The sequence below is a fragment of the Chroicocephalus ridibundus genome, chromosome 13 (assembly GCF_963924245.1).
Source record: "Chroicocephalus ridibundus chromosome 13, bChrRid1.1, whole genome shotgun sequence".
NCBI lineage: Eukaryota > Metazoa > Chordata > Aves > Charadriiformes > Laridae > Chroicocephalus > Chroicocephalus ridibundus.
Window position 1 is genome coordinate 16,532,710 of NC_086296.1, and position 136,977 is coordinate 16,669,686.

General features: G+C 57.3%; 3 protein-coding genes across 9 annotated transcripts; 2 read left to right on the forward strand and 1 right to left on the reverse strand.

Annotated features, from left to right (window-relative positions):
• Positions 1–2,526: 2,526 nt before the first annotated feature.
• Positions 2,527–55,444, reverse strand: AIFM3 (apoptosis inducing factor mitochondria associated 3). Of its 6 annotated transcripts, none has more exons than XM_063351503.1 (21): positions 55,392–55,444; positions 43,407–43,553; positions 35,681–35,894; positions 30,517–30,626; positions 28,393–28,502; positions 26,983–27,027; positions 25,615–25,711; positions 22,289–22,401; positions 19,729–19,815; positions 19,083–19,174; positions 16,550–16,680; positions 14,947–15,062; positions 14,527–14,598; positions 14,149–14,212; positions 13,142–13,218; positions 12,277–12,394; positions 11,093–11,191; positions 10,599–10,674; positions 5,233–5,337; positions 4,403–4,423; positions 2,527–3,804 (listed from the first exon to the last, which is right to left on the reverse strand). In XM_063351503.1, exons 2-21 carry the CDS (start codon positions 43,435–43,437, stop codon positions 3,765–3,767), a joined length of 1,818 nt encoding a protein of 605 aa, XP_063207573.1. In that variant the 5' UTR covers positions 43,438–43,553; positions 55,392–55,444; the 3' UTR covers positions 2,527–3,764. The 6 variants fall into 6 exon arrangements, with proteins under 6 accessions (XP_063207573.1, XP_063207574.1, XP_063207575.1 ...); XM_063351504.1 differs by lacking the exon at positions 55,392–55,444 and adding an exon at positions 54,166–54,181; XM_063351505.1 differs by lacking the exon at positions 4,403–4,423.
• A 2,272-nt stretch (positions 55,445–57,716) lies between these two features.
• Positions 57,717–69,767, forward strand: LOC134522909 (NACHT, LRR and PYD domains-containing protein 1a allele 5-like). Of its 2 annotated transcripts, none has more exons than XM_063351172.1 (10): positions 57,717–57,828; positions 58,114–58,163; positions 58,572–58,655; positions 59,567–59,628; positions 59,713–59,933; positions 61,245–61,504; positions 62,082–62,207; positions 64,242–64,386; positions 65,559–65,600; positions 67,227–69,767. In XM_063351172.1, exons 1-10 carry the CDS (start codon positions 57,786–57,788, stop codon positions 67,484–67,486), a joined length of 1,293 nt encoding a protein of 430 aa, XP_063207242.1. In that variant the 5' UTR covers positions 57,717–57,785; the 3' UTR covers positions 67,487–69,767. The 2 variants fall into 2 exon arrangements, with proteins under 2 accessions (XP_063207242.1, XP_063207241.1); XM_063351171.1 differs by lacking the exon at positions 67,227–69,767 and adding an exon at positions 66,106–67,219.
• A 1,769-nt stretch (positions 69,768–71,536) lies between these two features.
• Positions 71,537–105,989, forward strand: POLE (DNA polymerase epsilon, catalytic subunit). The gene is made up of 48 exons (XM_063350951.1): positions 71,537–71,803; positions 72,359–72,439; positions 72,519–72,563; positions 72,713–72,805; positions 73,341–73,495; positions 74,414–74,555; positions 74,885–74,965; positions 75,217–75,324; positions 75,727–75,837; positions 76,111–76,196; positions 76,757–76,876; positions 77,664–77,796; positions 78,465–78,578; positions 79,512–79,724; positions 80,951–81,058; positions 81,832–81,960; positions 82,316–82,418; positions 83,354–83,500; positions 84,131–84,276; positions 85,165–85,313; positions 85,697–85,789; positions 86,048–86,192; positions 86,712–86,869; positions 88,368–88,563; positions 89,284–89,498; positions 89,791–89,893; positions 90,078–90,158; positions 90,232–90,354; positions 90,442–90,660; positions 90,984–91,193; positions 92,436–92,579; positions 92,939–93,079; positions 98,333–98,486; positions 98,573–98,679; positions 99,951–100,127; positions 100,511–100,734; positions 100,884–101,104; positions 101,644–101,848; positions 102,387–102,560; positions 102,847–102,972; positions 103,486–103,618; positions 103,731–103,914; positions 104,032–104,163; positions 104,271–104,464; positions 104,676–104,876; positions 105,164–105,289; positions 105,416–105,505; positions 105,718–105,989. Exons 1-48 carry the CDS (start codon positions 71,537–71,539, stop codon positions 105,829–105,831), a joined length of 6,921 nt encoding a protein of 2,306 aa, XP_063207021.1. The 3' UTR covers positions 105,832–105,989.
• Positions 105,990–136,977: the final 30,988 nt, after the last annotated feature.

Sequence of the window (136,977 nt, forward strand, 5' to 3'; positions counted from 1 at the left end):
GCGTCGGAGAAGCTCCTGCAAATATCGGGCGAGAGCATTGTAAATTTGGTCCTTAAGGGCCGGGTGCTGGCAAGGGACACGAGAAACTAAATAAAAAGAGGATTTTTCTATTCGATAAAGCCAAAATGAAGCTGCAGAGCTCATTGCCGTACGCTGCCAAAAACCACCCCGGCTGGGGCTGGAAGCCTGGTTAGAGCGACGCGTGGCTGGCTGAAGTCCGTCGGGGGCTTCCGCGCACAAGGACCAGGCTCTCAGGGCAGGTCCGTGCTGTGAGCACAGCTCAGGGCGCCTGTCCTTTCTCCAGCTCTTCTGAGCAGCTGTGCCACCGCAGTGTGGCCCCGTGGCCCAGCTCGGGGCAGCTGCTCCCCTGTCCTCGCGTTACTGGGAAAAAATAAAAAAAGAAAAGGAAACCTATGCAAAGTGGATTTCAGAGAAAAAATCTAACCAAGTACGGAAAAAAATACACCCTGCTATAAGCGTCGGCCTGTTCTTAGAGAAGGACACTGAGGCTAAGGGAGGACAATGGCTGAGCAGAAAGGCCCATGAGGTCCTTCTGGTCTGTTTGGCCGTGCCTGGACAAGACACCTGAAGATGCCACTGGTGAGAAGACAGTCTCTACTGCCTCGGGGAGGGTGTTCAACCACAGCCTGTAACACCAAACACCTCCCAGCCTCAGAAGCGACACTGGGAAGACTTGCCTGGAGATGGTTGGCCACCACCCATTCAGCTCAGACCAGCTCGAGGGCAGCCGGCCTGTGGGACAGGGGGACGAGCGTGTCACTGTGGGAAAGGAAGGCGGCAAAGCTATTTGTGTTGCCATGACCTCCTTAGGGGTTGTAAGACAGAGCAAAAAGAGTAAATCCCAGTATATGAAGAGGCAGCGTTCACCTGAGCAACGTGCAAGGTGCAAAGGCAAGGGCAGAGATGGCCGGCCGAAGGGTGAGGCCGTACTTACTGTCTGGGAAACCACCTTGTGAGGAGCAGTGATTTTTTTTTTTTTTTTTTTTTTAAATGAAGGCTTAGGGCATGAGAGAACTAAAAATAAACCTGTTGCGATGCTGCAGCGGGATGCCCAGAGAGGTTCTCCAGTGCGTGGGGAGGGAAGATGGGCTGTGCCCAACGCATGGGTCCCGACAGGGGATAAGGTGCAGGCAGGGCGACAGGCAAAGCCCGGCATCTGAGGAGCAGGAGCTGGTGGAGAGAGAGCTCAGGGTCTGGGGCCATCAGGTCCGCGTGGCCGACCCAGGTGAGCAAGCTAGAAGACACGTGGGCGATCTGGTGAAGCGAAACGCGATGGGGGCAGCGCAGCCGGGGGATCACAAATGAGCTGCCTGCTCCCCAGCCGGGGTCAGCTCACGGTGCTCATTCCCGATGGGAACAGGCAGTTTCTTAAGAAGAGCTGGAAACTTTCTGTCCTGGCTGGGAGGTTGCAAGATGTCCCCGGAGAGGTGGCGGCGGGGACGAGCCAGCCTTGCCCAGCTCCAGGACGCGCTCACCACTGGCCAGCATTTGCCAAGGGGCTGGAGGAGGGGTCCTGGGTCCGATACCATCCCGCACCGGTGCGGCAGAGCGATGTCCGCAGGTCGGTGTCAGGATGGCAGCCCTGCCCGTGACCTGGCACGTGCCCTGAGGAAAGCCCTGTGGTGCCTGGGGTTTCTTGCGTCACAGGGTGATGTTCCCAGCCCTGGCTGAAACAGATCCTCGGTGGAAAGGGAGAACGGGACTTGTTCCCCAGGCTGAAGCCATAAGCTGGGGCAGAAGGTCCCTCCTCAGCCCCTGCACGGTCGTCAGCCCCGTGAACGTGGGGGTGGAGGCCTGCTGTGCACAGCTCATGCCCGACACTGGATGAGGCTCCAGCAGAGGTAAAGGAGTCAAAGGACACCTTCCTGAAAAACGAGACGCCCTGCCGATCTGCCCTGGGCTCCGGAGGATGCCAAGCCTTTGGGTGAGCAGGAAGACCGGAGGCCTCGGAAAAGCTCAGCCAGGCTGTGCTGGGGGAGCACGTGGGGCGTGGGAGCTGCCCGTCTCCCCCCGCTTGGAAGATGTGCCAGAGAGCTGGGAGCGGGGGGGAAATCACAGAGCTGCGGGGGGTGCCACCATGTCCCCAGGCACGAGCCCTGCCCTCAGAGAACACCCTCACCCCGCGCCGCACTGGGAATGGGGACATCGACAGCTGCCTTTTGGCACCTAAAATGAGACTTGCAAGTTCCCATCCCTTCGTGGAGCCAGCCGATAACGGTCCAGAAGAGGAGCCCGTTCACGGCTGCGTGCTGGAGCGCGCACGTCCCTGTCTACCGTCCCCTCCGGTCACGCTGCCTGGGAAAAACCTTGCAGTGAAACCAGAAGAGACCAACCGGAGATGTGACAGACGGCTGGTGACATTCCCAACCCAGCAACGACCAGAAAGTCTGGAAATAAACACGGGTGAGCTGTACGCAAGTGGGAAGCCTCCGCAGAGGAGGTGCTTGCACCACCCGGCCGACCTGCAGAGGGGACCCGAGGCCTTGGAAGGAATCGGAGATGATCCAGAGCCCGAGGATAGTACTGCTTTAATTCACAGGGGGGGAATCAAATTAAAAATATAAATCCTCTTGCTTTGGATTCCAGGTAAAACACTGATTTGGGGGGAAGAAACCTCCCCCAGGACAGAGCACTGGAGACTCTCCAAGGAGGGGGGGTCTCTCTCTTCCTCCAGCTCTGCTGGGCTGATGGACACGGGGCTGTGGGCCGGCCAGGTCCACTCCTGAGCTGGAGATAAGGCTCTCCGTCCAGCAAGGAGCAGAAAACACAGCAGCAGAGCGCTGACCTAGAAAGCCGAGGTGAGAAATGCTGCCTTGCCGCTAAATGACAGGAGGAATGAGCCAGAAACGCTCCGCTGGCTGCCTTTTTCCTTGAGCAACATCTCCGCAGCGGCGCTAATCCTGCGACAATCGTTAAGGAGGGAGACATCCCCAGGCCGGCTGGAAGGATGGCCACCAAGCCCGGGGGCTGCAGTCCGGCTGTCTCACCTCCCCAGGCAGCCCCGCGCCGCACCCCCGGCACTGACCGAGAGCTGCCCCAGCCCAAACTGAGCCCCGAGAACCGGGGAGCAGCGCCCCAGCCCCTCGTCTGCTCCGGGACGGGGAGATGCTGCGGGGGCTGGGACAGGGACCCATGAGCTCCAGAGCCCTTGGTTTGGGCAGGGACCCACCTCTGCTGGGGGGGCTGGATGGGGGGACAGGCACGGGCTGTACAGAGACCCCGTCTCCTTGCCCCCCTCCGGGTGTTCCCCGGGGCGGGTGGGCACGGGGAGAGCCACGGAAAGCGCTGCAGCCGTGTGGAGAGGGAGCGGATGTCAGGGGATGGGCGTTGGGAAAGGGGCGACATGCTTGGAAGCGCAGGGAGTAACGGAAGGCTCTCGCCCTGGGTACGGGGGCCAGGGATGTGCTCGGAGCAGCCCCGTCTGGGGAACCCCCACCCCCCCCAGCCCCGCCAGCCGGCAGCATCCACGGCCATGCGGCGCCCATGCCCGCGGGCAGTGCCCAACACCGCTCTCTCCAGGGGCTGCTTTTCCGGCATCCCGCGGGAATTTGCAGCAGCAGAGCCCCAGCGCGGTGGGCAGCGGGGCAGAGGAGGTGTCGGTGGTCTGCGGGGAAGGGAAGCGCGGGTTCATCCAAGTCTCAAAGGGAAGTGACTCAGCCGCAGTGTCCCTGCCTGTCCGTGGAGCTGCCATCCCGTCTCCCCACAGCCAGCGCAGCATCAGGAGGGCGCAGCCGCCAGCGGCGTTAGGAGCCTTTCCCGGTTAGCCAGGACATATCTCCGGTTCTAAAAAAAGAGAAAAAAACCAGCAGGGCTGTGAGATGTTTCCCAGCGAGCGCAAGCAAATGGCGCTGAGGGTGCTTGGGTGCTGCCCGCGGCGCTGGGCCGGTCATCGGTCACGGGTCCCCGTGCTGCTCCGCGCAGGGACGCGGCCAGCCCGGGCAGGACGGCAGTGTCCCTTCCTCCGCCCTCATTCACATGTCGCTACCCAGAAACTCACTGGCAGATCCTCAATCCCACGTAAAACGGCATTCAAACAGTTTTAACTTAAAGCAAGCCATCCCGGCATTTGGATGAAAATTCACGGAAAGCCACCGAGCAGCAGGTCCCAGCCAAAAGGCTGCTCCCGGCAGAGCTGCGCGCCAGCGCCCTGCAAAGGGGACGTAGCAGCCATGCCCACCCCCGGCGTGGCTCCCGCCACCCCCAGCCCCCACCAGCACAGCAGCGTGTGTCCCCCCCCCCCGCAGTGGGGCTGCATAACAAGGATGCAGCCATAAGCAGTGTCCCCGCACAGGAATTAGGGACGCGGCCCAAGCAGGGGGCTGGCTGTCCCTCCTGCCAGCCCTTCGTCCCCAGCACACCCCGGACCCCAAACCGAACGTACTTGCCGTGACAGACAAACAGCCTAAAAGGCGCGAAAGCAGCAGAGATGGAGAGAGAAAAGACATTCAGGTTTAGGCGGTCCGGCTCCCTCCCGGGTTCCCCGAGCCCCACCGCAGGGGCCAGCAGCTCCCCCGGCCGATGGGTTGCCCATGAGATGCCACCTCCCTCCCAGTTGCAAACGGGGCAACCGGCAACCAGTACCGGAGCTGATGGGCACAACCCTGCCCCGGTCACTGGTGGCCAGCTGGACCCTCGCCATGTTCCTGTCTCAGGGGCGCCCGGAGCGTCTGAGCTGGTTGCCCGGGGGCTGGGAACGCTTCTAACCCCAAGCTTTTGAAAGTCTGCTTTTATTCCAGATGTGGAAACACCCCAGGGACAGGGACCCACATTCCCCCCTCAGCTCTGATTCCCACTCTCAAGGCTCCTTCCCGGCTGTTATCACCTCCCCGGCGTTTGCCTTCCAGCGCAGCGTGTTCCGCGCCCACCCTCTGCATGCGGGAGCCCCCTCTTGCCCGTGCAGACTCTTCAAAGCAAAGCGAAGGGAGAAAAATGCACTTTGCCTACAAGTTACACCCCAAGATGCTGAGAGACAAACCTCCTGCGTGGGGGATGCCAGACCCGGGGCCGGACGGGAGGCAGCATCGGGGGGGATGGAGTCAGTGGGGCGGGAAGGGAGATGTGAGAAGGGAACGGAGCGGGGAGCGTCGGGAAAGAGCTGCCCGGTGCCTGTGGGGGTCCTGCCTCGGGGGGGGGCTTAGCCCTGCCCTGCACCCCACAGCTGTGCTCAGCCACTGGCCTGGCGCGGCCGGCTCCCGCAGCACTTCTACTTACTCCACATCGCGCTTTCGGATGGTCCTGCCGGCAGACAGGACCTCAGCCACCTTGGACACGATAGGGTCGTAGTTCATGCTGGCCACAGCCACCACCTCGTCGCTCCTAGGGCCGAGCAGAGCAGTTAGGGCAGCCCCGGGTGGCCACAGCTCCATCACCCAAAAAGCAACATGCTGGAGAGAAGCGTCAAGCAAAAAGAAACACCCACTGCAGGGTTAGGACCCGTCCCAACGCGTGAGCACCACGGGGGCCGTGCCGGCAGCGCGGGACAAGGGACAGGAGAGGGCTCAGAGCTGGCACTGCAGGCTGGCCCCACTGTGGTCTCACTGATGCTCACTCGCTGGCGTGGTGAGCATCCCTAGGGTGCCCAGGGGATGGAGACAGCTCTGGGCACCCTGGCGTCTGTGGGAAAACACCAGCAAAGGTTGATCTGACGGTGGATAAAACCCCGGACATCAGCAAGGATCCCGGTGGTTGCTGCCACCTGGGCAGGTGACCCCTGTGCTGCTGCCCGGTACCAAGGGAGCGGATAAGCGGGTGGTCAGGATTTCCCTGTGGGACACTTGGTTGTGTTGCTCCACATCCCCTTCCTGATCCCCACCTCCAAGAGGGCAGAGTTCCCACCTCCGAGGCGCTCCACAGGCGTGCTCCTCCCAAAGCACTGGGTGTCTGACGCCAGGGTCCCACCAGTGACAAAACCCCTGTATACATGGGATGTCCAGCAGCAGGTCCCAGACTGGCTGGCCGTCACCCACCAGCATGCCAATGGGTCTCACGCCACCAAGGTCTCACGCCAATGCTGGTGGCACAAGGCAACCTCAAAGGCCAAACGGGAATCAAACAAAGCGGAAGGGAAGAGGATGTAAAACGCTGGAGGAGCTTTGGCTGAAGGTCCCAAGGCAAACAAGAAGGGCTCTTCTGCTTTGAGGTTTGCAGAGGTCAAGCAAACTGAGTGTAAGCCTTCAAAGACTGGATCCAGGAGCTGACTCATAAAGAGGTGACTGAATAGACAAACAATGCACAGACCAGAGAAGGTGCGTGGGTAAGATATTAAACACTGGTGGTATTGTTGAGTAAGCTGAAGGGTACAGCAAATCAAGATCTGCTCTTCAATTCACTGCCAAAGAGCTCCGTGACCAACAGAGCAAAGAGCAGCTGGGGGTGGGGAGGAACACGTGCCTGATTCCTGGGAGAAGGAGAGCAGAAGCCGTGTTTCAGAGGACACTTCATCGCTGTGGAGCCATGCTAGTTGAAGTCACCTCTCACAGCTGTCCCACAAAGCCACAGGGCAGCTCCGTCACAGAAGACTATCCGTTTCAAAAGGCTGCTCCCATTCCTAAATAACTCACTACAAACGAAGGAGAGCAAGTCATCAGCAGAGCAGGGGTCGGGCTTCCTCATCCCATGGGTCAGCACGGGTGTGCAGAGCAGACCCGGAGCCCAGAATCTTCTCTGGAGCCACTGGAGCTTGTCCACAACTTAGTCCACACCAGCCAGACCCAGAGACGGACCAAGACCAGCCAGGCTCCAGCACAGGGCGCTGCTCCACAGGAGCGGTTGCGGGAAGGGGGAGCTGCTGCATTGCCAGGAGCTCTAGAACAAGACTTGGATGCCATTGGAAATCCCATCTGGAGCATCCTCAGGTCACTGCAGAGGTGTGTACCTACAGCAGAGGGGATGTCTGACAGCCTGCGGCCCTTCCATCCAGCAGACCAGGTGAGAACAAGGATTTGATGAGCAACACATTCACACCGGAAAATAGGTGTCCACTGAAGGCAGCGAGGACACAAAGCACATGTGTGTTCAGCTGGACCGCCTGCTAGGCTGTCACCTTCGAGGGCTGCTGCGGTGATTTAGAGGAGCTCTTCGCTTTCTGAGCCTGCGTCTTCTCTGTTGTGATGTTTGACATCCTGCCTGATGTAAACGAGGTCCTCCACAGGACCCCATTCCCTAGGGATGTAACTCCAATTATATGTGCAGGATCTCACGAGCTTTCTTTAAAGAAGACGGCCAGTCTCCTTCCAAGATGCTTGCAGCAGTACCTGGTGGCACTGCAGCGCAGATTCCCTCTTCTCCTGTTGTCCCAAGTTCAGAAACACAAACCGCCAATGAGGACCTCAGCCCACCACGAAACACGGCCTGGGATGACCCTACAAGATGGTTGTTTCCATCACACAGGGCTTCAGCCTTGGCTGCTTCACCATTGCTTGACGCCTCTGGTGCTCAGCACACAACGGGGGCTGGGCCTTCAGGACCCCAGGGAGGCTCTGCACGACCTTCACACCACACCACACGGCCTTGAAGCTTCAGTGGTCTCCTCTACTTTTGGTTTCCTGAGCAGGGCCAGCTCCCAGCTGGGAAACACAAAGTGATTGGAGAGACCTATCCATCAAAACCAGGGGGAACGTGCTGTTCCAAGGGAATGAATAACTAAGGTGGGCAAGGGAAAGGAAAGGAAGACGTAATGCCACCAGTCACCCACCGGCTCAGCCTCAAGGCCAGTCAGCCGGTGCCTGACACAACCAACCAGGAAGGTGGCTGCAGCCCAAACACTTCCGTCAGCAAGACACGGGGTAGCTGGGCCTTTTGTGAAATAACTCACGGGGCGCTGGTGAGCTGGAGCATCCCACATCAGCCGTGGCTTTTTAACATTTTGTCTGACAGATGGGGGGAATCCCTCTTTTCCAAAAGGTCTCTAGAGGCAACAAGAGTGCCCTTCTTGAACCTGGGATTTGGAGCAATCAAAAGGCTTGGCGTAAAGGTTGAGGGAAGAGGAAACGCTGTGGATGAGCACCGTCTCTACACGGTCTTCGCTTCCTCTGCAGGGCTCAACACAATGGAAGTGGGGAACGGAACCATGAAGAAGACAAGCGCAGCAATTCCCTGGATCTCCCAAGATCTCTGAGGTCTTAGGGCTGGGATGCCATCAGTCTGTTCTGGCTGAGGTGCTGAGCTGAATGCAGTGTCCCATGGGGACATCTGCAGGGCACCACCCTGTACCCCCGGCCCAGGGCCTCACGCTGACCCCTCCACAGCTCACACAGCTCCCAACAGGGATAAGTAAACAGCTTTGGTCTTCAAACTCTGGGGAAAAAGAGCCTTGTTGTGAAAGCTGGTGCTGAGGACAGGCTCCAGGAGTGGGAACCACCAGTGCTTCATGCAACAACCAAGCACGCACCAGGAGAAGAGTCCACACCATTGGGTGGGCACGGCAGAAGGAAGCAGGAAGGGATGGTCGATCTGGGACAGTGTCCTCAGTCTGAAAGCATTAGCAACCAACCCGAAGAACTATCGCCAAAGGAGAAAAAGAGGAAGAAATGTTCCCGGTGGCTTCTCACCGAAGCAGAGACGGGGACTTGATCACAGCCCAGCAAAGCAGGAGATGCACTGGCCAGCCCGCACCCCTGCCAGCCAGTGCTCCCCCAGTACGTCCGGCTCTCAGCGCAGGATGCCATCCTGGTACCCAAAAGCCATCTCCGGGAGCCCCTCCTGGGTGGCAGAACAACACGGCGCTTAGCAGCGGACCCCCGCCAGAGAGCTGCCCCCCACCGGGCCCGGCGCTCCTGCGTGCCGCAGGGTCTGCCCAGTCTCCCTCGCCCCCCCGGCAGCCACGCCGAGCCCGGGACCGCTGCAGCGAGCAGGGATTACGCGCCGTGCTTTGGGGCTTTCCTTTTGAACCAGCTCTGCAGATGTCTAATTAAAGCCATCTGACATTTCCCTTCTAATTAGGGTTGGGAGAAATAGCTAAATGCTCTGATATGGAAAGGAGGAATACAGGTTTCAAAGAAGATTATATGCTGGAAAGAAATGTGTGTCAGCGCAGCCTGCGGATGCCCGGCCCCGTGATGCTGCGTTTGCTACAGGCGGGGACGGCCCGCGGGGCTGGGGCAGAGCAAGGGCTGCGGAGCGGCTTCGCGGGGGCTGCAGCGGCACAAGTACACGCAGCTCCGCGAACTGCCGCAGCAAAAACGCCGAAAACCGGGGTTTTATCTTCCCCTGGCTCACACTCACTGAGCAAACTGCATTTTACAATGCTGCCTTCGGCAGTTCCGTGATTTAAACGCGCTTCAAAGCATCGAGAGGGTGGGGAGTGACAGCCCCGTGGCCGTGGCCACGTCCCCTTGCAGCACGTCCCCCCAGCACAGGTGGTGCCTTGGCACAAACCCACCCTTTTAGGCAATTTTTGCCAAGGTGCCCGCCAGCTCAGAGGTGCCTCCGCGCGCAAAGGGCCCCCGGGTGCTGGTGGGTGCCGGGGGCCCCATCGCCCGCAGCAGGTTTTTATCCAAGGCGCACAGGCAGCAGGAGGAAGAGGAGGGCGAGCACCGGGGAGCCGGCCGGCTCGTGCCACGGGGTGATGGAGCGAGCCCTGTGCCTCTCCAAGCCCGAGGGACACATCCAACTGCCAGGCTCCATCCTGGAGCAATGGGGGCAAGCGGCCACCCTCGGGGAGGGGGATGCGGAGGGCGGGCAGGGGACAGGGGGGCAGCGAGCCCTGGTGAGATGATCTCTGCAGAGCAGGAGCCGGCTCCTGCCCAGAGGTCCCTCCCGGTCCCTGCCCGAATGCTGCTGCCGAGCAGTTTGATTGCTGGGCCGGGCAGACCTTCGCTTCCCTGGTTTCACTCTCCCCATCCTTAATATCGGAAAGCACTTGCAGAAATCTGCTCCGTCTCCAGGCATGAGGAGGCTCTGGGGCCATCGATCTCGGATCGCAACAGGACAAAGGCAATACAAGAATATAAACGGGGGCAAATATTTTGGGGATGAATTCATCGTGCACGGTCTCGCCACTCCAAACGGCCAGCGTGGCTCAAGAACAGCAGAGGCAACGCATCCCAGCTGTCGACACTTCTCAGGACAATATTCCCAGCCAGGCTCCCGGCCTGGGGAGACCTGGGTTTCGCTACAGGTGTAGTGAAAGCTCCTGAACCCTTCCTAACCTTCACAGCTCGTTAATGGACAGAAGGGGTTTTGAGGCGCTAATTTGTCAAACTCGAAGCAGAAACAGTGGTGCCTGTGGTCCCAGTCCAGCCCTGGTCACAAACCGTTAATGCAGTGATGAGATGGGAAGGAAATCTTTGATGGGAATCACCAGCAACAAATTAATAGAAGCCGTTATCTGCTCTCAGGTATTACACAAACAGGCAAAGTGCTTACACCTGCCAGAAACATTAGATCCAAAGACCAGTCTAACTTGCTTTACGCTTAGCACATCATTTCTCTAGGGCCTTTTATTAATGTCTTGTGACCTCAGTGTCCAGAGATGAGCCAAACCGACTGACAGAAGCCCCAGCAAAAATATTTTCCAGGCTAGCAGAGCAAGCTTAGAGGAATGCCTGTGTAGGAATGTGGAGAAGAGAAACACTTACTTGGTATAAAATGCCACAAACTTCAGTTCGTCTAAATCTCCCTGAATGACGACATCGTCGAATCCTTCCCCATGGCCTGGAAGGCAGAGAAGAAGCGACGGGTTCAGCAACAATTCCCCTCGATCCAGCTCTAGCCCCTAAGACAGAGTGTTTCGGTCCAGAGCTACGCGAAGAGCATCCTGCAGTCACCAGAGAGCAGCACTGAAAGATGGGGGTACCAAGAAGCACCCCTTCCTTCAGAGAAGTGCCAGTCCAGGCAGACAGTCTCTGGTCACGCTGGGCCACCCCCGCTGACCACAGCTGTCACCCTCTGGCCCTGCACCCCACGGCCACAAGCAGACGGGTGTCGGAGGAGACACCAAAACCCTCCAGAGCCAGGAAGGGAAGCAGAGGTTGGCGTGGAGGGGCCACAGCAAGGGAGGTGGCCGTGGCTTCTCTATCCCAGGACAGCTCCACCAGCACAAACTCTACAGCAGCCTTGGGAAGCCCCTTACCCGCGTATCGGATACTCTTCCCGAACATAGCAGTCCACAAATACGGGACGGTGCTGATCTCCATGCCATGGGCCAGCATGTTCAGCGCAGCTATACGGCCTGGAAGAGAGAAGCGGCAGAATCAGCGAGGAAGCTCCACGCCGGGGCAAGCGTTGTGGTCTGCCCTCAGGTCACAGCACAGCATCAACAGCTCCGGTCCCAGAGCCCAGGGAAACCAAGACCTTCTGCTAAGGCTAATAAAAACCCACACAGCAACAAGCACCGCCAAGGAAGCACATCGCGTCGTCCGAGGCTGGGCTCGGACTCCTCCCCAGCAGTGCAGCTTCTCGTCACCTCCGCCGGCATGACCAACGTGCTCATGAGCTCGTTTCAACCCAGCTTCTGCAAGAGTGACAGGTCTGAGAGCTTGCTGAGCTCCCACCACAAACAGGGATGGGATGGGATGGGATGGGATGGGATGGGATGGGATGGGATGGGATGGGATGGGATGGGATGGGATGGGATGGGATGGGATGGGATGGATAAACCCCCTGTGGGCGTGGAGACTCTTAGCAGAGTCCCTGCCACGGAGGCAAGGCTGGGCCGGCACTAAAGGGGGTCTGTGTCCAAAGGCTAACTTTGGAGATGCGCTTCCAACACCTCCCACCCACAGCACCCACCCAGAGGTCAACCTCCCCATGTGGTTGTGGCCTTGAAAAGCTCAAGGGCAGCCTGTCCTGCCAGAGTTTCCAGGCTTGCTGGCATGGAGGGGAGAAAGGTCTCAGCTCTGCAGGGTGCTCCTGGGCCCAGCCGGTGTCGTGGGCAGCCCAGCTGGGGATGTGAGCCCGAGCTAACGTTAGGATGTGAGCTCCTAAGTGTCCCACGGCAAGGAGAAGATCAGGCTCCTCCAGCGACTGCAGATGCCAGGGAGCACACAGGGTATGGGAAAGCCTGTCCCTGGGCACCTTTTTATTTGTAACGAGGCATCGTTAGGCAATGCACGCCAAGAAGGCTGACAAATGAAGGCGTATGGGACAAGATAAAATACGCACGCTTCAAAATGTTTACTACAACTGCCCGGTTTCCCTGTTGGCAGTTGTCTCGTTCTCTTACTAGAGGGCTTGGAAATTTCCCGGGCATATGGAAAAGGCTCTTCTCCCTAAGCAATTTGCTGTCGCAAAGCGAAGGGACTGAAAAGCACCTACCATGCATATGGGCCATCTGCCAGTGAGGGACGTTCACCTTCTTATTATTCCTCAAGGCCAGGGGGAACGTGACAGCGTCACCAGCTGCGAAGACTCCGGGGATGTTGGTTTGCATCATCTGCAGCGGGGAAGCAGAAGTGCACGTCGGTGGGGTTTGGACCTTACGGCAAATGGGGACCTGGCTGAGAGCCACCACAGTCCCCAAGGCCATGAGGACAACCTCTGCTCGGCCATGGGACCCCTGGGAGGGATTCAATTTAGCGTTCTTCACTTTCAAAGTGCACCATGCAGGCAGGAACCTACAGCATCCCTCTGCCACTGGGGTAGCCCAGTAAAATCAGACATGGACTGGTGTCCTGGAGCCGCTCTTAGAAGATTAGGGTCTGCTGGCGTTTGCAAACAGAGCCCGGCTCGTTGCACACATGAGCAGTAAGCGCAGGGGTGGGTGGCAATGAGCCCTAGGAGTAGAGATGCCGGCACGCTCCCCGTTCGCGGCACACACCACCCATCAGCACCAACACCGCTCCCATCGCAGCCACTGCTCAGGGGGAGGAAAGATGAGATCCTTCGGGAGCCTTGAAAAGGTGGATCTTCCTCCATTTCTTTCCCCGCAAAATATCCCCACCACTCCAGGAGAGCTCGGAGCCGGCCCCAAGCCACAGCATCCAGGGCTGGGATTTGCAAACCCCTCCCTTGCAGGGGGTCTCAGGCATTCCAGCGTGACGTCCCCAGCATCCCGGCGGAGGAACCCCTGCCCTGCGACAGCAGCTCGGAGCCCCCAGGGAAGCTCGGCTCGGAGGCGCCCAAGCGACAGACTCAGCTCCTCCTCCTCTCCCCCCCGGTTTGGAGCATCCCCCAGGCTCACCTTGTTGACCGCGATGAAGCCTTTGGAGTCGATGTTGATGCCACTCTGCTTGAGAAAGCCCGTCGCTGGGACTGCGCCTGTGGGAGAAGGCAAGGGCTGCCGGCATGGTGGCCAGGCGTCCCCACAGCCCTGGGGAGGAACATCTCCCCCCAGCCCGGACACCCGTCTGCCCCCCGGGAAAGGCAGCGGGGCTGCTCCGGGAGCGGGGAGCAGGCGCCCTACAGAGCCCCCACTGCATCACCCTCCGCACCCCCCCGCCCGGGGTCCCTGCCGCTCCCGAAGCCATCGGTGCACCGCTGTAACCCGACCACCACCTTCTTCTAACGCTTGAAGGTAATTTTCAATCCACTTCTCTCTTATAGACGTTTTGAAAAAAAAAATATATATGTAAAAGGGAGCCCTTGGGTTTCCAGACTGCCTCCCTGCAATCTCTACCTTTTCTTCAGGTTTCATTTTCCTTTTTTGATATTTTTTTCTCCTCTAGCTATCACAACTTGGAGTACTCAATAAAACGACGAAAGCAGAATTAAACTAATTCTGTGATTCTTCCAGTCCACAACATTTTGAAAAGTTGCAGAGTGAGAAAGGGATTTCCCCCCCCCCGACCCCCCACCGAAGTGTAAAGGATGCACCCTCTTCTATGGCCATGGCAGCAATAAAAAAAAAAATAAAAAAAAAATCCATTTGAGGAGGCTTTAAAAAAACAACTTCAGAGGATGAAACTGGTTTGAATGGTGGGGTTTTTTTCTAGAAAAAAAATAAACCATTACTATTTTCTAAATACGTTTTCAGTAGCGTTCTGAGGCAGAGGCTCTAGAAAGGCCTTTTTCAGCTTTGCTGCGCAGGCGGCTGCATGGCAGCCCAGCGGGGCTGGCACACCACCCCCAGCACCCCCAGCACCCCGGCCCCGGGGACCCATCGCTGCCACGTCCCCTTCCAGCTCCTCCTCTGCCGAGCAAAGCCCCCGCCAGCCCGCCGGGCTCCGCGCCCACGGCGACAGCCCTTACCGACACCAACCACGCACACGTCGGCGCGCAGGACCTTCCCGCTCTTCAGCACGACCTCCTTCAGCTTCACGAGACCCAGCGGGGCACCGCAGTTATTTTAGGGACAAAAAGAGACAAAAAAACCCGCAGCAGCAGTAAGCCAAGCTGGCAGCTGGCTTCATTTCTGACGCGCGAGTTGACCGGAATTCCCTATAACGGCAGCAGGAAGAGGGTGGGAGCAATGAAACCACCCCATGGCTGGAACACGTTCACTCCTGGGGGCTAAATGCAGGAATATGAATTTCAGGGGCTAGAAAAGAGTAGAGGGCAAAACCCCAGCACTGAAGGGAATGGGAACGCTGCGGCGCTGCCCCCGGGGAGTCCCTGCCCGCCCCGTACCTTGCCCTCCTGCTCCCGCAGCTCCGACACCTCTGTCTGCATGTAGAACTTCACCCTGTTGCTCTCGAACATCTGGAAGGGGGACACGGGGCAGAGCGGGGGACATCAGGACCCCGAACCACCCCTGCTCCCAGTGTCCCTGTGCCCCCTGCCCTGCCCTGCCCACCCTCCCGCTCATCTCCACCCACATTTCAAAGGGGGTCGGCACCACCTCCGTCCCCAACATGTGTCCAGAAGAAGGTGCTCTACAGCGCCTGGACCACGAGAGGGAAGGCGCAGCCCGTTCTTTCTTTCTAGTGACTGCGACCACCACAGATTAATCAATAAATGTCAAATAACAAATTAATTAGTGCAGTAAGTGAAACAAGCAGAACCCTCTTTGTCACCAAAACCACCCCCGGGATGGGAAAGTGAGGTCACCTTCATGACAGCGCGGCCAACCCTCTCCCCAAAGAACTTCTTGAAGGGGACTTCCTCCAGCTCCACCAGGGACACCGAGTGGGCCCTCTCCGCGAGGTAGGCGGCCACCTCCATCCCTGGGGAACAGAAGCAGGTCTGAGCAGCCGCGGGAACCCCCTCGGTGCTGGCCGCAGCAGAGGAGCAGCCTTCCCCGCTCCTGGATGGGGAGGTCGGAGCTGCTCCGCTGGCAGATCTGGGGTGCCACCAGAGCTGGCGGCCACAAGAGGCCACACCATTTCAGGTTGGATTTCCAATTTATGGCAAGTGTTCTTAGATGCGGGTTTCAAAGACCAAAGGGAGGAACCGGCCATGATGAATCACGGAATCTTCAGAGTTGGAAGGGACCTCTAGAGATCATCTAGTCCCACTCCCCTGCTAGAGCAGGATTGCCTAAAGCACATCCCTCAGGGCTGCATCCAGGCAGGTCTTGAAAATCTCCAGAGAAGGGGACTCCACACCCTCCCTGGGCAGCCTGTTCCAGTGCTCTGTCACCCTCACTGTAAAGAAGTTTTTCCGTGTATTTGAACGGAACTTCCTATGTTCTAGCTTGTGCCCATTGCCCCTTGTCCTGTCGCTGGGAACCATTGAAAAGAGCCTGGCTCCGTCCTCCTTAAACCCACCCTTTAGAAACTTGTTAACATTAATCAGGTCCCCCCTCAACCTTCTCTTCTCCAGGCTAAAGAGTCCCAGCTCTTTCAGCCTTTCCTCATAAGGGAGGTGCTCCAGTCCCATAATCATCTTGGTTGCCCAAAGCGCCCCGGGAAGCCGTAGCACTTGAAGCGATGGTCATCAGATGAGGGAAACCTTCGGCGGGCTGAAAAAAGCCCTTGAGACCAGCCGCTTTCTCCGATCACAACGGGATGATTTTGGTGCTGGCAATTGCATGGGAACCTTCACCAAGACATTTTCTATCTATGGGGTTTTTTTTGGGAACAGATCTTTTCGATGACCTGCAGTTTGCAATTGGCCCCCCACACCACGTTTTTTTCTGTAGATGGGATTGATTAAACCATTAAAACAGGAGTCCTTTTTTCAAAATAAGAGAAACAATTAAAAAACATTTTATAATAAATTCCCTGACTAATAACCATTTGTGCTTAAGGCTTGCAGGACCCACCATGATTTTGTTAGAACCACATCAAGCAAAACCAAAGCAACTGTAAGATTTTTCCCGTGTATTTCAAACATTCGCCACCCTGCTAAAAAAGGAAAAGAGAAATAAACCCACAGGCTTTCACCTATGAACAAGACCCTCCCAACTGAAGCCAAATCTAGACGCGCCGGGTTTGAAACCACCCGAGCACCAGTACTGGACTTGCCATATGCTTTTCAGATTGGGGCAGCAATATCCCTGTCCATGCAAGCTGAACGGCCCAGCTCGTCAGTAATATCAATTTCTTCACCAAGGAGATGTCCCTACCACCCACCTGAAGCTGGAGGTTGGACCACCACAAGGTCTGGTCTGGGGGAAAGAGGGGTTTACCCTGTGTGACAAGTGACAAACTGGGCGAGGGACTGGGACCATCTGCAGGAAGCCATGGACAGCCGCAGAGCGAGCGCTCACCCAGGAAGGATGCTCCCACGATAACCACATTCTTGCTCGTGGCCAGCTTCACGACACGGTTGGCATCTTCGGGTGTGCGGATGTTGAAAACGTTTTCCACCTCCTTGCCTTTGCAGCTGAGAGCTTTGGGCCTGAAAAACAGACATTGAGGGTGATACAGGTGCTTTTCTTAGAATCATAGAATCTTCATGGTTGGAAAGGACCTTTGAGATCATCGAGTCCAACCAAACACACACGCAAAAAACCCCCCACAACCTCTGCCACTAGAGCATGCCCTGAAGTACCAAATCTAAATGTTTCTTAAACACCTCTAGGGATGGCGACTCAACCCCCTCCCTGGGCAGGCTGTTCCAGTGCCTGACCACTCTTTCAGTAAAGGAATTCTTCCTAATATCTACTCTAAACCTCCCCTGCCGCAGCTTCAGACCATTTCCTCTGGTCCTGTCATTATTCACCTGGGAGAAGAGGCCACTACCCACCTCTCTGCACCCTCCTTTCAGGGAGTTGTAGAGGGCAATGAGGTCTCCCCTCAGCCTCCTCTTCTCCAAGCTAAACATGCCCAGCTCCCTCAGCCTCTCCTCATATGCCCTGGTCTCCAGACCCCTCACCAGCCTGGTAGCTCTCCTCTGGACGCGTTCATCTTGACCCCACGGTGGCAACCGGGACTGCAAACCCCCTTTCCAGGGCTCCAGCAGCATCTCAGTCTTGCCTTTTTTCACATTTCTCCGGGATGGAGACATAACACAGAAAAATCCAAATGCCGGTGGACAACGGCCAGAGCATGACCGCGAAGGCCGGTGCAGCTGGTGCTGCTCGGTGGCTGCAGCCGACCCCATCCGTGCCCCAGCGGTACCCGCAGGGCTGGGGTGACCTCCCTCCCGGGGCGATGCAGCACGGCGCAGGATGGGTACTGCTCTACAAGCTTGAGCTCAATTCCTGTTAAAATTTTCAGAAGCTTAATGGGACACGGAAACTCACTCTGTCCTCCAGCAGACGCTTTGGAGACAGGTATTGAAAGTTTCATAAGCCTCTGCGGAGGCAAGTTCCACTACCCGTTCCTCTGGGCACGCTGCTGACGCTGTAGCAGTTCAATCGTGTCCTCCCCATGCACTTACTAGAGCCCGTCTATTTTTAAATGTCTGGCCCCTGCCTACCCGACTCTCCTCTGGAAATGGGACAGGCGACCGTAAATAATTTAGGTCCCTCAAAAACATTTACCCGTTGTACCTGGAGCTCGTGCATAAGGATTTCGAAATTATTGCCAAAGGCTCAATCCTCTTTTGAGCCTAATTAGGTGGCCGGTGCAGCCGGGGTTTTGGCTGGGGCACTGCGCGAACACTCAGTGGGGCTGTCGCTGTCACCGGTGGCACACAGGGCTGCAGCGGGACTCCCTGCTCCGGCTGTTCCGCAGCATCCCTTCCCTGGGCAATGAATTTTCCAGGGGCTGCATTTCTCCTCCTTCGTTTTGTGCCTTAGGAGCAGGAGGAGAGGGAGCCAGGATGCCTCATTTTCACCCTAAAGTGCCATTTTTGACAACTCCCCTATTGAAAACAAACCGACCCGCTACTTCCAGGGCGCTAGGGATGGGGCCGGTCTCGGGCGATGCTCTGCGCCCCGTCCGCAGCCGTGCAGAGCAGGACAGGGACACGGCTCCTGCCTTTCCCCGCAGCCCCACCGGGTTTCAGTCCGGAAAACTCCCCTCCTAGGGGCAAGGCTCACAAAGGGCTCTGTTAGGCAGAAGCGACACCTCGCTACGGCTGGGAAAGAGAAGCATTAAGCTTTCCTTGTCGAGAAAGATCTTAAAGGTTGGCAGGAAACGAAAGACGGAAATTGAGATGGATGAATTACCTGATTGTCAGGGTCGAGGGTTACTGAGGGGCGAAAAGAAGAGCAACGTGGCAAAAATGACCACCAAAAAAAATAATATCAGGATACTTCCATTTTAGAGGCTTTTATTAAAGAAAATATGTTCAAGGTCACGGGCATTAATTTCAATATTCTAAGATGATGAATTCAGTGGGAATTGCCTGAGTCTCTCCCATACGTTCTCAAGCCAGCCCCCAAGGAACAGCACGGCATGCGGCTGACAAATTCCTCCACCTTTTCAAACCCCAGTTTTCTATCAGTTTCTTTAACATCAGCCGACCCAGGCACCCTGACTGCTTCAGGGGGGTACTTTGTGTTAACACCCTTTTGACCTTGACGCTGGCCGTCAAACGCCCCCATTAGCAAATCCTGCAGCCGCCCCGCCACGTCTGCTGGTCACCGGCTTTTTGGGCGACTCTTGGGTGACACAGAGGCTTTTCAGCTATGGCCGAGCCGTCATACCCAGCACAGCTTGACAGCGATAGAAATGTAGATATATATGATATAGATATATACAGACATGCCCAATAGGTGTTTCTCGCCTTTTCTGCAAACAAATTCAGTGTCCGAATCCAGCCACCACAGCTGACCTCTTATCCCCAGGCACAAGCTCATTCTCAGGTACAACAGTTTCTCCTGAGCTTTAAAATGTTTGTTCGCAGCTTACGTGTTTCCAGTCGCTATCAGCAGCTTGTTGTATTCCATCTTAAATCCATCCTTGAACACGGCTGTCTTGTTCTTGATATCCACAGCGGCAACCTGAAATCATTCCTAAATAATGTTAAGAGACGAAATCCCAGACTTTCACTGGGCTCCCAGCCCAACCAACGTGTCTGTTAGGTTTCGGTCCCCTGTGTTCTTGTCCACAGCTTAGCCAACCCAGACCTTGACTATTCCTAGTTGCTCATTCACAAATCCTTGAAGATCTCCCAGTATAAATAAAATATTGGGGAGAAATGTTTAAACCATCACTGCCCGCACTGCTTGCAGGCTGATTGTCCTAATCAGAGGCCAGCTGGGTCACCAGGTGAGGATGCTCACAAATGGCAGATGTAAGAAATGATGGTCGCCACGGAGTTCGCACGGGGTGTCCTTCCTGCCACAGGAGGAACGCATGAACTGCGGTTTTGAACAACCACAGGCAACCCGTGCTCCGGGGCCTAAAACGGGGGGGAGCTGGGGGAGACCCAACGCTTCTGCAATGGCATCCAGTGAGCCAAGAGCAGAGACAGCCACCGCGTTGCCCAATCACGGACTTTGGGTACCAGCACTTGCAGGAGACAGCCTGCAGGTACACACAGGACCCTCCTTACGTGCATTTCGGTCAGGACTTCAATGTCGTAGGTGCGGAAGAACTCCTTGGGGCGCAGGGCAATCTGCTCTGGGTGGGAATCCATCGACTGCAAAACAAACAAACAAAAAAAGGCATTTTTCTGTCAACCACCGTGGGTTGAACAGGCGAGTGGAGAAATGCCTGTTACCAGACCAAGTCAGCGGTAGTCTGAAGTCAGTCCTTATGGCATGGGTTAAAAGAGTTGCTCTACCAGGGCTGGAATCAAAGCCTGGTCAAGTAAAAGTCATCACACGATGCTGGACTGGGCTCCGGTTCCTTCTCCGCCTGCTCGGCGCAGGGGTGGCACTGGCCGGCAAAGGCAGGACCAGAGCAAGTGCTTCTGAGGGTCTGCAATGCAGCTCTAACTGCAGCTCCTCAGCACACACACAAGTTCACAGGAGGAAAAGAAAAGCCCCGTTATTTGGAAAACGACCGGTTGCCAGGGGAAACGGAAGCTAAAAGAGCAATAAGAACAATCAGCGCTAACGCTGCAAGGGCAACACTTTCAAAAGTACCCAAGTTATGCAGCGCGAGTTGCCTCAAAAGCTGAAGCAAGGGCATGTGGCCCACATCTGCTCGTCTTTAGCTGCAAGATAAAGGTTCCTGCTCTTCCCAGCCTTCCCTGGTCACTTGGGCGAGTCCTACATCATCTTTACATGCGGGGTTGAGCTCACATTTGAGCTCGCGTTCATCCGTCCTCCCAACTCCGTGGACGCAAGCTCAGACATAGGCTGAGGACAAGCTGAGCCCCAGGTGACCTGTGCGCAGGCTGCTCCACGCTCCAGCGTGCACCTCCCTGCCTGCAGCACCGTGGGGACAGGCATGGCCATGTAGGTGCCACGGTCAAGCCCTGCGACATCACACGGCGCCAAGCAGCAGCATCATCTACCCGTGCCACACAGGCATGACGTTTGGGCTCCACCCAGGAGGGACAGGGGATGCAGGAATCAAGGGCTTCACCATCTGCCCCCAGGGATGGCTCTGCAAGGTCTTTCTCCCCGGAGGTGGCTCAGCTGGGGGCTGGGATGAGCCCTGCAGGACACTCCCGTACCGCGACTTCAGGTAACGCTGTGCTCAGAAGAGACCCGGATCTTATGACTTGAGGCAGGTGCAGGGTGAAACAGGTTTTACCGCAAATTCTTTAAACACCCAACGTTTACAGAGAGGAACGTCTGACCCCACGGCTCGGGAGTGGTGGCCCCCACACCGGTGTGCGGGAGGGTAGCGCACAACCACCACGGGTTTTGCTGCTGCTCAGTGCTCCGGAGACGGTAACGGGGACGTTGCAGCACACCAGGGAGCAGGTCGTGGTCCAAAGGGGACGAAGAAGAACAGGCTGGCGGGACCCCAGGGCAGACCGATAACGCGTTCAGCAAGGCAGGGGAAGGGCGAGGCTGCAGTTTCAGGAGGCAAGAAGTCGGCTCCTTACAGCTTTACGTGCTCCTCCTCTAATGACTCTTTCCAGGGTCAGTCCCACTCACAACAGGATTAAGAAAAATCCCCTTTTTTTTCTAGCCTGTTCCCAAAAATTCTGCCTTCTCTTCCAGGGGCTTTGTGCACCTTCCAAAAGCAACTGCAGCCAGAGGTGGGAAGTTTAACAAACCACGCATAACATCTCTGGCATGTGAGATGTTATTACTATTTAAGAGAGAGTGGGAAAAGCAGTCCAAGACTCACACGGCGGGGATAAGTGTTTCGGAGAGCTGCCTGGCTGGGACAGGGACCGCGAGCTTCCCCGAGCTCCCCAGCACAACCTCAGCGACTCTTCGATGCAGGGTTCAGCCGGCTGCTCCTCACCCCAAGTAGGTCTTGTCCAAGCACAGAAATGGCTTGAACACTATCAAAAAAGCCACGCGCCTATTTGTCTTCCTTTGGAAATCACTTTGCCTTGGAGCGGGGAGCAGAGTTAGATGCTGTGATTGTAGAGTACCAGCCCCCACAGAGAAGCATCCCTGACATAAAGGAGAATACGCACAGCGCCTGTTCCTGTGTTATATCCAAGCTTCAAGATCAAATGCCACCTGATATCAAGTAAGGCTCAGGAATCAGTAATAAAAAACGTGATTAGAAGATCATCCCGTGTCTACAAATGGGAATGCAAAACGGGAGGTGTGCCAGAAAAAGTGATCTTTGCACTGCGATCAAGTTACCAAGTTGTGATGAATAATTATGGCACGGAGCATCGCTGGGCGGTAAGAACCACGCGCCGACAAAAAACCTGGCAGACAGCACGATTTTTTCACGTGCCCCATTTCATTGCCCTAAAGATTTTGATCCGGATACGTAATAAGAAGATCCATCCAGGTACAAGCTGGGCAAGACAGCTATTGCGGAACGCCCTTGTTTCCGTGCTGGAGTACTCTTAGTGCAGAGTCGGAACAACTCCTCTTTCACGTTTCCTATTTCAGTCGACGACAGAAAAGAAAATTCAAAGGGAAAGAGACAGGACGAATAAGAATGCAATGAAGAACGGCGGGGAAAGATCCTAGGGCAAATTTTCAAACTGGGGGGGGATGTGACATACCCAGAGGGATACAAACCTTACTGAGCTTGGGTCTGTCGTAGGGCAAGTGTCTGTCCATCGTGCACATCACAATCCTGTCTGAGAAACCCTCCTGGCGCAAGGTCTCCGCACAGACCAGTCCAGCAGCCCCTGAGGGAGAAGGAAGACCGGTCGCAGCCGTGCGTATGGGGCATTTGAAGGTCTGAACCCTTTGCTCCTAAACCCCACCGGGGATGACTCCAAGATCGCCATCTCCACTAGCCCTGGTCTGACTTCGTGGCCCTTCCCAAGTCAAACAGCTTCCAGGCGAAGCCGGTCCGGGTGGATGCATCAGGCGGGAGGGACCCTCCGTCTGTGAAGCGTGACCTTAATCGTCCGCGGGACTTGTCCGTCCCTAAACTCGCACAAACCCACAAAGAGCACGCCAAAGGAGTGCTGCCAGTGTCCCCACACCTCTCACAAGCTCAGGGGCACGGGTGGCCGCTCAGACCCTTGTCCTCCCCTTGTCAGGGAAGGGCCTGGGCACTCAGCTCCTGGTGAATCTACAGCCACACACGGAGGGCAGGGAGTCCTCCCTCCTTCGCGGCCGAAGTGTTGGCAGCGTGTAGAGGATTTTGCATGCAATTTTTTGAGTAGTTTTTTTTTTGTTTGCTTGTTTTTAAACCTAGAAAAAAAGGCTATATCCAACAAAAAGCTGCCTTGGGGTGTGCTGTCCCCCCGCAGCCAGGCAGCCTGGTGGGCATGTCCCTTCTTCTGTGGCCAAACTGGTGAGACTTGAGAGCTCAAGTGAGAAGTCCCAAGTCTCTTCACAACCAAGGAAGCCTCGCTCAATGATGAGTGTTGTAAGGGCCACAGTTTCTGTAATACCAATGAAAGAAGATGGACCTGGACAGTATCACGGTTTGGTCCGTCAACAAAATGCTCCTCTTGATGGAGGCTGGGGACAGTGGAAGAAGAGACAGGTGGGTGGACATCCCAGGGACGCTGCCTGGAACATGCTGAGCCAGGACTGATGCTGCACTGATGCCAGATGACCCTCACATGAGCAAGGGGCCGCAGTCGCTTGCCCTCAGCTCTGCTGGGCATGGCTGGATCTTGGTCCTGGATGCAGGGCTGGATAGGTAGTCTCTTCCCAACACTTCTTCCTCACGACCCTAGCTTTGAAATCTCCTTTCCCACCCACCAAAACAGACCTTGGTCTTTAGCAGACCTGTAAATTTAGCTGGTTAAGTCTGAGAAAGTTTCTTCAGCAAAGGCTAACGTTGCCTGTGGAGTGCCCTGGCTGAGGATTTTGATGACTGTCCAGCCCTGACGCATACCAGGACAGCCCAACTGACCTCGGGGAGCAGCAGTGTCCCACCTCGGCTTTCAGCCAACAAACAACAGGGGCACAAGGAAGGGAAAAATGTTACCCAGCAACAAGGGAAAAGCCAGCCAGGCTGGTTTTCCCCTCTGCTCAGGCCGTGAGCTGCAACTTATACAGCAGGAGCAGGAGATTGCAGCGTGCTCCCCATCTCCACAGCTTGGATCTCGTGACCTTTGGGTAAAAAACTGGCTGGATGGCCGTGCCCAGAGATTGGTGGTAAATGGAGTTAAATCCAGTTGGTGTCCAGTCACAAGTGGTGTCCCCCAGGGTTCGGTGCTGGGGCTGGTTCTCTTTAATATCTTTATCAATGATCTGGATGAGGGGATCGAATGCACCCTCAGTAAGTTCGCAGATGACACTAAGCTGGGCGGGCGTGTTGACCTGCTTGAGGGGAGGTTGGCTCTGCAGAGGGATCTGGACAGGCTGGACCGATGGGCTGAGACCAATGGTATGAGGTTCAACAAGGCCAAATGCCGGGTCCTGCACTTGGGTCACAACAACCCCATGCAGCGCTACAGGATTGGGGCAGAGTGGCTTGAAAGCAGCTCGACAGAAAAGGACTTGGGAGTGTTGGTTGACTGCCGGCTGAATATGAGCCAGCAGTGTGCCCAGGTGGCCAAGAAGGCCAACAGCATCCTAGCCTGTATCAGGAACAGTGTGGTGAGCCGGACTAGGGAAGTGATCATCCCCCTGTACTCGGCACTGGTGAGGCCCCACCTCGAGTACTGCGTTCAGTTTTGGGCCCCTCGCTACAGGAGGGACATTGAGGTGTTGGAGCGTGTCCAGAGAAGGGCTACAAAGCTGGTGAGGGGTCTGGAGGACAAACCTTATGAAGAACGACTGAGGGAGCTGGGGTTGTTTAGCCTGGAGAAGAGGAGGCTGAGGGGAGACCTTATCACCCTCTACAACTACCTGAAAGGAGGTTGTAGAGAGATGGGGGCTGACCTCTTCTCCCTGGTGACAAGCGATAGGACAAGGGGAAACGGGTTCAAGTTACGTCAGGGGAGGTTTAGATTAGATATTAGGAGACATTTTTTCACTGAAAGGGTTATTAAACATTGGAATAGGCTGCCCAGGGAGGTGGTGGATTCACAATCCCTGGAGGTGTTTAAAAAAAGGGTAGATGGGGCACTTAGGGACATGGTTTAGAAGTGGCTCTTGTCAGGGTAGGCTAAAGGTTGGACTCGATGATCTTAAAGGTCCCTTCCAACCTCAACAATTCTATGATTCTATGATTCTATGATTCTATGACCTGGGGGTTGTAATCAAGTAAGAGCAACCCATGTGCCAGGAGCAGCCATTCCCTCCCAGCCCCAGGTCCAACACTGGACAGCTTGTGTCCTCCTCCCACCCTCCATTTCACCACGACGTGGTCCAGCCTAGCATCCAGCCCATTCCAGAAACAGGCAAACTCGGTAGGTGGGGTTCACTCCATCAGGCTTTCTACAAAAATCGCATTACACAAATGGAGCTGGGACAAGAGATAAGAAAAGATAGATTGGCAGTTTTGCTGTTTCGTGCAGGGATTTGATATTTTCTGGGAAGACAGAGGAATTTGTCTTCAGAGAAGATCCTTGAGGTGAGAGCTTTGGAGCTGCAGGCAGCCGCAATGGGATGAGACAGAGATGTGCAGGCTCCAAGAGGAAAACCTGTATCCATTTCACAGGAACACCCGAGAGGACTTCACACTTATCAGTTGTGGAAATTAGGGGTTGCTGGTATATCCGGGGAGGGCATAGAGGGAAGAGGGTTCAGGACACCCACTACAAAGGACTGTGACAGGGAACTACAAAGCTCCACAGACCAGAGGCACAGGGCATCTTTGGACCATTAGTGTGTAGGACAAAGAGGCTCAGGAAGACCCTCTGGTCTGACCCGTTGCACAGGGAGGGACACAGGAGGGGTGGCAGAAGGTGCACGGTGCACAGACACCCTGCTCTCTGCACACCCGCCCGGGACGGGACACGCATGCGGTCCCAGCACACGCCACCCGATACCTGCACCGATGATCAACACGTTGGTACTGCTCAGGTTATAGTTGCTCAAGGAGATGCACTTTGCCATCATCTTTGTCCTCCTCTGTGTCTGAAGAGCCTATGCCACCAACAAGAAGAAGAAAAGTCTTTTCTCAGCTTTAACCCGGGTATCCAGGCAGGAAAGGGGACAATTATTGTCATAAAACAGCTTGGATAGAAAGGGAGCGATGGCACCCTCTTACCCAATGAGGACTCCAAACCCATGCTCATCCAAATACCTTTCCACCATTCAGTGCACTACACCCTTACAAGGTACAAAAGAAAAATAAAACCATTGTCTTCTGCGAGTTCATCCAGGTACACAGTTGGGGGAAAAAAAAAATAGAAAAAGCAGCCCAGGTGTGTCATTGTGCAATTCTGCAACCAACAGGTGAGACGGAAATGCAGAAGTTCTATCAGGAACTTTATCCTGCACCTGAGTGGAGCTTGTGTACCTCTGATATCCAAAGAAGCTGATGGACTTGCCCAACCTAACAGAGCACACCCGAGGACACTGTGGCCCTGCTGCACAGACCCCTTGTTGCCAGCCAGTGGAGGCCAAAACACGTTTCTGGTAGAGGGTATGGGCTCAGCCTTCCTCGTCACATCCCCCCTGAACCAGCTGGAGTAGAAGTGCTGCCATTCAGGTGGCCTCCCTGGATCCAACCTAAGTGCTGTAAGGGTCCGGCTGGTTTTGGGCGACGGGATTCACACGTGCCTATGTGCAAACGTGCATCAGAAGGTGGCTTTTCATGGAAAGAAAGATGGCAGTGGCCTGAACAGTCTTCATTCTGCATCCTGTCTGGGGGGACAAGAGCCCTCCCTTCCCACACACCAGGTTCCTCTCCAGCAAAAGAAGCTGATGTCTGGGCTCAAGAGGGAGCGCAGATGACTTCTGTCACCGCCGTGCCACATTCAGACCCAGCAGACAAGGCCAAAAATCTAGTGGAAGAGGCCTGTTTCCATGGGCCAACTAAATTAAAAGTTTCTATGAGCTTAAGGAAACATAGGACAAGTTCAGGACAAACACCTAGTAAGACCTCCTGAATCCAGGTGTCTGGCAGCTGCCGGGAGGCTGGGGGAGCACCGGCAGGACAGGAGGGGGACACAACACCTCTGCCTTGCTCCACTCCTGCCTCCATATGAACTTCAGGCCATTGCTTGAGACAGGACCGGGCCAGGTGGACCTTTCTTTGGTTTACCCCTGTTGGACGCTCACGCATCCTTCTGTTCAGGCACTGCTTCCCCTGCCGTAGAGCCCAAAGAAAAGCATTTCCCCCCCAGCCCCACACACACAGAGTGAAAAGCAAAAGCATGGGCCTTGATTTTGGGATGCCAGTGGCCCCTCACCTGCTTGCTTGCTCGGATGTACACCTTCTCCTTCTCAATCTTCACCTGAGGGTGACAAAACAGCAGCGGTTTGCAGGACAGCGAGTGCCTCCGGCATGAAGAGGGCGATTACTCCCTCTGTGCAACAACTAACGAACAGAGCAGCGATGTCACCATGTCTCCTGAGGGAGTGGCTCAGGCCATGGCAGGGTTCATCCCAGCTCAAGGCTGTGGGATGTCTCCTGTCTCTTACCAACTATGTGCCGACGGTCAGTGTAAAATCTGGTCTCTGTCTCAGGCTTACGGCTGGTTTCTCAGTCCCACCCCACTCCTGCTCAAGGGACCTCCCGACTGTGCACCTCCACCCCCAGGTCCCCAAGAGGTGTCCGATGCCTGTGGATGGATGCAAGGGGAGCTGCAGGGAGGAAGGAGAGCTGGGTGAGGTGCTGCTCTCCACTGGCCATCCCAGCATGCGCTTGGAAAATGTTTGCTCCATGCCTTCAAAGACCATGCTTATCCCAATGCAAATAGTTATTTTGCAGATGACACCAAGCAGAGTGGTGCAGTTGATACTCTAGAGGGAAGGGATGCCATCCAGAGGGGCCCGGACAAGCTCAAGAACTGGGAGCATGTGAATCTCATGAAGTTCAACCCGGCCAAGCGCAGGGTCCTGCACCTGGGCTGGGGCAACCCCTGGTATCAATACAGGCTGGGGATGGATGGATTGAGAGCAGCCCTGAGGAGAAAGGCTTGGGGGTGCTGGTGGATGACACGCACCGGCGATGTGTACTCACAGCCCAGAAAGCCACCCGCACCCTGGGCGGCATCCCCAGCCGGCCAAGGGAGAGGATTCTGCCCCTCTACTCTGCTCTGGTGAGACCCCAACCTGAAGTCCAGCTCTGGGGCTCCCAGCAGCGGCAGGACGTGGATCTGTTGGAGCGAGTCCAGAGGAGGCCACAAAAAAGATCAGAGGGCTGGAGCCCCTCTGCTGCGAGGACAGGCTGAGAGAGCTGGGGGGGTTCAGCCTGGAGAAGAGAAGGCTCCAGGGAGACCTTCCAGCCCCTTCCAGTCTCTAAAGGGGGCCTACAGGAAAGATGGAGACAGCCCTTTTAGCAAGGCCTGTTGTGATAGGACAAGGGGTAATTGTTTTAAACCAAAAGAGGGTAAATTTAGACTGGGCATAAGGAAGAAATTTTTCACTCTGAGGGTGGCGAGACACTGGCCCAGGGTGCCTAGAGAAGCTGTGGATGCTCCATCCCTGGAAACGTTCAAGGTCAGGTTGGATGGGGCTTTGAGCAATGTGATCTGGAGAAAGATGTCCCTGCTTACTGCAGGAGGGTTTGGACTAGGTGCTCTTCAAGGGCGCCTTCCAACCCAAACCATGCGGTGATTCTGTGATTTCCTCTGCTGCTGCAAGAACGAAGGTCTCACCTGGAACCGGGGTAAACTGTCCAAACCAGGAAAGTCCTCTATGTCTCCCGTGCTGATGTTGAAGCAAGCTCCGTGCCAGGGACAGCGGACTCTTCCTTTGGACAAAACCCCTGCAGGAAAACATGGCAGAGCAGAGTTGGTGCTGCCCTGCAGCTCCCTCCCGTCCCTGCCTGCAGCCCGCCCAGACCCAGCTGCCGTGACCTGGCCAGGGCAGGGATGGCAGAGGCCAGGTCTCCCTCCTGCTGTCCCGGTGATGGTGGACTCCTCGGCTTCTTCACAATGTGAATGCCGCTGCTGAGCGAAGATGACCTCCTGAAGGCTGAAGATTGTTGGCCGGGACCTGTGCTGCTCCACGCAGAGCAGCTTCAATGTTCAGACTCTGTGAGCCGTGACACTCCTTTACCCAGAGGTGTCACCTCTCCTACAGAACATGTGGCGGCTGTTGTGGACCCAGATGGTCAATAGCATCTTGGCTACTTGACGCGGAGTTCTCTTAACTTGCGCATGGGACCGGACTAGCCACTTGGGACAGAGGGTGAACACAGTTCCCAACTGGGATCCGCTGCGAGGGATCCCATCTAAAATGCCATCGCCAACAGTGCCCTTCCAGCGCCTCTGAGCACAGCTCCAAAGCTGTCTCCTCTGCCGGGGACATAATCTCATGCCCCAGCAGGGCCTGGCGCTGCAGTCCCCGGCGTCTCGCTGTCACCTCCGCGTGCCCCCGTAGCCCCCGGCGCAAGCAGTGCCTCCAGCAGAGCGTCACTGATTTAGAGCAGGCGTGTTCCAGAGCGGATCCTGAGGCAGCAAGGAGCCTGCACACCGCCAGGAAAGCACAGGGCAGGCCTAAAGCCACAAGTTCATCCCTCCCAAGTGTTTGCTCAGAGGCTGCTACCTTGGACTTTGGTTTTTCCTGCTTGGAAGAGCCGGCTCACAACGCCAGGGCAGTGCGAATGCCTGCCGTTTGGCCATGCCGGACTGGCGCTGAGCTTGCGTCGTCGCTTGCCGAGGCACAGCAGTGGCACATCTCGGCACCCACCACGCCCGGGGAGGCAGGGGCAGCCCCCGCACTTACTCCTGCAGCAAATCCTCTATTCCCAGCGAGTCCCCTGTGCGAGCGGCCGCTCCATGGGATGCGCCCGCAGGTCTCCGAAAGGCAGGTGGGGTCCCACCTCCGTCGGCCACCGGAGCAGCGCGGGGCTCTTCTGCCCCGCTCAGTGGGCTGCCAGCCCCAGGGGAGGGGCTGAGAGCAAGGCTGCCCGCGCCCAGCAGAACCCAGAGGGCACTAAGCAGGATGGTCTGTGTCTTCCCCAGGATCCCACCTCCGGCAAAGTGCCCCCCTGCCCCCAGTTTGGGTGACACTTCTCCAGCACGCAGCCAGGCCAATGCTGCCCGCTGCCATTACTCAGACTCCGGGTAGGGACCCGCCTGAAGCCCGTGCCGAGAAAATGCCAGGACACATCTTTTTTCAGTGCCAAGATGGGAAACCACTGTACCTCATCCCATTTCAATCAATAACACCAGCAACTTAATTTTGTTTTGCTACTGAAAGGTCCCCATCAGCCCAAGGAGCTTCTGCCTGCCCTCGCAAACAGGATTTTGATTTACAGGGAGCTCTGGTTTTGTGGGTTTTTTTAAGACTGAGTGGCCCGAAAAATCATAGGGTGATTTTATTTTTCCCTTTAAGACACTTTAACTCCTCAGTGGCTGGGAACCCGTAAACAGAACAGTATGAAGCCGGGCTTTGCGTGGGGACAGTGAGCTGCAGCTGTTTCTTACCATCAAAGAGAGGTTCAGCTGCAGCTGAGGAATGAAGCAGAAGGCGAATTACCGGTGCCCGTGCTGTTTTGTTCTTCAGAGTCACCCAAAGCAGCCCCAGCCCTGTGACCAGCAGGGGCAAGGTGGGGTCACCAGCAAACCAGAGCTGTGGCGAAGTGCTCCCAGGAGGTTTGTGCACCCCCAGCTTTCTGCCCGTGCCTTCCCCCAGCGAGAAGACGCCAAGATGGTGCTGAGTGTGCGGCACGGCACTGCCCCATGCCCGGCAGCACAGCCAGGTGAACACTGGGCCATCTTTTGCCAACACTTTGATGCCCTTGGTTAGTCTCCTAGGATGTGACGCAGACTGACCTTTCACCAGTGGAGCCCCATAATGGGGACACTTGTGTCCCACGGCGTGGAACTCGCCGCTCTCCTTGATGAGCAGAGCCTTCCCGCAGCCCAGGTCCACTTCCCGCATCCTGGGGAGGAGGAGCACGGAAAACACATGGCAGAGCATCCGCCTGGCAGGGCACACCACCCCTTCACCCCGTACCCCAGCCCTGGTCCCCCCAAGGCTTCTCGCCTCCTTCTACTCGCTCACCACCAGCTCCAGGTGACTTACAGAAGTGGGTCACTCCTGTCACCAAGACGGCTTTGGAGGCGGCTCTGCTGCTCCCAGCCTGGGGCACATCCAAGCTGGGCCATCAAGTGGCAGCTTCTTCATCCATCACTGTGCCAAGAGGTGACCCAAAGCACCTCCCCAGCTGCTTGGGAAGCGGATGGTGGTCTTCACCCAAGTCCAGGGGATCAGAATAAAGCTTTTCAGCTTGCAGTGGCAGCAAGAAACCAAACTGGTTCTACTGTGACACCACCTCCCTTCCTGGCCCCAGCAGCTCAGCAGGTCCCTGCCAGGCTTGTGTTCCCTCACTCGAATACCAGGAGGGGTGACCCTGACCCTTTGCATACTCCGGCCTTGGGGTCTGCCTCCCTGCGCCGCAGGGGGTCGTGTTCTGGTCCTGGCCACGTCCCAGGGTCAGCAACGCGGGTCACCTTTTCCCGATAAAACCCGCAGGACAGCAGACACCTAAGGTGTGACGTCCTTGCTGTTTCCCTCGGCTGTTTTCGCAGAGCAGAGCTCACACCGCGATCTGCCCGCCTGCTCGGGGCTGCTGGCCCCAGCTCTGCACCGCCGAGGAGCTTTGCCTCCCTGGTGCGGCTGGCACTCGGCCCGGCGTTGGCACAGGAGCCGGCTCAACCCTACAGCCGTTCCCCAGGGAGACTCAGGTACTATTTGAAAGACCACAGTTGCTGGTGTGGTACCGTGGACAAAAGCGCCGTTAGCACGGCAGGAATCCTTTACGCACAAAGCTTTGCCATTTTTAGGCTCTCTGGGTCGTACCGCCCCGGCTGCAGCCACCTGGTCCTTCACTAGCCAAGCCAGGCTGAGGCTCCAGCCACCCCTGCCCTGGCCAAAAGCATCTCTTTGCCGATCATGCACCTTGTCTGCAAAGACAGAAAGAGCTACTGAGCATCCCCATCCGCTGGATCAGTGATTCATGATGCCGTTAGTGCTGGAAAGGCAGCATTTTAGAAAATCCTTTCTAACTCCCTTGCCTTGACGGGGGGCTGACCTGCAGCCCCCGGCTCAGCAGGGCCATGCTGAGTGATGCCCACCTCTGCTCCGGCCGCGGTGCGGGTGTCGTGCCCCTGAATAGTGGGTGCCTTCGCCCACAGCAGCCGGTCTCCCCGGGACTGGCGTGCCTCCTCCCCAGTGGCCACCGGCACCCAGCCGGCCGTGCCACGTCGCTCGGCATGCTCAACCGGCCGGGCACGGGTTTTGCAATGCAGCTGCGACATGTGCTTTCCTTTGCAAGAGTTTCCAAGCCCTGCAGACCACATACAGAACTGGGTCGCGTTCAGGCAGTTGCATCACGCTGGGCAGTTGCGCTATCCGCTGAAATATGAGTCTTTCAACCGTTCCTCATTTCCAGGAGGCTGCCCTGCAGAGTCTGGAGACTGGGGTGCAGGAGGCTCCAGCACTGAGACTCCCCCGTCTGCCCAGATCTTTGCCAAGGGGATTTCTGCGGCTTCCCAGCCATAGGGGCAGTGCCGGCTGGCCCAGCATCATTGAGTGAGACTGATCTTGCTCTGAACTGAGTAAATCTCTGCCCTCTCACTACGTCTCCACCAGATCCTCATCCCAACGTGTGCTGTCCTCACCTCCCTTTCTCTTCTCACCACTCAGGTGTACAATCCATGGTTCTGTGTGAGGCACTGAACTTCTTCCCAAAGCAATTGTCAGCAGCTGCTTCCCTACGGCAGAGCCTTCCAGCTAACCATGGAGGAAAGCGGAGAGAGGGGGAGCGAGCCCTCGTTTTGCAGGGAGCCGGGCGCGGAGTGCAGAGCTGCTCTTCCCTGGAAACTTCCCCTCTGCCAGCCAGAAAGCCTGTCCCCGCACAACTTGATGTTTATCGGGAAATCCTGGTTGTTCCCATCGCACAAAGTGGACAGTCTCTACGGCAAGCCTGGCGCGTTGAATTTGGTGCACCGAATACACCACTGTGCCCACAGCAAACCCCATGTGATCAAGAAAGCTACTGGCCATGTGTGATCCCTGAATGCTGCTCATGCACGAGAGGTCCCAGGCTCTCAGAAGAATGGGACTCACTTTGCCTGCTCCTTCCTCTTTGGGCAACACCCCAACTCTATCCCGTCACTTGCACACTTGTCCCACTCTCTGCTTCACAGCCATGGAGATGAGACCAGGGGTCAGTCCACCAGCACCCCCGTAACACCTTCAAACCCACCTTGGACAAGTCTTCGTGCAGGTGCCTGCTCCACCTGCATCAACTGTCCCACTAGATTAATGACAAATGCTCAATTTCCTTGCCACCTCGGGTGAAAACAGCAGCAGAGCTCGTCATGCCTGCCCTTGGCAACCGTTTTGTCCCAGTAAATTGGCAGCCCCACTCCCGAGCGATGCAGCTCTGCTCCCTCCCCATGTAGGACACTTGGAGGTTCTTCCATGGGTAGGAGGGGAATAGAGCAGTACAAGTCTTACTGCATTCCTCAGCTGCGCAGTACTCCAGATAAAACCCTTGGTTAAATGACAACCCATAACTCTATGGGAAGATAAGGTAAGATAAGATAAGATAAGATGAGTGGAAGAGTTTACAACTTACCCAAGGAACTGTGTGTTCTGAGAGAGTCAAAAACAAGACCTGGTGTCTTCAAGGCAGCACACAGCCACCTGCGAGGGTCCCCATCCCACACTCACTCCAGAGCGAGCGAGAGCATGATTTACGCTGCACTGCTCCCCACGGAGCTATTTACTCAGTTGGGAATTTGTCCTGTTGCCCAACTCCTCTCCCCACTTGGGAAGCACCGGCCAAAACTCAGCTTTGGCCTGCAAAGGACCTTTGCTCGGGAGCTGAGGGAGCATTGGGGAGGGTTTTCTGTCTTGCAGCTCATCGACCTCCCCCCGTTAGGCTGATGGGAGGCTGGCTGGGTCCAGCTGGGTACAGCAGCACCAGGGCTTATCCTCCAGTACCTTTTACTGGTTCTGCTGAGACCGTCTGGGTACCAGAAAGATAGAAAGGGTGGGCAGAAAGAGCACCCTGTCCTCGCAGAACCTACTAACACAACGTAGAGGTGCCCGAACCCTTACGCCAGTGCCCCGCACCGCTGATGTGCCCATGCACGGCCCTTCCCAGCAGACGCCTTGAGAGAAGCATCCTGGAAAACCTCTCAGGGACTCCTTTGGTCTGGCCTGTTGCCTACGCGAGCCACAGGACCTTCTCACAGCACCTCTCTTTTGAGCTAGACTCAGGCTGCTAGAGAAAAAGCGCTTCTCAACTTAAAATGTCCAGTGACGGCAAGTCTGCTGCCGCGCTTGGGAGTGTGTTTCAGTAGCCGAACGCACACACAAATGAAGCGTGAGCCCAGTTTCCAGCTCAATGCCAGTTTCCAGCCCTGGCTTTAGCTGAGGAGCTCCCTGCTACAGCCGCCTGTGGCCAGGTTTGTTCCCACAGCCGGCACCCAGCTCCCTCCTCACCTTCCCCACGACCGGCGGAGAATCTTTTCACCTGCCGTACTGCGTGCTTTCCAGTCAATGCATCTATTGCAGCCCGAATTTTCCAACGTCCTTCTTGCACCGGGGCACTAAAGCAGAGCACACTTTTTTAGTAACGCCCCAAACATGAAGTCGGCAGAAGCTGCCTCCTAAACCCAACCTTGGCGTTTAGCCATCGGGCTACATCTTGACACTGGAACAGGACTCTCCCTGTGCAACCAGGATTTCCCAGGGTAGTCTTCCCTTTTTGCTCCAGCTTCAAGGCAATCCCGGTCACCGCCTGTGCTCTGCCCCAGGTCCCCTCTTCCCCAGCCTTGTGCGGGGGGCGATGGGTGGCCCGTCACCTCCCAGAGCAGCCCTGCAGCCCCTGCACTTGCCTTCCAGTCCGCTGCCTCTCTATGGACTCCTCGCCCCCACCGTTCGCTGGAGAATGCCGTTTGCCTCCAGGTCCCCATGGCCCTCCAGCACTCCTCGAGCCGCCGCAGAGCTCGCAGTGCCAGCCACACCTCACCACGCGCAGGTTTAATCCGACAGCGCCCAACGCATCCCTCTGCAGAACAGTCTAATACATAAATTCCCATCACGATGGAAAAGAGCTTATTCTTGGATGAACTTACCTCACGAGAAGAATTTATAGCCCATGAAGCCCCTTAAGTTTAGCACAAAGTACATGGATTATTCTAGAATGCCATCACAAGCAATAGTTCAATTTAAAGCAACAAGCTGTCAGACCCCTGCTGTGTCCCACACACCTGATATCACTCTCTCACTGGAATAAAAACTCTTTCAAACTACATTTTCTTTCCCAGAAGGACAGAGCCCGCTGAGACGTTGGCCATCAGACTAACAGAACACGATGCAGAAAAGGCACGTCTACCCCAGAAAAGGAACACCAGCCCGTACCGCACAGCGACCAGGACAGGCACTTTTTAGCCGTCAGAAAAATCTTAAATCAGGGCAGTGAAACTGTACATAGCCGAAGTGTGTCGCCATTAGCAAAAGATTTGGAAAACCGCACCCTGGGTGAGACAGCAAATCGAAAGAGATGAGTACGGCCAGAGGAGCGAGGCCCTGCAGAAGCCACGGAGCTCGCGATCTGCCCCACCAGCTCCACCCATGCGCCACTCACGCTGCTTTGTATAAAACTACTAAGGCTATAAATTTATAAAAAAATTGCCAGGGTTGTCTAACGCAAGCTGAGCAGACCCTGCTGAGAAATTCTGCTCCAGAACGTCGCAGTTCTCTAAGACGAGCCCCAGGGCAAACCGCGCAGGGAACGGCAGACCTCTTGGTAAAAATCAGGTGTCACTTTTACGTGATGTAATTTTTTAAGGTGAAATAAAAAATATTATTTTACCAAGTTAAACTACCATTTCCAGAAACTCTAAAGAAGGCGGCAAGGGCTTTGGTTTGGGTTGTAAGGTCTCTCAAGTTTTACCTGCAAAAATCTGCGGCACTTACTGTCCGTTCTCCAGGTCCTTCACGTGGCACACGGATGCTTCCACCACATCCTTTGGGTTGTGGTAGGGGTTGCTGGCAATGGGGTGCTCCTCGAGGTGATAGTGCCGGGCAGTCCCATTGACTTTGTAGATCAGGGGGCTGGCTTTTCCGTTGGGCGACATCTCCTCCTTGCTTCTCTCCTTCTCGGGTATCACAACTTCAATTTTCACTTCAACTGCAGAAACAAAGAGAAATCTTCATTGAAACGAAGCTGGAGGTTTTGCTGCCGTTCTGCCTCTCCCTCCTTCCCTGGACTCCAAAAGGGGCTGACAGACGTCACAACAGACATTTTTTGTTGCCTTGCTTGGGAAGATAAAACATTTAATATCAAACTCAGCTTGATTACCCAAGCCCACTATTCTACTGCTCTTTCCCGAGCGGGCACCTTTGCATGCATAAAAGACATATTCTTGCAAGCAGACATTAGTCATGGGTGCAAAACAACCTCTCAGTCCACAGTTTGAGTGGAAAACAGCTTCAGGCAGCCAAATGTGAGGCATGCCAAGATCTCTCGGGTTCAGACAGCCTTCAAAAAACCCTTTAATTGTTTGTAGATAACGTTAACTGAGAGAGAAAGCCACCGCTGCGTGGTGTATAAAGCTGCTTCATTAGATGGAGACCAATTAATAAGGAACTACAAATATCCAAAATTATTTCTGCATGGGGTTTTCGGCGTAGAGGGAATCTTGAGCGCTACGTGAGAGAAGCACGGATTGTCTGTTTTACTCAGGTGTACGCCATCGACCAGGTTTGACAGTAAAAGCATCCCCTGCCCGGGGACCGGGGAGATGCTTGTGCCAGCACGGCGCATCCCCCCCGGCCATCAGAGGGGACACCGGAGCCAGCGGGTGCCCTTGGCTCATCCCCACCCTGGGTGCTGTCGTGACGGAGCAGGGCAGCCCTGGCACGGCACGGCACGGCACGGCCGGGGGGCTGCCCCTCGTGGCCCCCTGCCCCACCAGCTGCTGGCCCCCCCTTCCCCACGCCGTGTTGGAGGGGGAGCGGAGGGGGCTCTCCTCGGCCACCCCGGTGGCGACGCACCAACGTCCATCCCAGCTCCCCGAAGGGCAGCGCTCACCCAGCCTCGCCGTCCCCCGTGCCCAGGGGAGCAGGATGGGCGCAGGAGCATCAGAGGAAGCCGGTGATGAGCTCGCACGTCATAAAGTGAAAAACAACCCTTTAGCTCCTAGGGACTTCATAAAACTAAAGCCATTAATATTTATAATAAACCCCGGGGGAGTTCGATAGCGAGCCAGGGGGGAAGCGCCAGAGACTGAAGAAGAGTCTCAAGCACATGGGAGACCGCTCAGCTTTCCCTCCCTTGTAAATGTCACAAACAGGAAAAAGCTGCGCAGAAGATAAAAATTAAAGCCCACAAGCTGAACGGGCTAAGGAAAAGGTACAAAGTACAAAGAGAGGGGAACAACGTGCCCCAGAAGAGAGGGACGAGCCCTGCAGCAAGAGAAGGGAGCTGGGTCTTCCCGGCTTCACCCGTTGCCCCGCACCATTTGCCGCAAGTCCGTTGGGAGGATAACGGAAGAAAAGCCCGGGGGAAGGTCCTTCCTGTAGGAAGGGAGAAAAGCAAGTGGCCGTGGCCATCCAGGCACCGGGGGCAGGTGATCGTTTCAAGAGTCCTACGAGTTTCTGCTTTTTGTGCCAGCTCGGCAGGGCAGGGGAAGGGGCGGCTTTTTGCCGAAGTGCCGAATCCTGGCACCCACCGGGGGCAGGATTCGCTGGGGGCTCTGACAGACACATCCCGTAAAGCAATTTTCTGCGTCTTCACGATGAACCAACAGAAAATGTGAACTTCTGTCGCGTTATTGCCAGCTGCAGGAGCTACTGCAAACTAATAGGCCCAGCACCACGCGTTAAAAAAAAAACAAACAAAAAACTGTTTATGAGCAAATTTGTCCCTGGGGCTCTACAGAAACAGCCCAGCTCCCTGCAGGCACCCAGCAAAGAGGCTGCTTTCTATAAGCACCCTTTTCCTATCACGTTTGGAAAAGCAGACACGGATTTTCCAGGACAGAGTTAGGAAATATAATGAACATCCATTTATGCCGGGCGATCGGACATTTATTTATCTGGAGCGAAGGCATCCTCGCAGCCAGACCCTGGGGCTGCTGCTGCTGCTGCCGGCCGTGGCGCAGGTGGAGAGCGGGCTGGCACCAGCAAAGACGGCGGCTCCGAGCCCTCACGGTGACGTTGATGCCGTTCCCCCATCTCTCACTTGGCCCCACACCCCCAGAGCTTTGTTTTCCAGAGTGCTCGCATATGAAGACAGAAATTTAACTCTGAAGCTCTTCACTTCTTTCCCGGTCAGAAAAACACATGCGAAAAGCAGCAGGTCCCTGGCACCGGTACGTGACGGCGTTCCCAGCCATCCCTGCTCGGCACTCACCGACACAGCTGGAAAAATGTCCAGATGAAAAGAAAAGGAGGTACAAAGTCTTCCCCCTTCCTATTTCGGGCCCCACATTTCACCATTTGCCTCTGTGGGGGGCAACTCCCCCTCACCTCTCCCCAGCCCTTTATCCCCCCTTCTCCTCCTCCTCCTCCTCCTCATCCCCCCCTGGCCCCGCATGGGGTGTCCCTCTGGCCAGAGAGCTGCATTCCTGAGGGATGATCCCTCCAGGAATCCGGGGCTCAGCGGCACCTGAGCCGATCCTGCCAACCGCTTCAATTGCCATCAGGGAAAATGACATTTAAATGAAATATTTATAAATCCAAGTTTAATTCTGAAATCCGATTGGCACAGGGTTGGCTGGGTCCAGCGCGCTCCGTCCCTTTGACAGTCGTTTTCTGCAACTGCTAGAAGAGGTTCCTGACCTTAAAGCAAACGGTTTGGAAAGTTTGAGGCACGCGCCCACAAACCTGCGCGGCGGCCGACTCCTCGGGGACCAGCCAAGGCCACCGCTGCCACGCAGCAGCTCTGCCCCCGCCACGGCTGGTGGGGACGAGGGTGACGGCTGTAGCTCCCGGGGCAGAGCAATGGCTCCTCTCCGAGCATGGAGATGGAGATGGAGATGGAGAGATACAGCCGTCTAGAGATATCTAGAGATAGACAGAGGTCTACATCTGTCTGGAGGCAGAGCCACAGCTATGCCTGCTGCCCGGCACCGCCAGCACCACTTATATATATATATGTATGTGGGTGGGTTTGTGTGTTCTGGTACTTTTTTAATATATATGTATTTTTAAGCTCTATATATACACACACACGCATATACACGAAGGGTTTTATAAGAATATACACGAAAAGCAGACGAAGCAGCTGAGCGTTAGCCGGTGCTACCGCCTCACATCCCCATACACCTCAGCACTGCCAGCTCTAAATATTTAAAAATCCTGAGTCAGCTCCCCGAGATCACAGAATTGCTTAAAATACGGAATCTTGACAAGACTATTAATTTTGACCCCTTTTTTTTAAATTATTTTTTTATTTTATTTTTCCCCTCCCAGGTTTTCAGCCCCTGGGTTGGAGCACTTGCCAGGACCCATATGTGCACACCCAGGAACCGCGTCCCAACCCCATTTATCGTCCCAACCCCATTTATCACGGCTGCCTCAGGGCTGTTTTTTTTTTTTCACCTTGTGGCCTCGATGCTCTTATGCTTTGCCTCAAGCCATTAACACCCGCCAGTCAGTCGTTAATACCCCGTTCCACCTCCTGTAAGTTTTTCAGTTCCCCCAAGACATCTCCCGTAATTTCATCGCTGTTCCCAGCCTTGTGGGACAAGTCAAATGCCTTCTGCCTGCTTTTAGGCGGGCACCCCAGACACGAGGCTGGAAATGTTGGCATCGACGCCTGGGCAGGGTGCTGGCAGGTGGAAGGGCTAAAAAATTGGGGCAATTATATGACCCAAGACTTCTTTACCACAGGCTTGGTTCCCTTCTAGAGACTAAATTTAAACTACAGGTATCCGGCCGTGTAAAGTTCGTCATACTCAAAATGGTAGAAACAAGGAAAATACGAAGTTAATACCGCAGTTCAGGGGAAGAGAGAACCGGCCGGAGCCAAGAGCTGGCTTGAATCCGGGGGAGCCCGGGGGAGGTGAAGATGCCATGGGGGATGGAGACGCTGGGCCGGCGGAGGGGAGAGCCGTGTGTCTCCTTCCCCAGCCGCACACCCCGGCCGTGCCGCAGGGTTTGCTGCTCAGGGGCTGCGGCACGGGGCAAATGAGCTCCGCGGGCGGCGAACAGCCTTGGACGGGCTGCGCGGTGCCGTCAGCTCCGAGAGCAGTGGGAACCGGGAATGCGTCAAGGGTAGCGATGACGGAGGGACCGGCCGGGTACGGTGGGCACAGCCAGAAAGCCCAGTTTACCCCGGAAAGCCCAGTTTACCCTGGCGGGGTTTGTTTTCCCGCAGCTAGCACGGAGTAAATCCACCGCCGCCGGCCACGTTTGGGTCTCACTCTGCCCTCCAGAGCTGCACTCTGCAGGCACCCCCCGGCTCGCCCGCGGCCTCTTCCCCGCACACGGCGGTGACGACGACTAGAGGAGGTCCCAAAGAGGCTCCGAACGATTTCTACTAAGAATGACAGAGAGTTGTGGCAGGGGAGGTTTAGATTAGATATGAGGAGGAATTCCTTTACTGAAAGAGTGGTCAGGCACTGGAACAGCCTGCCCAGGGAGGGGGTTGAGTCGCCATCCCTAGAGGTATTTGAGAAACATTTACATTTGGTACTTCAGGGCATGCTCTAGTGGCAGAGATTTTTTTTTGCGTGTGTGTTTGGTTGGACTCGATGATCTCAAAGGTCCTTTCCAGCCATGAAGATTCTATGATTCTAACGACAAAACCATCACGTCAAACGTGCGCGACTGTGCCCTCCCCTCTCCAGACGCCCTGTTCTGCAGACACCATGCTCCCAAAAAACAGGAGGTCAGACTTGCCAGCCAAGCCCGGGGGGGCCTCTGAGCCCTCCAGAGGGCTCTCAGAGCCAAGCTCAGAGGGACACGCAGCCCACGGCACCCCCCAGCCGAGGGGACATGTTCCCTGCTCAGAGCCAAACGCAACCTGCGTGCGAGGGCACGGCTCACCCGCAGACACGCCGTGTTGCGCCGGAGCCGCTGCCCTGCCCCACCATCAAGCACTGAGCCCAGCAGGGAGTGCAAAGAAAAATCATCACGACTTCATCGGTTTCGCGAGCCGCGCTCCCACGCCCGGGTGCAGAGAGGGTGCTGCCGCAGCTCCCACCCAACAGTCGCCGGCGCACGATGGTTTCCCTTCACCCGCCCATCCTGACCCAGCTGCCGCTCCCGAGCGGCGCTGGCATCCCACACAGGCTGCCAGCTGGCAGCTCATCGCCTATGCACCACGCACCCGGAGGAAAAAAAAAAAATTATGCGGAGATTGAGAACTGGGCCTTCAGAAGAGGATCCGGCATCACGGGATTGCAGCACTAGAGATAACGGAAGATTGCTTCGCCGCTTGAACATAAGCTCTTAATTAAGCACTTAAAAATCAGGATGGGGTCGGGCGCCGCAGCAGCCGCCAGACTTCAGGGCTGGCCTCTGGCACAGCCAGCACAGTTATTTACCGCTGCAGGACTCCACTCCCCAAAGCTCTCGTACCGGGGATCTGGTCACCAAAAGGTCTTCCTGGCACACAGACACGAGTGCGCAGCCCCAAGGGTACCCCGAGAAACGCTGACGGCGCTCAGGGGGACGGAGGGTCTCTCTGGGAGGGGGTAGATAAGGACATCTTTCGTGTGTATCTTTCAAAAGCGTCTAGAGAAGTTCTGTTGACATCAGGCTGCATCTGAAATATTCCCTTTGTGTCAAAACAGCACCGAGGGAGAAAATAGCTGTTCCGCCCCTGCGTGATTCGCCTCTCATTCGCACAGGGGACAGGCGAATTTTTAGAAACAGGAAAGTCCAGTACTTAGCTCTGACGCCGCACAGTCCCCACGAGAATCGGGAATGACAAATATCATAAACAGGCTGCGAAACCCCTCCGCCAGAACAGTCAGGATCTGCAAATGTTTCCCTCGCTGCATCTGCCGGTCTTGTGATCACCGCGCCGAAGCGCTGCAGTCAGCGGCACGCTAATCGGGGTTGGGGGGGGGGAAGGCTCGTCAAAAAGCCTTTGAAGACCCCTGATCGGAGCCGCAGAGCGCGGCACGGCACAGGACGGCGTTTCCAGTCACTCGGCCCTGCTATGCAAATACAGCCCTACACGAAAATCTGCAGTTCAGGAAATATGCCTGCGGAGCGCTTTTATTCCTGCACCGCTCCAAGATGAAACACGATTTTGCTGATGGTATACAAAAATCAAGTGGAACTGCCAGCAGAGTTTGTTACAAGTTCCGTCAACAAAAGCACTTATTCCTGGACGTGTTTTCACTCCTTAAACATTTCAAGGAAGGAGACAAACAGCGTGGGTTTTCACGAAGGAAAACTTACCGCTCACAGTGCCCAATGCCACGTTACTGCGGCACTGCGGTGACCTGTAAAATAATCACAGCGTGGGTCAGGGCCAGAAAACTGCCTTTATTTTCTCCTGGTGCCTTGCAAAGCAAAGGGTAGGTGGGTGGAAGCTGGGTAGGTCGCAGACACAACTTGAATCTCCCCTCTGACCTTCCCAGTCCTTCGACCTGAAATCCCCCCTGCCTGAGGCAATGAAGACAAATTGCCAATAAAAGGTCCCCCAAAGACATTTTTCCACACACAAAGGCTAAGTGTGAATGCTGCCTGATCTCCCAGATCAGTGCGACTGATTCTCCTTGCCCTTGGGCAGCAGCAGGCACAAGGACAGGCTCCTCTTTCAGCTCCCTCTTGGGTGGCCAACACAAGCTGCGGGATGGGACCTCTCCTTGAAGGCCCTGGGCGACCACACTCAGGACCAAGGCTTAACCTTAACATTTCCACACCAGACCTCCCTCGACCGGCCGGTTTGCCTACGCAGCCCCTGCCTCTCCTATGCACGCCCACCTTCACCGGACCACAAAGAGCAGGGAGCCCACCCAGGCGAGCCGCGCAGGAGCGTGCGGGGCAAGGGGAGCATCCTCGATACCCAGGTGCCTACAGCTGCTTGCCCCTCCGGAGGCAGCGTGCATAGACAAGCTTCGCCAAGAAAATTGAAATCCAGAGAGTGGAGCAGCCCCAGGAACTGGCCTGGGTGGTGGGACTGAGAAAGCACCAAGAAAATCAAGCAGTAGGTGGTCCTGCTCCTGCCCTGGTCATTCTCTTTCAGCAGGGACAAAAGGAAGGGATGGCCAGTGAGTGGCAAAGCCATGGCAGCAAGGAAGGTGCTGGAGCCACACGTCCATACCGGAACGGTGTCACCCAAAGCCACCCCGGGGCTCGAGGGGACGGTTCAGCCCCCCAGTGCTGCGGGAAGGCATAGGCAGGGAGGGCGGTGGGGGCACAAGGATTCGGGACGGGGAAGAGCTGGCAGCGGGTGTTTGGATGGAGTCTCAGGGTGGGGGCTGAGCTCTCCTCCCACCCGCCCACCGCCCCCGGCGCCGCTGCAGCCCCCGCACAGCTCCCTGCCCGGGAACCCGAGCACCGAGGAATCTGGGGGGATTAACAGGCCAGTAATCCTCCCTGCGGGAGCCGAGAATTAACATTCCCCCGGCCAACATCCGCCACCGCTGACCTACTTCTCCCCACAGGGCTGGCGGGATGGGGGCATGGTGCCATGGGGGCATGGCGCCATGGGGGCATGGCGCCGGAGGGCAGTCACCTGGTTTGGGCTTGGAGAAGCATCCTCCCATGGCGCCGGCCGGGACAGGCTGCGGGGACGGCGGGCAGGTCAGCGAGGGCGCGGGCACATCCTCGCATGATAAACCCACTGCTGGCGCCGTCCCGGGCTCCAGGCGTTGTTCACAACCTGTGTTGGGCAGAAAAGCGCGGTGAGAGGTGGCACCGGGTGCCGCAGGGAGGGGAAGGACAGGCGGCGAGCAGCGCTGCTGCCTGCGCCACCGCCGCGGGCAGGAGCCGGCAGCAGGAGCACGAGGGCGGCACAGAGCGCGGGGGCAAGTCACACCCAGCCCCACGCAGCCCCGGTGACCCCAGTGACAGGGGGAAAACGTGACGCCGGGGTCACTGTGCTGGGGAGTCGCGGTAAATTCAGTTATCAAGCTTAGAAATTCAATCATCCTTTCAATGTTTAAAATCGCAAACGCCCCCAATATCATTTATGTTGAACAACTTACCCAAGCCCTGAAATCACTAAGCACAGAGGTCCCAGCCCAAATATAATGATTAAACCGTAAATACGTTTCAGTCAGGTTTTGCTCTTTTACTATTAGGTGGCGGAAAAAAAGAAATCTACTTTATTGCCCAGTCCTGTAAGTTCCCGCTTTCCAGTAATGCTCAGTCCTGCAGAAATCCCGTTCGCTTTGGAACAATTATTTATTGAGAAATGGCCTGATGTTTTGATATCAGGCCATTTTGCACCAAACCCTACTTTTTTATACTGTTAAGACAAGATGGTTTTTGTGTTGAAGTGGGACAGGCAAACAGTCCACTTCAAGTTGTGTTTCTCTCATTAGCTTTGACCGACAGTGTGCTGAGATTTGGTACAGACTAACAATTAGGATAAACATTTTCGGTTATATGACTTGACTGAAAACAGAAAAGATTCGTACAACACAACTGGTAATAAAATAAAACACTTAATTAATTTTACTCATCATACCTGTACTTGAACGGATTTACTACGGTTTTACCATATATTTTTCACAAAGCCTTCCAATCCGTGCAGGAAGTAAAAACCGTTTCCAAAGGATATTTTAACACAGGCAAAGTAGCTTAGAATGTGCCTCAAGACCCTTCCAATGAGGAGAAAATATGGAAGCGCCAGGAGACCGACGTCAAGCACTGCAATTTCTCTCCTTTACTTAAGCACAAACTCAAAATATATGGACTTAGTCCTCTGTTTTCAGCTCTGTCCCTCCAAAACAGGCAAAATCCTTCCCCCACGCCTTCAAACTCCCCTTCTGCCGTGCATGGCATGACCTCCACCAAGGCCTCAGTGCGTTGCAGGAACACCTTCAAAGCCTGAAGCGCGCTGAAGAAATAATCCAGGCTGTAGAGGAACACAAGACCGGTGCCTCGCCAGGTGGCACGAAGCGGACACGTGCCGTTGGACACTGGGCACTGAGGGTACCAGCTCGGGAGAGACCATTACCAGGACAAAGCCCACACAAGCTGGCCTGCAGACCACGAAGAGCAGACGCCTGTGGAGACGCCGAACCAGCTCATTTGCAAAGGGGAAACATTACATGGAGCAGGGAAGAGCCAAGAGCTCGGCTCGCAAGAGCGAAAGCATCCAAGGAAAGCGGCACGCCAATATTTATGCAAGGACAAATGGGAAAAAATGCCATGTAAGAAGGTGCACGAACGCAGAGGAAGATTTGGGAGTGCCTGGGAAAACCGCAGTGGAGAAGTCACATGGAGTAACTGCTGAATGTCCCATCGTCAAAACTGGCAGGAAGAAAGGGAAAATGGCCTTGTATCAGAGAAACAGAGTCTCAAACCATTGACGTATCAGTGATACAGGACAATAATTTAGAGTAAAACATATAATAAAATACCATGCAAAGGGTGGCAAAGAAAGGAGGTGGGAGGTGAGTGCCAAGGAGGAGCAGGTGACGGGGGATGAGCTGGGGGGGGCTTCAAGGACATCCTCAGCATAGAATCATGGAATGGTTTGGGTTGGAAGGGACCTTAAAGCCCACCCCGTGCCACCCCCTGCCCCAGGTGCTCCACCAGCCCAGGTTGCTCCAAGCCCCGTCCAACCTGGCCTTGAACCCCTCCAGGGATGGGGCAGCCACAGCTTCTCTGGGCAACCTGAGCCAGGGGCTCACCCCCCTCACAGCAAAGAATTTCTTCACAATATCTCATCTCAATCTCCCCTCTTCCAGTTTAAAGCCATTCCCGCTCATCCCATGGCTCCCCTCCTGGCTCCAGAGTCCATCCCCAGCTTTCCTGGAGCCCCTTTAGGGACTGGAAGGGGCTCCAAGGTCTCCCCGGAGCCTTCTCTTCTCCAGGCTGAACCCCCCCAGCTCCCTCAGCCTGTCCCCACAGCAGAGGGGCTCCAGCCCTCCCAGCAGCTCCGGGGCCTCCTCTGGCCCCGCTCCAACAGCTCCGTGTCCTTCCTGTGCTGGAATCATCAAGCCAGAAGGGAAAGTAAAACCTCACCTAAGCGAGTTCAAACCAAAATGAGATGCCGCTGTGAGCAGAAGGTGCCAATGAGACAACGTGAGGCACGCAAGGGAGAGCAAAGAGAAAGCTGAAATGAAGATACTGTCACCGACACAGAGGCCGGGCTTTCTTCTGGAAGGTGACCAGCTGCTCTGAGGTCTGCGATAGCCCATTCCCGCAGCCGACTCATGAGCAAGCCAAACCCGCTGCTAACCCGGAGTGGCGTTTGCTGCGGGTTTCCTGCAGCAGAACATGGATGCTCAAGCAGCAGGACAGAGCTATGGTCCAGGCAGGCCGTGCCCAGGCAGCATCGGAGCAATCCCTCGGGATGCTGCACACATGGGGGACACAGCAGGGGCCCCCAGCCACCCAGGCAGGTGGTGGGGTGGAAGGCAGAAGGGCGATTCCCAAATGTTCCTCACCAGAGGATGCCTCCATCTTCTTCAAACCCCTCAGAGATGCTGACGCGCAGTCCCATGGCGGTGGGACTGGTTTCCAGCTGGTCTGGCTGGTTTTACGAGGGGCTTTGTGGGTGATGTCAGAGCTCCTGTCCCTGAGTATCAGCAATTTAACTGAGATGCCTTTGCTTTGTTTGGACCTTAAAGATGGCAATCTGAAGCCATTCCCTCAGGCCCACTTCGCATCTCCTGATTTCCCCACTGATGGTCCCCCTGGGCCCTTGGGAGGCACAGGCTGTGCTCCAGCTGCCTGAAACACCCACAACATCCTAGAGAAGGTCAGAGCAGAGCACGGTGTACGTTTCTGGGTGTCCCTCCTCCACTACTGGAGTCAAACAGGCAAAAGCAATATGGTTCTCGGTAGGATTTCAGCTGACACTACTGGAGGAGAAGCCCTCTGGTTGCCCACAGCCCCAGTCCCAGCAAGCACACAGAGACGTTTCAGAAAGTCAGCTGAGACCCAGATGGTTGCGGAAAGGCCCCGGCCTGCCCTGCCAGACCCACGGAGAGACACAACGGGATCGTGTCACCAGTGGCACCCAGAGGTACCGATCTGGAGCTGGATCCTGCAGGAGTCGTGGCCAAGGTCTCCCCTCTGTTAGGAAAGCTCAATATACAACGCGATGTGACTGAACCCGGGGTCACCCGTAAAACCTTACTAGCTCCTGGAGGGTAACGCACTGACCTGCACCAGGTCAGGCAGCTGATGGCCGTGCCTCAGTAACCCGGCTCATAATCTGCTCCCCCAACAAAGCAGCGCCCTGAGCTTCACAGCTGCACAGGGACACGTTCAGCATCTGCTCGGAGAGGGCACCAAGGAGTGGGTTATCGAAATAGGAGTCAACTGTTGGCGGTGCCAAGGAACATACTGCCCCATCTCCAAAAACTCCGGAGCGAATGGGGAATCGGCCCCGCAACAGGCTGCCTGCAAACCAGGACTCCAGCGTCACCCCCCGCCCCCCCGAGAGCGCTGCCCGAGAGCACACCCCCAGAGAAACCCCCCTGCTGCCAAACACAGGAAACACGGAAAACAATCCAACGGAAGAAACGCAGAAAACAAGCCAGTGCTGCTGACCCAATCACTGCCACCGGCACGGCGGTAAAACTGCCATATCGCCGCGCCGAGTTTTCACTGCAGGTAAGGGATATAAAACCAGGAGGAGGACCGTGCCGCTCAGCCCCCGCGTCCCCCTCTGACGGTGGCCAACAGCGCTTAACGTGCCACGAGCAGGCAAGAACAAGGCAGGCACATGGCGACACTCCAGCCCACCTCCCCGGCGGGTTCAGCAGCCCACGCACACATCGGGAGCCAGAGGTCGCATCACTTTTGGGAGACGGCGCGGTGCTGGCGGTGCTATTATTAGCGTTGCATTTGCCTCTCCGCTGGCCGCTGAGCCCCAGGCTCCTCTTTTAATTGAATGCTCCGCTGTGACTCCAAAATCTTTTCCAAACGGTAATATCAGCATATAGTACGTTGTAGGTATAATTACTATTTTCCCCCTGAGCATTATTTTGTGTTTATTGTGTCATTTTATCACCTGGCCACCAAGGTCCATCCTATCCAGCTGCAACGTTTCACAGTCAGCATCTGTTTTGCTGCTGTGAATAAGTCTGTATTGCCTGCCTAGAAATCCGGCACGCCCGAGCACTGAGCCATGCCCAGTGACGTGGGCATCTCCCAGACGTACCAGTCTGCAATCCAAGCTAGCTCCAGCTGGGGAGCTCAGCTGGAGACGTCTCCACGTGGAGCACTGAGCGCGGACGCACTCATGACGCTCTTCACGGCAGCCCCTCAGCCCCGATTCACCTGCTGTGGAAGGGGGCCCTGGTGCCCGTGGACACCAGCTGCCCCTGTGGCCTCTCCTGGTTCTTCCAGATCCCCTCGCTGAGCTTCTGGCTGTGGCCTCATCTTTTTATGGACTTGGTCCAGACCCTGCCCCTTGCCTGGTGGCCCTGGCCAAGTCAACCCTGGGTGCCACCACAGGGAGAAGGTGGGAGAGAGGACTGCCTCTCGTCCCCTTCCCACTTGCCCAGCACAGGTCCCCACCCCTGGCCCTTTGCTGTCCCCCTCAGCCAGACCATCTTGAGACAGGGGGTCCTGCCACCTCCCAGGTCAGCTCTGTCCCCTCCCCACCCCACTGAACCCCTCCTCTCAAGGATTGGGATGGAGGATGGAGAAGACAAAGATGCTGGAGCAGCTGCCAACTCCTGAGGATCTTGGTTGTGGCTACCAGAACAAGAAACACCTCGACATCTGGGTCTTACAATGCCAGATCCTCAAGGTTTTGCAGGTACGCAGTCCCTGGTCCTCCCACAGCTGCACCTCCTCCACTGCCGTGTCCTCTTCTTGGGATACGACTCAAACCAGCCCTGGGGCTACTGGGGACACAGTTCAGGTTCCCAAGGTCTAAGGGCTCAAGACTATGACCATCAGTCCAAGGTAACCAGCCAACAATGGGAGCATCCAGGAACCACCGGCACTACCAGCAACCAGCCTCCAGTCTCCCAGGCAGTTCAGGAGCTCCGAGCGCTCAGCCAGCCTCCCTGCTCCCTTGATTTCTTCTGGGAACAGGTTCACCAGGCACCACCGCCTGGACTTGCTCCCTTCCACAGCTGGAAATGCCTGCATGATCTCTAGCATGGGTCCAGCAAACCAGGCTCCAAGGCCTGTGTGCTGGCAGGGAACAGCAGGCTTGTCCTCTCCATACAGATCTCCACCACAGTTGAACTTGCAGTGCTCTGCAGGAAGCTCTGAAGGAAAGCTGGGGGGAACCCTATGAAGAAAGTTGGGAGAGCACCAGGAAGATCTTTGAGGAGGTTTCTGAGGTGCCACTGGAATTCACGGTGACCACGTGGGACATCTGGGACCTGCTCTGTTTCCAAGGACATGACTTCTGTCTCTTCGTTGACACCACCAGTCTGGAGGAAAAGGGCTGCATGTTCATGGAAAGCCAGGGTCCACATGAGTGAGGATGAGGAAGATCTCTTCTAGGACACGCACCAGGATCTCAAAGCAGAGATCAGCAGGAGATACCTCCTAAGAAGCTATTCCCTTGGGATGAGGGAGAAAGCTTCCCCAAGGTCAAGGAAGAACTTCTCAGTTTGGAGGACTGAAGAAAACCACAACTGAGAAGGCAGGCAGAACAGGTCCCTGAGATGCCTGTTTCTCAAGAAGAGTGGGATAAAGGGTCTATCAAAGGGACGTGATACCACTCAGCAGCTTTAATGCAGGCAGGGCAACATGGCAGCCCTGATGCAGTTGTGATTGTGACTGTGACCATGCTGGCCATCAGGATGGCACCTTTTGCTCTGCACCTTCTGCCCAGGCAACTCCGTGTCACTCCTCTGCCATTCAAAGGTCTCCTCCTTGCCGCACACACTGCATGTCCAGCATTCACCAATGGGCACCAAGACTCTTGGGAGAGGTCGAGAGGCTGATGGCAGCCTCGTGTGCCTGCAGCAGGAGGTCCCACAGGCGTTAGTAACGGGCATCACAGGCTGCACTTCAGCCTTGCAGGCACCAGGCTGAATCCCACGCCTGAGCACTGCACTGAAGAGCTATTGTGTAGCCACAGGATCACAGAAGAATTTAGGTCTCTGTTGGTCATCTGATCCGGTTCCAGCTCTCAGCAAGGCGAGATACCAACCTTGATCTAACCTTAATCCTGCTTTAAGCTTGGAGAATGGACCTGATGCCATTCGTAACATGAGAAGACCCACTAACATCTGGGGGTTCCCAAGGGTACCGGGCCTTTCAAATGGGTATCAGTGGAAAAGGCTGGGACTCAACGGTCTACAAAGAGCAAGAAAATCCATTCTTGGCAGTTGGAGACCACCCCAGAGCTCCCCATCCACACCTCTTCCATTGCTGGATGCAGCATCCATTAGAAACGTGGAGATGTTCAAAGATGTTCACTTCCTCAACACTTTGGAGCACCCAATGGTCTCCTGCAGGGACTGAGAATCGCAGCTTTTCTCCCAGGCCTAGCACTTCTGGAGTATTTTGTCATGCTTGTAAAGCCCCTGAGATGCCTCCAGGGCAGAAGGGGTCGGGCAGTGCTGGTGTCCCCTGGAGCCAGGGCAGCCCCGGGGGGACGGGCGGCAGCTCTTGCTCACACGCTCCGGGAGCAGCCGATCGCCGGTTCTGGGCTCAGGAAGGAATTTCTTCCCCCGGGCCGACCGGCACACGGCCCCGGGGGTTTTTTGCCTCCTCTGCAGCACTGAGCACGGCCCCTCGCCAGGGCTCCTGGCGGCCATTTCTGGACAGCCCTTCCCTGCTTGTGCAGGACCAGGAGCCCAGCTGTGCCCGTGGCCTCTCCACCTCTCTGTGGCAGCTTTGTTTTTCTAGTTTTCAGTCATTTGCTGCATAGGTCTTCTAAGGCAACGTCCTACAGCTCCACACTCAACAGGAGGTGATGTTTTAACTGCCCTTGCATACAATAAAATATTCTTTTGATTGCTTCTCAGTTTTGTCATCTGCAAACATAGGCCTATTTCTGCCTGAAGGACTTTGTCCTTCAGAAGCATTATCAGTTACTGCAGATAATTTTTGGACTCACAGCTACGGTATTACCATTTGAAGAACTCCGCACTTTCCTCTCAGGGCATCCTTCGTGGATGTCTGAGGAGTCCATATCAGAGCAGGCCACAGTCCTTTCTTTCCTGCTCAGTATCAGGGCTGCTAAAACAGGTCTCACTAACACCCTTGTGCTCTGCACGCCTAGACCTCACCGGCTGTCACAACGCACCCGGGTCTGAGAGAAGGCCCTATGGCCAGGATAAGAAAGTCAACGGAGGCACCTCTACTTGGGGATCCCGTCCCAACAGCCACGTGGAGTTTTAGGAAGGTCCTTGATGGCTACCAACAGCAGCCTTTTTCTACCATACTTACTGCTCAGATGAGGGATTCTGGCCAGTAGTTGTACACGGCTGGTTTTCCATCTAAACTCTATTCTGGACAGAATCGATCTTCAAAAACAAGAAAGCAAAACTTTCCTACCTATAAGCCTGGACACACACTGCCCTGTGTTCCTCAGCTCCTCACCTACGAGCAGGCGGTGCCACGCACGCCCCAGGGACCAGTGGGCGCGTGGCAGCTGCCCACCTCCTGGCAGACTCGTTCGTCTGCTCGCCCTGCCTTGCCTGCTCCGCAGAGCAGGGAGGACCAGCGAGATCTGGCTCCGGGGGCTCAGAGCATCTGGTGGCACTCTCCACACTCGCAGGAAGAGCTGGCTCTGCCTCCGGTCCCCGCTGTGGAAAAAAAACAACCCTTGATACCAAACCGTCCCCTATCTACCGCAGAGCCGCCTCCTTGCCAATTCTCCGGACATGCACAATATTGTCTTTAACACGAGGCCCAGCGGGGGCCGTGGAGCAGTCCCAGCAGCAGACCCGTTTCAGACACACCCTACAAACAAAGCCAAGCACAGACCTCGCTGCGGCCCCTCCGGCGCATCCAGCAAAGCACAGCCCGTCCCCCGGGCAGCCCAGGCTCCGGGAGTTCTTGGGTGCAGGGCACCTCCCCAGGCCACTGAGTCCTGAACTTCACCAGGACCCACAGCCCTCCTTTCCCACCCACCTCCTCACCCTGCGCAATGGCCCCCAGCAGCGGACCCCATCTCCCAGCCCCACCATCGCACCATGCATGGCCTAGTGTGGCTCCAGCCAGCCGGGTACTTACCCACCCTGACCCACCACATACCCACCCCCCTCACCAGAATCACACTCCCGGTGTCCTCCTAAGACAAGGGCTTCCCATTTCTCTTACTTTTCTGGAGATCTGCTCTAGTTTGACTCCCATGGTGACTGCCAGAACTATGCGGTGGGCCACCACCCTCCACCAAGTCCTCCCACGCCTGGCACAGCAACATTAGAAAGGTTGGAGTGGTGACTCCACGTCCCGCCATCCCTGATGACTACACCCAGACTGTCCTCCTCCATCATCTCCTTAAGGTCAGCTCCTGTTTCACTCTTGGCGCCCCTGTTCACGCCCTGTGCGCAGCCCCACTTCTCCCCCCTATCTGCTCGGTGGGGCAACTCCCAACACTGGTGACACTTCTCACCTCTAACCTCCTCATCTGCTGCTTTGTGGGCAGAGGCCGTTAATAAAAATATATAAGGTGGATCCCAAGAGCCGCTGCAGCAAGGCCTGCCTCTGCTCCAGTACCCCCCTGGCTCCCAGGAACCACGGCATGACCCCCAGTACCCTGCCATGGACCAAGGCTTCAGCCCAGAGGCCCCACAGCACCCTCCTGCAGCTGACCTCCTTCCCTCCCCAAGAGCAGCTGGTCTCCATGGGCCACCGATTTGGAGCAGTCCCGGTCCATCCTAGCACAGCCTGGCAGAGCCGGGGCCGGCACAGACCGCGCTCCCCACGGCGCAGAGCAGGGGGTGGTGAGACGGCATTTGGGCTCTGACGGTTGTCCGAGCACGGCCGCACCTACGCTGTCGTGCAGCCCACAGGCACCTTCCTGCCACCTCCACCGCCCTGCGGAGAGCGACTCCACCGACAGCACAAAGTCCTGCTGCCTGCAGCCTCCCTCGCTGCCCAGCCCGGGGTCCATCTGCCACCCACTGCACCACCCAAGCTGCCACAGCCCACAACCACAAGGCGAAACTCCCCGAGTTCAGCATCAGGAGCTCCAGTTCCCTGAAAGGTCTGGATGAGCAGAGCTGAGCTGCCCCGTCTCCAGGACAAGCTGGGCTCTGCTGCCAAGGAAAGCGGGTCTCTCCCCTGGACGCGAGACTCTGAGCACAGCCCAGGCGTGGCGGGAGCATCGGGGGTCCCCAGGTTTGTGTGTCCCCCCGCCAAGGACCACGCTGCGCGCTCTGCGTTATCAAGGACGTGCACGGCAGCCCCGCTCTGACCCCGGGGGGGTGCACGGGGCTCGCCCGCCAGGAGAAAAGCCTGGGAAGAGCCAGTGGGAAGAAACCAAGTCACACAAAGGGAGCGCGACAGGGGATGATGTTTTTAGGGCAGAGAAAACTTGTATTTTTTCAATGATTTGAGGGTGAAAATAGGTCTCCATCCTGAAGTGGAGGTATCACTTTTTTCGGGAATTGCACTACAAAGGGTGCACACAGGGCTCCCGCAAACCCCCTCCCCCGCCCAGCCCCGGCTCCTGGCGCTTGCACGGATCAGCTCCCAACACAGGCTGCCTAACTGGGGGGAAAAAACCCCCTCGTTAGCGTAACGAGGGTGCTGCACCCGCGACACCCGTCACACCCCGTCACGCCGCTCATAGAGACATGCCGGGTACCGCCGCCACAGATGAGCCAAACTCAAGGGGGCTGGCGCACAGGAACCCCTGGAACCCCTTTCTCCCCTCTCTCCGGCATCCCAACCTCCCTTTTACCTCTCCAGCTCTTTGTCCCCCTTTCTTCCCCCCAGACAGCTCTCCAGCCAGTTCCTCCTCCTCATTTTCTTGCCATTTCCATACCCATCCCGACGCTGCTGCCTGGCCCCCACTCCGGGCTTCCCCTGGCTGCTGGCCCCCAGCAACTCTGACACCATCAGAGCCCCACTGGTCCCCTCCTTCTGCTCCTGCTCCTTCCACCACCTGCCTCCCTGGGACCCCCCAGCCCGTACCCTCTCATCGGCACATCCCTCCCCACCAAACCTTTACCGCGCCGGCTGTGACCGAGATTTGCAGCACACCTCCCTGGAGCAAACGGCGGGTTTGGCTTTGCCAGGCGAAGGGCTTTCGGATGGCCCCAAAGAAAGAGAAGCCAAACTCACGCTGCAAAAGGCCGAGAGCAGCCCCCAGCACCCGCCGATGGCCTCCACGGCCCCGTCTTCCCGAGGACGGGGAGGGAACGCGTCCCGGCACATCTCACCTTGTCACCAGGAGTTTGTGGCAGCGGCAGCACCGAGAGCTACGAAGCTGCCATTTAACGTGCCCCGCCGGCTCCCAAAGCAGCGCGGCAGGAACGCTGTGTCAGGCTACAATTAGCCACAATTGTTTTACCGGCTGCTGCTTCAGCAATTTATAGGCTCCAGGTCGGAGGCTCATTCAGCCTCCCCCCCTTCAAACACATCCTCTGCAAGCTGGATTGGAAACGTTCTGAAACTAATAATTAAACACGAGATCGGGTACGCCAATAAAAAGCGCAAAGGCTGAAAATTCTCCCCGCGGTGCCGACTGCTTGCTGCAAAAATCGAACCGTTTCACAGCCCCAAAGAGTTTTCGCTCCCGCTCTGTTTCAGGCAGCCGAGCCCTGCTCCTGCCGCCGATCGCTGCGGGCTCACAACCGCACAAGAGAAAAAACTCCGCTCCCTGCAGAAGCTGCGAGCAGCGCCAGAGGAGTTTATCACGGCAACGTTTTTCCAAAGACTAGTGCCTAAAGAGCACAGCCGCCGAATTTCGGCTTAAATCCACCGCACTGGGAATTGGATGCTCCCTCCCAAAGGAGACGGTGCAGTTGCCGCACTTTCGCTAACACCGTTTCCCCCCCCGCACTCCCGCAAAGGCAGATTCGCACCTGCGGGTATCGCCTGGACGCTCCGCATCCCGCCGGCCCCCCACCGCCGGGCCGGGAAACCCGGGGCTGTGCGCCCGGGAGGGGTTACGGTCCCCCCAAAACCAGGGACGAACAAACTTGGAGGACACGGTGGGTTTTGGGGGGGGGGGGGGGTCGGGACAAAGAGACCCCCAAAACCGGGGACTTGGGGAGAAACGCGGCTTTTCCCCGGCAGCAATCGCAACCCGGGCTTTGGAGGTTGGTTTTTGGGTTTTTTTTTCGCTGCTTCGGTTTCTTAAGCAACTGCCGCATCTCCAGAGAGATGCGAAAACAAGCGGCGCTCCCGCACCGCTGCGGCGGCCGCCTCTCCCCGGCCGAGGAGCCTCCGGGTCCGGCGCTGCGCCCCGCCGCCTCCGTCCCCCGCCGCCCCCGCGCCTGGGACCCCCCACCTTGGTCTCCCACCCCCCGGTCACCACGACCGGAGCCGCGTCCCGACGAGCTGCGGGCAGCAGCCCCGCACCGGGACCCCCCCCACTCCACCACCCCCCCCCCCCCATCCTGGATGAGCCCCGGGACGGAGCCCCGCCGCCCCCCACTCTTACCTGGGCAGCGGCGGCGGCGGCTGCCGGCGCGGCGGGACGGGCCGGGGAGGGGCGGGCCGGGGCGGGGAGGGGCCGGGCCGGGCGCCCGCCCCCACGGGACACGGCGCCGGCAGCGGCGAGCGGAGCGCGGTGTCCCCGTGGCCCGGGTGGCCACTCCGGCCCCGGGCATGCAAAGAGGCGGTTTGGCTCCCGCTGGGTCAAGCAGGGACCGGGCAGCGCCGCCTGCAGCCGGGGTCATCCCCGCTCCCTTGGAAACATCCTGTCCCCTCCTTTCCCAGGTCACTTGTTTTACATTTTCCTTCTGGATTCACGTTTCTCTGCTCTGCCCTTGGAGACGGGGATCTCTGCCCCCATCCCACCTGCCTGCCACGCTTCTGTTCTCCCCAGTAAACTATTTTCCTTCTTCATCATACCCCGTTTGGCAGAGCGTCAGCATCTCTGCGTGCCTTTTCTTATTGCGTGCCCCAAATACGTCCTTTATTTTCCCTCTATGACTTTTGAGACCACCCTGGATACAGAGGAAGGTTTTTCCTCCCCCAGATACAGAATGTCTTGTGTCACTGCTGTCTTAACGACTCCCGGAGGTTGTCCAGGTGGTTCGCTGCCCTCTGATGCACGGCTTTAGTTCCTTGCTCCCTGCTCGGAATGAGACAAGAGGCTTAACTGGGCTGTTCAGCTGCAGTTTGCACTGCTGTTAAAGAAACCACCTGTGGATAGAGCCTGCAGAGGTGGGAGCTCCAGGGAGCCACATACCTCCACAGCTCTGCGAGAGAAACTGTGGATCCTCATGGAGCTGCCTCAGTTTTAAGGCAGGAGAAATGACACTGGGTGTGCTGGGTACGTCTGCAGGCAGCGGAGCAGGAGCACTCCCGCACGTGGTGCTGTGCCCGGCTGGGACATGGAGCAGAGCTCATCCCATGGGACACGGTACTGCTGGCAGCGGGGACCCATGGCAGCCGACGGCCTCTTCTGTTTCCCTATCCACAGGATTTTTGACCTCTGGTGTGGAAAACCGCTCCCACACAGCTGCCAAGCAAGCAGCAAGGGCTGGACCGGGGGAAGGAGTCGATAAATCGCTTTACAGGGAATTATCGCAAGAGCGAGCTCCATCAGTGCGCCGCAGGCGGTACAAGCACACAAGATTTGGGTCTGTTTTCGCTGCACCTCGCAGGGCTGAGCGCGTCGCTCCAGGGGAGGGACAGAGAGACACCGTCAGCACTGCGGGGCTGAGCTGCCCAGGGAACAGCGGGAGACGGAGCTCTGCCCGCGGTGGGGTGACCTGGGCTAGAGCAGGGACCCGCCACGGCAGGGCGTGCGGGCAGCCCCATAAATACCCATAAATACCACAGAGCTGCTGGGCAGCGCGTGCCCCCGTCGTCACCGTGCAGCCCTGGGCTACGGGCACTGACTCCATCACCCTGACGCTACTCCCACGTTGGGCACGGCCCGGACCACAGGGGCGGTCGCTGAAATGTCCTCATTCGCCCTGTGCCAGGGCAAGAGGGAGCCCTGAATGTCGCCAGCAGATCCTGCCCCTCCTGCCCGGCTCCTGGGCTGCCCTGGGGTGCGTGGCAGCGTGCTCAGCCGTCCTGGGGCTGCCGGTGGGGCTGGTGGGTGCTGTGGGGCAGGGCCTGTGGGGCCGTGACAGCAGGGGCAGGCAGCTGCCCGCCACGCTGCCTCCCCCTGCCAGCTCTGCAGGGGGCAGGAAGGTGACAACACACAGCCCTGCAGCTCCCGCCACCCCCAAATTACCCCCCCCTGCCCCACACACACCCCCACGCCACTGCCGCAGGGACGGGGCCGCGCTGGCCCCCCGTGCAGCCTGGGGCAGGCAGAGCCATCCTGCCCAGCCGGGCACTCGCAGCGCTGCCAGGAAAGGGGGGGCAGGGATGTGCTGGGGAGAGGGCGACGGGCAGGCGCTGGGGTGACCCTGTAACCCGGCGTGGGACGCGCTGGCACCCCCAGACCTGCTTTCCGGGCTGGATCCAAGCCTCCGCCGCACCATTCCCTTGGGGAAAAAAAGCACTGCCCTTGCCTGCACAGCCCTGCCCCGCCTTCCCCGGGGAAGGGAATCCTGGAAAAGGAGCTGGGTTGGGGAAAAGGGGAAAGGGAAAGTAACAAGGGAGGGAGGTTGTGCGAACTGAGCGGCCCAGGGGACACGAGGGGCCGGGCGCGGGTAGGGCGGGGCCGGGCGCGGGCAGGGAGGGGCCGGGCGCGGGTAGGGCGGGGCCGGGCGCGGGCAGGGAGGGGCCGGGCGCGGGCAGGAGCGCGCAGCCAGGCGCGAGGGCGCTCTGATTGGCGGGACGGCCCTGACGTCACCCCCGGTGCTTTCGGTTTCTCGGGAAGTGCCGGAGCCGAAGCCCCGGATGTTCTGAGGCGGCCGAAGGAGCCGAGATGGCGGCGCGTTCGGGGGTCGGTCCCGTACCTGAGTCTTCAGGTAAGGCCGTGTCCTGGTCCTCGCTGACCACCTGGTGCAGTGAGGCTGGTGGAGCTGCGCGGTGGCGAGTGTGGGACCTCAGCTCGCTGCCCGGTGGTGAGCGCGTCCCTGCCGCGGTTCATGGAGGCGGATGTGGAAGTTGCGGTGGGGGAGGATGTGGTAGTACACAGGGGGACCAGGGCTGCCAATGGGATTGGGAAGGTTGGGTGAAGGCTGCCTGAGGATGGCTCCTTCTCTCAAACACGAGGCAGAAATGACGATTTCTTCCAACTTTTCCACTCGCAGGCTTAGCCCTAAGGGAGCTGGTGCCAGACAAGGCCTCGACGAGTGCGGAGGTGAGGTCTCGCAGGACGTGATGCCTGAGGCTGGGGTGCCTGAGTGAGGAGGAGCAGCATGGGGCTGGGGAGGAAGGCACGGCTGCAGCGCGCAGGCTCACAGCCAGCCCGGCAGACGGGGGGAGGTCCGGCATTGCCTGGTGCCACCACAGCCCCAGGCTGGGTGGCAGGAGCTGCTGCCCCCGTGCCCAGGAGAGGACCTCACCCCGCCAGCAGGCCAGGCGGGCACAGCTCCCATGTCGGCCTGTTTCCTCCCCGCAGGAGCGGGGAGCAGGGCCAGCACTGCACTGATGCAGGAGATGTTGCTCGTGCTCTCAGAAGACCTCTCCTGCTGCCTCCAACAGGCAGGCACGGCTGGAGGGGAGAAAGACAGCTTGTGAGCGCTTTCCCCTATGTTCTCCTCTGCAGGTGAGCTATGATTTTGGACAATTCCGTAGCAGTCTAAACATGGACTCACCATGGAAGGGAAACTGCCAGGACTGCGTGAGGGAGGTAAGGGCTTTGCCGGTCCTGGCAGGGCACTGTTGCACCCGAAGGAAATGGCACACCAGGGAGCCTGGGACTGACCCTGGCTGTCACCTGGGAGGTTGGGTGAGCCTTCAAAAGCTGTTATTCACAGCAATTCTTCACCTGCCAGAAAAGTCCGGTCCATTTTGCTATGCTAACTCAGCACGGGCTGCCCCAGCTTCCGAGTTCATGGGAAGACAAATTCCACTTGCTCACATCCCAAATTTGTTCTCGCTGCTAAACATTTTGTCTGCCTGTGGCCACTGTCCTGTCTGCCATCCCTCCCATGGCAGAGAGGGAAAAACCCAGGCTTTACTGCCAAGAAAGTCAGCAGCCAACACTTTCTCTCTTGGGAAACAGAAACTTTCCTATCTGGAATTCCCATTTGCAAAATTCATCCTAAAAGTCAGTGGGTGAAACACGTAGTTTGGAGCTCTGGGAGCTGCTCTGCATGTCCAACGTGCACGTCCATCTTTCCTACTGATGCATGGGGGACGCGTGGACTAACCGATGCCTTCCTTACCCCAGTGGTGTCTACCCGAGTGGGGTGAGCGTTCCGTCCTCCTTGCTGTGCCTGCACGCGGGATTTCTCTTGGGCACCACTACAGGCATCCGCATTAAAGGGGTCATGAGCCTCAGATGTGGCCGGTGCTTCTTTTGGCTCCCAGGGCAGAGGAGTTGCCAGGCAATGACTCTTCTGGCCTCTTCGCTGGTGAGAGTGGTGCCTTTCTGGGCACCAGGCAGCAGCTGCTGATCCCCTGCTGCTGCTTGCGAGGCTCCAAAGTCCCACGCCAAGCTGCATCGTGCTTCACTGTAAATCCCAGCACTCCTCCTGCAAGCAGCACCCAGTGCACAACATGCCGTTCAGTCCCAAACTGGCCACGCTTGTGTTGCAGGATCTTCCAGAAGTGACACCGAGGAGAATCCGTGACTTGCTGGGACACCGCACTGCGTACCGGTAAGAGCTGTCGGGCGAAGGCGGGAGCACCTTCCAAAAGCCCCATCCCAGGTGGCATGAGCCTGTCGTCCCTCCCACCTGCAGAGCTCACCTCCCTGGTGCAGGCATCTTCCGGTGCTCCATCACAGGCCTTGGCTTCGAGGTGAAGTCGGCAGTGACCGTCACCTACAGATACGACACCTGGACCACGCACCTGAGCAAGGCTGACCAGGAAATGTGGATGCCTGCCGGACCCCTCTTCCACATCGAGGTGCAGCCCGGGGTTGTGGAGGCAGTGCGTCTCCCCCACTTCATCTGCCTGGCAGGTACGGCAGCCACAGGGACCTGGGTCTCCCGAGCCACCATCCCTCAGCCCGTCCGCCCCCAGCGACATCTCTGGCTCCTTGGAGACCTCTCTCTCCAGACAGAGCCAAATTCTCCCTTCCGTCCAAGGTCCTGTGTACCCCCTTGTATTCCTCCGCTTTGCTTTCGCGTCCTTCATCCTTCCCTCGCGTTCTATCAAGCCTTCAGCGGTCCCTTCCCCAGCTCCCGCTCCACACCACCAGCCTCTCCTTGCCCACGCTCTCCTCCCAGCTGCCGCGGTGACCCCTGGGCACTACCCCAGCCCAGCTGCACACCAGCCGCCGGGCTCCCCCGCAGAGCTTCTCAGCTCTTTGCACCTCTGGCAGCTGTGGATGGCGACGGCTGTCCCCGCTCTGCCCCAGCGGGACGGGAGCCGACCAGCTGCACCCACCCGCAGGCTGGACCACCACCCATGCAGTGGGTCGGAGGTGGCCTGGGCAGAAGAGTAAGTGGAACAAAATAGTCCATTTTCACCCAGGCAACACGAGGAGCCACAAGGCTTGGATCTGAGCCCTCTCTCTTAGTGAGCCACTGTTAATGAGCAGAGAAAGAGCATCAGCACCCGCAGCTGGGCTGCAGAGCATGCAAAGGAGTCCCAGTCCCCCGTGCGGGGATGCCCTGACGCAGGCACTGGGTGTGCTGGCCGAGGGACTCTTCCTGGCAAGTCCGCAACGGAGCGCGCTGCGAAAGGAGTTTCTTGTTGGGTGGCTCCACCTCCCGCCCAGGGCCCAGCAAGCGCAGTCGTGTCAGCTGAACCGTGGTTCTGCGCACTCTTCACTGGCACGGCTGCGCTAAGCAACGTGCTGCGATTGTATCAGTCTGTCGGGTGAACAGCAAAGTGTGCTCCAGAGATAACCCGGGTGACTGGACGTCAGCAGAGCTCTCTGACCCAGTAACCCCTCGGGATGTCACCGCGGGATGTTCAGGCTGCCCTGGTGATGAAAAACCATCACGCAGCGACTGCCTCCCCGGTACGTGGTGGTGTGGCGCTTGTACGCAGGATGCTGCACGGGTGCAGTCTGACAATTTTCACGGTCCCAAGCTGCCACCTTGAGATTTGCAGTTTCCTGAACCCGCAGGAGGGCTGCCAAAGGCCTGCCACTCCCTGCTGAACCCCAAAAGCTCGGGACACACATGGGACCTAAAGCAGAGCATGTCATCGTGTGGGGGCACACGTCTCCTTTCTGCTGCTGAAGCCTTCAAGAGAAGGAGGCGGCCTGAGAGGGTGCCAGGAAGAACAAACAGAACCTTGTTGCCTTTGCCGTCTCTTGCAGAAGACGTAAATACCAGCCTGTGCTCCATTGCCCACTTTGAGTCTGGGAAGATGACCCTGGAGAGTCCGACCAGACTGATGGCTTTCTCTGCCGTCCTGGAGAATCCCAGCTTCTCAGCGCTCGGGGTGCTTTGGAGGAGGATACGTTCAGCCTTCTGTTCACTCCCTGTGCACTCTTTGGTGTTGATCTTCCAGCGGCTCAATGCTGCAAGTACAACTCTTCACCTCTACCTGATCCCAGATGACAAGTCCGTGAAGCGGGTAAGGTGGAGGGAGCTTGACCAGGTTAAAAAAGGACGACATCTGGGGCGGCTGCAGTAGCAGGGCCTGGATTTGATAAGCAGAGATGCCTCCCAGTTTTTCTGCCACCAGCCTCTGATTCACACGCAGTCCTGTGCCCCCATCTCCCGCCACATCTCCCCCACTCTCCTCTTTCCCAGATGCCTCCAGGAATTGTGTTTCTGGCTGGCGCAGCGTGTCCTAGCGCGAGCGAAGCCATGGCACAGGGTGCTCTGCCACACAGAGCAGGTGTAGGACTTGCTGGCCACTGCCGGGGCAGCAGTCGGTGGCTGCATGCCAGCCGTTCTCCCGAGGGGTGCGAGCCCTTCCCCCTTCCTCAGAGGGACAGGGCACCACCCTGCCCCGGTTCCTGCCTGCACACGGGAGGTTCCTGCCTGTGCCGAGCGGGAGCTGCCTGCCCGCAGCACTGCCTGCAGTCCACCCAGCGGTCTCTCCTGACTGCGTCGGTCTCTTCTCTTCTTGACTTTCCGAGGGCTACCTCCAGTTCACAGCTCTTGCGTTTTTTTCCTCTCTCAAAAGCAATGCTTGATGTTTACAGGCCATTGAAGAACAAGAAGTGAATTGGAATTCAAAGCTTATTCCCAAGCCTCCTCCATTCAGAACTCTGTTCTTGGGCCGCAATTACCGTGTGACCAGTACAAAGCAGGCAGAGATAACACCTGAAGTAAGTGGAATTGTTCCTTTTTTTTTTTTTTTTTCACTGAAGTAGACAATACAAGAAGTCTCTGTCTTCAGCCGTATTCTGCTACCAGAACGTGTCTTACTGGGTCTCAGAGCCAGAGGTGCAGGGAGCTGTACTGGGTACAAGTGGCAAAGGTATTTCATGACGCACGTCGCCAGGAGGAGCATGGAGCCCACCCCAAAGCCGCAAAGGGGCTGTGTTTGTTTTTCCTTATGGCAGAAATCACAACGTGGGACTTGTTGGACTTACCGTAGCTGCATAGCAAGAAGGGATTTCAGAGCTGTTGGCTCAGGTGTGGTCCCAAGTCCTTAATCCTCATCTCCTCTGCAGTGACTTTCCTTCAGCTTAGGAGTGGGAGTGGAGAGAGACTTTCTCTCTATGCCATGATGTGACGTAACTTCTTTCTCTATGGAAAATCCATTTGGGAATTTCTGATTTTGAGCACCGTGCCCTGTGGCAATCGGATTGCAATGTCTGGGAAAATCTGGGAAGGTTTGGCCATTTAGTCCTTGTGGTTACTTGCTTTGTACAGGAGTTTGTGACATCCTGGGAGCAGCTGATGGCAGTCCAACAGCGCGTTCGTGGCTGGTTACAAAAATCTCCTTTCGTGGGTCTGCACTGCACCATAATAATGAAATGGGAGCCAGAGAAGCTTAGGTTGGATGGGGTCTCGGGAGGTCTCTGGTCAAAGCATGTGAGTTTTGAAGTTTGATCAAAGTGCTCAGGGCCGTGTCCGGTCAAGGTTGAATATCTCCAAGGATGGAGACACCACAGCCTCTCTGGGTCTCTAGTCCCCTGTTGTAGCGCCCTCATTGTGATCCCCCCCTCCCTTATCTATTATCTAATCGCAGTTTCTGTTGCTGCAGCCTGTGCCTCTTGCCTCTCATCTCATCGCTGTGCACCTCCAGGAGGCTGGCTCTGTCTTTTCTTTAGTCCCCCTTCGTGTAGTTAAAGACAGTGATTAGTTCTCCCCGTTACTTTCTCTTCCTCTGCCTCTGCGTATCGTGCACGCCAGCCTGGAGCTCCAGGATGTCCACATCTTTCTTGTACTGGAAAGCCCCGAACTGGACCCAGTGCCCAAATGCGGCCTCGCTAGTGCTGAGCAGGGGGAAGGAATCCCTGACCTCACTGTTTTGGCTGTGGTCTTGCTAATACAGACGGGGACGTGGCCAGCTTTGCTGCCCGGGCACAGCGCTGACTCCTGTTCGACTTGCATGCCCACCAGGGCTCCCGAGTCCTTCCCTGTGAAGCTGATTTCTGTGTCCACCCAGTGCCCGGGCTCCCGTCTGATGTGGGGCTATTCCATCCCAGACGCAGGACTCTACATTTGCCTTTGCCAAATTGCATGAGCTTCCTGCCAGCAAGTTCTCCAGCCTTTCCGGGTTGGCATCCCTCCCCTCCAGCTTATTCATCATCTCCCCTTCCAGCTACAACCCTGTTACCGAGCTGAACGCGGCCCCAGACAGCCAGGACCTTCAGCTTAATTCAGACACAGTCTTAAACCCATGAATCGCGAGGAAGGATTTGGTTTTCCCGCTTCCTGGAATGGCCAGGGAGTAACTGGGCCCTCTGCCTTGAAGAGTGGTTGTAAAGATGACGGAGCCAAGCTCCCGGCCGTGTCAGGTAAAAGAGGTAAAAGCCGTAAGCTGCAAACTGAGAAGTTCGGGCCAAACGTTAGGAAAAACTTCATCACTCGGTGGAGATGCAGCCATCAGAGAGGGCTAGAAGGTGGTGAATCTCTGCTGAAAATGGAGGTTTTCGGTACCCAGCTGGACAAAGCCCCAGCTGAGCAGATCTAGACTTGATGTTGGTCCATCTTTGAGAGGTAGGTCAGATGAGACACTCCAGAGGTCCCTTCCAACCAAAATTTGGTTGGTGCAGTGCAGCAGAGCCCTGACGTGCATCTTCCCTTGTCTTTCCTCTTGCTGGTACGGCCAGGAAACGCAGGATGAAGCACGGGAATTCACTGCAGCTCCCCACGGTGACAGAGACTCAACTTGCTTCCTACCTTTGCAGGAACAGTTGCCACTTTGCCACAAGAATCTGAACGAACAGCAGCCCTTTGTCGAGATTTACATCGCGGACATGGGAGGGGGAACTGGGCTCCATATGACAGACACGCGCGATGGCACTGAGGTCTGGAAGGCATCACTGAGATCAGGTAGGAGCAGCAGGTCCATCTGGGTCTCATTCACCTTAGCAAAAGCGGAGGGGCACCACCGAAGCAGGTCTCACACATTTTGTGGTCGCAGTCGTCCGTGCATCCTGCAGGGAAAGCAAACCTGCGTGGGCAGCAGTTGGCCGCTGAAGAACAGGGACCTGAGAGGACACCCCGATGGCAGTAGAGGAGAGCTTCAGATTTAACGTGGAGTTTCAGATGCTGGGGTTTAAGAGAGCGTGACGGAGCTATTGGTGTCTCTTTGCTCTCTTGACTACTGTTTGCATAGAAATCTTACTTATTTGTAAAAGTCCGTTAACCCCCACGGCCGTGCTAGTGCAAGCACTGTGCGATGCAGAGGAGGTAAGGAGAATGCCACGATTTTAGTGAAAATCAACATCTTAAAAAACTGACGTGTTCCAGCCAGCACTAACTGTTCCAGGTCTGCTGGTGCGACACCAACGTGTGAAGCAAGACCCAGAGCCACAGGATGGGGGTGAGGCCAGGTGGACCAGAGCCTGCCTTCACCACAGGCCTCTGCTCACGGCAGCGTCACAAAGGTGGCACGCAGCAAGCCTGCTGGTGGCGTGGGGACTGCTCTGGTGGCATCAAGAGACCGTGGCTTACAACTGCTCTGCTTTAGGGCTGATTGTGCTGACCTGAGTCCCGTGCAGAACTTCGGCCGGGACAGCGGGTGGTGGAGGCAGAAGGAGCGGGGTTAGCAATGGCGGGTGCCAAGACTCGTGTTCGCCTGTCCTCTGGCAGGACAGAGGCGCACCCAGCTCCAGAGCGGCAGGTTCCTAATCTCCTTGCCTCTCTGCCCAGCTGCTGCCGGGCCAGCTCAGCAGCCACCACGCGTGCCATTAACGTCACGTAGCAGCACCCACCTGTGGGGAAGCTTGGCAGAGGAGCTGCGGGCAGCAGCATCCCGCAGGCGTGGGGTACGGTACCGCTCTGTGGGCCTCGGCACCCCGTCTCTGTTAGTCTAATGTGGCACCTCCTAAAAGTAACCCCTGCTGCCGTGCAGAGCCCAGGACCTTGGCCGAGTTCAGAGACGGGCAGGAGCGGGTGACGGCTTCGTGGAGGATTAGGTACCTGGGGAAGACCTTGTGGAAGATTAGGCACCATCATTTTGGTGATGGCACCTGCGGTGATCTCTCTCCTTTCTCTTTCAGGTGATATTGACCACTCTGCCTGTGTCTTCAAGGCCTCGTCAGGTCAGTACCGTGTTTCGGAGCTGCGCCTCTGGAGTCTGAATCTCTTTCTTTGGAGCTCTCTGTCCTCTGGTTTATCAGCCTCTTTTCCCAGCCTTATGATAGTTTCTAGACAAAAAGCCGTAAAGCTGCAACCTCAAACTTCTATTCCCGCCCTGTCGACAGCACGTTCTGTGCCGCGCTGGTGGGTAAAGCGGCGTAGTGCAGGTGACCCTCCTAACTGGTTTGCCTTTTCTGGGGCCAGACGTGCTGCTGTGACGGAGAATGAGCTGCAGCTAGTAAAGTTCCCGGTCCGTAGCTAACGTTCCACTGGAGTTGCAGTGAGTGGTCCAGCTGCCGCGTCCCATACAGCCAGCTTGGGGGCTGGCAGCCCCTGTGCCAAACGGGAGTGTTTTCCATGAGAGCCGTGCCTCTGGGGAGGAGCCCGCGGCCGGGCGTTGGCAGAGGGGACAGCAGGGCCGGGAGTTTCTGACCAAGGGGCTTTGCTTTCTACTTGCTTCAAATACAGTGACAACAACCTGCTGCCCAGCGGTTTTCAACATATTGTCCCAGCCGAATCTCTCCAGGGCCACAACACTTCATCATCGCCTCTTGCATCTCGTCTTGCTGACAAAAGGCCAGATCCAAGAGGACACCCAGGCACCTCAGCCACAGGTTGAAGCAGATAGGCCTGGCTTGCTTAGACACAAATTTGGAAATTTCAGCTTTATTCTTTTTCCTTGCCACGCGTGTGGAATCACCACGCTGGCCTACAGCCTGCCCAAGAGTACCAGGAGAGGGGGGTGGCAGACAAAAGCAAGGACAAGTCACGGGGCAACAGCTCTCAACTGAGAGAGGGCAGGTTTAGGTTGGACATGAGGAAGGAATTTTTCACTCTGAGGGCAGTGAGCCCCTGGCCCAGGTGGCCCAGAGAAGCTGTGGCTGCCCCATCCCTGGAGGGGTTCAAGGCCAGGTTGGACGGGGCTTGGGGCAACCTGGGCTGGTGGGAGGTGTCCCTGCCCAGGGCAGGGGGTGGCACTGGGTGGGCTTTAAGGTGCCTTCAACCCAAACCATCCTGTGATTCTACAAGGAGACGCCCGTCTGGGTGCACACCTCAGCCTCACGTAGGAGGGCTGGGTGGAGCTTGGGAGCAGAAGCCGGGCAGCGCTGCCCACCGCGCTGACCCGCGGCTTGCTCAGCACTCCGCCGGCATCGGCTGCCTTTCCAGGCTCTGTTTCTTTACAAACCACTTGGAATCCTCTGAGAGCTCAGAGCTTTGAGGGACCTGTGCTCTGAGTTAGGAGGTCCTCACCTTGCAGGGCAGGGGATAGGACGGCAACTTCGTGCCCAGACGCTGTAGGAATCCCAGAGGGGACAGTTGCTGGCAGCTGATGGGGGCTACCACCGACGTCACCTCCCCCAGCTCTGGCTTCGCATTCCTGCCCCCTTCCTTGCCCTGCCTCCAGTGCTCCCACCGCTGGTGCACAGGGCACCCATCCTTTTTGGTGGAGGGGTGGAGACACGTGGCTGTGGGACAGAGCGCGTAGCCGTGGTGTCCGCTGGCTTAGGGTGCCACGTACCACAGCGTGGCACTCGCCTGCGGTTGCCTGGCCACAAGCAGCACAGTAACGTGGGCTTGGTGTCTGCTAGGTGCAGCCTTCCTGATGGAGTACAAAACCGCACTTTGCTCCAGGATGAGGCAGCTCCCCACCATTCTGCTGCACTTACGGGATGCAGATGTCATCAACAGCGATGAAGAGGAGGAGGTGCTAGGTCAAGGTACAAGTAAAAAGAAGAATCGAGTTTTGCTGGAGCTAGTTAAGAAGAAAGGGGTGCGGGCCCAGGATCGGCTCTACCAGATCCTCCAGGTAGTAGACCCATACCTCATGGAAGACCTGGCGTTCAGCTAGGCCGGGGAAAGCGGTCTGCGTTTGCTCCCGTTACTCAGCTTACGGGAGTAAGTTTACCACTGGTAAGTTTACCAGTGCCTGAATTCTGACCTCTCGATGCCAAATCCATGGTGCAAATCAGCAATAAGCCTTCTGAACCACCCCGTCTCAGGCCTGCCTTGCTGGGCTGACTTGGTTGCCACTGGTGGGAAGCTGCTGGAACAAGAGACCTTGGTTCCCGATGCAGTGCCAATATCTCGGCCCTGCCTGCCTCCCTGCCACAGGCAGCTGTTGGCAGAGGACCTCCCCTCAAAACAGGTGCCTCAAGCTCAACCTCCCCACCCTCAGTGTCCGTGGGCGCTTCTCACGGCTGGAAGGGGGGAGCCGCTTTTCCCCGTAGCGCTGTCTGCAAAGGCTGGTTCTCGCGCGCGAGCCGCAGCAAGCCAGAGATGGTGATAGGAACCCGTATCAACATCAAACTCCAGCCCAGTTTACCCAAATGACCCAAATTCACTGAAGGAGCAAACGAGCATCCTGACCCCAGCAGCAGTGGGTGAGGGACATCCCCTCACCCAAAGAAGCCATGGAAAACAGCAAGATGAGAGATACAGGTTCAGGCAACCTCAGGGAAGGTCCGCCTCAATAGCAGCTCCTTTATGTTCAAAAGAAAGCCAGCGGACCGTTTTTAAATCACATCCGTAGCGTCCATAACGTCAGTTCCTTTCTGGGTCGCGTGGATGCCTTCACTGGTGGTGTCCTCCTGCTGCTGAACACGCCGCTCGGGGCAGGAGCAGTCTGCTCTGGTGTCCAGTGGCTAAGAAGAGATTTTTTGGGTGTGTGTGTCAAGCTCAGGTGAAATTCAGCCTTGCCAGAGTGGAGAGAGCAACTTCTAGAAGCTCAAAGGAGCTTCCAGGGAGTGTTGAGTGGAACGGTCCCACCACACGCTCTGGGGCTTTGTGGGGTGGAAATGAGACTGCTGTCTCCAGTATTGCTTTGTATTTATTCCTTCTGGTAAACGCCTGGAGAACATGTCGCTGCTGGAACGTGCGATTGCAGCGTGTCTCTGCTCCGCTGAGGGTTGAGGACCTTCAGTGCAGTCAGGGACAGTATGAAGGGGAGCCAGGAGGAACAAAGGGGAGGCAGAAAGTGGGGTAAAAGGGGCCACTCAAGTATAAACTGGGGCCAGTGTGGCCGAGCCCTGGGCCTGGCTGCTACGCTCTGTCCTATCTCTTTAAATATATTATATATATATGTGCTTATATTATATATATGTAATATATATTTATATTGTGGAGGAAAAGAAAGCTATCAGAAGTACTCAACATGGATTGACCAAGGGGAAATCACGTCTGACCAGTCTGACAGCCTTCTATGACGGCGTGGCTGGATGGACAGACGAGGGGGGGGCAGTGGGTGGTGTCTGCCTTGACTTCAGCGAGGCGTTCGACACGGTGTCCCACAGCATCCTCACGGGGAAGCTTAGGAAGTGTGGGTTGGATGAAGGGACAGTGGGGGGCATTGAAAACTGGTTGAAAGACAGAGCTCAGGGGGTCGCGATTAGGGGCACGGAGTCTGGTTGGAGGTCAGTGAGGAGCGGTGTTCCCCAGGGGTCAGTGCTGGGGCCAGACCTCTTCAATACATTCATCATTGCCCTGGATGAAGGGACAGAGCGCACCCTCAGCAGGTTCACTGATGACACAAAGCTGGGGGGGGTGGCTGACACCCCAGAAGGCCGTGCCGCCATCCAGAGAGACCTGGCCAGGCTGGAGAGTTGGGCGGAGAGAAACCTGGGGAAATTCAACCAGGGCAAGTGCAGGGTGCTGCACCTGGGGAGGAATAGCCCCCCGCACCAGGACAGGGTGGGGGTGACCTGCTGGAGAGCAGCTCTGTGGAAAGAGACCTGGGAGTCCTGGGGGACAACAGGATGCCCATGAGCCAGCAGTGGGCCCTGGTGGCCAAGGAGGCCAATGGCATCCTGGGGGGCATCCAGAAGAGCGTGGCCAGCAGGTGGAGGGAGGTCATCCTCCCCCTCTGCTCTGCCCTGGGGAGGCCGCACCTGGAGCGCTGTGTCCAGTTCTGGGCTCCCTGGTTCAAGAGGGACAGGGAACTGCTGGAGAGGGGACAGCAAAGGGCTACCAAGATGCTGAGGGGACTGGAACATCTCTCTTGTGAAGAAAGGCTGAGGGATTTGGGTCTCTTGAGTCTGGAAAAAAGACGACTGAGGGGGGACCTTATCAACGCTTATAAATACTGAAAGGGGGGGTGTCAGGAGGATGGGGCCAGGCTCTTCTCAGTGGTGCCCAGGGACAGGACAAGGGGTAACGGGCACAAACTTGACCATGGGAAGTTCCATCCCAACACGAGGAGGAACTTCTTTGCTGTGAGGGTGGCAGAGCCCTGGCACAGGCTGCCCAGAGAGGTGGTGGAGTCTCCGTCTCTGGAGACATTCCAACCCCGCCTGGACGCGTTCCTGTGCCACCTGCTGTGGGTGACCCTGCTCTGGCCGGGAGCTGGACCGGGTGATCTCCAGAGGTCCCTGCCAACCCCAACCATTCTGTGATTCTGTGTGATTAAATGTTTTTGTAACTATTCCTCTGCGTCGTCTCACTCTGCCCCGGGTGAGCGTGTGCTGCAAGGACCAAGTGCCGGCTACTGGTGGGACCTGCGTGTTCGTCAAGGGATTTGGCGTCACCTCCTGGAGTGAGTGGGGGTCTCTAACCTCCAGCCACGGGGTGGGAACGGTGTCCCCAGAACTAGCTGCTGGGGGGGGCGGTGTGAGGCGAACGAGGGGCTCCGTGTGTCACAGCCTGTGACGGGCGGGGGTGGGGGCTGTGCCTCTGCGTTCGCCAGCCTGGGCCTGCTGGTGAGCCGAGGGCCCACGGCGTGGGGCTGGGGGCTGGGGACCGGGCAGGGAGCTGGGGGGACGGAGGGGCCGTGCCGGTGCTCGGGGCCCCCGCGAGTGTGTGTGCGGCTGTGACCCCCGGGGGTGCGTGTGCTGCACGAGTGACCACCAGCCCCGAGGAGGGGGGACGGGGCTGGTGGGGGAGGGGGGTCCGGTGCGCGGGCGCTGCTGCTGTGGGTCTGTGATGGTGTGGGTCCTGTGGTGGTGTGGGTCCATGATGGTGTGGGTCCTGTGGTGGTGTGATAGTGTGCATCCTGTGATGGTGTGATGGTGTAGGTCCGTGATGGTGTGGGTCCTGTGTGGGTCCATGGTGGTGTGGGTCCATGATGGTGTGGGTCCTGTGGTCGTGTGTGTCTGTGATGGTGTGGGTCCATGATGGTGTGGGTCCTGTGGTGGTGTGATGGTGTGGGTCCATGATGGTGTGGGTCCTGTGGTGGTGTAATGGTGTGGGTCCATGATGGTGTGGGTCCTGTGGTGGTGTGATGGTGTGGGTCCATGATGGTGTGGGTCCTGTGGTGGTGTGATGGTGTGGGTCCATGATGGTGTGGTGGTGTGGGTCCTGTGATGGTGTGGGTCCCGTGCGCGGGCGCTGATGACGGCAGCGCCTCTCCAGTGCCGGTCTGTCTGTGCGCCCCGTGTCTGTGTGTCCACCCCGGGACACGTCCCTGTGACCCTGGGACACGTGCGCAGCTTCGCTGCTGGTTGAACCCACAAGGGGAAAGGGGCAGACGCATCCCCCGGCCCGGGCAGGGACCCCGGCTCCCTGGGCTCCCGCGGCCGGGCGGGGGGGTCCCGGCGGGGGGGTGCGGGAGGCAGCCCGTTCTGTCCCCGCGCACCCACCGGCGGTGCGGGGCTGCTCTTCCGCCCCTCGGGCTGCGGGAGGAACCCTCCGTCACGCCTCAGCCCACCGAGGCCCTTCAGTTTTGCGGCCGGGAGCCACCGCTCCGCCCCAGCCCCCCCCGGCCGCCGCCCGGAGCCGCGAAGGGCAGCGCCGGGGGCGGGGCGGGGGGGGGGCGGCTGGGCGCTGTACCCGGTATTGGTGGGCGGGGCCCGGGGAGGCGGGCCCGCTCTCTGATTGGTGCTCTCGCCGCGGGATGGGGCGGGGCCTCCCGCTCTCGCGGGAACCGGGCGCAGCGCGGGAAATTCCTCCCGCGGCGGGTCGGGCCGGGATGGGGCTGAGGGGCGGCGGGCGGCGCGCCGAGCCCGGCAGCGGCGGGGGCCCCGAGGGAGCGCGGCGGGGGCGGGGGGCCGTCGGGCCCCGAGTGCCGGCGGCGGGGGCTGAGGGCGCGGCGGCTGGCAGGGACGATGGCCCCGCGCTGTCCGCGCTCAAGCGCCTTGAGCGATCGCAGCGCACGGACCGGCTGGACGCGCTCTTCGGCTTCGAGCGGCCGGCGGAGCCCGGCGAGCGGACGGGCTGGCTCATCAACATGCACCCGGTACGGAGCGGCGGGGCGAGGGGCGAGCGGCCAACCGGGGGGACACGGGGAGGGGATGTCCCACGGGGAGATCCCGGGGGGGGGCGGTGTCTCACGGGGAGGCCCCCGGTAGGGCCCGGGGTGGGTGGGTGGGGGGCGGTGTCTCACGGGGAGGCCCCCGGTAGGGCCCGGGGTGGGTGGGTGGGGGGCGGTGTCTCACGGGGAGGCCCCCGGTAGGGCCCGGGGGGGGGGGGGGGCGGTGTCTCACGGGGAGGCCCCCGGTAGGGCCCGGGGGGGGGGGGGGGGGCGGTGTCTCACGGGGAGGCCCCCGGTAGGGCCCGGGGGGGGGGGGGGGCGGTGTCTCACGGGGAGGCCCCCGGTAGGGCCCGGGGTTGGGGGGGGGGGGGGGGGGCGGTGTCTCACGGGGAGGCCCCCGGTAGGGCCTGGGGGGGGGGGGCGGTGTCTCACGGGGAGGCCCCCGGTAGGGCCCGGGGAGGTGTCCCATGGAGTGGCCCCGGTAGGCCCGAGGCGGGTCTCACGGAGGGACCCCACTGAGTCCATGGTGCCCGTGGACAGACGGAGGTGCTGGACGAGGACCGGCGGTCGGTGAGCGCTGTGGACTACTACTTCATCCAGGAGGACGGGAGCCGCTTCAAGGTGGGTCCCTGGGGGGGCCCTGTGGGGCGCAGGGTCCCACCAGGGGACCCGCTGCCGTCACTCATCTGCTCGCTCCTAGGTGGCCCTGCCCTACAAGCCCTACTTCTACATCGCCACCCAGAAGGTGAGGAGGAGACCGCGGGAGGGTTGAGGTCCCCGGGGAAGGGGACAGCCGGTCCCTGGGGCACTGGAGACCTCCCGGGCATCCTGCTTTGGGACGGTCTTCTCCCAAGGGACAGAGCCACGCCGCTCAGCCCCAGGGTCTCTCGGCAGGGCTGCGAGCGAGAAGTGTCCTCCTTCCTCTCCAAGAAGTTCCAAGGGAAGATTGCAAAGCTGGAAACTGTCCCCAAAGAAGATTTGGACCTGGTCTGTATTCCTCTGCGCTCTTGAGTAGCGTTTATTTTTTTCTGGACCTTGCATGGCTCTAGTGGAGCAGGAAGGGGCAGAGTAGGGAAGGGGAACACGCTTGCCTTCAGTCTCCCGGTGCTGCTCACGGTGCCTATCAGAAATGGGTTAGTTATGGCTAATTGCTTATCAGTAGTGTTTCCCTTCCTCTCCAGCTGCTTCACGGTGTGTTCAAGACGTTTAATTGCAGGAATTACAGAAGGAGTGGAGAAGGGGAGGGCACTGTGGGAGGGGGGATGCTGCTCATTCTTGACCTGCTCTTCCTCTTCCCTGGGGGAATGCCGCTCGCCGGGCCCTTGCTGTGAACCAGCGCAGCTCTTGCGCTGATGTGCCCACCAGAGTCTCTTCTCAGTGCTTGACTCTCCCGCCCATTGGCACCTCTTTTTTGGCCAATTCTGCCACCTGCACCGGTCGGGTCTGCCTTCCCCAGCCTCTTCTGGTGGCCATCCCTTAGGACTCATCCCTCCTGAGCTGGCCTTGTCTTGCTGCTTTGTAGCCAAATCACTTGGTGGGCCTGAAGAGGAACTACATCAAGCTGTCCTTCAACACGGTGGATGACTTGGTGAAGGTGCGGAAGGAGATCTCTCCTGCCGTGAGGAAAAACAGAGAGCGAGACCAAGCGAGCGATGTCTACACAGCCATGCTGGCGAGGTGGGAGCTCCTCTCGGGGGCAGCCCATCAGTCCCCCCACCTTCCTCCTTAGACTCCCTGGGGTGTTTCTCAGCTGTCCTCAGAGAGGGCTTGTCCTGCCTAGGATCTGACCCCAGCTATGCCTCCCTGTCACCCGTCCCTGAGGTGGTTCTTCCCGCTCGGTGCTGCACAGTGAGAGGCCCCAGAGCCTCTGGGACGTGGTGTTTGGTGGTGGTACCTCTTGCCCACCGGTCAAATACGGTTCCTGTTCTCTGAGAAAGGATACTGGGAGGCACTGGGCACCCTTACTGTGACTAAAGGGGGAAAAAAACCCAACAAACGTTTCCTATGAATAAAAAGCCGGACAGGTGTTCACAAGATTGGAAACGGGTACAGGCAGAAAAAAAAAGCAGAGAAACTCTAGTTTTTAACTCAACCAGAACATACACGTGAAAAACCAGCCCCTCCCTCTGCTTTCCCGGGCACGAAGTCTGATTTTAGTCAAAACCCGAGGAAGAAGAATCAGGCAAGACGAGCGCTCCTGCGCTCACCTGGGAGGCGCGCTGTCCCTGTTCAAAGCGCTCCCCAGGTTGCCTCGCTGCCCCCAGGCTTGTTACCAGACTTCTCAGCGCGATGCCGTAGGAGCCGTTGGTTACAGAGGCAGGTGTGGGTCGTGTCTGCGGTACCTCTGAGCAGACGCAGCCCCCAGACAGGGGAAAAGGGGACTTTAGACGGGAGCGAGGGGACCGCGCGTGCTGCCCTGCCCGGGGATGCCTCTGCGAGCAGGGGGCAGCTGCGTGGCGGGGAAGCGTTTCCCCTTCTCCCCTCTCCCGTCACGGCTCCTGCTGCCGGGCGTCCCTGGCGCCGGCGGCTGTCCCTCGCGGCCGCGCCGGTGGAGGCGTGCGCTGGGGTAAGGGCTGCTGGGCTCCACTCCCACAGCGCCCTGAGCGGAGGCAGCCTGAGCACGGATGAGGAAGGGGCCTCCAGAAAGGCTGCCAACCAGATGGACAACATCGTGGATATGCGGGAGTACGACGTACCCTACCACGTTCGCCTCTCCATTGACCTGAAGATCCACGTGGTGAGTAAGGACGAGGGAGGCTGGAAGAGCTTTGCTTTGCTGCTGCCGCGCTCCTGAAGCGCGGGCGCGGGGGGGAAGCCCTTTCTCTCCGGGACCTCTGCAGAGGTTTCCGTGACGATGAGTTCCTCTTTAAAGCGTAGTCCCAAACCGCCGGGCCTTCTCCTGGGTAACGGCCCGCAGCGTAGCGAACTGCTGGACGCGCAGCCACAGCTTGAGCCCTTCTTCGGGGCCGCGTTTACCCGGCGCCGCTCTGGCCCCAGCGGCCGAACAGAAGGGGCGCCAGGAGCCGGCCCCGCAGCGAGGCGCTGCCCGCCCTCCTCTCTCCGCAGGCTCACTGGTACAACGTGCGGTACCGGGGCAGCACCCACCCCCCTGAAATCACCCGCCGAGACGACCTGGTGGAGCGGCCGGTGAGCGTTGGTCGGGCAGGTGTGGGTCTGTGGGGGTGCGCGGCTGGCGCGTCCCCCCTGAGGAGCCGCCGGTGTCCCGCGGTGTGCACAGGGGGAAAGCTGTTCCTGGGCTTGGGTAGCGATTTTGGGGTTGATGAAATGGTAAAATGATTACTGGGGAGGGTCTGGTTCTCTCGCTGGGCTTAGTGGGAATCGCTCTTTAACCTCAAGGCAACTGCGGACTGTTTTCTAACGGATTTGGTCCTGCTCAGGATCCCGTCGTTCTCGCCTTTGACATTGAAACGACCAAACTCCCTTTGAAGTTCCCTGACGCGGAGACAGACCAGATCATGATGATCTCCTACATGGTCGACGGGCAGGTAAAGGACAGCAGCGTAGGTTCCCGCCTGCCCCAGCCGTGAAGCCGGGGGCAGGCCAACGTTCCGCCTCCAGACTTGCCTTGCTGCTGGGGGGGGCTGGGGAAATAAAACTCAAGCCCGAATGACGCATGAGATACTTGGTTTGATGGTGCCCAGCTAGGGTTCCCGGTGCTCCCGCAAGGGAGCCGTAGTAACCCGGAGAGCACCGGGACGACTCTGCTGTCCCACGTTGACGCCCCGTGGCCTCCTTAGCCGATAGCCAGCGGTGGTTCAGCAGACGGCTCCCAAACTCCCTTGGCGGAAGCGCTGGCTTTCAAGAGGAAAGCGTCCCATCATTTGGACGGCATTTTCGGGTTGCCTGCAAGCCACCTCCTCCCCACTGACTCCTTGTCACCTCCCCAGGGCTACCTGATCACAAACAGGGAGATCGTCTCTGAGGACATCGAAGACTTTGAGTTTACTCCCAAGCCCGAGTACGAGGGTCCGTTTTGTGTCTTTAATGAACCAGATGAAGTAAGTCAGTTCTGCCCAGCAGACTTTTTACCTGCCGGGGGCCCTTGTTGGCCAAAGGGATCTAAAAGCTTGGTAGGCGCCTTGCTGGGGAAGGTGGTGGGTCTGGCAGGGCTGCTCCTGCTTTCGTTTCTTGGCCGTAAGGTAAGAGAGGTCAGGTGTGGGCCAGGTGGGGAGGGGAGGGGAAGGGTGGCGTAAGCTGCATGGTGTCCACCATACAGGAGATCAAGTTGCTTTATATATGTACGTCTTTCCGGCTCTTCTGTTTCATCCCAGGCTCATTTGATCCAGAGGTGGTTTGAACATGTCCAGGAGACCAAACCCACCATCATCGTCACGTACAACGGAGACTTCTTTGACTGGTAAGGTCAGGAATGAAAACCGAGCTGGCGAGGTGTCGCCTGAGCTGTACCAGCCTCGGCGTCCTTCCGTAGCTCACGCCGTGGTGGCAGCGTGTGGTCCATGCCGACTCTGGCCAGCTTGAGCACCTCGCCAAATCCTGTGCTCACTGGCTTGGAAGTACGAGCTTCTGTAGAGTTGCAGCCGCTTGGCTGAGCGGCTTTAAAGCCCTGTCAACGCGGCAACGTTGGCGTACAGGTGAGCGCAGCCTTGGGGAGCGGGGAGAGGGTCAAAAGAGAGCTGGCAGATGATCAGGGAGAGGGGCGCAGGCGAGCCTTCGGGAAGCGAGGGGAGAGGGACGGCGTGCTTCCCCCCCCGGCGCAGGGGGTAAGCGAGCACCTTCGCCTCTCGGGTCGTGCTGCCGCTCTGTCCTGCACGAAGTTTTCCCCGTGGGCCGATGTCACAGAGAAACTGCCAGAAAAATTCGTCGGGTAGTTTGTAGCGAAGCGGCTGTGAGACCGTTGTGGGAGATGAAGGGAAATGGCTGTTCCGTCCCTTCTCCTCTCGTCGCCTCTTTCCCCAGGCCCTTTGTGGAAGCAAGAGCAGCAGCTCACGGCATCGATATGTATCAGGAAATTGGGTTTCAGAAGGACAGCCAGGGAGAGTACAAAGCATCCCAGTGCATCCACATGGACTGCCTAAGGTAGGAAACGCTGCCCCTCTCCCACGTCACCGCATCTTTCTCTCTTGAGTTTACGTAAAACACCCACAGTTGTATTTGAATACTGTCCTCCTCCTGGCTGTTGGGAGCCTTCACGCGTCGCACCTCCCTCGGCCGGCGTGACAGTCCCTTTGTTTGACGGGCTGCTTCCCCTCCGCACTTTGCCTACGGCAGAAGCTGCCAGCCCGGCCCCGTGAAGGGCTCTCAGGGCCGTCTCTCTCCCTGCTGGTGGCTCTCCTCAGGTGTCTGAGCTCCGATTTGGAGAGCGGAGAAAGGCCGGGCCAAGGTCAGGCCATTGGGGTGGGGGAGGGACCATAGCCTAAGCCAAGGGCCCCCTGGCACACCCAGAAGAGGAGAGGACACGCTGTGCGTGCACGAGAGAGAGAGAATTCGGGGCTTTTGGGTGGGTTTCCTCCACTGGAGCGGCGTCTGGACTTTTGAGAGCCCTTGCAGTCCTGGTGGTGTCTCCTCCGGGGGTTAAACGTGTATCTTAAAGCCGCTGAGGGCGTTGGAAGGTGGAAGTCCTGAGCAGCGGTGATGGTTTGGATAGCGGGGCTTGTCCCGATGGGGATTTCAGCGCGTTGGTAGAGATGCGGAACAGCTAAAGCTGGGCAGCCTCTTACTGCACTGTGCGTGGATGCTCAGCTCTTGGCTGCCCTCAGGGAGAGGTGCCCTTTGCGATCGAGGTCCCGTTTGCAAGTCGGAGCCCCTTTTTGAAAAGCGGGGCTGGTTTCTCTGCACAAACCGGTATTTCCATGATATTTCCCAGGTGGGTGAAGAGAGACAGCTACCTCCCAGTGGGAAGTCACAACCTGAAAGCGGCAGCTAAAGCAAAACTGGGTTACGATCCAGTGGAGCTGGACCCTGAAGAGATGTGCCGGATGGCTACGGAGGAGCCTCAGGTATTGCCTCCCCGCACGGTGTCTCCTCGGAGCAATTGCAAACCAAGCCCAGAGCAGCTGCGCTACGACCAAACATTTAGCTTGAAGCGTTACAAAATGGTTTTGCTTAACGCGGTGGGTTTGGAGACGCCAACTCGATCTGCCTCCCCAAATTGCCGGTGCCTTAGAAGCACGTGAGCTTGTGGGAAGGAAGAGCAGGATTTCTTTGGAGCGGTTCTAGCACTGGCATCGCGCTGGGCGTTGGCTGTATTTGTCGCTGTCAGCGGGAGGTGGCAGGCACCACCTAAACCAGCAGCACCACAAAGACCCGTGATTCGCTGGAGGGACAAGAAACAGGCTTAGTGTCCAGGTGTCGCAGGCAGGGGGATTCTCCTGAAGTCCTGGAGCAGCCTCCTGATTCCCGGGCGGGGTGACATCTGGGCCGTGAGCTCATCATCCCTATTTCTTCTCGTTCAAAGCTGAGGCATCGCTGTGCAATTAGAGCCGGAGCACGATGTGCTCAGAAGCAAACAGGTTGCTCTTTACAACCTGGGATATGGAGAAATACACCCTTCCCTCCTTCCCGCTGCTAGGAGCGTGCCCAGCAGGAATCGATGAAAGATTGTCGTCATTGAGCTGCTCTGTCACGTGTGATTGGGATTAATTTGCCTCTCGCCCTTCCTCGACAGACCCTGGCCACCTATTCGGTGTCCGACGCCGTTGCTACCTATTACATGTACATGAAGTACGTGCATCCTTTCATTTTCGCCTTGTGCACCATCATTCCCATGGAGCCTGATGAGGTGAGCGCGCTCCTGAAACAACGATTCCTTTGCCGGGCGAAGAGCCACGTCTCCCACGCCGCAGGGACACCTCGGCCGCGGACCTGAGTCCCGCTGCCCGGGCACTTTACCGTCCGTCAGGGGAGGGGGGAGGATGGATTTGGAGGCTTCTCCTTTCTCTCCACAGCCCTGGGGTGTTTGGAGGGAGGTGCTGAAGGACGAGAGACCCGAGGGTTGGCACTATGGGGCTGGCGCAAGGAAGCGTGGCTGGTGCTCCGTGCTCAGCCGAGTTTACTTGCGCTTGTGGTCACGCAAAGCTGGGTCTCCTGGTGGCTGCTGTCAGCTGGAGGGAGGGTGGTTAGGAAGCTGTCCGTGCCAAGCATGGAGGAAACGTCCCTCTGTCCCCACCTGGTTTTGCTTACAAAGGTGCTTGACAATGGAGTGGCGTCGGGAGGTGATGGCAGCCGAGGGCTGTGGGTCTTTGTGCTGTCTGTAGCTTGCTTTCCTCCTGGCCAACACGAAGGAGTCGGTGTTGGTTTCTCGCTTGCTCCCATCACCCCCGCTGTGGGCCGCAGCACTGCCCGCTGCCTGGTTGCACGTGTGTCACCAGCTGACGCGTCCGGCTCGCTGATGCGGCTGTAAGGCCAGTCCGCTCCCACCAGCACTGGCACAGCGCTTCTTGCTGAATCACAGGATGGTTTGGGTTGAAAGGGACCTTCAAAATCACCTAGTCCAACCGCCCCTGCCCTGGGCAGGGACACCTCCCACCAGCCCAGGTTGCTCAAAGCTGCGTCCAACCCGACCTTGAACCCCTCCAGGGATGGGGCAGCCACAGCTTCTCTGGGCAACCTGGGCCAGGGGCTCACCCCCCTTATAGTATAGAATTTCTTCCTGATATCTAACGTAAGTCTATTCTTTTTGAGTATAAAACCAGCTTTGACGTCTCTCCTGCAGGTGTTAAGAAAAGGATCTGGGACATTGTGTGAGGCGCTGCTGATGGTTCAGGCCTATCATGCCAACATCATCTTCCCCAACAAGCAGGAGCAGGAATTCAACAAACTTACGGAAGATGGCCACGTGCTGGACTCGGAGACGTACGTGGGAGGCCATGTGGAAGCGCTGGAATCTGGCGTCTTCCGCAGCGACATCCCCTGCCGCTTCAAAATGGTAAGAGGCCGCGCAGCCAACCCCTGTCCTCAGTGTGGTGGTGAGCAATAACCCTCGGCTGGTGTTAAGGTCTCCTCCGAGTCCCTGCCAGGCTTGGGCAGGAGCTGTCATCCTTCAGGAGACCTTGAGCACCTGGATCTGCACGGAGCTTGGTTGGGAAGGGATGGGAGGAGGCTCCAAGGGCCCATCTGTGCTTCACCGGGAGGGCAAGTGACGAAAGAAGGCTTAGGGGAGACCTTACCCCCACGCTCCAGTATTTAAGGGAGAAGATGGAGCCTCCCTTTTTACAAGGAGTCACGTGGAAAAGACGAGGGGTAATGGGTACAAGTTACTCCTGGGGAGATTCCGATTGGACGCAAGAGGGAAGTTTTTCACAGCGAGAACAATCAGCCGTTGGAATGCGCTCCCGAGGGAAGTGGGTGTCCCCGTGGTTGGGACACTTCTAAGACTCAGCTGGGCAGGGCTCTGGGCCGTCTTCTCTAGACCGTGCTTGTGCCAATAAAGGCAATAGTCCCCGGGGTCCCCTCCAGCCTGGTGTTCCATGATATGTGTCACAGGCCGGAAGCAAGCCGGGCCTTGGTGACAGCAAGGGAGAGTGCTGACGTGGGGGTTTGGGTCTGGTTTTAAGCCAGGGGGTTTTGGAAGATGATACACCTCCGTCCCCTCGGGGTTCTGTCCTCCCTCTGTCCTTCTCCCACCCAAAGGAAGTTCTGAACCCTTCCTGGGCGTCTTTCCCCTGTTTCTGGTTCACGTTGCTGTCTCCATCACCCTCCCCTTGCCCTGCTTCGCGCCTGCGTTGTGCTCTGAAGTTTTCAGAGGTGGCTTCGCCCTTTGCTGTGCAACGCGCCGCCCTCGGCGCAGGACATTTTGGTGGGTATCGTCTAGCGAACGCTCGTGGGGGAGCACGCGCTGGGCGCATAAAAGGACCTGGACTGAGTCGGAATCGCTGCACCCCTGTGCCAACTGGCGTGCGGCCGCGAGAGGTGCTGCACTACCAAACCCGAACGCAACCAGCTGCTCATTAGCTGCCCTTGTCTCTTCCTTTCATTGCTTTATTTTTTGACCCGGTGTCAGTGGTCCAGACCCTGCCAGTGCCTCAGCGTGCCGCCGGGCTGTGCTCAGAGCTCCCCAACTCAGGCAGGGACATGGCAGCGGGGCAGGAGCTGCCAGCCTGCAGCCGGGGGGTGGCAGCCCGTGGTCCCAGCGCTGTCCCCACGCCCCCGCAGAATCCTGCTGCCTTTGACTTCCTGGTGCAGCACGTGGAGAAGACGCTGCGGCACGCCATCGAGGAGGAGGAGGGTTTGCCGTTGGATCAAGTCACCAACTTCCAGGAGGTACGTCGCCCGCGGCGCGGCGCGGCTGGGCTTGGTGGGGAGGGCTGGGGTGCCAGGCTGGGGCTGCAGCTTTAAAGTGGCTGTTAAGCTTCGTTTTGTGCTCTGTGGAGAAAGACCAAGCAGCCCATCAGTGGGCACCTGCAGAGCAGACGCTGTTGGGGGATGTTAAGCAGCCGCCGCCTCTGTCAGCCCCGGCCAGGACCCCTCTGCCCGGCTGCTGGAGCCCAGCCCGGGGATCCAGGTCTCTGCCCTGGCCGAGGGACGCGGTTCCTGCCGTCCCCTTTGCAGGTTCAACCAGGAGCAAAGCTCTGCACGAGCTGGGAAGGGATTTAGCGAGAAGACAGACCCCTCAGATATCCCAAATGCTCACGTTCCTCTTGTTCCCTGCTTATGGCTACGAAGTGCAGGTTGCCCCCCTCCAAAGCCGAGTCCGGCGTTTCTTGGAGGGCACCATCAGTTAGTGACTGGGGACCTCTGGTCTTTGCTGTTGTCCACATTAACCCATTTGCGCTGAAGAGGTCTTTGAGTAACCTTTAGGAAGTAGCTGCTCTCACCTCCCACGTACCCCGACAGATAAAGCCTACCTTGGAGGTCCAAACCAAAACCGGGACGGTGGTCAAGGGGCCCCTGGTGCTGCTCCGTTGGTCCTTTAGGTCCTTCCCCAGAGTCAGGGGCGGGTGTCCCCGCCCAGGAGTTACAGGACCGGATTCGACAAGTATTTCATTCATTAACTCCCTCCTGTCTGAGTTTCACTTCTTTTTGTCTTGCCACAGGTTTGTGATGAAATCAAGGTCAAACTGAATTCCCTGAAGGATGTTCCGAACAGAATCGAGTGTCCCCTTATCTACCATCTAGATGTGGGGGCCATGTACCCCAACATCATTCTGACCAACAGGTTGCAGGTGGGTGACGTCAGCCTTGTCTCTCCCGATTTCTCTTTCGGATGACCTTGGTGGTCCCTCTGATTGCATCCCCTGAGCTTTCTGCTCAGGGCAGGGGGAGGTGTGAAACTCGGTCACGCTGCCGTGGATGCCTGCCAAGGCTGAGCTACAACTTTAGCCAGGGCTCTTCCCAAAAAACCAGCTATTGGTTTTGCGGCTTTTGTGCTCCCAAAAGGCTCTGGAAAGGAGAACTCATTGAGTACCATCTCTGATGTTCACACCTGTGCTCTTCTGGCACCCAGCGCCTGTTCTGGCAGGAGTCGTCGTGTGAAGAGCCGACCCCTCTAACGCCTGTGTGTCTCTTACTTGCGTTCAGCCCTCAGCCATGGTGGACGAGGCCACATGTGCTGCCTGCGACTTCAACAAGCCGGGTGCCAACTGTCAGCGCCGCATGACTTGGCAGTGGCGAGGAGAGTTCAGTAAGTAGTTCCGGAAGGCTGTGCCGCCATCCAGAGAGACCTGGCCAGGCTGGAGAGTTGGGCGGAGAGAAACCTTGGGAAATTCAACCAGGGCAAGTGCAGGGTGCTGCACCTGGGGAGGAATAACCCCCCGCACCAGGACAGGCTGGGGGTGACCTGCTGGAGGGCAGCTCTGTGGAAAGAGACGTGGGAGTCCTGGGGGACAACGGGATGCCCATGAGCCAGCAGTGGGCCCTGGTGGCCAAGGAGGCCAATGGCATCCTGGGGGGCATCAAGAAGAGCATGGCCAGCAGGTGGAGGGAGGTCATCCTCCCCCTCTGCTCTGCCCTGGGGAGGCCGCACCTGGAGCACTGGGTCCAGTTCTGGGCTCCCCGCTTCCAGAGGGACAGGGAACTGCTGGAGAGGGGACAGCAAAGGGCTACCGAGATGCTGAGGGGATTGGAACATCTCTCTTGTGAAGAAAGGCTGAGGGATTTGGGTCTCTTCAGTCTGGAAAAAAGACAGCTGAGGGGGGACCTTATCAACGCTTATAAATACTGAAAGGGGGGGTGTCAGGAGGACGGGGCCAGGCTCTTCTCAGTGGTGCCCGGGGACAGGACAAGGGGTAACGGGCACAAACGTGACCATGGGAAGTTCCATCTCAACATGAGGAGGAACTTCTTTGCTGTGAGGGTGGCAGAGCCCTGGCACAGGCTGCCCAGAGAGGTGGTGGAGTCTCCGTCTCTGGAGACATTCCAACCCCGCCTGGACGCGTTCCTGTGCCACCTGCTGTGGGTGACCCTGCTCTGGCCGGGGGTTGGTCTGGGTGATCTCCAGAGGGCCCTGCCAACCCTATGATTCTATGAGTACCGTAAGGACCATTCAGTCCAACCCACAGAGATGGAGACGAATTCCTGCTTCTCCCCTGGGAAACTGCTAACTGCCCTCCTCCGCAGTGCCGGCCAGCCGCAGCGAGTATCACCGCATCCAGCAGCAGCTGGAGTCGGAGAAGTTCCCTCCCCTGTCCCCCGAGGGAGTCCCCCGCGCCTTCCACGAGCTCTCCCGGGAAGAACAAGCCAAGTATGAGAAAAAGCGTCTGGCAGGTAAAAAAAAAAAAAAAAGTCACCATCATGCTCTGGCGCCGTGTTTTGCAACCTAGACTGTCAGCGGTGCTCCCCGTTAGTTACCTCGTCCAGCTGCGGGTTAGTTCAGACGGGGTCTGGTCTCAGCCCACGCTTTGGCAGACCTTCTCCAGGATCCCAGCAAGCTCCCGTGGGCTTCCCGAAGAGGGGCCGGGCACCGGTGCCTGCGTCAGTGTTTCTCCTTTTGTCTGTTGGGAGCCAGGGATTTGAGCTGAAACGTGAATGGCTACGTTTTTTCGAAGGCTGCTAATTAAAGCCTGTTAATGAAAGGGAAACATAACATGATCTGCTCACCTGGAGTGACAGTGCTCAGCACAACCCCCCACCTGGCCGGGGGCAGGGGCTGGGTGTGTGGATGGGCCATATACGCGTCACGAGTTCCTTTTCCGCGCCTGCCCCTACCTCTCCACAGCGAGGTGCTGCTTCTCTCCGCGCTGGTGTCCTCCTTCCCCTCCCTTTGCACTAGGGCTGGCCCCCCCGCTCACCCGTCCCGATGCTTGGATCTCTCCCTCTCCATACTGTGCCCACCCCTCTGTCCGTAGCGGGGCACCCAGCCCTCAGAAGCTCCCTGCGCTTCTTCCCTTGACTTAGATTACTGCCGCAAGGCGTACAAGAAGATCCACGTCACCAAGGTGGAGGAACGAGTCACCACCATCTGCCAGCGGGAGAACTCTTTCTATGTGGACACCGTGCGAGCTTTCAGGGACCGCCGCTATGAGTTCAAGGGGCTGCACAAGGTACTGAGCTCAACCTCTGGTTTAACTTGTCTTGCCAAAAAGCCTGAACCCTAAAGGGTTGCTCTGTTCAGCCTTAGTGGTGGGAAGGACGTGGTGGGGCTCTTGACGGCTGTGGTTCCTCGCTGCCGAATCTTCAACGGCTGCTGCCACGGCATTTACTGCCTCTGTGGGGCTGTTGGAAACGAAGCTGCATCTTCACTTTTCACTGGGGTCAGCAAATCCTCAGCTGGTCTCTGCTCTGATATATCTGCTCCGTCCGGGGCATTCTCCCTACTTGGAGGAAAGAGACAAGCTGAGAAGCAAAGTCTGGACCTCGGGTTAACCAACGGTTGAGTCCAGGAGGACGTTCTAGTTCTCTGCTGGTTGAGGGTTGTGCGAGAAGAGACCAGGGCGTGTTATTCTTGGATGGTGTTGAAGGCAACGAGGAGCCCCTGGGACTCTGCCTCTGGCGGAGTTAATTAACGAGCAGTTTGCTTTGTGGTTACTCCCAGGTGCGTTTTCTGCTGCGGAGCAGGAGCTGGCCGAGAGGCGGTTCTGCTCTTTGGCCAGCCATCGGCGATTGCTGCCGGCCGTGTATTCGGTTCCTGCCTGCGCACACGTGGCGCGGCACAGGTGATGCGGGCGGGCAGCGCTGCCGGCGCTGGTTGCATTCTGACTGTCGCTGTCAGAGTTACGGTCAGTGCTGCAGGTCCCTCCTGCCGCGTGGCAAAGCGGCTCTGGCCAACGCCTCTGCTGCAAAAGAAAAAGGAAATGTTCAGCTCACGCTACTGCTCTTTGGCAAAGCTGCTGTTCTAGAGTCGTAACGCTCTGCTGGGACCGAGGGGCAGCCAGCTGGGTACCACCAGTCGTGACGTGTGGGATCATCCTGACGCTGCCCGTGCCTTGCAGGTGTGGAAGAAGAAGCTCTCTGCAGCGGTGGAGACAGGAGACGCCTCTGAAGTGAAGCGCTGCAAGAACATGGAAATCCTGTATGACTCCCTGCAGCTGGCCCACAAGTGCATCCTCAACTCTTTCTACGGCTACGTCATGCGGAAAGGGTGAGTCTCCCCCCCGGGGTGACGCTGGGGTCCTCCAGAGAGTACCCTTGGAAACCGGGACTGTCCTAGGGAGGCTGTCACTTGCTTCACCTGCTTCTGAAGCACCAGAATGAAACCTGTAACACTCTCCTCTTGCTTCTGCCGATGACTTCTCATCCTGGAGACTCTTGCCAGACATTAAGTGTTGGGCATAAGTGACGGCAATCCTGTCCGCTAGTGGGTTTCCAGCTTTTCTGAAGCACTGTAGCCAGGGCGAGGAGAACAGTCTGCCAAGTGTTGATGTGTTTCTTGCCCTTCGTCCTCTGGAGGTCCTCCTGCCCTTTCCCCAGCTGGGTTTGAGAGGGAGCACTTCATGCTCTTCACTTTGACTCCTCTACTCGCAGGGCTCGCTGGTACTCCATGGAAATGGCTGGCATCGTCTGCTTCACGGGAGCGAATATCATCACCCAGGCCAGGGAACTGATCGAGCAGATTGGGTGAGTACGTGCTGGCCTGGGGAAGAAAGGTCCGTTTGCATCCAGGACACTTTAAACACCTGAGCTTTCGGCAGTTAATGTTGAAAATTCAGATCTCCGGCACTGCTGTGGTGATTCGGTTGTATTATGAGGGTTTGCTTTGCTGAAGGGACCAGAGAGTGGGTGCAACAGGCTGCCTCTGCCTTTATGGGGGACACAGAGCTGAGCCTCACCTGTCGTCCACTCTCCTCCTGACAGTGACCATCCTTTCTTCCTCAGGAGACCTCTGGAACTGGATACCGATGGGATTTGGTGTGTCCTCCCCAACAGCTTCCCGGAGAACTTTGTCATCAAGTCAACCAATGCCAAGAAGCCGAAGGTGACAATCTCCTACCCAGGTGCCATGCTGAACATCCTGGTGAAGGTGAGTCTTGCGCCCATCCAGGCCAGCTCTGCAGGCTGGGGAAAAGGAGGTGGAGGACTCACGAGGGAGGAGGGTCTCTCTTCCATCTCCACTCCCCACGTGGCGAGGGGGACGTTGGGGCTGATGGCCCTGCTTGTCCCACAGCTGCTCTCTGCCCTGGAGAGCATCTCAGCGGAGGGAGAGGCTCCGATATCCCCGCAGCAGAGAGGGTGGTGGGTAAGGGGCCGGGGTTGAGGTCTGCTCACCTGTGCAGGACGGAAGTCCAGGCTGGAGCAAGGTCCAAACCCATCCTCTGCTTGCTCCAGCTTCTGTAAGACAAAAGAATATAACCTTAGGGGCCAAAGCATTTTTATTCTCAACAGGCAGGTCAGATGTTTTGATTTTTTGAGTCCTAAATTGTGCTGTAGCTTTCAGAGGGGTGCTCAGGGATCCCTTTGGGCAGGGTGTGCCTGAGGGGCACCCCCTGGTGTACCCATCCCGGCTGTTGGGTGAAGCTGTTCTCTGGGGCTTTGCCCGTAGGAAGGTTTCACGAATGATCAGTACCAGGAACTGCAGGATCCAGCCTCTCTCACCTACGTCACGCGCTCGGAGAACAGCATCTTTTTTGAAGTGGATGGACCGTACCTGGCCATGATCCTCCCAGCTTCCAAGGAGGAGGGCAAGAAGCTGAAGAAAAGGTGAGATTTCAAAGCTCGAACTAGTATCACTTCCCCCAGGTAATGGACTGAGGGCCTCTCTCCCTTCGTGCGTGTGGGGCACGTTGGTCCTTGCCCCTGGAGCTGGCAGTGTGCTTGATTCCCTGGCTTTAAATGGTTCCTTACACCCGATCACCTTGGAACCCATGAATGCACTTGCCTCCAGTGCCATACTATGGCAGTAAATTTTAGAAGATAACAGCAACACAACTTTCTCCAAGTGGGTGGTGACCAGATACGATCTTGTTTGGCTGCGAGGTGTGGAGAGCTTTGACTTTCCTTCTGAGGAGTTCTTGTATTGCTTATATTCAACCCAATCTGTTTAAACTCACCGGTTCCTGCCTTCCCATCTCTCAGGAGTTCACAGACCTCTGGCAATGCTTCTTCATAGACGTTTCCCCTTCCTTCTCCATCTGGAAGAAGGAACAGGTCCTGCCATTACTGTCACGTTATAGGATAGTTGTGCTCAAACTTCACGGATTTCTCTGGAGCCTCCTAAATAGGAGGGTGAGCTCGAGCAGTAGCAGCCACTTGCTAGAGGGGTGCCCACAGACCTGGGTCTGGCTCCAAGAAATGCTGGCGCTGCCCTCCAGCACCCTCTGTCCTTACAGCTCTGGGCTTCTTTGGGCTTAATGTCCCATCGGACGAGCTCCGGCATCCACCGTCTGTGTCAGAGCCTTTCTGCAAGCGACGAGTCCCTACCACAGGGGTGGAGGTGATGCCAAGCACTGAGCGGGCTCTGCTCGCAGGACTCTTAGTCTCGGGCCCTCTTGGTTTCTTGAAGTTTGGGGATGTTAGCAAGTGCATTTATTTCTTGGTCGCTTTCCAACCAAACCAGCCTGGAGGTGGCTGGCAGGCACCAGCGGTGGTGGTGGTGGAAGAGAAGGTTGTGCCCACGGGAACACGGTCAGGTGGGAGAAGGGCTGGCGAGACAACGTAGGTTTGAGGATCCCCTCTCTTCCCTTAGCTGATGCGCCTCTAAGGTTTTTCTTGAGACACACGCATAATTGGCAGGGCTGTGAAATGCAAAAAAAATGCGAGAGAAAAGGGGAGATGGGCGAGTGTTCTTATAGTTGTGTCATGGCTACGTCCAGTTTCCTCTGAACCCCTTTGCCGAGCATCTGAGCTGACAAGTTTCCTTCTTCTCTCTAAACCTCTACTAATAAACCTAATATCTTCCTCCATTCTCCCACCCGGGCTCTCACCTCCTGCCCTTTACTTGTGTGCAATTAAGATCATTCCCCGGGTCGGGATGGAGGAGTCGGGGCACGAGCTGACGTGCTTTTGCAGACCAAGTGGAGACAGTTGGTAGAGCAGCTGTAGATATTCCAAGATCATCCCGGTGCCGAGCACCACGGCTCCGTTGACCACGTTGGATGGCGCCATGGGGAGAAGCGCCCTGGCAGGAGGGACACCAGCGGGATCCTGGAGAACGCGTCCCTCGATGCCGGCCAGGTTTTGCCCAGGCTGTGTCTCCTAGGTACGCAGTATTCAACGAGGACGGGTCCCTGGCTGAGCTGAAGGGATTTGAGGTGAAGCGCCGAGGAGAGCTGCAGCTGGTGAAGATATTCCAGTCTTCCGTGTTTGAAGCCTTTCTGAAAGGTAGCACCCTGGAGGAGGTCTACGCTTCTGTGGCCAAGGTGGCTGATTACTGGCTGGATGTCCTCTACAGCAAGGTAAGCACGGGTCAGCACGTCTGTGCTCCCAAGGTGGAGCTGGAGAAGAAGTGTTGGAGCCAGTCAGGCACTGTGGGGAGGGTGGACTTCACTTGGACAGAGTAGGTGGTCCGCTCTGATGGTCGCTTCCATCTGATTTTTGCTGCTTTGGTTCTCTAGGGCTGCTGCTTAGTGCCTTTTAGTGCGAAGGCTCTTCATTCAGCTGTGGCGGTGGGTGGGTGGTGTCCTTCTCCAGCCATCTCCATCGTGAAGCTGGTCTGGTGGCCCTCGTTCCCCGAGGACGTTGTCTAAGGGCATTCACCGAGGCAGAAAATGAGGGAGCCGCTTGCCTGCGGAGGGCTTTAGGAGAAGCACAGAGGCGTCAGCTACGCAATAACTGGGGAGAGTAGGGAAAATTGCAAGAAACTAGGGGGGTGAGAGGGACTGAGAGCTTCCCGTTTCGCAATGACCCTTGTCCGACAAATCCTTGGTGAGCCCGGCTACTTTGCGTGAGCATCACAAAGCAGTGCTGCCACAGCCCATCCACAGGATAAACCAATGCAGGCTTCAGAGCCACGCTCTCTCTTTCCAATACGTCACATGGGCAGCTGCGACGGGGAGAAATTCACGGTCTTCCCGTAGAGACCCACAGCAGTGGATGTAGGCGCTCTCTGTATCTGCCAGCAGCAAGGTTAGATCGTTACGTTCTTGCTAGCTTTGGGGTTTTTTCCTCCCTTGCAGGCTGCCAACATGCCTGATTCAGAGCTGTTTGAGCTGATCTCGGAGAACCGCTCCATGTCGCGCAAGCTGGAGGACTATGGGGAGCAGAAGTCCACCTCCATCAGCACTGCCAAGCGCCTGGCAGAGTTCCTGGGGGACCAGATGGTGAAGGATGCAGGGCTGAGCTGCCGGTTCATCATTTCCAAGAAACCAGAAGGGTCTCCAGTCACTGAGAGGTAACCTCCATCTTGAGGGGCCAGGGCTTTTGCCAGCGCGGGGGCAACCAAGAGGGGAAGGGCAGGGTAGCAGGAGGTGAGCAAGCTGGCGTGGTGTGGCCAAGTGATCAGCCGTCTGCTGGCTCAGACCATGAGCAAGACGAGCAATGGGTAATGCCGGCCAACCACTGCATGGTGGCCTCCCAGGGGTGGGAGGAAAAGCCTGGAAGCTTTCTGCAGGCTGGGAGAGGGGGTCGTGTGGTGCCGGGACCTTGCTCCAAGCGGGTAATAAGTGCTTCCCTGCCTTCCCCAGGGCCATCCCCCTCGCCATCTTCCAAGCCGAGCCCAGCGTGCGCAAACACTACCTCCGAAAATGGCTGAAGAGCCCCTCGCTGCAGGACTTCAACATCCGTGCGGTGAGCGGAGCATCCCTTCTCCGGGACGAGGGCTCGTCCCTTCAGAAGCACGACCTGGGCGGTGGCTACTTGTGCTTACGAAGCTGGGTGCTGGGGGTGGGGGTCCCCGTGAGGCGCTTGATCCCGCATCTGGTTGTCTTCTACGCGGCTTTCTTTGCTACCCACTGCTCTGCCCTCTTCACAGATCCTGGACTGGGACTACTACATCGAGAGACTGGGCAGCACCATCCAGAAAATCATCACCATTCCTGCAGCCCTGCAGCAGGTACGGGGCGGTGGTGGGGCAGGAGGAGGGCTTTGGTCGGGGGAACTCAGCGTGATTTGGAGATGTTCTCCAGGTAAAGAACCCAGTGCCACGGGTCCGGCACCCAGATTGGCTCCACAAGAAACTCCTGGAGAAGAACGATGTGTACAAACAGAAAAAAATCAACGAGCTCTTCACTTCGGAAGGCAAGAGACAGGTAAAGAGGGTGAGGGAAAGGTGCTGGCTGTGCTGGTGGGGCTCCTCTTCTGCAACCCGTGTCCTCCTGCTGTCCTTGTGCCCTCAGGTCCTCGCCAACCAGCCCCCAGAGGGGACACCCAACTCACAGATTGGCGACATAGAGGACTTTGGGGCGGCCAAGGCCCTTCAGCCACTGGTTCCCATCACAAATAAGCGGAAGCGCGTCCCTGCAGCAGAGGAAAGCCAGCAGACTTCCCAGGACCTGGAGCTCTCCCAGTCCTGGCGAGAGATCCTGGGTCCACCTCCGCCCCTGGGCACCACCAAGGTAGGTTGAAGCAGACTGGGCAGAAGATGCCCTGGGGCTGTGCTCACCCACCCGAGCAGCTTGGGTGCTGCCAGGAGCAAGCTGTGGGGTCTCCTGAAACCCTCCGCACATCCGTGGCTCAGGGCTCCAAGGAGAAATACAACCAGGAGATGGAGAAATACAACCACTGTTTGGGAAAAGGGGGTGGTGGTGTCTTCACAGCTGGGTCAGGAATGTGATGTGGGGCTGGGGGCTGGGGGGCTTGGCTTTGCGGAGCAGTGTTGGGGGCTGGGAAGCCTGTGCTGGTTTCTGGCTCGGCTCATGCGTGCTGTCTGGCTCCTCAGGAAGAGCGGCTGGTCTGGCTGCGCTACCACCAGAAGAAGTGGGAGCTGCAGGCTCGGCAGCGGCGGGAGCGGCGGAAGAGGCGGCGTCTGGAGGATGGTGGGGAGACAGCAGGTGGAGGAGTGGTGCGCGATGCCCTCTCCAAGGGGCTGAGCAGCTACCTGCGCAGGACAGCACGCAGCATCCTCGACTTGCCCTGGCAGATCGTGCAGGTACTGGGGAGGGAACCGGCCCTAGTGGGCAGCCCGGGACGTAAGCCTTGCGTTTACACCGTCTGTGGTCACGGACTGCTGAGCCCAACACCACTGGTGTTCGCCCTGGGGAGGCCAGGTGGGGCTGCGAAGCCTCACGCTCACGCACATCTGCGTGGAAACAGGAGCCCACGTGGTCGTTCTTGGTGGTGAATCTGGGACGTGCGCGTCGATCTGCCAGTGGGGCAGGTCCAGGTCGGCCCATGGGCAGCACGGGGCAGCGGTCACAGAACCACAAAAACACCATCAGATGTTGGAGGCAGCTCTGGGGTCTGTCTGGTCTAACCCCCTCCTCAAGCAGGGCCACCCAGAGCCAGTTGCCTCGGACAGTGTCCGGATGGCGTTTTGAGTATGTCCAAGGTTGGGAGACTCCACAACCCCCCTGGGCACCCTGTGGCAGGCCTCAGTCACCCTCACAGTGAAAAAGTGTTTCCTGATGTTCAGAGGGAACCTCCCGTGTTCTGGTTTGTGCCCACGGCCTCGTGTCCTGCCACTGGACACCGCTGGGAAGAGTCAGGCTCTGTGCTCTTTGCCCTTCCCTTCAGATATTTGAGTACATTGATGAGATTCCTCCTGAGCTTCCCCTGCTCCAGGCTGGGCAGTCCCAGCTCTCACAGCCTTCCCTCGTGGGAAAAATGCTCCAGTCCCCCCTTCATCCTTGTGGCCCTTCATTGGACTCTCTCCAGTACGTCCACGTCTCTCCTGTACTGGGGAGCTCAGCGTGCCTGTGACAGGGACAGGATTCCAGCGCTGCCTGGAAGCAGACAGCAGACAAATGCAGAGGCAGGGTGGTGCCATCGTTTGGGCTTTTCACAAATCCTCGTTACGCGCGGCCGTCTGAGCCTAGCCCCTTGCCACCCACTTCATCTTCCAGAAAGGCCGTCAGAGCTGCCGGCAGCCCTTGTGCAAGCACGAGCTTGGGGCGGGACGGCTGGTCCGGGCCGTCAGAGTGACCTGGCTGTCATTAAGGGTCAGCTCGAATGGGTTGGCCAGCCTTAGCCAGTTTTCTCCGTGGTGCCCTGGGACAGTAGCAGGACATGGGGACTCTTAAAGATGACTCTTTAGGCCCTCTGTTCTCTTTGTGGCCACGAACTGGCCGTATAGATCCACAAAGTGCTCTGCAGCTTAGACATAAGCACTGGAGCGTGTCGGTGTTAGAGCTGTTAGGGTACAACGCTAACTTTGTACCCCCGTGACCCGCAGATCGCCGAGACCGGCCAGCCTGGGCTGTTCAGGCTGTGGGCGGTGATCGGGAGCGACCTGCACTGCATCAGGCTGAGCATCCCCCGGGTCTTCTACGTCAACCAGCGCGTCCCGAAGCCAGAGGAGGGAACAGCCTACAGGAAGGTGAGGATCTGCCCCTTCTGGAAGGGGAGACAGCTGCTTGTGGTGAGATAAGGTGCTTCACCTCCGCCGCAAGCAGATATTACAAGCATCTGCCTTGCAGGCTCGCACTCTCCCAGTCCACGGATATACCTCATCCGGTCCCTGGTCCCTCTGCTATAATCACTGCCTGCCCAGAAGGCAGGTTCTCTGTTATGGGAATTAATAACAAGCACGAGCATAAACCACCGATTTCCTTATGAGAGAGGAGCACCGGGAGCTGGGCTGGCTCAGACCCCAGCTCTCGCAGCCCTTCGATGTGCCCGGGCTCCTGGCAGCGGTGGTACGATGTGCCCCGCTAAGCGTGTCCCTTGCCTTCGCAGGTGAACAGGATCCTGCCCCGCTCAAACTTGGTTTACAACCTGTATGAATACTCCGTTTCCGAAGACATGTACCAAGAGCACATCAACGAGATCAATGCGGACCTCTCTGCTCCAGACATCGAGGGAGTGTATGAGACGCAGGTAACGCCCCCGGGCGCGCACTGGGAAGGGTCGCTGAGGGGTAGCTGGGTACCCAGTGGCACAGAAGGGCACCCGGCGCTTAAAAAGTCAGCAACTTGGTGAGACATCAAAAATCAGAAGCCCCGCGCAGCAGAGGACTGGGGAATGTACCTGCCTTCGCGTGGGCAGAGATAGTGAGTATCAGCACGTGGTTCGAGGCACGTCAGGGAAAGGAGGTTTGGTTTATTTGAAGTTAGGAAACTTTGGGGGAAAGAAGGCGCTTAAGCAGAAGGGGCGATCTTCCTCAAAACCAAACCAGAGCGAGCCTGCTGATGTTTGAAGCAGAACAGATACGGGGTAGTTAGAGTAAAGACAGGGGAAAACCCAACACGCGGGGAGTCGCACTGGGTGCCCTGTCCTCTAAAAGGAGGTTATAAACGCTTTAGAAAGAAGAATAGGATACAACTTGAAAGTTTGGGAAGAGCAAGAACAACCTAAAGAAAGTTCAGTACAAAGCAATCGAGTCAAAATGAAGTTTACCGGCGCTATCAGTGCTGAAAGCCTGAAAATGAAGATGGGAAACGGGGACGCCGGCTTCTAATGGGGACACTGGTTTGTTCAGCAGCTCAAAACTTGGTGACAGGAATTTAATCAAGACGTTGTAGTGCCAGGACCTGACCTCTACGGAAGCGGCAGAGTGGGCTGCACCGTTGTAAGCGTGGGGCTCCATGTTAAAGAAGGCAGAGAGAGCAGTGAATTTGCTACTAAAATGCAAGGTAGAATTATTACGGATCAAAAGTCTTTGCCTAAGTAGCAGAAGTTTGGTGGGAGCAGCGGTGCCATTGGCTACAAAATGCAAGAGGCTGCGAGGGCAAAAGGAGCCTCAGCAACCTGGGAGACTTCAGCTACCAAAGTTATTGGTGTAGCCTGGAAAGTGTTACGGTGGGGCAGGAGGAAATGAACCATTTTTAGCCGCCTTAAATTCCTGCTTTCAGAAAATTTGGGATGAAGGTCGCACAAGGCAAGGCACAACTCTTAGTTTAGTAAGCAGCGCCTAAAACTTCTTTCAGGTGACTCTGCCAAAGCGACTGGCATGGACACAAATTCATCGTAGCTGTGAGAGACTTTCTGGTAGCAAACCTGAGTCCTCTCCACTGCCGTAGCGTTTAACAAGTGGGACTTGGTAAAATCAAGAAGCAGAGGAAATTAAAATTCGCAACTGAAGTAACACCAGGGTCACGGAGGTGTTTTAAAGATCTAGAAGGAAGTGAGATGATCAAGGGGTTGCAGCATCTGTTGTGCAAGGGGAGGCTGGGCGAGCTGGGACTGTTCAGCCTGGAGCAGAGGAGGCTCCGGGGACCTTCTCGATGGGAGGACTAAAGGAGAGGAGCCAGGCTCTTCTCAGCGGTGCCCAGGGAGAGAGCGGGAGGCAGCAGGCACAAAGTGAAACATGGGAAACTCCGTGTTAACATCAGAGAAAACTTCTGCAAAGGTCACATTCGCAGGCCCTGGTCCTCATGGGGGACTTCAACCACCCCGATATCTGTTGGAGGGACAACACAGCAGGGCACCAGCAATCCAGGAAGTCCTTGGAATGCATCGATGGCAACTTCCTTCTCCGAGTGGCAGAGGAGCCAACGAGGAGAGGAGCCATGCTGGACCTTGTCCTTACCAACAAGGAGGGGCTGGTGGGGAGCGTCAAGCTCAAGGGTAGCCTTGGCTGCAGTGACCGTGAGATGGTAGAAGTCAAGATCCTTCGGGCAGCGAGGAGGGTGCACAGCAAGCTCACTACCCTGAACTTCAGGAGAGCAGACTTTGGCCTCTTGAGGGACCTGCTTGGCAGGGTTCCATGAGATAAAGCCCTGGAGCAGAGAGAGGCCCAAGGGAGCTGGCTAGTATTCAAGGATCACCTCCTCCAAGCTCAGAAGCGATGTATCCCAACAAAGAAGTCATCAGGCAAAAAGCCAGGAGGCCTGCACGGATGAACAAGGAGCTCCTGGACAAGCTCCAAAGCAAAATGGAGGCCTGGAGAGGGTGGAAGCAAGGACAGGTAGCCTGGGTGGAATACAGAGAAACTGTCTGAGCAGCCAGGGATCGGACTAGGGAAGCTAAAGCCCAGATAGAGTTAAATCTGACCAGGGACATCAAGGGCAACAAGAAGAGCTTCTGTAAGTATGTCAGTGATAAAAGGAAGACTAGGGAAGATGTGAGCCCTCTCCAGAAGGAAAGGGGAGGCCTGGTCACCCGGGACATGGACAAGGCTGAGGTACTCAATGACTTTTTTTGCCTCGGTCTTCACCGGCAAGGGCTCTAACCACACGCCCAAGTTGCAGAAGGCAAAGGCAGGGACTATGAAAATGAAGAATCACCCACTGTAGGAGAAGGTTCAAAACCATCTGAGGAACCTGAAGGTGCATAAGTCCATGGCACCTCATGAGATTCATCCATGGGTCCTGAGGGAACTGGTGGATGAAGTTGCTAAGCCGCTTTCCATTATATTTGAGAACTCATGGCAGTTCCTGCTGACTGGAAAAGGGGAAACGTAACCCCCATTTTCAAAAAGGGAAAAAAGGAAGACCCAGGGAACTACAGGCCGGTCAGTCTCACCTCTGTGCCTGGCGAGATCATGCAGCAGATCCTCCTGGAAACTGCTAAGGCACATGGAAAATAAGGAGGTGACTGGTGGCAGCCAACGTGGCTTCACCAAGGGCAAGTCATGCCTGACAAATGTGGTGACTTTCTATGACGGGGCTACAGCGTTGGTGGATAAGGGAAGAGCGACTGACATCATCTACCTGGAGTTGTGCAAAGCATTTGACACTGTCCCGCACAACATCCTGGTCTCTAAATTGGAAAGAGATGGGTTTGATGGATGGACCACTCGGTGGATAAGGAACTGGCTGGGTGGCCACACTCAAAGCCTTGCAGTCAACGGCTTGATGTCCCAGTGGTCATCAGTGACAAATGGTGTTCCTCAGGGGTCAGTACTGGGACCGGTGCTGTTTAATGGCTTTGTTGGCGACATGGACAGTGGGATCGAGTGCACCCTCAGCAAGTTTGCCGATGACACTAAGGTGTGTGGCACGGTCGGCGTGCTGGAGGGAAGGGATGCCATCCAGAGGGACCTGGACAGGCTGGAGAGGTGGGTCTGTGCCAACCTCATGACGTTCAACCAGGCCGAGTGCAGGGTCCTGCGCACCTGGGTCATGGCAATCCCAAGCACAAATCCAGGCTGGGCAGAGAAAGGATTGGGAGCAGCCCTGAGAAGAAGGACTTGGGGGTGTTGGCGGATGAGAAGCTCAACACGACCCGGCAATGTGCACTGGCAGCCCAGAAAGCCAACCGCATCCTGGGCTGCATCAAAAGAAGCGTGGCCAGCGGGGGTGATTCTGCCCCTCTGCTGTGGTGAGACCCCCCCTGCAGTGCTGTGTCCAGTGCTGGAGTCCTCAGCACAAGAAGGACATGGACCTGTTGGAGCAGGTCCGGAGGAAGGCCACAAAGGTGACGAGAGGGCTGGAGCGGCCTTCCAGTATCTGAAAGCTGGAGAGGGACTTTTCACAAGGGCATGCAGCGATAGGGCGAGGGGAGATCTAGGTTAGATAAGAGGAAGGAATTTTTCACTCTGAGCGGGGTGAGCCCCTGGCCCAGGTTGCCCAGAGAAGCTGTGGTTGCCTCATCCCTGGAGGGGTTCAAGGCCAGGTTGGACGGGGCTTGGAGCAACCTGGGCTGGTGGGAGGTGTCCCTGCCCAGGGCAGGGGGTGGAACGAGATGCTCTTTAAGGTCCCTTCCAACCCAAACCGTTCTGTGATTCTATAAGGTGATCGAGCGGTTTGCTCAGAGGGTTGTGGGGTTTCCGTCCTCAGAGATACAGAGAACCCAGCTGGACACAGTCCTGGGCAAGGAAAAATCCATCTTGATCTTTAAACGCCTGCAGTGCACTTGTGAGCACGGCCTCCAACAGCCTGTAGCAGGACAACGCAGGAGAATAACGAGGGGGATGCGAGGGAGGGAACGGTTTCCTCGAAGGGATGGGACTTAAGGACGCGGGAATGCTGATGTACTTTAAGAAGGTAGAATGTACCTTTTAAAAAGGTAAAATATATTTTAGGAGGTAGAATCTCTCATTGAGTAAGAATAAAGAGCTGTAAAAGGTCACAAGGCCCTGTGAAACCAGACACTTGGTACAAACAATGAATGCCTTACTATTGAATATACCCTTGAAGAAGAACAGAAGGCTGATAACGAGGAACATCCCACCCCAGGAGGTGCCAGAACCGGCTGAAAACCAGACGGCTGCTGGATAAGGCATAAAGTCAACAAAAATTTGCAGGATCTGGGGGAAAGGCAAAGATGGCAGTGGGAGATCGTACCCACCAACTCGACTGGAGACCGAGTTGGACTACCTCAGTCCGTGGAGCACGCGCACGTCCATTAAAGGACCTTGTAGCTTTAAATGACAGCTTTTAGGGGGACTGTACTAGCCACTGGAAGGGGTTAAGATAAGGTACCGACCAATAGTTGTCACTAAGGGTGTGCATTTCTGTGGTTTGGACAGTATAAATATTCCCAAGGGTTTCTCGGCCGGTGTGCTAGCTTTGTGGATTACCACCTGCGAGAGGCTGGAACTTTAAAATAGCTGTCTCCGAGCTTGCTTAAGCTTCTGCAACCCGCGGGCAGGCCTGCAGGCCGAGGGGGAGCGTGTCGTGGCTGTCCGGCACCTTCTGCAGACCCTCCTCTTGCTCACCAGCCACCCCCCAAGACTGCCGTCGGTTGGGCGCGTTGCGCCCCGTGGAAAGGGGGCAGTGGAAAGGGGGCAGGCCTTTGGCTCTCGGAGTGGCCGGACCCTGCCTCCCCTGGGGAGCCGCCCCGACGCCTCCCGTTAACCCCAAACCTGCCGAGGCACGAGGACTGTGCCGAGCCCAGCGCCGCCCCAGCAGCGGGGGGCAGGGGAAGCCTGCGTCCCGAGGTAGCACCAACCCGTAAGTTGCAGAGCTGCAAGGTCGCCCGGATACCGCTCCGCGCATCTTCCCAAGCGCCTGCCGTCGCCCTTGATGGTCGGGTCTGGGGCTCGGTGGGGACACCCGTGAATTAAAAATTCAGATACCTGTTCCGTTTCTCCAGCACTGGCAAGGGTGATAATTCCCAACTCATGCCAGAGGCACCCCCGGTATGTCCTGCCTGTGGTTTTTAAGCCAGGTTGTTCTAGGTCTGAAACCCCCAAGAGGAGCTTAGTTGTGGCAAGTTCTTCCAGCCCGTCTCTCCCCATCGTTACAGGTGCCGCTCCTCCTCCGTGCCCTGATCCACCTGGGCTGCGTGTGCATGGTCAGCAGGCAGCTCGTCAGGCACCTGGCAGGGCGAGAGGCCGAAACCTTTGACATCGACCACCTGGAGATGCGCTCGCTGGCCCAGTACACTTACCTGGAGCCAGGTGAGGCACCTGGAAGAGGGGCCGGTGGGGCAGCCGGGACCTGGCCCCCGCGGGTACCGCTGATGCTCTGTGCTCTGTGTCCCTAGGAAGTATTCGCCACATCTACCTCTACCACAGCTCCCAGGGCAGCAAGGCGCTCTTGGGCCTCTTCATCCCCTCGCAGCGCAAAGCTGCCGTCTTCGTGCTGGACAAGGTAAGGTGGGACTTCGGAGACTGGGGGGTTGGGAGTACTGGGGGGTGAAAAGTTGGACGTAACCCAGCAACATGCGCCGGCAGCCCAGAAACCCCCCGCAGCCCGGGCTGCATCCCCAGCAGCGTGGGCAGGGGGGCGGGGGGGGGATTCTGTCCCTCTGCTCTGCTTTGGGGAGACCCCCTGCAGTGCTGCCTCCAGCGCTGGGGCACCAACAGCAGAAGGACACGGAGCTGTTGGAGCGGGGCCGGAGGAGGCCCCGGAGCTGCTGGGAGGGCTGGAGCCCCTCTGCTGTGGGGACAGGCTGAGAGAGCTGGGGGGGTTCAGCCTGGAGAAGAGAAGGCTCCGGGGAGACCTTATTGTGGCCTTTCAATACTTAGAGGAGGCTTTTAAGAAAGATGGGGATATACTTTTTAGTAGAGCCTGTAGCAATAGGACAAGAGGTGACAGTTTGAAACTAAAAGAGGGCAGATTTAGACTCAATATAAAGAAGAAATGTTTTACGATTAGGGCGACGGAGCTGGTGAGGGGTCTGGAGCACAAGTCCTGTGAGGAGCGGCTGAGGGAGCTGGGGGTGCTCAGCCTGGAGAAAAGGGGGCTGAGGGGAGACCTTCTCGCTCTCTGCAGCTCCCTGAAAGGAGGGGGCAGCCAGGAGGGGTTGGGCTCTTCTCCCAAGGAACAGGCCATGGGACAAGAGGAAACGGCCTCAAGTAGCCCCAGGGGAGGTTTAGGATGGATATTAGGAAAAATTTCTTCACCGAAAGGGTTGTCAAGCATCGGAACAGGCTGCCCAGGATGGCTGAGTCTCCATCCCTGGAGGGATTTAGAAGACGGGCAGACGTGGTGCTTAGAGAGACGGTTTAGTGACGGGTTTTTGTCAGAGTTCGGTTGATGGCTGGACTCGGTGATGCGAAAGGTCCCTTCCAACCCAGGCAATTCTGTGATCCCATGGCGAGACACTGGCCCAGGTTGCCCAGAGAGGTGGGGGATGCCCCATCCCTGGAAACATTCCAGGTCAGGGGGGACGGGGCTCTGAGCAACCTGATCTAGTTGAAGACGTCCCTGCTCATGGCGGCGGGGGTTGGACTAGGTGGCCTCTAAAGGTCCCTTCCAACCCAAACATATATGATGATATGAATGGGGGTCAAGCAACAGGAGGTTTCTCCACACGTTGCACATCCCATCTTGTGATGGACAGAGGGGAGAGACCCCCGGGACCAGGCAGCCCGGGGTCCCTCTCCCCCCTGCTCCAACCCGGTCCCCCTTGGGCGCAGGTACGCAGCAACCAGATGCCGAATCTCACCACCCTCTTCTCGGTGGAGCGCAGTGCGCTGCTGGAAAAGGCGGGTGAAGAACTGCTGCCCCCGGACAAGCACACCTTCGAAGTGCGCGCCGAGACCGACCCCAAGGCCATCTACAGAGCCATCCAGCGGCTACTGCTGGGCTACAAGGTGAGACGAAGGTGTGAGGAAGGTCCCTGCGGGACTCTGTTGATGCCGGCACGCGGGAAGGGGAGGGTGCTGTGGAAAGCACTGGTGCACCAGTTCCGACAGCACCCGCATGTATCTGCTGGCCCGAAGGTCAAGGGTGGAAGTGGGTGTTGCTCAAGGGCTTTGTCTTGCTCGGGGTGGTGTGCAGAGGGCAGCGCCAGCAGCAAGGCCACCTCAGTGTCTCCCCCAGCCAGCTGGAGGGTGCTTCAGGCACGCTGGGGCGTGCTGCCCGCCCCGTGGGGACCTGCGGCGGGGACGGGGCGTCCGGCACTGCCAGTTTCCCGCTGAGCAGAGGCGCTCGCTGGAGCGGTGCACCGGGACACGTCCTCCTCTTCTTCGTGCAGGACGAGCGCCGGGGCCCCACACTGGTTGCTGTGCAGTCGAACTGGGACCTGAAGCGTCTGGCAAGCGGGATCCCCATCATCGAGGAGTTCCCCTTGGTCCCCATCCGGCTGGTAGATGACATCAGCTACTCGGTCCTGGACTGGCAGCGCCACGCTGCCCGCCGCATGATCCGCCACTACCTCAACCTGGACACCTGCCTCTCCCAGGCTTTCGAGATGAGCAGGTGCCTGGGGCGGCCACGTTCCCCTGGGGCTGCTGTGCCTTTGATGGCACCACGGGAGCCTGCCTTGTCCCTTGAGGGGACAAGCAGGGGTCCCTGTCTTCTCTGCAGCGGCGCTCACCCCGCTGACCGTTCACCTCCCTGTGCCCCAGGTACTACCACATCCCCATTGGGAACCTCCCTGATGACATCTCCACCTTTGGCTCTGACCTGTTCTTCTCGCGCCACCTCCGTCGTCACAACCACTTGCTGTGGCTCTCGCCCACGGCCCGCCCGGACCTGGGGGGGAAGGAGGCTGATGACAACCGCCTGGTGATGGAGTTTGACGAGAGAGCCTCGGTGGAGATAAACAACCCCGGCTGCTACTCGACAGGTGAGGAGGCAGTTGGGGTCGTAGTGCTGAGTTGGGGCAGACCCGGGTCCTGCTTTGCAAGCCCTGCAGAAGGATGGACGTGGTCTCCAAAGAGCCTCTGTGTTGGCAGTAGTCAGCAGCAGCTTTGGTGTTTCAACGGTGATCTGGGCAAGGCGCATGCAAGGGGCATGTCCCTGGGGCAGGGAGGTCTCGCCCGCAATGCGTGCGGGCATCCGAATGCAGACTCTTTCCCAATTCATGGCCACCAACAGCAGCACTCGGAAGCAGCTTGAGTGGCGCTCAGTTCTTCTGAGCTCCTCTGCTGCGGCTTCCAGAAAATGAATGCTGTTGCCCAGAGGGTTAGTAGGGCCAAGGCTTGTTGGAAGCCAAGTCTCGGTCAAGACAGTCATGGCTGTGAAAGCCTCTCCCCACCCGGTGGGGCAACAGCTATAGATCACCCTTAGAACTGTGACGAGCGCTTCTGGCAGAGGGGGGCAGGGAGGGTGTCCTCGGTGGTCCTTTGCCCCGCCTGCCTGCTGAGAGGTCGTGTCTGCCCTTAGTGTGTCTGGAGCTGGACATCCAGAGCCTGGCTGTAAACACGGTGTTGCAGTCCCACCACATAAACGACATGGAAGGAGGCTCCAGCATGAGCATCAGCTTTGACGTGATTCAGCAGGCGTCCCTAGAAGACATGGTGACGGGGAACCAAGCCGCCAACATCCCGGCCAGCTATGACGAAACTGCCCTCTGCTCCAACACTTTCAGGTATGGCTCTAGGAGGCAGCAGGAGGTGGAGCGTCTGGTCTCCATCCTGGCAGGTCCCCCTGGGGGTCCTGCCTCTCATTTCCTCCTGGCTTTAGCCTTTCCCAGACTTGTGCCAGCAATGGGGCTTGTGGGGTGCTCTGAATATAAATTCAGGTCTCGAGGGCAGGGCAGGCATCTTCTCCAAGAGACTCTTGAAGATCCTGAGCTCAGAACTTCCTGGTGGCTCAGTCAGTAGATACCTGGGGATGTTGGTGAACCATAGAATTGCCTGGGTCGGAAGGGACCTTTCAGATCACGTAGTCCAACCATAAAGACTTTGAAGACTTTACCCTTTCCTGTTTCTCCTTTCTTCATGCTCCGCCAGGTTCTAGAGGCACATATTTACCCTGGGGATCACGTGCCAAGGGCTCACACATCTCTGCGTTGGCAGAGTTCCCGCTCTAAATTCTCCAGCGTATCCGAAAACATGTCTCTGTCTGGAAGGGGGAAGGGGTCGCTCATGGCTGGTGGGGTGATGCTGGTCTCTGTTCCCTGGCAGGATCCTGAAGAGCATGGTGGTGAGCTGGGTGAAGGAGATCACGCAGTATCACAACGTCTACGCAGACAACCAAGTCATTCACTTCTACCGCTGGCTCCGCTCTCCTTCCTCCCTGCTCTATGACCCGGCACTGCACCGCACGCTCCACAACATGATGAAGAAGCTTTTCCTGCAGTAAGTGAGACCTGGAGCACACCAGGCTGGTGAACGGGGAAGGCACAGGCATGGTGTTGGTGACAAGGATGCTGCTGGCACCCACAGTCACTCCTCTCTGCCACAGCCTCCAGAGAGGTGGGCAGTAGGTTGGACCTCCTGTACCAGTAGGGTGAGCTCCCTTGCGTGGCGTCACCAACGTGCTGGACTCTTGACTGCTGGATCAGCGTGTCCTCCACAGGTTGCATCCGCTCCCGGGGCTTTGCCTTCCTGCCCGCTGACTCCCGCTCCTGTGCCCTCCCTTCAGGCTGGTGGCTGAGTTCAAGCGGCTGGGCTCCTCGGTGGTTTACGCCAACTTCAACCGGATCATTCTGTGCACCAAGAAGCGGCGCATCGAGGACGCCATCAGCTACATGGAGTACATCATCAACAGGTAGAGTGCCAAGGCAGGACGGGAGGTGAGGCTCCCGGATGATGGAGCTGGGGCAGGGAGGATGCTGATTTTTTTTGCCTTTTGCAAGGCCTTAGCACTGTATTCCTTGGGTTTTTGGGGTTTTTTTGGCAAAGCTCCTGAAGGGACTGGTTCTCTTGCTGTCATGCCTGGAGCAGGGATCTGTCCCTTGGCTGTCCTTTGTGGGTAATGTTCCAAGAACACTCATAGGATTCAACCCAGAAGAGACCTTCAGGAGAACTTGAGGTGCCCAGCTCCTCATCCCCTGGCTGGCTCTCAGCATCCCAGCCACAGAGTACCGGCACGTCAACGCAAGCACAGGGAGGCGACTCCTCGGGCATGGCGTCTCCTGGGGTCCCTGCCAGTGGTGGGGTGGGAGAAGGGAACCCTCTCTCTCCTCGCCAGCATCACCTCCTCCCCACGGCGTCCCACGGAGAAGGCTCTGAACTGGGGACGATGTCAACACTGTGGGTGACTGCAGTCTTTTCTCTCCAGCATCCACTCCAAGGAGATCTTCCACTCGCTGACCATCTCCTTCTCCCGCTGCTGGGAGTTCCTGCTCTGGATGGATCCAGCAAATTATGGAGGTATCAAGGGAAAAGTGGATCCTCACATCCATTATGGGGAGGTAAGAAATGGGAAGGGCTCAGAGGAGCAGCAGGGTGCTGGGGGTCGAGCTGAGCAGGGAGGTGTTGGCTGGGCACGAGGAACTGCTGCGATACTATTGCCTCCTCCAGAAGGATACCAGCAAGAGGCAAGCGTTGGAGGAGGAGGACAGCGAGGAAGAGGAGGTGGTGGGGGAAGAAGAGGAGGAGGAGGAAGGGGAGCCGAACGTGGAGGAGCTGCTGGAGAACAGCTGGAACATAGCGCAGTTCCTGCCCCAGGCTGCATCCTGCCAGAGCTACTTCCTGATGATCGTGTCAGGTGAGCTGTCCCAGGGACGGGACGAGGTCACTTGTGCCTCCCCGGTGCCAGAGCGACCCTGCAGCGGGGCGGCCGCTGGCGCTGGCTGGAGCTGGAGCCTGGCCTGTGTCTCCCCAGCCTACATTGTGGCCGTGTACCACAGCATGAAGGAGGAGCTGCGGCGCAATGCCCCTGGGAGCACTCCCGTCAAGAGGAGGAGTACCAGCCAGGTGTCCCAGGAGGCTCTGGGGGAGACGGGGGCCATGCCTGGTGAGTGCGGAGCCACGGGGCAGCCCTGGGGCAGGCAGAGCGCCACCCCCCTTGCTGTCCCCATATGCCACCGTACGGCTCAAGCGCTCTCTGCTCCGTCTCTCTAGGCATGATCACCTTCTCACAGGATTACGTGGCCAATGAGCTCACCCAGAGCTTCTTCACCATCACCCAGAAGATCCAGAAGAAGATGGCTGGTTCTCGTAATGCCACTGAGCCCTCAGACCTGTTCCCAGTGCTGCCTGGCTCCTACCTGCCGCTCAACAACCCAGCTCTGGAGTTCATCAAATACGTTTGCAAGGTCAGCGGGGTGGGCCAGGCCCCTTTTCTGAAGGTTTGCAGTCAGGGCTCAAATTCTGGTCCTCGTCCATGGCTCGGATTTGCTGCAGGAGTGCTCGGCAAACAGTTTGTCTTGCCCTGCATCCGTATGAGATCATGAGGATGTGAGCTGTCCTGGTGAGGACGCTCTCTTCTTCTCTGCTGGTGGGCTCACCTGGTTCTTTTTCTTGTAGGTCCTCTCCCTGGATGCCAACATAACCAACCAGGTGAACAAGCTGCGCCGGGACCTGCTGCGCCTCATCGAGGTGGGCGAGTTCTCAGAAGAAGCCCAGTTTCGGGACCCCTGCCGCTCCTACGTGCTCCCTGAAGTCATCTGCAGGAATTGCAACTTCTGCAGGGACCTGGACCTGTGCAAGGACCCTGCCCTCTCCCAGGTGCAGCCTCTTCCCTGGGGCCACCAGAGGTCCCAGCATGGCAATGCCGGAGGCCGGTCCATCGCATTACTCACCTCGTCTCCCAGCCCCTTTGCTTTGCGGCTCTGCTTGCTGCCGGTGCTCAACCTCACCTAAAGGCCATGTTCTGTTCACCTCCTTTTCTAGCTGCTTGGGACAGGTCTGAGCATCCCTTGCCTTTGGCCGATGCTCTGCCCTCTCCAAAAACCGGTTCCATCATCCCAGCGCTCGGGATTCTTGGTGCTCACCTCCCTCCCCTTTGCCCCTAGGATGGGTCGGTTCTGCCCGGCTGGGTCTGCGCCAACTGCCAGGCGCAGTACGACTCCGCTGCCATTGAAACGGCGCTGGTGGAAGCCCTGCAGAAGAAGCTGATGGCCTTCGTGCTGCAGGACCTGGTGAGTGTGGGGCTGCCCCGCTCTAGCCTGTCCCCCTGGCCGCCTGAGGCCCGACACCTTCACTCTGCCCCAGGCAGAGGGGCTTGGCCTCGCCTCCTGGCCCACCTAAAACTCCTTGGCCTCCAGGTGTGCAAGAAGTGTCACGGTGTGAAGGAGACGCACATGCCCGTGTACTGCAGCTGTGCTGGAGACTTCGCCCTCACCATCTCTTCCCAGGTACGCCTGCACCCTCCTGCCTTGCCCAGCCCCGTGGCAGCAGCTCCCAGAGGGACAGCAAGGAGCCTGGCCGTGCCCTGTCGCTCCTCTGCCTCTTTAACTGCTTGTCCCCTGGGACCTGCTGTGCTCTGCCCCACCAGCCCTCCCTGGCCACCCCCCTGCCCCCAGGGGTGCTGGGCAGCCTCCTTCCCTCCCTGCATCCTTCTCCCCAGACCTTCGTGGAGCATGTCAACGTCTTCCAGAACATCGCCCGGCATTACAGCATGGCCTACTTGCTGGAAACCATCGAGTGGCTGCTGCGCGCCAACCCCCAGCTCCAGCAATGAGTTGGTGGCTGCTCCTCCTGCCTGCACCGCGCTGCTCGGGACACGGGGCTGGGCTCTCACGGCCGCAGGAGAGCGGTCCCGCACCCCCTTGGCCACGCGCCGGACCCCAGAGAAGCTGGGCAGCCCTCCTGGGGCCAGGGAGGGAAGGCAGGAGCCCGGCCGGCGACGGGGCTGTCCTGCCCCCAGCTGCCTGGCGTGAGGGTCTGGGGGCACCAAGGCCTGGAGCTGTGCTCCAGAAGTCTGTGCTGCCCCCCAGCTCTGGTTTTAATGTTCGATTTCTATAAATAAATGGATTGTAGACGGCAGGTGTAATTCTTGGGGAGGGGGGAAGCAGGGGCTGTAGCCCTGTGGGGGGTTGAGCTGTGTTCTCGCTGGGCAGGAAGGACCAAGGACCTGTCCCCGTCGGATCCCTGCCTGCCTGGGGCCAGAAAGGCTGCAGCCGGGCAGTGCCCCCCACGTTGCCCCCTCCAGCTCCAGGGGAAGGGGCTGCCAGCAGCGGAGAGGCGGTGCTGGCCCCTGGTGCTCCCTGCCATCGCGGGCCGTCGGTGCCTGGCTCTGCCCCACCGGGCAGAGACCCCAGGGCTGCAGCTCCCCTGCGTCCCAGAGGCTTGGCTCTGCTCTGGGACAAGGGCGGGGATGGTGCCCGCAGGGGGCTGGGGGGACCCTGTCCTGTTCCCACATCCCTGCAGCGGGGCGAGCGGCCCCAGGTCCCTCCAGCTCCCAGCGAGGGTGGGAGGATGCGTGTCCCCACGGTGGCACAGGAGGGCTCGAGGAGGGGGAGGCAGCCACCAGCTGTGACACCCGTGTCCCCTCCATGTCACACGCAGCGAGCAGCCCCAGGCAGGGATGCCGATACTGAGGTGCACTGACAGGCCCAGGACTGGCACCAGCGACACGTGGCTGTAGGACACGTCCCAGCCATCCGTGGGCACGACTCGCCATGGGGACAGCAGGTCCCTCAGAGATGGGGGGAACTCGGACTGTCTCCGGCAGAGCAAGCGTTATCCCACCTGCCCCTACGGCCCTTTCCAGCTCTGGCAGTACCTGGGGAGGGACAGGGTGGGCTGGCCTGAGGCTGGAGCACTCCAGGGCCATGGGCCCCTACCACAGACCATCAGAGGAGACCAACGGGCGCCGTGGTGATGGGGAGACAGGGCTGGAGACGGACACAAGGCCGTGGGGCCGGGGCAGGGCCAGGGCCATCACCTGTAGTTGTAGCCGGGGGAAGCCAAAGTCCTGTCGGGGCAGAGGCGGTGGAAGGAGCAGCGGGGGTTGCGCTCGCTGGTGGACAGGTCGAGGTTGCGGTTCCAGCTGATGGTCACCCCGATCACCCCACCCTGCAGCAGGGACGGGCAGACCTCGCACAGCGCCAGCACGCCCTGGGCACAGCATCCCCATGGGCACGGCACCACCGTGGTCACAGCATCCCCACGGGCACGGCATCCCCATGGGGGCAGCACCCCAGTGAGCGCAGCACCCTCGCAGGCCCAGAATCTCCACAGACACGGCAATCCCAGAAGGACAGCATCTCTGCAGGCACCCAGATGGGCACGGAAACCCCACGGGCATGGCACCCCGGGGGGCACAGCACCTCCACGGGCATGGCGTCCCTGCAGCACGGCGCCCGCCACGGGCACAGCACTCCCCAACCCCCACTGCTCTCGCCCAGCCACGAGCACAGCCCCATCCTCAACCCCCCCAGCAGCACGGGGCTGAGTCGCCATCAGTGTGGGGCCACAGGCCCTCGCCGGGGACACCGTGGGCACGAGCGCGGGCTCGGAGACCTCCTGCCCAGGGCCTGCCCGTGCGGAGCGGGACGAGGAGCTGCAGCGCCCGGTGCGCGGGGCCCAGGGGCCGGTTCCTCCCGCGGGAAGCGTTGGTTTTGCAAGGGAGAAAAGCCGTTTTCCGTCAGAGGTGACACGGGAAGGGAATGAGGAGACACAGGGGCTCCAGCAAAGGCTCCTGGAACGGCTCTTCTGGCACAGACAAAAGGACGAACTGATTCCCAGCGGATCAGTGCCCAGAGGGGTGGGCACACGTTTAACCAGGGCTAATGACATTGAGCCATTTCACCAGAAAAGGAACCAAATAAACAGCTCAGCCGCGCCCTCCACGTGGAGAAGGAGAAGAGAAGGAAAGAGCGGCGGGACATCGGGAAGGGTCTGAGGCGCTGGGACAGGCCGTGAGCCCTGGAGCACCGAACCGACGGGAAACGGGAGGGGAAATTGGGCCGGGATCAGGGGATAGAAAGGTGTGCTTCAGGCACCAGAAGTGGGCCTGCTTGCTAGGCCGCCCGCTCGTGCAAGAACGTGAACAAAAGCGTGCTTCACAGAGGATTCTGCCCGAGCCCATTTTATTCGGAGCGAAACGCATTTCTCCCACCGCCATCACACGGCGCCCGCGGGCCCCGGCTCGGCTGGGTTCGGCTCAACTCGGCTCAACTCGGCTCAACTCGGCTGGGCTCGGCTGGTTTCGTCTGGTCTCGGTGGGGTTCGGCTCGGCTGGGTTCGTCTGGGCTCGGCTGGGTTCGGCTCAACTCGGCTGGGCTCGGCTGGTTTCGTCTGGTCTCGGTGGGGTTCGGCTCGGCTGGGTTCGGCTCAACTCGTCTCGTCTCGGCTGGGCTCGGCTCCGGTCGGCTGCGAGCCCTGCGGGCCGGGCCGGGCCGGGCCGTGCGGCGGGAGGCCCGGGGAGCGGCGGGGCAGGTCTGGGCGCGGAGGGGGCCGGGGGGTCCCGGTGGATGCGGGCGGGGGCTGCGGGCAGCGGGCGAGTGGGCCTTGCTGGGCGGAGGCCGAGGAGGCGGCGGCGGGGCCCGAGGGCGGGAGCACCGCGGCTCCCCGCGGGAGCAGGCGGAGGCGCAGGCCGAGGCCGGGCCGGCGGGTGCCCCCGGGTGCGGGGCCGGGCCCGAGCGCTCTCCCGGGGGGCAGCTCCTCCTGCCGCCGCCGGCCCCGACCGGCCCTGCGGGCTGGGCCGGAGCGCGGCCGCGGCAGAGCCTGCCGCCGCCCGGGGGAAGGGGCCGGGTGCGGGCCAGGCTGGGGGCAGCGGTGCTCCCCCCGCTCCCCGCAGCCCCTGCGGAGCCCCGCGCGCGGCCCTGCCCCCGCCCGCCGCTGCTGGGGCCGGGCTCTGGCAGGGCGGCAGGCAGCGGGCTGCCCGCTGGGCAGGGGGGGTGCGGAGAGGGGCCGGGCTCTGGCGACAGGCCAGACAGCAGGGAAGGGCTGTCCAGAAATGGCCGCCAGGAGCCCTGGCGAGGGGCCGTGCTCAGTGCTGCAGAGGAGGCAAAAGACCCCCGGGGCCGTGTGCCGGTCGGCCCGGGGGAAGAAGTTCCTTCCTGAGCCCAGAACCGGCGACCGGCTGCTCCCGGAGCGCGTGAGCGAGAGCTGCCGCCCGTCCCCCCGGGGCTGCCCTGGCTCCAGGGGACACCAGCACTGCCCGACGCCTTCCCTCCTCCCGCTGGAGGCATCTCGGGGGCTTCCCAGCACGGACACCTCAGCCGGGTTTCTGCCTCTGCCGGCTCTCTCTCATCCCAGATGGCTACCAAGAGCTCCTGCCAGGCAGCGATGGGAGCTGCTGGGCGTCTTTGCACGGAAAGCGTCCTCCAGGATCTACCCGGAACTCCTGGCAGGGATGCCCCAGAGTGTTTTGGCCTGGGTAGCAGCCCCAGACTCCTCCGAGAAAGCTTCCTTAGCTGGTGGTTTTTTGTGGGGGAAACTCTGTCCTGCGGGATCTACCCAAAAGCTCTGCGGTGCCTCTTCCAGAGTCTTCTAACCTCTGGATTCGGGACGTGAGATCCCGGGAAGCAGCCCCAGACTCCTCCAGGGAAGCTTCCCGAGGGGTTTCTTCTCTTTTGGGAAAACTCTGTCCTCCGGGATCCACCTGAGACTCCTCCCAGGCATCTCCCAGAGTCTTTTGACCCCTGTTTTCGGGATGTGAGATCCCGGGAAGCAGCCCCAGACTCCTCCAGGGAAGCTTCCCGAGGGGTTTCTTCTCTTTTAGGAAAATTCTATCCTCCGGGATCCACCTGAGACTCCTCCCAGGCATCTCCCAGAGTCTTTTGGCCCCTGTTTTTGGGATGTGAGATCCCGGAAAGCAGCCCCAGACTCCTCCAGGGAAGCTTCCCGAGGGGTTTCTTCTTTTTTAGGGAAACTCTGTCCTCCGGGATCCACCTGAGACTCCTCCCAGGCATCTCCCAGAGTCTTTTGACCCCTGTTTTTGGGATGTGAGATCCCGGGAAGCAGCCCCAGACTCCTCCAGGGAAGCTTCCCGTGGGTTTTTTTTCTTTTTTAGGAAAACTCTGTCCTCCGGGATCCACCTGAGACTCCTCCCAGGCATCTCCCAGAGTCTTTGGACCCCTGTTTTCGGGATCTGAGGTCCCGGGAAGCAGCACCAGACTCCTCCAGGGAAGCTTCCCGAGGGGTTTTTGTCTTCTGTTGGAAAATTCTGTCCTCCGGGGTCCACCTGAGACTCCTCCCAGGCATCTCCCAGAGTCTTTTGTCGCCTGTTTTCGGGATGGGAGATCCCGGGAAGCAGCCCCAGACTCCTCCAGGGAAGCTTCCCGAGGGGTTTCTTCTTTTTTAGGGAAACTCTGTCCTCCGGCATCTCCTTGTGGCTCCTTCCAGGCATCTTCCAGAGTCTTTTGACCCCTGATTTTGGGATGTGAGATCCCGGGAAGCAGCACCAGACTCCTCCAGGGAAGCTTCCCGAGGGGTTTTTGTCTTCTGTTGGAAAATTCTGTCTTCCGGGATCCACCTGAGACTCCTCCCAGGCATCTCCCAGAGTCTTTTGACCCCTGTTTTTGGGATGTGAGATCCCGGGAAGCAGCCCCAGACTCCTCCAGGGAAGCTTCCCGAGGGGTTTCTTCTTTTTTAGGAAAACTCTGTCCTCCCGGATCCACCTGAGACTCCTCCCAGGCATCTCCCAGATTGTTTTGACCCCTGTTTTCGGGATGTGAGATCCCGGGAAGCAGCCCCAGACTCCTCCAGGGAAGCTTCCCGTGGGTTTTTTTTCTTTTTTAGGAAAACTCTGTCCTCCGGGATCCACCTGAGACTCCTCCCAGGCATCTCCCAGAGTCTTTTGTCGCCTGTTTTCGGGATGTGAGATCCTGGGAAGCAGCCCCGGACTCCTCCAGGGAAGCTTCCCGAGGGGTTTATTCTTTTTTAGGGAAACTCTGTCCTCTGGAATTCCTGTTTGGCTCCTCCCAGGCATCTTCCAGAGTCTTTTGACCCCTGTTTTATGGAGCTGTGATCCCGGGAAGCAGCCCCAGACTCCTCCAGGGAAGCTTCCCAAGGGGTTTCTTCTTTTTTAGGGAAACTCTGTCCTCCGGGATCCACCTGAGACTCCTCCCAGGCATCTCCCAGAGTCTTTTCCCCTCCTGTTTCGGGATGTGAGATCCCGGGAAGCAGCCCCAGAGTCCTCCAGGGAAGCTTCCCGAGGGGTTTCTTCTCTTTTAGGAAAATTCTATCCTCCGGGATTCACCTGAGACTCCTCCCAGGCATCTCCCAGAGTCTTTTGGCCCCTGTTTTCGGGATGTGAGATCCCGGGAAGCAGCCCCAGACTCCTCCAGGGAAGCTTCCCGAGGGGTTTCTTCTTTTTTAGGGAAACTCTGTCCTCTGGGATCCACCTGAGACTCCTCCCAGGCATCTCCCAGAGTCTTTGGACCCCTGATTTCGGGATGTGAGATCCTGGGAAGCAGCACCAGACCCCTCCAGGGAATATTCCCGAGGGGTTTTTGTCTTCTGTTGGAAAATTCTGTCCTCCGGGGTCCACCTGAGACTCCTCCCAGGCATCTTCCAGAGTCTTTTGTCGCCTGTTTTCGGGATGGGAGATCCCGGGAAGCAGCCCCAGACTCCTCCAGGGAAGCTTCCCGAAGGGTTTCTTCTTTTTTAGGGAAACTCTGTCCTCTGGGATCTTCTTGTGGGACCTTCCAGGCATCTCCCAGAGTCTTTTGTCGCCTGTTTTCGGGATGGGAGATCCTGGGAAGCAGCCCCGGACTCCTCCAGGGAAGCTTCCCGAGGTGTTTCTTCTTTTTTAGGGAAACTCTGTCCTCTGGAATTCCTGTTTGGCTCCTCCCAGGCATCTTCCAGAGTCTTTTGACCCCTGTTTTATGGAGCTGAGATCCCGGGAAGCAGCCCCAGACTCCTCCAGGGAAGCTTCCCGTGGGTTTTTTTTCTTTTTTAGGAAAACTCTCTCCTCCGGGATCCATCTGAGACTCCTCCCAGGCATCTCCCAGAGTCTTTTGACCCCTGTTTTAGGGAGCTGATATCGCGGGAAGCAGCCCCAGAGTCCTCCAGGGAAGCTTCCCGAGGGGTTTCTTCTTTTTTAGGGAAATACTGTGCTCCAGAATTCCTCTTTGGCTCCTTCCAGGCATCTCCCAGAGTCTTTTGACCCCTGATTTTGGGATGTGAGATCCCGGGAAGCAGCCCCAGACTCCTCCAGGGAACCTTCCCGAGCGGTTTTTGTCTTCTGTTGGAAAATTCTGTCCTCCGGGGTCCACCTGAGACTCCTCCCAGGCATCTCCCAGAGTCTTTTGTCGCCTGTTTTCGGGATGTGAGATCCTGGGAAGCAGCCCCAGACTCCTCCAGGGAAGCTTCCCGAGGGGTTTCTTCTTTTTTAGGAAAACTCTGTCCTCCGGGATCCACCTGAGACTCCTCCCAGGCATCTCCCAGAGTCTTTTGACCCCTGATTTTGGGATGTGAGATCCTGGGAAGCAGCACCAGACTCCTCCAGGGAAGCTTCCCGTGGGTTTTTTTTCTTTTTTAGGAAAACTCTGTCCTCCGGGATCCACCTGAGACTCCTCCCAGGCATCTCCCAGAGTCTTTTGACCCCTGTTTTCAGGATGTGAGATCCCGGGAAGCAGCCCCAGACTCCTCCAGGGAAGCTTCCTGAGGGGTTTCTTCTTTTTCAGGGAAATACTGTCCTCCAGAATTCCTCTTTGGCTCCTTCCAGGCATCTCCCAGAGTCTTTTGACCCCTGTTTCCGGGAGCTGAGATCCCGGGAAGCAGCCCCAGACTCCTCCAGGGAAGCTTCCCGTGGGTTTTTTTTCTTTTTTAGGGAAACTCTGTCCTCCGGGATCCACCTGAGACTCCTCCCAGGCATCTCCCAGAGTCTTTTGACCCCTCTTTTTAGGGAGCTAAGATCCCGGGAAGCAGCCCCAGACTCCTCCAGGGATGCTTCCCGAGGGGTTTCTTCTTTTTCAGGGGAATATTGTGCTCCGGAATCTCCATGTGGCTCCTCCCACGCATCTCCCAGAGTCTTTTGACCCCTGTTTTCGGCTGTGAGATCCCGGGAAGCAGCCCCAGACTCCTCCAGGGAAGCTTCCCGAGGGGTTTCTTCTTTTTTAGGAAAACTCTGTCCTCCGGGATCCACCTGAGACTCCTCCCAGGCATCTCCCAGAGTCTTTTGACCCCTGTTTTCGGGATGTGAGATCCCGGGAAGCAGCCCCAGACTCCTCCAGGGAAGCTTCCCGTGGGTTTTTTTTCTTTTTTAGGGAAACTCTGTCCTCCGGGATCCACCTGAGACTCCTCCCAGGCATCTCCCAGAGTCTTTTGACCCCTGTTTTAGGGAGCTGATATCGCGGGAAGCAGCCCCAGACTCCTCCAGGGAAGCTTCCCGAGGGGTTTCTTCTTTTTTAGGGAAACTCTGTCCTCCGGGATCCACCTGAGACTCCTCCCAGGCATCTCCCAGAGTCTTTTGACCCCTCTTTTTAGGGAGCTAAGATCCCGGGAAGCAGCCCCAGACTCCTCCAGGGAAGCTTCCCGAGGGGTTTCTTCTTTTTCAGGGGAATATTGTGCTCCGGAATCTCCATGTGGCTCCTCCCAGGCATGTCCCAGAGTCTTTTGACCCCTGTTTTTGGGATGTGAGATCCCGGGAAGCAGCCCCAGACTCCTCCAGGGAAGCTTCCCGAGGGGTTTCTTCTTTTTTAGGGAAACTCTGTCCTCCGGGGTCTCCTTGTGGCTCCTACCAGGCATCTTCCGGAGTCTTTTGACCCCTGTTTTCGGGATGTGAGATCCCGGGAAGCAGCCCCAGACTCCTCCAGGGAAGCTTCCCGAGGGTTTTTTTTCTTTTTTAGGAAAACTCTGTCCTCCGGGATCCACCTGAGACTCCTCCCAGGCATCTCCCAGAGTCTTTTGTCGCCTGTTTTCGGGATGTGAGATCCTGGGAAGCAGCCCCGGACTCCTCCAGGGAAGCTTCCCGAGGTGTTTCTTCTTTTTTAGGGAAACTCTGTCCTCTGGAATTCCTGTTTGGCTCCTCCCAGGCATCTTCCAGAGTCTTTTGACCCCTGTTTTATGGAGCTGTGATCCCGGGAAGCAGCCCCAGACTCCTCCAGGGAAGCTTCCCGAAGGGTTTCTTCTTTTTTAGGGAAACTCTGTCCTCTGGGATCTTCTTGTGGGACCTTCCAGGCATCTCCCAGAGTCTTTTGTCGCCTGTTTTCGGGATGGGAGATCCTGGGAAGCAGCCCCGGACTCCTCCAGGGAAGCTTCCCGAGGTGTTTCTTCTTTTTTAGGGAAACTCTGTCCTCTGGAATTCCTGTTTGGCTCCTCCCAGGCATCTTCCAGAGTCTTTTGACCCCTGTTTTATGGAGCTGAGATCCCGGGAAGCAGCCCCAGACTCCTCCAGGGAAGCTTCCCGTGGGTTTTTTTTCTTTTTTAGGAAAACTCTCTCCTCCGGGATCCATCTGAGACTCCTCCCAGGCATCTCCCAGAGTCTTTTGACCCCTGTTTTAGGGAGCTGATATCGCGGGAAGCAGCCCCAGAGTCCTCCAGGGAAGCTTCCCGAGGGGTTTCTTCTTTTTTAGGGAAATACTGTGCTCCAGAATTCCTCTTTGGCTCCTTCCAGGCATCTCCCAGAGTCTTTTGACCCCTGATTTTGGGATGTGAGATCCCGGGAAGCAGCCCCAGACTCCTCCAGGGAACCTTCCCGAGCGGTTTTTGTCTTCTGTTGGAAAATTCTGTCCTCCGGGGTCCACCTGAGACTCCTCCCAGGCATCTCCCAGAGTCTTTTGTCGCCTGTTTTCGGGATGTGAGATCCTGGGAAGCAGCCCCAGACTCCTCCAGGGAAGCTTCCCGAGGGGTTTCTTCTTTTTTGGGAAAACTCTGTCCTCCGGGATCCACCTGAGACTCCTCCCAGGCATCTCCCAGAGTCTTTTGACCCCTGATTTTGGGATGTGAGATCCTGGGAAGCAGCACCAGACTCCTCCAGGGAAGCTTCCCGTGGGTTTTTTTTCTTTTTTACGAAAACTCTGTCCTCCGGGATCCACCTGAGACTCCTCCCAGGCATCTCCCAGAGTCTTTTGACCCCTGTTTTCAGGATGTGAGATCCCGGGAAGCAGCCCCAGACTCCTCCAGGGATGCTTCCTGAGGGGTTTCTTCTTTTTCAGGGAAATACTGTCCTCCAGAATTCCTCTTTGGCTCCTTCCAGGCATCTCCCAGAGTCTTTTGACCCCTGTTTCCGGGAGCTGAGATCCCGGGAAGCAGCCCCAGACTCCTCCAGGGAAGCTTCCCGTGGGTTTTTTTTCTTTTTTAGGGAAACTCTGTCCTCCGGGATCCACCTGAGACTCCTCCCAGGCATCTCCCAGAGTCTTTTGACCCCTCTTTTTAGGGAGCTAAGATCCCGGGAAGCAGCCCCAGACTCCTCCAGGGATGCTTCCCGAGGGGTTTCTTCTTTTTCAGGGGAATATTGTGCTCCGGAATCTCCATGTGGCTCCTCCCACGCATCTCCCAGAGTCTTTTGACCCCTGTTTTCGGCTGTGAGATCCCGGGAAGCAGCCCCAGACTCCTCCAGGGAAGCTTCCCGAGGGGTTTCTTCTTTTTTAGGAAAACTCTGTCCTCCGGGATCCACCTGAGACTCCTCCCAGGCATCTCCCAGAGTCTTTTGACCCCTGTTTTCGGGATGTGAGATCCCGGGAAGCAGCCCCAGACTCCTCCAGGGAAGCTTCCCGTGGGTTTTTTTTCTTTTTTAGGGAAACTCTGTCCTCCGGGATCCACCTGAGACTCCTCCCAGGCATCTCCCAGAGTCTTTTGACCCCTGTTTTAGGGAGCTGATATCGCGGGAAGCAGCCCCAGACTCCTCCAGGGAAGCTTCCCGAGGGGTTTCTTCTTTTTTAGGGAAACTCTGTCCTCCGGGATCCACCTGAGACTCCTCCCAGGCATCTCCCAGAGTCTTTTGACCCCTCTTTTTAGGGAGCTAAGATCCCGGGAAGCAGCCCCAGACTCCTCCAGGGAAGCTTCCCGAGGGGTTTCTTCTTTTTCAGGGGAATATTGTGCTCCGGAATCTCCATGTGGCTCCTCCCAGGCATGTCCCAGAGTCTTTTGACCCCTGTTTTTGGGATGTGAGATCCCGGGAAGCAGCCCCAGACTCCTCCAGGGAAGCTTCCCGAGGGGTTTCTTCTTTTTTAGGGAAACTCTGTCCTCCGGGGTCTCCTTGTGGCTCCTACCAGGCATCTTCCGGAGTCTTTTGACCCCTGTTTTCGGGATGTGAGATCCCGGGAAGCAGCCCCAGACTCCTCCAGGGAAGCTTCCCGAGGGTTTTTTTTCTTTTTTAGGAAAACTCTGTCCTCCGGGATCCACCTGAGACTCCTCCCAGGCATCTCCCAGAGTCTTTTGTCGCCTGTTTTCGGGATGTGAGATCCTGGGAAGCAGCCCCGGACTCCTCCAGGGAAGCTTCCCGAGGTGTTTCTTCTTTTTTAGGGAAACTCTGTCCTCTGGAATTCCTGTTTGGCTCCTCCCAGGCATCTTCCAGAGTCTTTTGACCCCTGTTTTATGGAGCTGTGATCCCGGGAAGCAGCCCCAGACTCCTCCAGGGAAGCTTCCCGAAGGGTTTCTTCTTTTTTAGGGAAACTCTGTCCTCTGGGATCTTCTTGTGGGACCTTCCAGGCATCTCCCAGAGTCTTTTGTCGCCTGTTTTCGGGATGGGAGATCCTGGGAAGCAGCCCCGGACTCCTCCAGGGAAGCTTCCCGAGGTGTTTCTTCTTTTTTAGGGAAACTCTGTCCTCTGGAATTCCTGTTTGGCTCCTCCCAGGCATCTCCCAGAGTCTTTTGACCCCTGTTTTAGGGAGCTGATATCGCGGGAAGCAGCCCCAGAGTCCTCCAGGGAAGCTTCCCGAGGGGTTTCTTCTTTTTTAGGGAAATACTGTGCTCCAGAATTCCTCTTTGGCTCCTTCCAGGCATCTCCCAGAGTCTTTTGACCCCTGATTTTGGGATGTGAGATCCCGGGAAGCAGCCCCAGACTCCTCCAGGGAACCTTCCCGAGCGGTTTTTGTCTTCTGTTGGAAAATTCTGTCCTCCGGGATCCACCTGAGACTCCTCCCAGGCATCTCCCAGAGTCTTTTGTCGCCTGTTTTCGGGATGTGAGATCCTGGGAAGCAGCCCCAGACTCCTCCAGGGAAGCTTCCCGAGGGGTTTCTTCTTTTTTAGGAAAACTCTGTCCTCCGGGATCCACCTGAGACTCCTCCCAGGCATCTCCCAGAGTCTTTTGACCCCTGTTTTCAGGATGTGAGATCCCGGGAAGCAGCCCCAGACTCCTCCAGGGAAGCTTCCTGAGGGGTTTCTTCTTTTTCAGGGAAATACTGTCCTCCAGAATTCCTCTTTGGCTCCTTCCAGGCATCTCCCAGAGTCTTTTGACCCCTCTTTTTAGGGAGCTAAGATCCCGGGAAGCAGCCCCAGACTCCTCCAGGGATGCTTCCCGAGGGGTTTCTTCTTTTTCAGGGGAATATTGTGCTCCGGAATCTCCATGTGGCTCCTCCCACGCATCTCCCAGAGTCTTTTGACCCCTGTTTTCGGCTGTGAGATCCCGGGAAGCAGCCCCAGACTCCTCCAGGGAAGCTTCCCGAGGGGTTTCTTCTTTTTTAGGAAAACTCTGTCCTCCGGGATCCACCTGAGACTCCTCCCAGGCATCTCCCAGAGTCTTTTGACCCCTGTTTTCGGGATGTGAGATCCCGGGAAGCAGCCCCAGACTCCTCCAGGGAAGCTTCCCGTGGGTTTTTTTTCTTTTTTAGGGAAACTCTGTCCTCCGGGATCCACCTGAGACTCCTCCCAGGCATCTCCCAGAGTCTTTTGACCCCTGTTTTAGGGAGCTGATATCGCGGGAAGCAGCCCCAGACTCCTCCAGGGAAGCTTCCCGAGGGGTTTCTTCTTTTTTAGGGAAACTCTGTCCTCCGGGATCCACCTGAGACTCCTCCCAGGCATCTCCCAGAGTCTTTTGACCCCTCTTTTTAGGGAGCTAAGATCCCGGGAAGCAGCCCCAGACTCCTCCAGGGAAGCTTCCCGAGGGGTTTCTTCTTTTTCAGGGGAATATTGTGCTCCGGAATCTCCATGTGGCTCCTCCCAGGCATCTCCCAGAGTCTTTTGACCCCTGTTTTTGGGATGTGAGATCCCGGGAAGCAGCCCCAGACTCCTCCAGGGAAGCTTCCCGAGGGGTTTCTTCTTTTTTAGGGAAACTCTGTCCTCCGGGGTCTCCTTGTGGCTCCTACCAGGCATCTTCCGGAGTCTTTTGACCCCTGTTTTCGGGATGTGAGATCCCGGGAAGCAGCCCCAGACTCCTCCAGGGAAGCTTCCCGAGGGTTTTTTTTCTTTTTTAGGAAAACTCTGTCCTCCGGGATCCACCTGAGACTCCTCCCAGGCATCTCCCAGAGTCTTTTGTCGCCTGTTTTCGGGATGTGAGATCCTGGGAAGCAGCCCCGGACTCCTCCAGGGAAGCTTCCCGAGGTGTTTCTTCTTTTTTAGGGAAACTCTGTCCTCTGGAATTCCTGTTTGGCTCCTCCCAGGCATCTTCCAGAGTCTTTTGACCCCTGTTTTATGGAGCTGTGATCCCGGGAAGCAGCCCCAGACTCCTCCAGGGAAGCTTCCCGAAGGGTTTCTTCTTTTTTAGGGAAACTCTGTCCTCTGGGATCTTCTTGTGGGACCTTCCAGGCATCTCCCAGAGTCTTTTGTCGCCTGTTTTCGGGATGGGAGATCCTGGGAAGCAGCCCCGGACTCCTCCAGGGAAGCTTCCCGAGGTGTTTCTTCTTTTTTAGGGAAACTCTGTCCTCTGGAATTCCTGTTTGGCTCCTCCCAGGCATCTCCCAGAGTCTTTTGACCCCTGTTTTAGGGAGCTGATATCGCGGGAAGCAGCCCCAGAGTCCTCCAGGGAAGCTTCCCGAGGGGTTTCTTCTTTTTTAGGGAAATACTGTGCTCCAGAATTCCTCTTTGGCTCCTTCCAGGCATCTCCCAGAGTCTTTTGACCCCTGATTTTGGGATGTGAGATCCCGGGAAGCAGCCCCAGACTCCTCCAGGGAACCTTCCCGAGCGGTTTTTGTCTTCTGTTGGAAAATTCTGTCCTCCGGGGTCCACCTGAGACTCCTCCCAGGCATCTCCCAGAGTCTTTTGTCGCCTGTTTTCGGGATGTGAGATCCTGGGAAGCAGCCCCAGACTCCTCCAGGGAAGCTTCCCGAGGGGTTTCTTCTTTTTTAGGAAAACTCTGTCCTCCGGGATCCACCTGAGACTCCTCCCAGGCATCTCCCAGAGTCTTTTGACCCCTGTTTTCAGGATGTGAGATCCCGGGAAGCAGCCCCAGACTCCTCCAGGGAAGCTTCCTGAGGGGTTTCTTCTTTTTCAGGGAAATACTGTCCTCCAGAATTCCTCTTTGGCTCCTTTCAGGCATCTCCCAGAGTCTTTTGACCCCTCTTTTTAGGGAGCTAAGATCCCGGGAAGCAGCCCCAGACTCCTCCAGGGAAGCTTCCCGTGGGTTTTTTTTCTTTTTTAGGGAAACTCTGTCCTCCGGGATCCACCTGAGACTCCTCCCAGGCATCTCCCAGAGTCTTTTGACCCCTCTTTTTAGGGAGCTAAGATCCCGGGAAGCAGCCCCAGACTCCTCCAGGGATGCTTCCCGAGGGGTTTCTTCTTTTTCAGGGGAATATTGTGCTCCGGAATCTCCATGTGGCTCCTCCCACGCATCTCCCAGAGTCTTTTGACCCCTGTTTTCGGCTGTGAGATCCCGGGAAGCAGCCCCAGACTCCTCCAGGGAAGCTTCCCGAGGAGTTTCTTCTTTTTTAGGAAAACTCTGTCCTCCAGGATCCACCTGAGACTCCTCCCAGGCATCTCCCAGATTGTTTTGACCCCTGTTTTTGGGATGTGAGATCCCGGGAAGCAGCCCCAGACTCCTCCAGGGAAGCTTCCCGTGGGTTTTTTTTCTTTTTTAGGGAAACTCTGTCCTCTGGAATTCCTGTTTGGCTCCTCCCAGGCATCTTCCAGAGTCTTTTGACCCCTGTTTTATGGAGCTGTGATCCCGGGAAGCAGCCCCAGACTCCTCCAGGGAAGCTTCCCAAGGGGTTTCTTCTTTTTTAGGGAAACTCTGTCCTCCGGGATCCACCTGAGACTCCTCCCAGGCATCTCCCAGAGTCTTTTCCCCTCCTGTTTCGGGATGTGAGATCCCGGGAAGCAGCCCCAGACTCCTCCAGGGAAGCTTCCCGAGGGGTTTCTTCTCTTTTAGGAAAATTCTATCCTCCGGGATTCACCTGAGACTCCTCCCAGGCATCTCCCAGAGTCTTTTGGCCCCTGTTTTCGGGATGTGAGATCCTGGGAAGCAGCCCCAGACTCCTCCAGGGAAGCTTCCCGAGGGGTTTCTTCTTTTTTAGGGAAACTCTGTCCTCTGGGATCCACCTGAGACTCCTCCCAGGCATCTCCCAGAGTCTTTGGACCCCTGATTTCGGGATGTGAGATCCTGGGAAGCAGCACCAGACCCCTCCAGGGAATATTCCCGAGGGGTTTTTGTCTTCTGTTGGAAAATTCTGTCCTCCGGGGTCCACCTGAGACTCCTCCCAGGCATCTCCCAGAGTCTTTTGTCGCCTGTTTTCGGGATGGGAGATCCCGGGAAGCAGCCCCAGACTCCTCCAGGGAAGCTTCCCGAAGGGTTTCTTCTTTTTTAGGGAAACTCTGTCCTCTGGGATCTTCTTGTGGGACCTTCCAGGCATCTCCCAGAGTCTTTTGTCGCCTGTTTTCGGGATGGGAGATCCTGGGAAGCAGCCCCGGACTCCTCCAGGGAAGCTTCCCGAGGGGTTTCTTCTTTTTTAGGGAAATACTGTGCTCCAGAATTCCTCTTTGGCTCCTTCCAGGCATCTCCCAGAGTCTTTTGACCCCTGATTTTGGGATGTGAGATCCTGGGAAGCAGCCCCGGACTCCTCCAGGGAAGCTTCCCGAGGTGTTTCTTCTTTTTTAGGGAAACTCTGTCCTCTGGAATTCCTGTTTGGCTCCTCCCAGGCATCTTCCAGAGTCTTTTGACCCCTGTTTTATGGAGCTGAGATCCCGGGAAGCAGCCCCAGACTCCTCCAGGGAAGCTTCCCGTGGGTTTTTTTTCTTTTTTAGGAAAACTCTCTCCTCCGGGATCCATCTGAGACTCCTCCCAGGCATCTCCCAGAGTCTTTTGACCCCTGTTTTAGGGAGCTGATATCGCGGGAAGCAGCCCCAGAGTCCTCCAGGGAAGCTTCCCGAGGGGTTTCTTCTTTTTTAGGGAAATACTGTGCTCCAGAATTCCTCTTTGGCTCCTTCCAGGCATCTCCCAGAGTCTTTTGACCCCTGATTTTGGGATGTGAGATCCCGGGAAGCAGCCCCAGACTCCTCCAGGGAACCTTCCCGAGCGGTTTTTGTCTTCTGTTGGAAAATTCTGTCCTCCGGGGTCCACCTGAGACTCCTCCCAGGCATCTCCCAGAGTCTTTTGTCGCCTGTTTTCGGGATGTGAGATCCTGGGAAGCAGCCCCAGACTCCTCCAGGGAAGCTTCCCGAGGGGTTTCTTCTTTTTTAGGAAAACTCTGTCCTCCGGGATCCACCTGAGACTCCTCCCAGGCATCTCCCAGAGTCTTTTGACCCCTGATTTTGGGATGTGAGATCCTGGGAAGCAGCACCAGACTCCTCCAGGGAAGCTTCCCGTGGGTTTTTTTTCTTTTTTACGAAAACTCTGTCCTCCGGGATCCACCTGAGACTCCTCCCAGGCATCTCCCAGAGTCTTTTGACCCCTGTTTTCAGGATGTGAGATCCCGGGAAGCAGCCCCAGACTCCTCCAGGGAAGCTTCCTGAGGGGTTTCTTCTTTTTCAGGGAAATACTGTCCTCCAGAATTCCTCTTTGGCTCCTTCCAGGCATCTCCCAGAGTCTTTTGACCCCTGTTTCCGGGAGCTGAGATCCCGGGAAGCAGCCCCAGACTCCTCCAGGGAAGCTTCCCGTGGGTTTTTTTTCTTTTTTAGGGAAACTCTGTCCTCCGGGATCCACCTGAGACTCCTCCCAGGCATCTCCCAGAGTCTTTTGACCCCTCTTTTTAGGGAGCTAAGATCCCGGGAAGCAGCCCCAGACTCCTCCAGGGATGCTTCCCGAGGGGTTTCTTCTTTTTCAGGGGAATATTGTGCTCCGGAATCTCCATGTGGCTCCTCCCACGCATCTCCCAGAGTCTTTTGACCCCTGTTTTCGGCTGTGAGATCCCGGGAAGCAGCCCCAGACTCCTCCAGGGAAGCTTCCCGAGGGGTTTCTTCTTTTTTAGGAAAACTCTGTCCTCCGGGATCCACCTGAGACTCCTCCCAGGCATCTCCCAGAGTCTTTTGACCCCTGTTTTCGGGATGTGAGATCCCGGGAAGCAGCCCCAGACTCCTCCAGGGAAGCTTCCCGTGGGTTTTTTTTCTTTTTTAGGGAAACTCTGTCCTCCGGGATCCACCTGAGACTCCTCCCAGGCATCTCCCAGAGTCTTTTGACCCCTGTTTTAGGGAGCTGATATCGCGGGAAGCAGCCCCAGACTCCTCCAGGGAAGCTTCCCGAGGGGTTTCTTCTTTTTTAGGGAAACTCTGTCCTCCGGGATCCACCTGAGACTCCTCCCAGGCATCTCCCAGAGTCTTTTGACCCCTCTTTTTAGGGAGCTAAGATCCCGGGAAGCAGCCCCAGACTCCTCCAGGGAAGCTTCCCGAGGGGTTTCTTCTTTTTCAGGGGAATATTGTGCTCCGGAATCTCCATGTGGCTCCTCCCAGGCATCTCCCAGAGTCTTTTGACCCCTGTTTTTGGGATGTGAGATCCCGGGAAGCAGCCCCAGACTCCTCCAGGGAAGCTTCCCGAGGGGTTTCTTCTTTTTTAGGGAAACTCTGTCCTCCGGGGTCTCCTTGTGGCTCCTACCAGGCATCTTCCGGAGTCTTTTGACCCCTGTTTTCGGGATGTGAGATCCCGGGAAGCAGCCCCAGACTCCTCCAGGGAAGCTTCCCGAGGGTTTTTTTTCTTTTTTAGGAAAACTCTGTCCTCCGGGATCCACCTGAGACTCCTCCCAGGCATCTCCCAGAGTCTTTTGTCGCCTGTTTTCGGGATGTGAGATCCTGGGAAGCAGCCCCGGACTCCTCCAGGGAAGCTTCCCGAGGTGTTTCTTCTTTTTTAGGGAAACTCTGTCCTCTGGAATTCCTGTTTGGCTCCTCCCAGGCATCTTCCAGAGTCTTTTGACCCCTGTTTTATGGAGCTGTGATCCCGGGAAGCAGCCCCAGACTCCTCCAGGGAAGCTTCCCGAAGGGTTTCTTCTTTTTTAGGGAAACTCTGTCCTCTGGGATCTTCTTGTGGGACCTTCCAGGCATCTCCCAGAGTCTTTTGTCGCCTGTTTTCGGGATGGGAGATCCTGGGAAGCAGCCCCGGACTCCTCCAGGGAAGCTTCCCGAGGTGTTTCTTCTTTTTTAGGGAAACTCTGTCCTCTGGAATTCCTGTTTGGCTCCTCCCAGGCATCTCCCAGAGTCTTTTGACCCCTGTTTTAGGGAGCTGATATCGCGGGAAGCAGCCCCAGAGTCCTCCAGGGAAGCTTCCCGAGGGGTTTCTTCTTTTTTAGGGAAATACTGTGCTCCAGAATTCCTCTTTGGCTCCTTCCAGGCATCTCCCAGAGTCTTTTGACCCCTGATTTTGGGATGTGAGATCCCGGGAAGCAGCCCCAGACTCCTCCAGGGAACCTTCCCGAGCGGTTTTTGTCTTCTGTTGGAAAATTCTGTCCTCCGGGGTCCACCTGAGACTCCTCCCAGGCATCTCCCAGAGTCTTTTGTCGCCTGTTTTCGGGATGTGAGATCCTGGGAAGCAGCCCCAGACTCCTCCAGGGAAGCTTCCCGAGGGGTTTCTTCTTTTTTAGGAAAACTCTGTCCTCCGGGATCCACCTGAGACTCCTCCCAGGCATCTCCCAGAGTCTTTTGACCCCTGTTTTCAGGATGTGAGATCCCGGGAAGCAGCCCCAGACTCCTCCAGGGAAGCTTCCTGAGGGGTTTCTTCTTTTTCAGGGAAATACTGTCCTCCAGAATTCCTCTTTGGCTCCTTCCAGGCATCTCCCAGAGTCTTTTGACCCCTCTTTTTAGGGAGCTAAGATCCCGGGAAGCAGCCCCAGACTCCTCCAGGGATGCTTCCCGAGGGGTTTCTTCTTTTTCAGGGGAATATTGTGCTCCGGAATCTCCATGTGGCTCCTCCCACGCATCTCCCAGAGTCTTTTGACCCCTGTTTTCGGCTGTGAGATCCCGGGAAGCAGCCCCAGACTCCTCCAGGGAAGCTTCCCGAGGGGTTTCTTCTTTTTTAGGAAAACTCTGTCCTCCGGGATCCACCTGAGACTCCTCCCAGGCATCTCCCAGAGTCTTTTGACCCCTGTTTTCGGGATGTGAGATCCCGGGAAGCAGCCCCAGACTCCTCCAGGGAAGCTTCCCGTGGGTTTTTTTTCTTTTTTAGGGAAACTCTGTCCTCCGGGATCCACCTGAGACTCCTCCCAGGCATCTCCCAGAGTCTTTTGACCCCTGTTTTAGGGAGCTGATATCGCGGGAAGCAGCCCCAGACTCCTCCAGGGAAGCTTCCCGAGGGGTTTCTTCTTTTTTAGGGAAACTCTGTCCTCCGGGATCCACCTGAGACTCCTCCCAGGCATCTCCCAGAGTCTTTTGACCCCTCTTTTTAGGGAGCTAAGATCCCGGGAAGCAGCCCCAGACTCCTCCAGGGAAGCTTCCCGAGGGGTTTCTTCTTTTTCAGGGGAATATTGTGCTCCGGAATCTCCATGTGGCTCCTCCCAGGCATCTCCCAGAGTCTTTTGACCCCTGTTTTTGGGATGTGAGATCCCGGGAAGCAGCCCCAGACTCCTCCAGGGAAGCTTCCCGAGGGGTTTCTTCTTTTTTAGGGAAACTCTGTCCTCCGGGGTCTCCTTGTGGCTCCTACCAGGCATCTTCCGGAGTCTTTTGACCCCTGTTTTCGGGATGTGAGATCCCGGGAAGCAGCCCCAGACTCCTCCAGGGAAGCTTCCCGAGGGTTTTTTTTCTTTTTTAGGAAAACTCTGTCCTCCGGGATCCACCTGAGACTCCTCCCAGGCATCTCCCAGAGTCTTTTGTCGCCTGTTTTCGGGATGTGAGATCCTGGGAAGCAGCCCCGGACTCCTCCAGGGAAGCTTCCCGAGGTGTTTCTTCTTTTTTAGGGAAACTCTGTCCTCTGGAATTCCTGTTTGGCTCCTCCCAGGCATCTTCCAGAGTCTTTTGACCCCTGTTTTATGGAGCTGTGATCCCGGGAAGCAGCCCCAGACTCCTCCAGGGAAGCTTCCCGAAGGGTTTCTTCTTTTTTAGGGAAACTCTGTCCTCTGGGATCTTCTTGTGGGACCTTCCAGGCATCTCCCAGAGTCTTTTGTCGCCTGTTTTCGGGATGGGAGATCCTGGGAAGCAGCCCCGGACTCCTCCAGGGAAGCTTCCCGAGGTGTTTCTTCTTTTTTAGGGAAACTCTGTCCTCTGGAATTCCTGTTTGGCTCCTCCCAGGCATCTCCCAGAGTCTTTTGACCCCTGTTTTAGGGAGCTGATATCGCGGGAAGCAGCCCCAGAGTCCTCCAGGGAAGCTTCCCGAGGGGTTTCTTCTTTTTTAGGGAAATACTGTGCTCCAGAATTCCTCTTTGGCTCCTTCCAGGCATCTCCCAGAGTCTTTTGACCCCTGATTTTGGGATGTGAGATCCCGGGAAGCAGCCCCAGACTCCTCCAGGGAACCTTCCCGAGCGGTTTTTGTCTTCTGTTGGAAAATTCTGTCCTCCGGGGTCCACCTGAGACTCCTCCCAGGCATCTCCCAGAGTCTTTTGTCGCCTGTTTTCGGGATGTGAGATCCTGGGAAGCAGCCCCAGACTCCTCCAGGGAAGCTTCCCGAGGGGTTTCTTCTTTTTTAGGAAAACTCTGTCCTCCGGGATCCACCTGAGACTCCTCCCAGGCATCTCCCAGAGTCTTTTGACCCCTGTTTTCAGGATGTGAGATCCCGGGAAGCAGCCCCAGACTCCTCCAGGGAAGCTTCCTGAGGGGTTTCTTCTTTTTCAGGGAAATACTGTCCTCCAGAATTCCTCTTTGGCTCCTTCCAGGCATCTCCCAGAGTCTTTTGACCCCTCTTTTTAGGGAGCTAAGATCCCGGGAAGCAGCCCCAGACTCCTCCAGGGAAGCTTCCCGTGGGTTTTTTTTCTTTTTTAGGGAAACTCTGTCCTCCGGGATCCACCTGAGACTCCTCCCAGGCATCTCCCAGAGTCTTTTGACCCCTCTTTTTAGGGAGCTAAGATCCCGGGAAGCAGCCCCAGACTCCTCCAGGGATGCTTCCCGAGGGGTTTCTTCTTTTTCAGGGGAATATTGTGCTCCGGAATCTCCATGTGGCTCCTCCCACGCATCTCCCAGAGTCTTTTGACCCCTGTTTTCGGCTGTGAGATCCCGGGAAGCAGCCCCAGACTCCTCCAGGGAAGCTTCCCGAGGAGTTTCTTCTTTTTTAGGAAAACTCTGTCCTCCAGGATCCACCTGAGACTCCTCCCAGGCATCTCCCAGAGTCTTTTCCCCTCCTGTTTCGGGATGTGAGATCCCGGGAAGCAGCCCCAGACTCCTCCAGGGAAGCTTCCCGAGGGGTTTCTTCTCTTTTAGGAAAATTCTATCCTCCGGGATTCACCTGAGACTCCTCCCAGGCATCTCCCAGAGTCTTTTGGCCCCTGTTTTCGGGATGTGAGATCCTGGGAAGCAGCCCCAGACTCCTCCAGGGAAGCTTCCCGAGGGGTTTCTTCTTTTTTAGGGAAACTCTGTCCTCTGGGATCCACCTGAGACTCCTCCCAGGCATCTCCCAGAGTCTTTGGACCCCTGATTTCGGGATGTGAGATCCTGGGAAGCAGCACCAGACCCCTCCAGGGAATATTCCCGAGGGGTTTTTGTCTTCTGTTGGAAAATTCTGTCCTCCGGGGTCCACCTGAGACTCCTCCCAGGCATCTCCCAGAGTCTTTTGTCGCCTGTTTTCGGGATGGGAGATCCCGGGAAGCAGCCCCAGACTCCTCCAGGGAAGCTTCCCGAAGGGTTTCTTCTTTTTTAGGGAAACTCTGTCCTCTGGGATCTTCTTGTGGGACCTTCCAGGCATCTCCCAGAGTCTTTTGTCGCCTGTTTTCGGGATGGGAGATCCTGGGAAGCAGCCCCGGACTCCTCCAGGGAAGCTTCCCGAGGGGTTTCTTCTTTTTTAGGGAAATACTGTGCTCCAGAATTCCTCTTTGGCTCCTTCCAGGCATCTCCCAGAGTCTTTTGACCCCTGATTTTGGGATGTGAGATCCCGGGAAGCAGCCCCAGACTCCTCCAGGGAACCTTCCCGAGCGGTTTTTGTCTTCTGTTGGAAAATTCTGTCCTCCGGGGTCCACCTGAGACTCCTCCCAGGCATCTCCCAGAGTCTTTTGACCCCTGTTTTCAGGATGTGAGATCCCGGGAAGCAGCCCCAGACTCCTCCAGGGAAGCTTCCTGAGGGGTTTCTTCTTTTTCAGGGAAATACTGTCCTCCAGAATTCCTCTTTGGCTCCTTCCAGGCATCTCCCAGAGTCTTTTGACCCCTCTTTTTAGGGAGCTAAGATCCCGGGAAGCAGCCCCAGACTACTCCAGGGATGCTTCCCGAGGGGTTTCTTCTTTTTCAGGGGAATATTGTGCTCCGGAATCTCCATGTGGCTCCTCCCACGCATCTCCCAGAGTCTTTTGACCCCTGTTTTCGGCTGTGAGATCCCGGGAAGCAGCCCCAGACTCCTCCAGGGAAGCTTCCCGAGGGGTTTCTTCTTTTTTAGGAAAACTCTGTCCTCCGGGATCCACCTGAGACTCCTCCCAGGCATCTCCCAGATTGTTTTGACCCCTGTTTTTGGGATGTGAGATCCCGGGAAGCAGCCCCAGACTCCTCCAGGGAAGCTTCCCGTGGGTTTTTTTTCTTTTTTAGGGAAACTCTGTCCTCCGGGATCCACCTGAGACTCCTCCCAGGCATCTCCCAGAGTCTTTTGACCCCTGATTTTGGGATGTGAGATCCCGGGAAGCAGCACCAGACTCCTCCAGGGAAGCTTCCCGAGGGGTTTTTGTCTTCTGTTGGAAAATTCTGTCTTCCGGGATCCACCTGAGACTCCTCCCAGGCATCTCCCAGAGTCTTTTGACCCCTGTTTTCGGGATGTGAGATCCCGGGAAGCAGCCCCAGACTCCTCCAGGGAAGCTTCCCGTGGGTTTTTTTTCTTTTTTAGGGAAACTCTGTCCTCCGGGATCCACCTGAGACTCCTCCCAGGCATCTCCCAGAGTCTTTTGACCCCTGTTTTAGGGAGCTGATATCGCGGGAAGCAGCCCCAGACTCCTCCAGGGAAGCTTCCCGAGGGGTTTCTTCTTTTTTAGGGAAACTCTGTCCTCTGGGATCCACCTGAGACTCCTCCCAGGCATCTCCCAGAGTCTTTTGACCCCTCTTTTTAGGGAGCTAAGATCCCGGGAAGCAGCCCCAGACTCCTCCAGGGAAGCTTCCCGAGGGGTTTCTTCTTTTTCAGGGGAATATTGTGCTCCGGAATCTCCATGTGGCTCCTCCCAGGCATCTCCCAGAGTCTTTTGACCCCTGTTTTTGGGATGTGAGATCCCGGGAAGCAGCCCCAGACTCCTCCAGGGAAGCTTCCCGAGGGGTTTCTTCTTTTTTAGGGAAGCTCTGTCCTCCGGGGTCTCCTTGTGGCTCCTACCAGGCATCTTCCGGAGTCTTTTGACCCCTGTTTTCGGGATGTGAGATCCCGGGAAGCAGCCCCAGACTCCTCCAGGGAAGCTTCCCGAGGGTTTTTTTTCTTTTTTAGGAAAACTCTGTCCTCCGGGATCCACCTGAGACTCCTCCCAGGCATCTCCCAGAGTCTTTTGTCGCCTGTTTTCGGGATGTGAGATCCTGGGAAGCAGCCCCGGACTCCTCCAGGGAAGCTTCCCGAGGTGTTTCTTCTTTTTTAGGGAAACTCTGTCCTCTGGAATTCCTGTTTGGCTCCTCCCAGGCATCTTCCAGAGTCTTTTGACCCCTGTTTTATGGAGCTGTGATCCCGGGAAGCAGCCCCAGACTGCTCCAGGGAAGCTTCCCGAAGGGTTTCTTCTTTTTTAGGGAAACTCTGTCCTCTGGGATCTTCTTGTGGGACCTTCCAGGCATCTCCCAGAGTCTTTCGTCGCCTGTTTTCGGGATGGGAGATCCTGGGAAGCAGCCCCAGACTCCTCCAGGGAAGCGTCCCGAGGGGTTTTTGTCTTATTTGGGGAAAACTCTGTCGTCTGAGATGCAGCTGAGACTCCTGCCAGGCATCTCCCAGAGTCTTTTGTCCCCTATTTTTAGGGAGCTGAGATCCTGGGAAGCAGCCCCAGACTCCTCCAGGGAAGCTTCCCGAGGGGGTTTTGTCTTTTTTGGGGAAACTCTGTCCCCCGGGATCCACCCGAGACTCCTCCCAGGCATCTCCCAGAGTCTTTTGACCCCTGTTTTAGGGAGCTGAGATCCCGGGAAGCAGCCCCAGACTCCTCCAGGGAAGCTTCCCGAGGGTTTTTTTTCTTTTTTGGGAAAACTCTGTCCTCCGGGATCGACCTGAGACTCCTCCCAGGCATCTCCCAGAGTCTTTTGACCGCTGTTTTCGGGGGCTGAGATCCCGGGAAGCAGCCCCAGACTCCTCCAGGGAAGCTTCCCGAGGGGTTTCTTCTTTTTTAGGAATACTATGTCCTCCGGGATCCACCTGAGACTCCTCCCAGGCATCCCCCAGAGTCTTTTGACCCCTCTTTTTAGGGAGCTGAGATCCCGGGAAGCAGCCCCAGACTCCTCCAGGGAAGCTTCCCGAGGGGGTTTTGTCTTATTTGGGGAAACTCTGTCCCCCGGGATCCACCTGAGACTCCTCCCAGGCATCTTCCGGAGTCTTTTGACCCCTGTTTTAGGGAGCTGAGATCCCGGGAAGCAGCCCCAGACTTCTCCAGGGAAGCTTCCCGGGGGGTTTCTTCTTTTTTAGGAATACTCTGTGCTCCAGGATCCACCCGAGACTTCTCCCAGGCATCTCCCAGAGTCTTTTGACCCCTGTTTTTGGGATGTGAGATCCCGGGAAGCAGCCCCAGACTCCTCCAGGGAAGCTTCCCGAGGGGTTTCTTCGTTTTTAGGGAAACTCTGTCCTCCGGGATCTCCTTGTGGCTCCTACCAGGCATCTTCCGGAGTCTTTTGACCCCTGTTTTCGGGATGTGAGATCCCGGGAAGCAGCCCCAGACTCCTCCAGGGAAGCTTCCCGAGGGGTTTCTTCTTTTTTAGGAAAACTCTGTCCTCCGGGATCCACCTGAGACTCCTCCCAGGCATCTCCCAGAGTCTTTTGACCCCTGTTTTTGGGATGTGAGATCCCGGGAAGCAGCCCCAGACTCCTCCAGGGAAGCTTCCCGAGGGGTTTCTTCGTTTTTAGGGAAACTCTGTCCTCCGGGATCTCCTTGTGGCTCCTACCAGGCATCTTCCGGAGTCTTTTGACCCCTGTTTTCGGGATGTGAGATCCCGGGAAGCAGCCCCAGACTCCTCCAGGGAAGCTTCCCGAGGGGTTTCTTCTTTTTTAGGAAAACTCTGTCCTCCGGGATCCACCTGAGACTCCTCCCAGGCATCTCCCAGAGTCTTTTGACCCCTGTTTTTGGGATGTGAGATCCCGGGAAGCAGCCCCAGACTCCTCCAGGGAAGCTTCCCGAGGGGTTTCTTCTTTTTTAGGGGAATACTGTGCTCCGGAATTCAGCTGTGGCTCCTCCCAGGCATCTCCCAGAGTCTTTTGACCCCTGTTTTAGGGAGCTGAGATCCCGGGAAGCATCCCCAGACTCCTCCAGGGAAGCTTCCCAAGGGGTTTCTTCTTTTTTAGGAATACTCTGTGCTCCAGGATCCACCCGAGACTTCTCCCAGGCATCTCCCAGAGTCTTTTGACCCCTGTTTTCGGCAGCTGAGATCCCGGGAAGCAGCCCCAGATTCCTCCAGGGAAGCTTCCTGAGGGTTTTCTTCTTTTTTAGGGAAGCTCTGTCCTCCGGGATCTCCTTGTGGCTCCTACCAGGCATCTTCTGGAGTCTTTTGACCCCTGTTTTCAGGATGTGAGATCCCGGGAAGCAGCCCCAGACTCCTCCAGGGAAGCTTCCCGAGGGGTTTCTTATTTTTTAGGAAAACTCTGTCCTCCGGGATCCACCTGAGACTCCTCCCAGGCATCTCCCAGAGTCTTTTGACCCCTGTTTTAGGGATGTGAGACCCCGGGAAGCAGCCCCAGACTCCTCCAGGGAAGCTTCTCAAGGGGTTTCTTCTTTTTTAGGGAAACTCTGTCCTCCGGGGTCTCCTTGTGGCTCCTTCCAGGCATCTTCCGGAGTCTTTTGACCCCTGTTTTAGGGAGCTGAGATCCCGGGAAGCAGCCCCAGACTTCTCCAGGGAAGCGTCCCGAGGGGTTTTTGTCTTATTTGGGGAAAACTCTGTCGTCTGAGATGCAGCTGAGACTCCTGCCAGGCATCTCCCAGAGTCTTTTGTCCCCTATTTTTAGGGAGCTGAGATCCCGGGAAGCAGCCCCAGACTCCTCCAGGGAAGCTTCCCGAGGGGGTTTTGTCTTTTTTGTGGAAACTCTGTCCCCCGGGATCCACCCGAGACTCCTCCCAGGCATCTCCCAGAGTCTTTTGACCCCTGTTTTAGGGAGCTGAGATCCCGGGAAGCAGCCCCAGACTCCTCGAGGGAAGCTTCCCGAGGGTTTTTTTTCTTTTTTGGGAAAACTCTGTCCTCCGGGATCCACCTGAGACTCCTCCCAGGCATCTCCCAGAGTCTTTTGACCGCTGTTTTCGGGGGCTGAGATCCCGGGAAGCAGCCCCAGACTCCTCCAGGGAAGCTTCCCGAGGGGTTTCTTCTTTTTTAGGAATACTATGTCCTCCGGGATCCACCTGAGACTCCTCCCAGGCATCTCCCAGAGTCTTTTGACCCCTGTTTTCGGGATGTGAGATCCCGGGAAGCAGCCCCAGACTCCTCCAGGGAAGCTTCCCGAAGGGTTTCTTCTTTTTTAGGAATACTCTATCCTCCAGGATCCACCCGAGACTTCTCCCAGGCATCTCCCAGAGTCTTTTGACCCCTCTTTTTAGGGAGCTGAGATCCCGGGAAGCAGCCCCAGACTCCTCCAGGGAAGCTTCCCGAGGGGGTTTTGTCTAATTTGGGGAAACTCTGTCCCCCGGGATCCACCTGAGACTCCTCCCAGCCATCTCCCAGAGTCTTTTGACCCCTGTTTTTGGGACCTGAGATCCCGGGAAGCAGCCCCAGACTCCTCCAGGGAAGCTTCCCGAGGGGTTTCTTCTTTTTTAGGGGAATACTGTGCTCCGGAATTCCACTGTGGCTCCTCCCAGGCATCTCCCAGAGTCTTTTGGCCCCTCTTTTTAGGGAGCTGAGATCCCGGGAAGCATCCCCAGACTCCTCCAGGGAAGCTTCCCAAGGGGGTTTTTTCTTTTTTGTGAAAACTCTGTCCTCCGGGATCCACCTGAGACTCCTCCCAGGCATCTCCCAGAGTCTTTTGACCCCTGTTTTCGGGATGTAAGATCCCGGGAAGCAGCCCCAGACTCCTCCAGGGAAGCTTCCCGAGGGGTTTCTTCTTTTTTAGGGGAATACTGTGCTCCGGAATTCAGCTGTGGCTCCTCCCAGTCATCTTCCAGAGTCTTTTGACCCCTGTTTTAGGGAGCTGAGATCCCGGGAAGCATCCCCAGACTCCTCCAGGGAAGCTTCCCGAGGGGTTTCTTCTTTTTTAGGAATACTCTGTGCTCCAGGATCCACCCGAGACTTCTCCCAGGCATCTCCCAGAGTCTTTTGACCCCTGTTTTCGGGATGTGAGATCCCGGGAAGCAGCCCCAGATTCCTCCAGGGAAGCTTCCCGAGGGGTTTCTTCTTTTTTAGGGAAGCTCTGTCCTCCGGGATCTCCTTGTGGCTCCTACCAGGCATCTTCCGGAGTCTTTTGACCCCTGTTTTCGGGATGTGAGATCCCGGGAAGCAGCCCCAGACTCCTCCAGGGAAGCTTCCCGAGGGGTTTCTTCTTTTTTAGGGAAGCTCTGTCCTCCGGGATCTCCTTGTGGCTCCTACCAGGCATCTTCTGGAGTCTTTTGACCCCTGTTTTCGGGATGTGAGATCCCGGGAAGCAGCCCCAGACTCCTCCAGGGAAGCTTCCCGAGGGGTTTCTTCTTTTTTAGGAAAACTCTGTCCTCCGGGATCCACCTGAGACTCCTCCCAGGCATCTCCCAGAGTCTTTTGACCCCTGTTTTTGGGATGTGAGATCCCGGGAAGCAGCCCCAGACTCCTCCAGGGAAGCTTCCCAAGGGGTTTCTTCTTTTTTAGGAATACTCTGTGCTCCAGGATCCACCCGAGACTTCTCCCAGGCATCTCCCAGAGTCTTTTGACCCCTGTTTTCGGGATGTGAGATCCCGGGAAGCAGCCCCAGACTCCTCCAGGGAAGCTTCCCGAGGGGTTTCTTCGTTTTTAGGGAAGCTCTGTCCTCCGGGATCTCCTTGTGGCTCCTACCAGGCATCTTCCGGAGTCTTTTGACCCCTGTTTTCGGGATGTGAGATCCCGGGAAGCAGCCCCAGACTCCTGCAGGGAAGCTTCCCGAGGGGTTTCTTCTTTTTTAGGAAAACTCTGTCCTCCGGGATCCACCTGAGACTCCTCCCAGGCATCTCCCAGAGTCTTTTGACCCCTGTTTTTGGGATGTGAGATCCCGGGAAGCAGCCCCAGACTCCTCCAGGGAAGCTTCCCGAGGGGTTTCTTCTTTTTTAGGAAAACTCTGTCCTCCGGGATCCACCTGAGACTCCTCCCAGGCATCTTCCGGAGTCTTTTGACCCCTGTTTTTGGGATGTGAGATCCCGGGAAGCAGCCCCAGACTCCTCCAGGGAAGCTTCCCGAGGGTTTTTTTTCTTTTTTGTGAAAACTCTGTCCTCCGGGATCCACCTGAGACTCCTCCCAGGCATCTCCCAGAGTCTTTTGACCCCTGTTTTCGGGATGTGAGATCCCGGGAAGCAGCCCCAGACTCCTCCAGGGAAGCTTCCCGAGGGGTTTCTTCTTTTTTAGGAAAACTCTGTCCTCCGGGATCCACCTGAGACTCCTCCCAGGCATCTCCCAGAGTCTTTTGACCCCTGTTTTTGGGATGTGAGATCCCGGGAAGCAGCCCCAGACTCCTCCAGGGAAGCTTCCCGAGGGGTTTCTTCTTTTTTAGGGGAATACTGTGCTCCGGAATTCAGCTGTGGCTCCTCCCAGGCATCTCCCAGAGTCTTTTGACCCCTGTTTTAGGGAGCTGAGATCCCGGGAAGCATCCCCAGACTCCTCCAGGGAAGCTTCCCAAGGGGTTTCTTCTTTTTTAGGAATACTCTGTGCTCCAGGATCCACCCGAGACTTCTCCCAGGCATCTCCCAGAGTCTTTTGACCCCTGTTTTCGGCAGCTGAGATCCCGGGAAGCAGCCCCAGATTCCTCCAGGGAAGCTTCCCGAGGGTTTTCTTCTTTTTTAGGGAAGCTCTGTCCTCCGGGATCTCCTTGTGGCTCCTACCAGGCATCTTCTGGAGTCTTTTGACCCCTGTTTTCGGGATGTGAGATCCCGGGAAGCAGCCCCAGACTCCTCCAGGGAAGCTTCCCGAGGGGTTTCTTATTTTTTAGGAAAACTCTGTCCTCCGGGATCCACCTGAGACTCCTCCCAGGCATCTTCCGGAGTCTTTTGACCCCTGTTTTAGGGATGTGAGACCCCGGGAAGCAGCCCCAGACTCCTCCAGGGAAGCTTCTCAAGGGGTTTCTTCTTTTTTAGGGAAACTCTGTCCTCCGGGGTCTCCTTGTGGCTCCTTCCAGGCATCTTCCGGAGTCTTTTGACCCCTGTTTTAGGGAGCTGAGATCCCGGGAAGCAGCCCCAGACTTCTCCAGGGAAGCGTCCCGAGGGGTTTTTGTCTTATTTGGGGAAAACTCTGTCGTCTGAGATGCAGCTGAGACTCCTGCCAGGCATCTCCCAGAGTCTTTTGTCCCCTATTTTTAGGGAGCTGAGATCCCGGGAAGCAGCCCCAGACTCCTCCAGGGAAGCTTCCCGAGGGGGTTTTGTCTTTTTTGTGGAAACTCTGTCCCCCGGGATCCACCCGAGACTCCTCCCAGGCATCTCCCAGAGTCTTTTGACCCCTGTTTTAGGGAGCTGAGATCCCGGGAAGCAGCCCCAGACTCCTCGAGGGAAGCTTCCCGAGGGTTTTTTTTCTTTTTTGGGAAAACTCTGTCCTCCGGGATCCACCTGAGACTCCTCCCAGGCATCTCCCAGAGTCTTTTGACCGCTGTTTTCGGGGGCTGAGATCCCGGGAAGCAGCCCCAGACTCCTCCAGGGAAGCTTCCCGAGGGGTTTCTTCTTTTTTAGGAATACTATGTCCTCCGGGATCCACCTGAGACTCCTCCCAGGCATCTCCCAGAGTCTTTTGACCCCTGTTTTCGGGATGTGAGATCCCGGGAAGCAGCCCCAGACTCCTCCAGGGAAGCTTCCCGAAGGGTTTCTTCTTTTTTAGGAATACTCTATCCTCCAGGATCCACCCGAGACTTCTCCCAGGCATCTCCCAGAGTCTTTTGACCCCTCTTTTTAGGGAGCTGAGATCCCGGGAAGCAGCCCCAGACTCCTCCAGGGAAGCTTCCCGAGGGGGTTTTGTCTAATTTGGGGAAACTCTGTCCCCCGGGATCCACCTGAGACTCCTCCCAGGCATCTCCCAGAGTCTTTTGACCCCTGTTTTTGGGACCTGAGATCCCGGGAAGCAGCCCCAGACTCCTCCAGGGAAGCTTCCCGAGGGGTTTCTTCTTTTTTAGGGGAATACTGTGCTCCGGAATTCCACTGTGGCTCCTCCCAGGCATCTCCCAGAGTCTTTTGGCCCCTCTTTTTAGGGAGCTGAGATCCCGGGAAGCATCCCCAGACTCCTCCAGGGAAGCTTCCCAAGGGGGTTTTTTCTTTTTTGTGAAAACTCTGTCCTCCGGGATCCACCTGAGACTCCTCCCAGGCATCTCCCAGAGTCTTTTGACCCCTGTTTTCGGGATGTAAGATCCCGGGAAGCAGCCCCAGACTCCTCCAGGGAAGCTTCCCGAGGGGTTTCTTCTTTTTTAGGGGAATACTGTGCTCCGGAATTCAGCTGTGGCTCCTCCCAGTCATCTTCCAGAGTCTTTTGACCCCTGTTTTAGGGAGCTGAGATCCCGGGAAGCATCCCCAGACTCCTCCAGGGAAGCTTCCCGAGGGGTTTCTTCTTTTTTAGGAATACTCTGTGCTCCAGGATCCACCCGAGACTTCTCCCAGGCATCTCCCAGAGTCTTTTGACCCCTGTTTTCGGGATGTGAGATCCCGGGAAGCAGCCCCAGATTCCTCCAGGGAAGCTTCCCGAGGGGTTTCTTCTTTTTTAGGGAAGCTCTGTCCTCCGGGATCTCCTTGTGGCTCCTACCAGGCATCTTCCGGAGTCTTTTGACCCCTGTTTTCGGGATGTGAGATCCCGGGAAGCAGCCCCAGACTCCTCCAGGGAAGCTTCCCGAGGGGTTTCTTCTTTTTTAGGGAAGCTCTGTCCTCCGGGATCTCCTTGTGGCTCCTACCAGGCATCTTCTGGAGTCTTTTGACCCCTGTTTTCGGGATGTGAGATCCCGGGAAGCAGCCCCAGACTCCTCCAGGGAAGCTTCCCGAGGGGTTTCTTCTTTTTTAGGAAAACTCTGTCCTCCGGGATCCACCTGAGACTCCTCCCAGGCATCTCCCAGAGTCTTTTGACCCCTGTTTTTGGGATGTGAGATCCCGGGAAGCAGCCCCAGACTCCTCCAGGGAAGCTTCCCGAGGGGTTTCTTCTTTTTTAGGGAAACTCTGTCCTCCGGGGTCTCCTTGTGGCTCCTACCAGGCATCTTCCGGAGTCTTTTGACCCCTGTTTTCGGGATGTGAGATCCCGGGAAGCAGCCCCAGACTCCTCC

Excerpts from the sequence above, each read along its gene's own strand:
- AIFM3 (XM_063351503.1), bottom strand. The coding sequence starts at position 43,437 with ATGGGAGGATGCTTCTCCAAGCCCAAACCAG. Across the intron at positions 22,402-25,614 it reads CGTGTTGATCATCGGTGCAG|GGGCTGCTGGACTGGTCTGT; the intron begins GTATCGGGTGGC and ends CTTCTCCCTCAG. Across the intron at positions 12,395-13,141 it reads GCTTCATCGCGGTCAACAAG|ATGATGCAAACCAACATCCC; the intron begins GTGAGCCTGGGG and ends TCCCCGCTGCAG.
- LOC134522909 (XM_063351171.1), top strand. The coding sequence starts at position 57,786 with ATGGCGGCGCGTTCGGGGGTCGGTCCCGTACCTGAGTCTTCAG. Across the intron at positions 58,656-59,566 it reads GCCAGGACTGCGTGAGGGAG|GATCTTCCAGAAGTGACACC; the intron begins GTAAGGGCTTTG and ends CTTGTGTTGCAG. Across the intron at positions 61,505-62,081 it reads ATGACAAGTCCGTGAAGCGG|GCCATTGAAGAACAAGAAGT; the intron begins GTAAGGTGGAGG and ends TGATGTTTACAG.
- POLE (XM_063350951.1), top strand. The coding sequence starts at position 71,537 with ATGGGGCTGAGGGGCGGCGGGCGGCGCGCCGAGCCCGGCAGCGGCGGG. Across the intron at positions 72,806-73,340 it reads CCAAAGAAGATTTGGACCTG|CCAAATCACTTGGTGGGCCT; the intron begins GTCTGTATTCCT and ends GCTGCTTTGTAG. Across the intron at positions 76,877-77,663 it reads ATCCACATGGACTGCCTAAG|GTGGGTGAAGAGAGACAGCT; the intron begins GTAGGAAACGCT and ends GATATTTCCCAG.